This window comes from Camelus dromedarius, chromosome 36 (genome assembly GCF_036321535.1).
Source record: "Camelus dromedarius isolate mCamDro1 chromosome 36, mCamDro1.pat, whole genome shotgun sequence".
NCBI lineage: Eukaryota > Metazoa > Chordata > Mammalia > Artiodactyla > Camelidae > Camelus > Camelus dromedarius.
Window position 1 is genome coordinate 6020219 of NC_087471.1, and position 141756 is coordinate 6161974.

General features: G+C 46.9%; 3 protein-coding genes and 3 long non-coding RNA genes across 11 annotated transcripts in view; 3 read left to right on the forward strand and 3 right to left on the reverse strand.

Moving 5' to 3' along the window:
- Window positions 1-9971: 9971 nt before the first annotated feature.
- LOC135320055 (uncharacterized) lies at window positions 9972-35294 on the reverse strand. 2 transcript variants are annotated; one of them, XR_010379197.1, is made up of 4 exons: window positions 35041-35294; window positions 16053-16156; window positions 15282-15381; window positions 9972-14587 (listed from the first exon to the last, which is right to left on the reverse strand). It is a non-coding gene; the product is annotated as an uncharacterized LOC135320055 (long non-coding RNA). The 2 variants fall into 2 exon arrangements; XR_010379198.1 differs by lacking the exon at window positions 35041-35294 and adding an exon at window positions 18875-19259.
- On the forward strand, window positions 34308-71504 carry SLC25A37 (solute carrier family 25 member 37). 5 transcript variants are annotated; one of them, XM_064482480.1, is made up of 5 exons: window positions 34504-34638; window positions 57796-57938; window positions 63674-63902; window positions 65888-65944; window positions 67820-68486. In XM_064482480.1, exons 2-5 carry the CDS (start codon window positions 57891-57893, stop codon window positions 68338-68340), a joined length of 855 nt encoding a protein of 284 aa, XP_064338550.1. In that variant the 5' UTR covers window positions 34504-34638; window positions 57796-57890; the 3' UTR covers window positions 68341-68486. The 5 variants fall into 5 exon arrangements, with proteins under 5 accessions (XP_031298061.1, XP_031298062.1, XP_064338550.1 ...); XM_031442201.2 differs by lacking the exon at window positions 57796-57938 and having other exon boundaries at window positions 34308-34638; window positions 67820-71504; XM_031442202.2 differs by lacking the exon at window positions 57796-57938 and having other exon boundaries at window positions 34334-34638; window positions 67960-71504.
- A 47774-nt stretch (window positions 71505-119278) lies between these two features.
- NKX3-1 (NK3 homeobox 1) lies at window positions 119279-122562 on the reverse strand. Its single transcript, XM_031442200.2, has 2 exons — window positions 122197-122562; window positions 119279-120959 (listed from the first exon to the last, which is right to left on the reverse strand). Exons 1-2 carry the CDS (start codon window positions 122507-122509, stop codon window positions 120541-120543), a joined length of 732 nt encoding a protein of 243 aa, XP_031298060.2. The 5' UTR covers window positions 122510-122562; the 3' UTR covers window positions 119279-120540.
- Window positions 119311-136906, forward strand: LOC135320054 (uncharacterized). Its single transcript, XR_010379196.1, has 8 exons — window positions 119311-120297; window positions 126055-126107; window positions 127321-127396; window positions 127615-127725; window positions 128137-129075; window positions 132679-132760; window positions 135439-135546; window positions 135865-136906. It is a non-coding gene; the product is annotated as an uncharacterized LOC135320054 (long non-coding RNA).
- A 1751-nt stretch (window positions 136907-138657) lies between these two features.
- NKX2-6 (NK2 homeobox 6) overlaps window positions 138658-141756 on the reverse strand; it is a 3776-nt gene continuing 677 nt past the window's right edge. The window contains exon 2 of the mRNA XM_031442055.2: window positions 138658-139298. Coding sequence (XP_031297915.2) covers window positions 138658-139298 — 641 coding nt within the window. The remainder of the gene's footprint in view (window positions 139299-141756) is intronic.
- LOC135320056 (uncharacterized) overlaps window positions 141523-141756 on the forward strand; it is a 6227-nt gene continuing 5993 nt past the window's right edge. The window contains exon 1 of the long non-coding RNA XR_010379200.1: window positions 141523-141756. This exon is cut by the window's right edge and continues 548 nt beyond it. This is a non-coding gene — a long non-coding RNA (uncharacterized LOC135320056).

Below are 141756 nucleotides of genomic sequence, written 5' to 3' on the forward strand. Positions count from 1 at the left end.
CAAATGTCCTGCCAGGGCAATGTGGTTACTCCCTAGGTGAGTTAAGCAACTTGCCCAAAGTCACTCGGTTAAGAAACTAGAACCAGAATGTCAAAGCAGGCCCTTCTATTCCTTGGCCACCCTACTGCAGTGGTGGCAGAGTGAGACTCAAACTCCAGTCCCTCACTGCCAATCCAGCCCCATCTTCACCATCAGGCCATGACACATGGGCTGTAACTATGGCTCTGTGGTCTGAAGTTTATCTTTGCTCCAACTCTAAAAGAAGACAGCTATAAATCACAGTGTTGACAAAGTTAGATACATAGTGTGGGAGGCTGAGGGGTGGTTCCCCCAAAGATAGCCATGTCCTGATCCCTGGAACTGTGGATGTTACTTTATATGGTAATAGGGACTGGCAGGTGTGATAAATAAATGACACTGAGACAGGGAGCATTGCCTGGAGTCACCCAAATATAATCACAGGAGTCCTGAAAGAGAGAGGCAGGAAGGTAAAGGAGGAAGTAAAGGGAGGTGAGGATGGAAGCAAGAGGGTGTAGAGGTGGAAGGAAGATGTCAGGAGACACAGGAATGCAGGGAGCCTCCAGAAGCTCACCTTCCAGAGGACACATTCAACCCCAAAGCCTCCCAGGGCTCCTCCAGGTGGATGTTTTGATTTTGGTCCAGAGAAGCTGCCGTCAGACTTCTGGCCTCCAGAACGCCAGTAAGAAAATTAATTTGTGTTGTTTTAAGCCACCAATTTGCCGTAATTTGTTACAGAAGACACAGGAAACTAACACAAGTGTTATTTACCCACTTAAGAAAATAGCCTAAAGCATTTAAAACGTTATCTTTTTATATGTAAATCATCTACAGTAAGCAGAAGCCATGACGGCTTCTCTTGGTTGTCCTTGGCTATTCGAATTAAAAATCACTTAAAAACTGACACACTATTGTAAACTGATTATACTTCAATTAAAAAAAAAAGATCTTTAGCTAAAATGATAAAAAAAATCATCGTAAGTTAATGGTTCAAGCTGTACTAGACCACGCTTGACAAAGTCTAATTTTATATTGGTGACATGGAAATTTTGTTGATGCATTTGAGAGTATATTTTAAAATTTCTAGATCAGACTTCTAGTAATTGACTGACTTCGCCTCAACACATCTAGGAAGGAAGTATACTTTGGTACATACACTTAGCAAGGAGGAAAGGATTAGCAAGCTACTTGCTTGTACCTTTGTGTTCACCTGTGTCCTGGTAAAGAATTATTTGCTCAGTTATATATTTCTGTCTGGAAGAGAGGTTTCTACATAGAAATATGTATCTTTTTGGCATATAATGTAATTTATCAACTTCATATACATGATATATAAATAGCTCATAATTCTAAATCTTATAACAAAACACACACACTAACCATTGGCTGTGAGACCAGCTGTGTAAAGAGAAAATTCGTGGTTAGCTTACTGTTCTTCTCCAAGAAGGAGCTAGCATGTGGATTTCAGCCTTGGATGGGTTTGTGCTTTTTGTGTAATTGTCATTCACAAAGGTGATGTTTATCTTATTGGAATTACCACCCACTATATAGATGACTATTTGGAATAATGACTGTTTTGATTGTAATCCTTTTGCTGATGAAGATGGGTTTGAACAATAACGACACAAAAATCTAATCAGCACAGGCTGAAATGCAAGTTACGCTATTATAGAAAAGAACCTTTGTATTCTATTAAAGTTAATCACTAAAGGGATGTTGCCTATAAACTTAAATTATACATAATGGCCCGACTCTGGGAACCCTGCCTCCCAGGTAATGGGCTTTACGCTAAAATACCTTTGTTTCGCTCACAGGAAGCATCCTGACCACGCCCACGTGGGAAAGACTGCAGGAAGGAGGATATTAACATGTCCTCTCCAGAGTCTGAGGGGAACCAGGACTTTCGCCCCACCTTTTAGTATAAAAGCAGCCAGAACTGTAACTCAAAGAATTCGATTCTTTGGGACACTAGTCCACCATCTTCTTCGTCTAATGGCTTTCCAAATGAAGTCAGTATGCCTTGCCCCAGCAACTCGTCTTTCCATTTGTTGGCCGGTCCTGTGGCGAGCAGTATGTGCTTGGACTCGGTAACAATGCTATTATTAGGTATTAATCCACCTGCTTTGCAAAGCAGCTAGTAAATATTCACTGGGGCTCATTTAATAGTGAGTTAAGCGACAGAGCATGGACAGTCCCTAGATACTTGGAATAGTCTTTCCCATTATTTTCCTGGGGACAGGATCGTCAGCTTTGTGGAGGCACCCTGGTGGGGCTCAAAGAATTGGCTCTACCCTCCGGAACTACAACAGAAACCTAAATACGAAACATGGAATATAAATCATTAACTAGTTCTATTCTAACAATTCTGACATGGAATTGCAATAGCAGTTGGAGACAGCACCGAGGAGTAGAAGACATGGGGTTTGAACCTGACCTTAAAAGAGAGAGAGAAACATGAAGTCAATTAAGAGAATACAATGAGCAGTGGACGTGGCGGGGTGTATCTGAGGCCTGCAGTTGAATCCTGCCGGAAGCAGCAGGCTATTGAAGTAAATCTGGGGAGCCATTAAATATCCTCTCGCCTCCGAGTTATCCTCAGAGTGGAAGATACATAACACAGCCAGATGCTTTTTAAAAGGTCCAGCTGCCGTTGCTTGCAGGTGGACATTGATGTGTTATCAAAATGCCCAGGCCTCGTGCCAAGGGGCCATCCTGTAGTCCCTCCAATGTGTTTACTTACAGCCCAGGCTGGTGCGAACACATGGGGCATGTCTTTCAGGATTCAGTCTCTATGTTTCTTCTGGGAGTGGTGGTAACTTTGGATACGAGTCCTCTAAGGATTTTTGTTTTCACATGATTCAGTTTAGGACCCACTGTCTGACCTGTTGTGGCTGGTTTGGGCCCACAGTGTGACTGTTGTCACCCCCTCTGGATTGGTGACCGCAGGAACGTGTCTTGTTCTTCTGTTGCATCCTCCTCCACACCCGGCCCAGAGCCAACCCCAGAGGGATGCACCCTAAATCCAAACCGAATTGCAAAGCCAAATGGATGCCAGTGGAAGAAAGATTGGGTGGGATTTTAATAGAAACCACTGAAGGAAAATTTGGGAAGCTAGGAAATGAGGGAGAATGAGTCTTTCCTACTGTTCAAAATTTCTGAGCTCTTCTCCTTCCAAATTCTTGCTTAGAAATCACAGCTACAGGTATTTTGTGTCTACAGACAGGTAAGTGACCACCTTCAAACAGCCAGGGGGCACTCTCCAAAGCTTCCAGGACCACGTGTAAAATCTCCGTGGCAGTGGATCACTGATGATTTTTTTCTTCTCTTTCATTTGGGGAAGAAGTCCCCAGAGCCCACCTGACTCTGAGGCCCATGGACACATGTGTGAAGGTCCTCCTGGCAACGTGGGCTTGCTGGAAGGTGGCAGTGGCCACTGAGCGCCTCAGAGCCAACCTCACCGAAGGCAGCCCAGGCCTGGCTCCAGCCTCACACACGGGACAAGACAAGGGCTGCCCACCCAGCCCAAGCCTCCTGGTGTGGCATCACCGAGCTGGGGGCTATTTCCTCCTTTGCAGACCTGGAACATTGTTCAGATGGGGAAATGGAGGCACAGAAGGTGGACGGATGGGAAGGCTCTCTGGCTCCACACATGCCTCTGCCTGCCCTCCCCGGACTAGAACGGGTGTGATCAGTTCTCCCCAGAGATGCCTCCTTTTGGGTTCATTCCTGACCCCTGACTGAGAGCTCCAGGCTGTAAGCGACTTGTCACATAATAACAGGGAGCAGTCTCTGAGCCCCTCCTCTCATTCTTGACCAAAGAGCAGCAAGAAGAAGCCATGAGGAGAGAGGAAGCGGGCAGTGGGGTCTTGAGTGTGTTTGGGGTGACTTTGGGGATGCTCGGCCCCCCAGAGGCATCACCCTGACCATCTGCAAGGGTGGGGAGCTGGCTCGCAGCTGCTCCGCCCTGCGGCTGGGCTTCTGCAGATTCCCATCTCCCCATCGCACCTGCCAGCTGGGAGGGAGGAGTGAGCCCTGCCGTCAGATGTGTCCGCCAGAGATAGAAGCCCACCCAGTCCAGATACCTGGGGCCTCCCTGGTCGACTTCCCCAACAAGTGGGTCTGGAACAAAATTAAAAAGGAACAGAAACAAACAGACATGGGGAACAAAACAAAAGAAAAGGAAGAATGAGAGAAAAGTATTTTCTAGATAAAGTGGTTGGGTCTGGTGGCAACCCAGGCGGCAGGCAGAGGCGGGGCAGCGCTGTCCCGAGGGCAAAACTGTGGGTTGCAACCTTAAGCTAAGAGCCTCTGCTTCACCTGGTGCCTGTGACTGTACGATGCGAGGCACGTCCCCTTCCCGGGGCAGTGCTCCTTCTCCAAGAGGCAGATGTCACCAAAGGGGGAACAAGGCTTCCTCGCTTCTGGAAGGAGCATTACTTACTGCAGGTCTGCCCCGATACCCACAGGAAGGAGCCGCTGGGTTGGCCTTCTCACTTTAGGCTTGTTTGGACCCGTTTGTCAGGGCGGATTCTATGCCTCCGTTTCCCCATCTGAACAGTGTTCCCCACACAACACACTGCTCTCAGAGCAGAAAATTTGGAAAGACCTGAAAAATACAACGAAAAAAATTACCCACAATTCTTCCATTAATATCTTGCTGTTTCCATGTATCTTTGACATACCTGCATCACCCTGCACCTACAATTATGTATCCTGTTTATAAACAATAGCCTTTCTCAACGAACAAGTCATACATGTTCACTGTGTAACACTGAGACAATTCAAACACAAAGATGAAACATGATTTTTTGTTGCTCCCTTGAGAAATAACCAACTATTTTTTTTTTAATTTCAGAGGTATTTATTTATTTTTTTAAGTCGAAGTATAGTCTGTTTACAATGTTGTGTCAGTGTCTGGTGTACAGTATCATGTTTTGGTCAAACATACACATACATATATTCCTTTCTATGTATATTTTTTTCCATTTCATTGTAAGTTACAACAAGATTACAAACTACTATGATTATGATATTGTCTTTCTGGTCTTTTTACAAGCATATTATAGCAAAAGGGAAAAAAAAGCACAGTAGATTCAGACTTTCCATACTTTTTGTTAACTTTTCCTTTTTCATGTAACTCACCATGAATAGTCTTTATATCATCATATGTTCTTTTGCCTCATTTATGATGACAGAACACACGGATGTGCTATATTTTATTTAACCAATCCCTATTGTCAGCCCTTTGATTTGGTTCCAGTTTCTCCCTGTCACAAACAAGGCTAATTGTAGCTAAATCTTTGCAGTCCCCAGGTTAACACTTCTGAATCCCCCAGGCCTCGTGCCCTCTTAGATTATGGGGAGATTGCACCTTATAACATGTATGAAGGTCTTTGAGAAACACATACATTGCTGAACATTTGTGCGGGGTTATTGTTTGTCAATTTACTCAGGGAGTAGGTGGTATTGGTGGAGATGGTGCATGTACTAAGCAAAAATAATAATAAAAGCAAACATTTAACATTGTTTTTCCAGTGTACCAGGTACTGTTCCAAGCACATCACATTGTTTTGAACATATTTAATTCTTAAAACAGCCCTATGAGGTGAGCACTCTTAACTCGGCTTTCAGATGATCTTGCCCAAGAGCAAAGAACTAGGGAGTGGTGGAGCTGTGATTCTAAGCTAGTCTGGCTTCTGAGTCCATGCGTGTCACCCTCTCTTAAGAAGCCAGGTCCTCCGAGTGCGGACAACCGGAAAAAAGGGGGGCAGCAGTAGAGTAGGAATGAACCAAGATTTTAGTGCTCCCAGGGAGTCCCATGTGACAGTAACAGGCCCCTGACATGGGCATATCCTAAGGGAGCTCACCAGCCTTCAGGCTCTGCCTTAAAGATCAGAGCATGTCAGTAACAGCACAGAAGTGATTTTTCCAAACAAAAGATGTTTACAGAGATGCCCTCTATACTTAGGGATAAAATGACTGTGATGTGTTTTGTTTGTTTCAAAATAATTCTTGTTGGGAGCGAGGAGAGGGGTACATGATGAATGGGATGGGGTGTCAGTGATGCAAAATCAGCCATGATTGAATCTGTTGAAATCAAGAGGTAGATATACAGGGGCTCTCTCTTCTCTTGTATTTGCTGGAAATTTGCCACGCTAAAATCTTTTTTAAATATCTCAGATCATTACAGGGTTCGTGAATGATTTCTGGCAGGGATAGTCCAACCCAGGGTGAAAAGGTTCATCATAGAATATAAAGACGAACCCAGGTCTTTATAGGGTTTATTTATTTATTATTATTTCACTATTTTAAAATAATATTTATTTCTTTATTTTTAATTTAAAAAGCTTCCGTCTGCAGAAACATCCTTGAAAGGCCCAGCACCTCTTTGACAGCCTGTGGAATGAGCGTTAGAGGCTTATTCATTCATTCAAGAACTATTATTTTCATCTTGAGCACAGGGATGAGCTGGGAAGGATACGGCTGAACTGGGGAGAGAAGATACACAGATGAAAAGTTAACAACACAAGGTCAAATGGTTCAAACCTGATAGGAAGCTAAGGGGTAAGGGAGGAGGGCATGGGCTGTGCCCTCCTGCCCACTGCTTAGAGTTTCTAGGGGAGGAAGGATGGAGTCCAGAACTCTCTCTTTTTCCTCACTCACCTCCTTCCCATCTGAGAGTCCTGGGGCTCAGGGCCCGGCCTGGGGCAGAGGTGAAAACAGAATGCTACCACTTTCCCCCTTCCTCTCTATTTTTATAACCACAGGCCCTGGGCTCTGGCTGGACATGTTGCAAAGGGAGACCCACTTTCCAGCTGGCTGAACCAACTCGATAAAGTACCTTCAAGGTGGGGGTTATAGCTCAGTGAGAACATGTGCTTAGCATGCGCGAGGTCCTGGGTTCAATCCCCAGTACTTCCAGTTAATAAACTTAATTACTTCCTCCCCCAAATAAATAAAATTAGATAATTTTAAAAAGAAAAAGAAAAAGCACCACCAACAGTTTCTCTCATCCTTATACAGTGGCAAAAGTTCAGACCAACCGGGCTGCCGTTTATTTTTTCAGTGACTCAGTTTGCCAGGAAGACTATCAGTGTATGATTTGTATGGAATGGATTTTACATGATAAAAGATACAAGAATAGAGAACAAACACCACCACTGCCCCCCCGGGGAAAAGAAAAGGGGAGGTGGGCCAGGCCCACTGACAATGAACTAGTGGAAGAGACTCCTGTGTGCTTGGCAAGATCCTAGGTCTCTTAGGGTCACATGCTCATCTTCTACCAATGGAAGCTCAAGGAGTTCCCCCCTCCCCCGCTCCCTCGTCCTGCCTCCTCCCTCCCTTGAAAGCCAATGTTTAGTTTCTGACTTAACTCGCTATGGCCGGTGCCAGGATTTAGGGCAACATAGAAAATTGAGATCCGGAGCTCTGTAATTAGGCCCCCTCGTGGATTTCAAGCAGGGCCGATTTGTGAATACGCCTGATTTTTCCGGTCTGGAGGCAGCAGGAGAGGCCGACCAGATGCTGCTCGAGAGGCTGCTGGTTTCTTGATCTGCCCCCGCTGCTGTGGTGTCCCCCAGGGCCTCGCTGAATGGCAGGGTCACCGCAGCCTCCCGCCCACGCCTGCAGCGGCCTGGGGTGCTGAGGCACGGCTCCATGGGGGAGGGAAAGGGAAAGGTGAGCGAGAGGAGGGCCTCCCAGGAGTTAGGCTCTCTGGGGATTAGAGAGAGGCTGCCAGGAGGGCCTGGCTGAGGCTCTGCAGGGCCCCAAGGGTACCAGCTCCAGAGTCACTGGGGTCCCGAGTGAATTTCCCTTTCGCGTGGAGGGGCGCACACACTGGCAGAGACAAGACAGAAACTGAAGCTTTCACTGCTCCCAGACAATCCGGAGAAGCAAGACTGAAAAGTGGCAAAAAGCTCAGTTCTCACTTCTCTGCCTGGGAGAGGCCTCTGCCTGCAATAAGGCATCCCCGAAAGTGGTGTATCCAGGGGGTTCCTCATTGGTGGGCAGGCACCCACTGTCCCTGGGCACAGAAATGCTCACATCCCCCTTAATTCTACAACCTGGAGTCTTCAGTTCTTAATGGAAAGACACCCCCCCACCCCCACCCCTGCTGCCTTATTCTTGGTTTTAAAGACTCCTCCCAAATTTCACCGAAGTCTGTTAGGAGTTCGTCTTCACCAGTGAGATCTGTTCTCTTCCTTAGGTGAAAAGGACCAAACCGATTTACTTCCTTGATGACAAGGCCAGATAGCTAGAGCTTGAGTCTCTTATCTCAGACACAACTGTAACCCGAGGTGCATTCATTAAAAAAAAAAAAAAAAAAAAAAGCCAAGTAAGGAATGAGGTTCTGCCAACGTAACCGCCCTGGTCAGATGGACTCTGGAGAATCATGTTAACTTCTGCATTTCGCCTGGAAGAGAAATGTTGGCTATTTGGCAACACTTACAGAGGAGAGACAGGATGTGGAGAGATCTAGAACTGTGTCCCAAAAGAACTAATCAGGAATGACCAGCCTGTGGAAGATAAAATTGAAGTTGGAACAGGACAGCCAACTCCAAAGCAGTGAAGGCCTATGTTGGCTCGAAAAGGTGGAACCCGGGGGAAAGGGTGGGGGAGGGGAATGCTGGGAGACAGATTTTGCTATTATAGCAGCAAGAATCTAATAATTAGGGTGTTTAATGAGGTAGTGAGTCAGGGCCTGGTCAGGCCGTGGCTGAGCAGAGGCAGGCCAGACCCTCCTAGGAGCAGCATTATGGGAGGGGCGGGGGCTTCTGCGTCAGGCAGGAAGTTACCTCTAAGATTCTGTCATTCTGTGAGTCTCTGAAATGTAAGTTCTGTACATCATAAATTAGATGAGTGGATATGATGACAAATGTCAGTGGCTTCTTAAAAACTTTTAGAGTTTTTGCCTGTAGAAATGAAAAATGAATTGAAAGTGAACACATGAAAACCATGGATCATTTTTTAAGGTTACTTTCAGTGATTTTGTGTGTCTTTGTGTTCCTCCTATTTTCAGATCTTGTTTTCTTTCTTTTACTTCTACCCATATGTCCTTATATTCTCTTTCTGTCTCTCTCCTTTTACAGAGAAAGTTTCATGGGTGGTAGGTCTTTGGAATATACCAGAGGAATTTAAGGTCTGGTTATTTGGAAATGATTAGAGCAAAAACTCTGTAATGTCTTACCTGGTAAATGTTTCCTGATACTTTTTCTCTCTTCTGTAGCCACATCTTTCGGTGTGGGTTTAGGAAAAATCATTAATGCTCATGATACCACCAGTAAAGAAAAAGAAAATGCCAGAATGAATCTGGAGGAATATGCATGCAGGCACAACCAAGCTAACCTTGAAACAAACAAAAAAAGAAAAGAGTAAAGTAAAGAGATGAGGACTTCCCATAATACTAAAATTGCATACACCATAATTACAATAATTAACGTAACGCTTCAAAAGAACACACATCAACTAAAACAGAAGAATCCTGAAAAAGACTCGTCAGTATGTAACTAAAATCCCATTTAAAATCAGTAAGAAAAAGGTGACTTTCATGAAATGATTAGCTTTTTGGAAAAAAGAGGGTTCCCCCCAAATTTCAAAAATAAAACCATGTAATTATTAGGGAAAAGTATTGGTGAAGATTTATATAATCTTTGGGGAAGAGAGTTTCTTCAAAATAAAAACACTAAAGAAAGAATCTGAAATTAAAAAATTGATGAATCTAATAAGAAAAACTGATATATCTAATTTTAAAATGTCTGTATGTCAAAGCCACAATAAATGTATAGGCAAGTGGCAAAACAAAAAGGAAAGCATTAACAACAAAAATGAAAAAGAGTTAATGTCATAATATGTAAGGAGCTCTTACTAATCAATAAGAAAAAGAGGAATGTCTCAGTAAAGGACAAAGAAAAGCAGGAGAATAGTTAACCAACTCAGAAGAAACACACGGCCAATGAACCATGGCGATTTAATCTTGGGACTGAGGGCAAATTACAGCTATGAGATGCCATTTTGTATCTACCCAATGGACAACATATTTTCATTTAATGTAAACATTTAACATTGGCTTCAGTTTGGGGAACGAGACACTCTCATCCACTGATGTGTGTGTGAATTGATGTGACATTTTTGGAGGGGTCCTTGGCGATCTCCCTCAAAAGCCTTGAAAATACTCAGCCTCTTTGACAAAGGAAGTCCACTTATGGGAAGTTTTTTTTTTTTAAAGAAATAATTCTGTATGCCAAGGGTCAACTGTAGGAATATTTGCATTGAACAGAAACTGGAACCAATCTAAATGTCTAACGCTAGTGACTGTTTAATCAATTTTGATATGTCCTACGTGGCCGTTAAAAATGTTGTAGAAGAATACTTAATCACATGGAAAGATGTTCATGGTGTATGTTGCTGTTTTAAAAATAACTGTCATTTATTTACTTTGTTCTAGTTGGTTTGTTTTAACAACAAAAAAAGGCATATGCTTTGAGTAGAAGAAGTAGGAGTTAGTCTGGAAGCTTAAAGAACTGGGCAGAATTGTGGCTCCAGGGTGCCTTGATGTCTCAAACCGTCTTCCTGGGCACAACCCCAAAGCACTCAGCCTCTGCGTTTTGAGAGCTCTCTCTCTCTCTCTCGCTCTCTCTTTTAAATTGAAGTATAGTTGATTTTGCGAGCTCTTTGTTCATGTAAATGGCGCACCAGGGCGGGAAAAATAGGCTAAGGGTTCAGTGTAGCAGCTGGCAGCCCTCTTGGGAACCCCTCCCTGCCCAGTGGCTTCTGTTATGTGTCCTCCAGGCCTGGAACTTTGCAAGGCCCTGAAATGGTAATCAACCCAATAGCTGTCCCACCTTCTAGTTTGCAGTAAACATGCCTTCAGGCACGAGTGCCCAAGAGCTGACCAGTGGTGTCAGGGAAGGCACCGGGGAGCCAGCATCTTCTTCTTCCCTCCCCTCTCCCCCTTCCCTCTCATCCCCATCTCTCCCTTCCTCTAGGGAGAGGATGAAGCTAATACGGTTTGGGAAAGAAGAGTCTCTTTAAGAAAACAAAGTACACAATAATGAAATCAAATTCAAGCTGAGGACCTTGGATGGGTTCTGTGTAACTGAGAGGCCTGAACTTAAGCTTCATGGTAAATCCACCTTTAATCCTGAATTTTGGTTTTTAGCCTTCGCGTGAATTTCCTTTTCATTTGTATGCCGTTTGTATTTTTAACCTACATTAAATAATTGTGTTACATATTTCAAGCTTTATATAAATGGTGTTCTCCAAGAAATTTTGAGGCAGCTTGTTTTTCTCGCTCACCCTTGCATTTGAGAAATGTATCCACGCTGATATGTGTAGCTTTAGTTTCTTTTAATTGCTATATTCCATCATGTGACTCTCAGAATTTCTCCATTCTCCTGATGCAGTTTTTCAGTAAAAACAGCAGGTAATAAAACAAAAGCAGGTTGTAAACACACACACACACTGCAGAGCAAGTAAATCAGTGGCATTTCGTTGTAAGACTAGAACTCGGTCAATAAAACATGATTTTGACAAAGAATCCAGGAACAATACTAGGAAATTGATATATGATACAAGCAGCGTTTCAATTCATCTGGGAAAAATGCACTATTTAACAAACGATATTGAGAGAATCAGCTATGTAGGCAAAATCAATACAAGCAAATTTCTGCCTTACATGGTACACAAAGTTATAGTTTAGATGCGTTAAAAACCTCAACCCTCAAAATAAAAAATTTTAAGGTTTTAGGGAAAGAAGTATAGGGAAATATCATTATGATTCCAGGGAAAGGGAAACCTTAAATAAGTCATGGAAAGCAAAACTCATATAATAAGAGGCTGAACAATTTAAATTAAATTAATGAATAAATATCATCTAGATTGTTTAAAAAAAAAAAGGAATTGTATAATAAAAGATAGTCCAAACCATGTGAAGGACAAGCTGAAGACTGGGAGAGTTTTGCAACTTACATAATAAAGAATGAGTACAACAGATATATGTGAAAAAAAAAAAGAACACCCTTTAGAAAAATGAGGAAAGGATATGAATAGGGAATTCATAAAAGAGCAAAAACATGTAAGAAGATGTAGTTGCCTGATAAAAACATTGAAGAAATACTGCCTTACACCTAATACACTGACCACTTTGAAACGTCTGATAGGTGAAGAGTCATCAAGACTGCTGGGACATAGGAACTTTTAGATTCTCTTTTCCTCCTTCAAAGTGACACAGTCATGTGAGAGGCAACGTGGGCACAGCCATGGATCCACAATTCCCTTTCGTAGGAACTTAGAACCTCAAGATATGAAAAAAAACATGGAAGACATTTATTGCAACATTATTGGAGGTAGTGAAAAATTGTAAACGATCCTAAGGATCCACTAAAAGGAGAAAGGACAATAAAATATGGTATATCCATACAATGGAATACTGTGCAGCAGTTAAAGACATATACTTGGTCTATATACTATAACTTTAGATTTCCAAAACATTGTTAAATTGCAAAATCATGCTTATAATATGATGCCTCTTATGTAAATGCAACACACAAGCACATCAATATACAGTTATAGGTTTCTGGAAGGAAACACACCAAACTCCCAAGAGAGGTTGGTCACTTAGATAGAAGGAAGGGTCTAGGATTATAAGAGGTGGTCAATGGGTAATTTATTTTTATATATGATGCACTAGTTTTGTTTAAAATGTGCATGTATTTATGTACCTCTTGTTCAATTAAAAATAATTTAAAAGATAGAAGATTGGAAGGATGTATGTTCACAGTCCGAACTCTTGGAATGAAATGATAAGTTTTACTTTGTTCTTATCCGTGTTTCCTAAAATTTCCACAACGTTCATCCACACTTGTAATGAGTAAACAGTTGCCTTTCAAGGACTGCCGAAAGTTAAAAAACTCTTTGGGGGAGGGTATAGCTCTAGTGGCAGAGCGCATGCTTAGCATACATGAGGTCTTGGGTTTAATCCAAGTACCTCCTCTAAAAATAAATAAATAAACCTAATTACCTGCCCCTGCAAAAGCCGAAAAATAAAAATAAATTATTAAAAAGTTAGTTTTAGGTCACCTTTCAATATATCCTCCCCCACCCAAACTTAAACACATAGAACTGTGTTTGGAAAGAGTGGCAGGTTTTATTGCAAAATGAGATAATTCCCCGAAGTCTGGAAGGACAGAAGAAAGTTCTGGGAATCATTTAGCCCAGGCTGGTTCAGGGGGTTCTAGGGAAACGGCCCTTGTTTTGCCTTCGGAGATGTTCCCTTAACCAGCACACTCCAGGGACTTGACTTAGGACTTACTGACAATAAATATTTAACTACAATTAAACATAGCTGCTTTCTGGGAGTGAGTCTTCTCAGATGGCTGAGGTTTTTAATCTCTTTTACATTTTTACATTGTCAGGAGCAGGAGTAGAAAAATTTCTAGAATGTTTTGCGTACTTTCCTGCCTTCTTAAACAGAACACGGAGTATCCAGTTACAGCTTTGCTATTTCTAAAGGTTGCCACATGGTCCACTGTCAGTATCTGTCTAGAGCAACATCCTCTTTTTCCGCTAATGGATTTAGAAGTTAACTTCTTGGAATTGTTTGTAAAATAATCAATATGGGTGGGTCACGCTAAGTGGATTCCCTAAGATAAAAGAACACACACACTTTATGGCCTCTATTTTGGCTGTTTCACCCCCCTTCTTTTTTTTTTCTTTAACTTCTTTCTGGTTTTTAGTGATGTTCTGAAGTGCTGGCTTCAAGTCTGGAAGGTGGTACAGGGAGAGAAGAAAGAACAGCTTCCTTTATCACCACACTGTGGTATCTGTCAAGGGCAAAGCTTCTGCTCTTGGCACAGGGCTCTTGCCACAGAACTGAGTCACTAACAGATGAAATGTGTGAATAACCCTAAATTAAGGCAGACACTGTGAACTTACAGCAGTTATACGGTATCCATTATAAGATGTCATACTTTTGTACAAGAATTTTCCAAGATATAGCTGATGATTAGTAATGAAGTCTTTGTAAGTGACAACCTTATACATCTGAGAAAAGTAGGGGTCCAGGAAGGTTTGTGCAGATCTGGGACTGTCATCTCAGGCCTGCTCTTTGCAAAACCAGAAGAGAGAAGGGAAGGCAGAGTATACAATGGAGCCACAAAGCTACAGCATCACAGATAAGGACTTTCCTAACGTGGACGTCACGTTCTTCATTTTTCTTCCTATTGCAACAACCAGGCAGTAACACAGAGGGTGGTGATTCACGACTACATTCCAAGGCTCTGAGGGCAGGAAGTTATGCCTCATTTGATGTTGTCAGTTAGCTGGCGTGGTGGTGACCAGATCTAGTAAAAACACATCGGACAACAGTTTCAGATTCCTTTCACAAGGCATGCTCCTGCTCTCGAGAGCGTAGCCCCTGTGCAAATTGCTCTTGTGATGTGTCCGTGAAAGAAACTCAAAGAAATTGTGTAGAGGAGAGACGGCCTGTTTCCAAGTCTCATCCGGCGCTCTGGTGCTCATCTCTAGCAGACGCAGAGTAGATGCTGGCTCCCGGTGAGTCGGTGTTGTCGCACTGAAGAGGTGAAGAGGATAGAGAAGACACGATGAGGGCAGGAGTCAGGGATGGGTGGGCTGCCCCTTGGCTTCCCCATCCCTGGGTGCCTCGATCGTCCCTCTGTAAATGGCACATTCACCCTCTGCCCTGCCCGCAGTCTGGCCTGGCAAAGGCAACACTAAATGATGCCAGTGGAGGTGCTGAGAGTGATTTGGGGAGGAATGGGATAGTGCTGGGTTGGAGTCTGGTATTGTCTCTCCTGTCATCCTGATACGGGAACAGGAGAAAGTTCTGTGGTTCATCAGCTACTCCTGCTTAGGGTAAAGCTCAGTCTGAGGACTGGTTCCCATCCCAGGAGATCTGGAACACCCACAGCCCAGGGAGGCCATTGTGAAGGTACCAAAGCTCCTGGAATACAGGTCCTGGAAAGGGCCCCCAGATCACTCATTCTATAGGCACAGAAGTGAAGGCCCAGAGAGGTGAAGGGGCTTCTTCGAGATCACACAGCTACTCCCAAATCCAGACCTTTAGTTTATAAGTCCAGGGCCCCCTTCACAGACCTTCTTCATGTGGGGGCCTCTGATACTGCATGGCAGAATCACCTGGCGTATAAATGGGGCTGCCAGGGAGGTGGTGGTACTGGCGAAGGGAGTTGCTAAAATGCCGATTCCTGGGTCCTACCCCAGATCTAACGGACCTTTGGGAGCCGCACCTGGGAATCTGTATTTTAGCACAAAGCAATCCTCATGCAGCCCAGCTTTCTTTCAGCAACATCTTGAAGTGTTGCTTCTAAGTGAGCTATGTACATTCTCCTAGAGAACAAGAAAAGAACACACACACTAGTAGTTGGCACCAGACAACGCCATACCCTCAGTTGGCTGTCACATATGACAGTCAGCCTCACGTCTTGTAAGCCACCATCACACACTTGAATGTTCTCAACAATCAAAGCACATTTGGGAAAAAAAATACAACTCACATGGCCCCTTTAAGAGCCTTTCTTCCCCCTGGGTTCTGGGATGGGTGTGCTGGCCTTGGCAGGTCACTCCCAGCTTATCTTTCCGTCCCCACTGCCTCTCTGAGACATCTCGCTTCATACATGTGTCTCCGGCCTGAGAGCAGATGGTTTCTGATACAGGGCTGAACCCACCCTGCCTGTAATCAACCACAAGGGACCTGGCAAGTCCTTGGGAGATAAATATAGCTGAGATCTTCCCTGTAGGAGCCTCTCAGGAGCTTAAATATGGTATGTGTACAAGTGATGGATTTGCCAGCAGCTTCCGCTCAGTGCCCGCTAAAGGCCTTTTGCATAACTTCATTAGCTGTACCGGACAATTCCAAACAGAGTTAATTCAAAGGGTGAAACCTCTGAACACAGCGGGATCCCTGGTTACTCCATAGTGGCTTGAAGCTTAGGGAGGATTTGTCTCTTGGGTGCCCATGCACCCGACTGCTCCCTGCCTGCCTCCCAGCAGGTCCTCACCTGGCTCTGGACGGCCCCCTTGGGATTCAGAGCCTTTGCATCTTCCTCCGGTTCCTCTGTTCAGGTAGCACCAGCCAAGACAGAGCCGGATTTCAAGAAGGGCCCTGTCAGGGAGAACCATTCATTAAAAGACAACCTTTTGGAACACCGTGTTGTAGCAAAATGGGACTGTAGAATTTTCCTTCAGTCTGCATTTATTTTCTTCAAGAGGTAGTTCTTTTGGCTTGAGAAGAGGTAAGGAAGGGCTGTTGTTTGAATTTCTCTGAATGTTGCTTTAGAAAACAAAACCAGAGGCTTCAAGAATGGAGGTGCCTGGTGTCCCCCAAACTCAGCTCAGTGTCTAGCAGCTAAGATGGCGCTCAAAAACAATGTGCCAAATGAATAAGACACTGTCTGAGTGTGACCATTCGTGGGCATGGCCACTTCCTGTGGGTGGCATTCATTAGCACTTGGTGACTGACCACACAGTCCAGGGTTCGGGTCACTGACTTCTAGACTCAGAAACCCACTTTTGTGGGAGCTCTGAGAGTATTTTGATTTCTCAGGGGCTGGCTCATATTTATTAAACTCATAAGATTACTATGTGGAATGGGGATGCCAAGTCACCCTTGAATCACAGAGAGAAATGAATGTGCTGGGACCTCGAATGTTCCCTCTCTGTAGGATAACACTCATGGCAACCAAAGTGACCAGATGGTGACCTGGTGAGTACGGAGCCAGAACGAGGGGAACTAGATAAATGAGACATTTGGTGGCATCCAGATCAGTCATGGAGCTTTATACAACCGTCCAGCCAAAGGCACCGAAATACCATCATGCCGCCAGCAGTCACGGCCCCTGTGTGTCCCAGCATCAGGGAAGCTGGTATAGGATGGAACATGAAGGTTTTGCCAAGGCTGCCTCTTCCTTGATCTCTGCACAAGCAGGTCAGTGACCCACACCCTGTTGCTGAGGCTTCCATCTGTGACTCTGCTTTTACTTCCAGATTTCAAGAACATTTCTGATTTGCCCATTGTTTTTTCCCCCCAGTTTTATTGAGCTATAATTGACATACAACACTTTTATGAGTGTCAGGTATAAAGCATAATGGCTTGACATACATATCTTGTGAAATGATTGCCACGAGAAGTTCAGTTATCATCCATCACCTCATCTAGTTACAAAAAAGGTTTTTCCTCCAGATGAGAACTTTTAGGATTATTTATTAGCACCTTTCAAATATACCACAGAACAGTGCTAACTGTAGCCATCATGTACAATGCATCCCAGGTTTTTGTTTTTTTTAATGAAGAAACTTTTTATTTAGTATTAAGTTTTTGTTGGTTGGTTGGTTTTTTTTGTGTGTGTGTTTTTTTTTTTTTGGTGAGGGGAGATCATTAGGTTCATTTATTGATTTATTTTTTAATGGAGGGACTGGAGATTGAACCCAGGACCTCATGCATGCTGAGCACACGCTGTGCATGTTATACCCTCCTCCATCCCTGGACTTATTTATCTCCTAACTGAAAGTCTGTACCTTTTGACCACCTTCCTCCAATTCCCCCACCCCCACCTCCAGTAACCACAAATCTGATATTTTTTCCTATGAATTTCTTTTTTTCTTTTTAGATTCCACATCTAAATGAGATCATACAGTATTTGTCTTTCTCTATTTCACTTAGCATAATGCCTTCAAGATCCATTCTTTTTTTTTTCCTTTAATTGAAATATTGCTCCTTTCAGTTCATTATCAGCCAGGTTGTATGAACCCAGCCCTCCTCCTCTCTCTTTTGGATGACTGCCCACCTCTGACGTACCATGTGCAGACTTTTGACTTTAACACTCAGAAGAAAGCTGAACTTCCCTCATTGCCGAAGTGCTGAGGGGCCCCTGTGTACTAACAGACAGCAATTGTAGGGCAGATTTCTAGGTAGAAGATCAGTTTAGGGATTTTGTTTCACTTTTTTTTTCCCCTTACCCTCTCCGTGCTGTGGGCGGATCACAAAGAGCTTATGTCAGCTGCTACTGAGGAATTCCTCTCAGCAGGGCCTCCAAGTGGAAAAGTGTAGCAGGCACAGCTTTGGCCCCTCCTGTTAGTGACCATTCCCTCCCCTCCCTTTTGCTGTCGTTATTGGAGACTGTCTGACCTGTCTGAGGAGCCTCTGGTTTCATTCATTTGGGAATAGAAATTTTCAGCCTGTGAGATCCAGCACATGGCAAGAGAGAAGGTACCGCCCAGAAGTCACAGGGAATAGAAAACAGTAGAATCAGAAGGCAGCAATGATCAGAGAGAACCTAGGGCAGGGGTCAGTGCTCACCATCATTAGATGTTTGTTGACTGACTGCCTGATGGACTGAATGAATACCTGAATAATCTGACGCCTCCTAACACAGAGAAGGAAGCTTAAGCCACAGGGGATGTTGATTTGCTGAGTCACACAGCTGAGCAATGGCACCTGGGACTGGCTTGTAGGGGACCCGAGTCTCAGCTCTGTGCTCTGATATCACAACAATTGCAACTGGTTAAACTAAGGAAAGCAGGGGTGGAGAGTAGGAAATAAGGAGTCATAAAAGAGTAAAATGACCTAAAATACAGGCACACCTTATTTTCTTGCACTTTGCTTTATGACACTTCACAGATACTGCATTTTTTAATAAACTGAAGGTTTGTGGCCACTCTGCATTGCCAGATGATGGTTAGTATTTTTCAGTAGTAGAGTGTTTTTAAATGAAGATATGCACATTTTTTTGAGACATAACGCTATTGCATACTTAATAGACTACAGTATAGTATAAACGTAACTTTCATTTGCACTAGGAAACCAAAAAATTGTGTTACTCACTTTATTGCAATATTTGCTTTATTGCCGTGGTCTGGAACCAAACCTGCAATATCTCCGAGGTCTGCCTGTAATTACAGAAGAAGAACCCAACCAGCACCAACTGCAAAGCTCATCCTTGTCTTGGGACCTAGATACCACCGCCCTCCACGCTCTCTCCTCCGTTCCCCCTCCCATACAGCTGCCTCCCGGATGAGGCATCATTTTAATTTCCTTCCATCTCCAGGCTCTCCCCTCTCTGTCCCCCAGAGTCAACATGCATGCATCTCATACTAAATAAAACCCTCACTAGATCCAACTCCCCTCAAAACATGGCCTTATTTCTCTTTACTCTTTACCATTCAACTCCTTAAACAAAAGAGACCAGACTTGCATTGCCCAGTATGGTAGTCACTAGCTCCACATGGCTATGAAATACTTGAAATGTCTAAACTGAGAGGTGCTGTGTGTAGAAAATATACACCGATTTCAAAGACAGTGTGAAAAAAGAATGCAAACTATTTCATTGATAATTATTTTGGATAAATTGGAAGAAATAAAATATATTACTAACATTCATTTCCCCTGTTTCTTTTAATGTCTTTAATGTGGCTACAAGAACATTTTCAATTATATACGTGGCTCGTATTGTATTTCTATTGGGCAGTGCTGGTTTAGACTCTGCTGCAAAACATTTAAAGATCATATCGAATATAAAGTGCAAGGCTAAATTAATACAACATTGTAAACTGACTATACTTTAATTTTAAAAAAGTACAATACTCATAAAATTAAATGAGTATTGAGACCATGGAAGAACTTTGTGTTCTCAAACTATCATTTACAATCATCTTGTTGTGATGTGGGAAATCATGATGGAAATAACAAGGTAACCTATTTTTTCACCAGGAAAACTGACCCTGAAAGGACAGTCATGATACAGCCAACGTTAGTCCAGGCTTTATGTCTCTCATAATGTTGCAGAAAAATGTGTTACAGCTCGGTGTTACAGCTCAGTTGTGACATCAACCTGGATCCAGGGGAGACCAAGCAGCACTCCAAGAGTTGGAGAACTCAGGTTTGTTACGCCAGCAGACAAAGAGGAGTTAACACTCCAAGCTCTGGACCCTGTCCGTAGGTTTACACAGGCTTTTATAGGCTGCTAGTTTCCACTTTGCAACATCACACGCAAATAAGGGATAACAAAAGTTCACTAATTAGGAACAAGCTTTGTAGAAATGGACCAATCCATTTGGGAGGGAGGGAGATAAATAGCCAATCAGGAGTGAGCTCCATGCAAATGAAGTACTACAAATGGACCAATCAGAAGTTAGGGAAATGGACCAATCAGAAGTGAAGGAAATAACCAATCATGAGTGAGCGCAGGGAACCAATAGAATTTTTAGGGGTAAGTTCCACTTTTCTAGCAGTAAGCAGTTTCAGAGGCAAAAAGTGAGATAGAGTCTCTGGGCCAGGGATCTGGAAGGTGCTGGCAGGAGAGTAGTGGCCCTGCCTGGGGGTCCTGCCGGTCTTTTTATGGGGCTTCCCACCTGAATAGGATATCCTGGCCTTAGTAACATCCTAAGAAGCACACAGGATGTGACTTCTTGAGGACAGCTTAGCATCTTCTGTGATTGAACAGGAATATCCACGAGGGTATATTTAATGCCCAGGATGGAGGGGGAAAGAGTAAGGAGACAGCATGGAGTTCCTGGAAGAGCCCCAGACAGCATCGGAAGACCTGGGCCCAGAGGCTGGCTCAGCATGACCTTGTGTAAGTCATGAACCCTCCAGATTTCCTCCTCGGTGCTGTCCATGTACTGGAGCACAGTGCTGTCTCTGGAGTTCCCATCCTTCTGCCTTGCACTTAGTACCCAGGAGGCCCAGAGCAAATGACTGAAGCTCTTTAAGCCTCCACTTCCTGCTTGTAAAACAGGGGCTATGACAGTGATGTCTTACAGAGTGTTGGAGAGTCAGCGAGATAATCCATGCGGAATGAGTGCCCAATACATGTTAAAACAAAAAGCAAGTTACAGACTGAAAGGCACCTTAAGGGCCATATAGTCCAACACCCACCCAAACTCAAAAGTGCCCCTATATTTCCCCTGATATCAGCCTCCACTTGTCCATGGCCAATGGTGGGGACCTCACCGTCTCACAGGGTGGACCTTGTTTGTTTGTTTTTAAATTTTACTTTGTTGCAGTAAAATAGACAGAGCATAAATGTTACCACTGGAGCCATTTTTAAGTATGCAGTTCTGTGGCATTAAGTACATTCATGTTGTGCAGCCATCCTACCATCCAGCTCCAGAACTTTTCATCATCCCAAGTGGAATTTGTACCCATCAAACAGTAACTCCCCACTCCCCAAATATTCCCCTGTCCCCCCAGACCCTGGTAACCACTGTTCTTTCTGTCTCCATGAATCTGACTACTCTATGTATCTCAAGTAAGTGGAATCCTATAGTATTTGTCCTTTTGTGTCTGGCTTATTTCACTTAACATAATGTCCTAAGATTCACTCACATCGTAGCATGTGTCAGAATTTACTCCTTCTTAAGGCTGTATAATATTCCATTGTATGTGCATGCCACTTTTTGTTTATCCATTATCCACTGATGGACCCATAGTTTTTTAGTGTTTCTCATTCCTCCAACGAGTGAATTGAAATGTGCCTTTCTGTGACTTAAACTCATCTGTCCAGGCCTACCCTTGGGACAGAGCATCAGACTGGCCCCCTTCCCACAGGAATCCCTGGATTTGACCCACTAACTCCTCAAAGGCTAAGCAGTCTCTGACTATTTCATAATTTTCAGACCTTTAACATTGTGGTTCAAGTCTTTAGACCCACTTTAATTTACCCATCTTCTTTTAAAAAGAAATCATCCTTCCTTAAAAACTAAAAATAGACTTACTATATGATCCAGCAATCCCACTCCTAGGTATATATCCAGAAGGAACTCTAATTGGAAAAGATACATGCACCCCAATGTTCACAGCAGCACTACTTACAATAGCCAAGACATGGAAGCAACCTAAAAGTCAGATAATTGGATAAAGAAGTTGTGGCATATTTATACAATGGAATACTACTCAGCCACAAAAAAGAATGAAAACAATGCCATTTGCAGCAACATGAGTGGAACTGGAGATCGTCATACTAAGTGAAGTAAGCCAGAAAGAGAAAGAAAAATACCATATGATATCACTCATATGTAGAATCTGAAACAATGAGACAAATGAACTTATTTGCAAAACAGAAACAGACTCACAAACATAGAAAACAAACTTGTGGTTACCAGGGGGAAAGACGAGGTCGGAGGAGAAACTGGGAGTTCAGGATTTACAGATCCAACTACTATATATAAAATAGATAAGCAACAACGTCCTACTGTAGAGCACAGGGAACTGTATTCAATACCTTGTAATAACCTATAATGGAAAATAATTTGAAAGGGAATATATATATATATATACTTGTAAAACAGGGGCTATGACAGTGATGTCTTACAGAGTGATGGAGAGTCAGCGATATATATATATATATAACTGAAATACTATGCTGTACACCAGAAATCAATACAACATTGTAAACCGACTATACTTCAATAAAAAAATTTGAAAAAAAAAGAATCGTCGTGAACTGAGCCGACTCCTTGCCCTTTTTTGGTGGCCATATTTCACTGATTCACTGATTGAACACGTTTGACTGGGTGCCTCGTAAAGGTCCGGCAATTCAGTTAGTAGTTTACAGCTTGAGCTCTGGGGCGGCCAGACTTCTAGGTCAGAATCAGAGATCCATCCCTTACTATGTGCCATTGAGCCTCAACGTCTCAGGGCCTCAGCTTCCTTAATTATAAAATAACAATAATAATAATAGAACCTGCATCGTTGGGTGGTTGTGAGGATTCTGTGAATCAGTGCATGTCAGACATTAGAAGGGTGCCGGGCACTCAGCGGATATGCCATCTCTCTGTGTAGGGCACTGTGCCCGGTGCTGGGGGCAAGCAGTCAGCCAGGCTGACCTGCTATGGGCTCTTCGTGGTTTGGAGTCTAGCGAAATGGTCAGACCAGCAAACCATGACATGACATCCGGAATTTATTCATGGGCAAACATATCATTAAAAGATATGTTTTTAAGCAGAAGCAAGGCCCAATTATACTACAGTGTATTCCGTCTCAGGAGGAGAGGACTTCAGGGTGACGTAGGGGCGCAAGAGCGGAGCACTAACTCACCCGCACGTACTCGTTCTTTCATTCATTAAAAAGAGCCACTTACTGGGTTCCTCCCAGGGTTAGGCACGACTCGTGATTCGGGGAAGCATCAGGGAACAAAACAAAGATCTCTCTTCCAGGAAGTTTACAGTCTACTGGCAGGAGACAGACAAAAACCTAAGAAAGGCAACTGTAAATAAGATAAATTAGACTGTATTGAATAAATAATAAAGCCACCCTACTGTCTATTGGAGGCAGAACTGGCACGATTCTTGACGGATCGTAGGTTCTGTGTGAGTGACAATGAGGATTCCGGGATGACCCCTGGGCTTTTGGCTTGAGCAAAGAAGCACACCTGTGAGGTCAGGACGGTTTCCCAGGGGAAGTGCCATCTCAGCAGAGGCTGGAAGGATGGGCAGCGCCCACCCGAGTGAGGAGAGCCAGGAAAAACGTGCCGGGAGCTGGAGCTTGTACCAAGGTGATGGGCAAAGACATTGTCATGTGAAGTCTTACCAATCCAGGGGTTCCCCACCTGCCTCGCGTGTCCACAGTGTTCAGGATTTAAAGGTAAATTTTCACATTTTTTGGGGGGAGGGGAGGAGTGTAACTCAATGGTAGAGCACATGCTTAGCATGTATGAGGTCCTGGGTTCAATCTCCAGCACCTCCATTAAAAAAGAAAGAAAGTAGAAAAAATTTTTATGTTTTCAGAGATTTAAAAAACAATCTTGACTTTTAGCATTCCGAAAAGCAACTCCTCCTAGTATTGTGTCTTCTCAGAGGTTGATAAGTGTGCATTCCATGACTTTTTCCAGTTGTTGATTTAAAAAAAAAAAAGTTGACTTGAACCCGGTCAAGGACAGAGTACTGTGTCACGCCTCCCTTTTTGCTGATATTAGCTTCATTAATCAATCTCCTTGGGCAGTGCAGCTATAAATCAATGCAACCATAAGATAATACTGCGTACTCCATCTTCCTCTATAATAACAGCCGTAAGGATCAAATGAGATAAGATACGTGAACGTGCTTGGAAGTTCTCCAGAGTTACCCAGGTTGCCATTTCTTAGTAAGATTTGGCCACTGGACGTCTGGGATTGGAAAGACACAGGGACTAAGTGAGCAACGCTGCTGCTGTCATAGAGCAGCTGAGTAAAGCCCAGGGCAGCCTCTCTGTATTTCTACCTGTAAACATGTGCTACATTGTAATAACCCGGCGCCTGGGCGAGTGCATAGCCTTTTAAAAGCAACGTGCTGTCTGTGCACCAAGCTGATCAGTTTTGAGAGACTGCTCTTATTCGTGAAGTGACTCTCGTAGATGTGAAGCAAATGGTGAAAATTTGAATTGGTCTTTTTTACTATAATTTTGAAATGAAGTCCATGAAACATAGCAAGTTGTGTTCATGCCCTGATTTTATATACTTGCATTTATCAAAAACATTTTGATAAAAATTTTATAGACGCATTTTTGGGGGAAAAAAAAAAGAAAGAACATTTAAAAAGCAGAATTGGCTGCTGATTAAGAGACAGAAAATCTCTAGTGAACATCAGCATGCAATGAAAAATGTCCGTGACTACAGTAAGAGCTGTTACACAATTGTCAAACACTAATGGGAAACTGATATTTCTGAATATTTATATATACACATACATACCTACAGTGCTTTATGTAACTTCTTTTTTAATCTTGTAATATAGGAATTAATGTGCGCATTTTATAATTGAGAAACTAGTGTCAGAGACGCTAAGTACTTTTTCCAAGGACATGCAACTAGGTGTCAGTGGTAAGTCAGCACTTCGGACTTCAAAGTTCACCTTTTCTACTACGCTCTGCTTCCTCCATCGAGTGAACACATGCTTGTGTGCATGAGTCTGTGCTAGGTTCTGGGCATATAAAAGAACGTAAAACTGAGATTCTGCTCTCCAGGACTGAAGATCTAGAAGGGGGATTAAGACACGTGCTGAAACAAACCACAGTACAAGGAAGTAAATGGTAGATGTCATGTAGGTGAGGTAGCACACAAATCCTAAAGAAGTTCAGTGGAGAGAAATGTGTATGGGCTATCAGGGTCAGGGAAGACTTCCTGGAGGAAGTAACATTTTCTCATTCATTTGCATTTATTTACTGGTAGCCTACTCTGTGCCAGGCATGGCTCTAGGTATGATGGGACACAGCTGTGAAGATGTGACACCCAATGTCTGTTTTCTTGAAACTTACAGTGTGTGTGTTGCTGAGGTGGAGGGGGTGGGTAGAGAATGCAAGAGAGGGAATAAACAAACAAACAAGATAATTTAAGAAAGTAATGGATGCTATGTATTTTTTAGAAAAGTGACTGTGGGACTGGTTTGACTTGTTCTCCCTGAGGAAGTGACATTAGGGCTGGTAACTGAAGGACAAGAAGCTGTTCACGGGAAGAGCTGACACTGGATATTCCAGGCAGGGAATGAGTCCTGAGCCTCGAGGAGGGCACAAGACAGAACATTTGCAAGAACCTCAGGGAGCCAGGTAGATACGCAGAAGTCCGACCATGCAGAGCCTTGGGGAGTGTGGCGTTGGTGTCTCGGGCACTGTGAACCCAGCGGGGCTGCGTGCTCCTGGGAGAATGTACCGCTTGGGGATGCAGGGAGGAGCAGAGGTGCGAGATGTGTGTTGGGGATGTGAGGCTGCCTCTGTTCTTAACTCAGAGACAACAATGGAAAGATAAGGGCAGTGGTCACCCTAGATTCAGTTCTAAAGTGTTAGGGGACGGGGAGTTCTTCAGTGAATTCTCCATAGCACCGGTTCCCCGTGTACCTCATCCTTGTCCACAAAGAGAAAAGAAAAAAAGAGGATAAGTAAGACTTTTTAGTTCTAGATCTATCCTCCACAAGTCTCATCAGTGCATCAAGACGTATTATATGTTGCCTCCAAAATATACAAATATTTCTGTATTCAGGTAGTTATGTATTGATTTATACATGTGGAAAAGTGTAGAAATCAGAGGGGCCCAGCTCAATACATTTCCACCAAATGAACAAGCTTCTGTAACTAGTACCCAAGTGAAGAAACGGAACACAACCAGAATCTCCCGTCTCCCTGCTGTTGCCGGGGAAGCACTGTGCTGATTTCCAACACCATTGATTAGTTCTGTCCGTTTTTGAATCTCACATAACAAGAATTTAATTTTGTCTATGATTCTGCTTCTGGCTTCTTTTGCTCAATTCCCTGTATGTGAGATTCATCCATGCAGTTGCCTCAAGTTGGGTATCATTCATTCTTGTTGTTACATGACCTTCCATGGCGTGAACATACCATCATTTGTTTATCCATTCTGCCATTGATGGACATTTGGGTTGTTTCCACTTGTGGACTATTGTGAATTACATTGCTGTGAGTGTTTATATACATGGTACACAAAGTATGAGCTTCTGCTGGGTATATATTTGGAGTAGAATTGTGGGGTCCAAGCTTATGTGTATGTTCAATGACAGTAGACACTGTCACACAGTTTTCCAAACTGGACTATAGTGCTGATTAGTTTTAAAAACCAGTTAAAATACTCCTTCTGAGTATGTTGACCAAATACCATGGTTTTTGATAACCTGTCTTGGGTAGGCAGATTTCCAGGGAAAAACTACATAGCATACTATTACACAAACAAACTTCATGAATCACCACAATTTGGGCTAAATTGAGAATGTATTTCTTATGTCAAGAGGGACTCTGGTAATTAGCAAAGCAGAATTAAGGACTTTACAGTTTGTGTGAGGTGAGATTTTCCCATAGCCCAGAGCTTTAATTTTGGTAGAAGGTACCTTCTAGGCCAGTCTAGCATAGCTGAGCTGGGAGCCTTGATTACTGGTTTTCCATCTCCCAACACGGCAACCAAAGGATTCCATCCGGCTGTTCTTTGAGGCCACTCACAGGGTGTTTTCCCCCCACCCTCTGCTTCTGAACTGTGGAGAAGGATAGTGCAGTGGTTATCCTGCTTCACTCTCCCTCATCTGAGAGATCCCCAGCTGCTGCTTTGTTCACTGGTGGCCGTGGGCATGGTTCTGTGTCTTTTACCTGTAAATTCACAATTGCTGAGCCATATTCTTCCAAACAGCACTTGAAACTGGGGTCTGCGCTTGTGATTTAAGTTCAGGAGAGACATGCCATGTGTAGCAAGGATGCTCAGGGCAGAGAAAACAAATATGGAACCCAAATGGAAAACCCCAATGATTGGTGTTCCAATAGCAATCAAGGAAGGGCAACTCCTGGAAGCAGTATGTCTTTATCTAATTCTGGTCTGTCTCCAAAGCATAGGCTTTTTATTTTTATGCTATATCATCTCCACTCTCCTAAAAAGCGCCTCTTCTATGACCAGCAGTCTATTGAGACATTGGAAATATGGCAACTATGCTGCCTGGAGGATCATGATCTATGAAATCTGCTTGATGGTGGTGGGGTGAAATTCATCTGTGGAATCTGGCAAACGAGAGCATGTGCTAATGTGCTGTGTCAGGTGAACCTGGCCAGAGTGGAGCACGGATAACTATTGATTTTCACAGGGCAGGCATCTGAGATAAGACCGATGACAGCCATAAAGGAGTCTTATCAGCCTCTGGGGTTATTTCAAAGGCAGGTGAATGAAAAGTACTGAATGAAACACTTGCATTTTTATCCAATTTCTGCCACTATTCACCTCGGTCTCTGTGGACAAGTGACTTTCCCTCTTGGATCTCTTTGGTCACTGTGAGATGGGACTTGGGGACTATATCATATTGTAGGTCTCTCCAGGTCCTGGGCTTTGCAACTCCATGTTTCTAAGAAAAGCAGCACCCTCATTTAGCATTTGTGACATGCACTTTGGAAGAAAAGAAAATGTCACTATTTTTCTCTCCCATCTTCACCAACTGCCTGTGTTCTGAGCCTTGGGAGCTCCGGTACATCATGTTTTAATTTCCTGGAGGTGATGAAGGTCTGCAACATTTTAATGTTATTATGTAGGAATATGGAGCCCCTTTGAAAGAAATGCTTACTCCTTTAATAAGGAGTCCACTCCATTTACATCCTCATGGAATTTAGTGTCAGGGAGAGGTAAGACATGATGACTAGAACTGTAACACGAAGTAGAAGGTTATGAGAGCCGAAGGAGGCAAGAAAGAGCCATGGGGTCCAGCTGACTTCTTGAGGGTCAGAAAAAGCTTCCTGGGAGGGGAGCCACCTGAGCTAAGAAGTGAGTACTTTTGACAGCTGGAGACCTGGACAGCACTCCCTTAGAAAGGAGAGCAAGGAGGGAACAGAGACATGGGTTTAGGGAGATTTTGGGATAGGAAGAAAAGCCATAAGGCCACAAGGAGGCCATAGGCAGGGTGACCATGTGCCCTAGTTTTCCTAGGACAGTCTCAGTTTATGCCCTCTGTCCTGGTATAATTCTCAACAGTGCCCCTTGCCATGCTCAAAAAGCATCCCAGTTTGGATGATAAATTACACAGTCACCGTAGCTATACGTCATGCTCTCTCAGAAGCCGAATCCCTCCCTGGCTGATAGGATTTGAGAGAAGAGAGGAATCAGAAATGACTCTAAGCTTGCCAGCTGGTTGCCTGGTAAAACAGAGGTAAAATACAGGAGAAAAAAGCATGAAAAGGAGTCGCCGATTAGTAGGAGGAGAGATTATGAATGCAGTTTTAGATCCGAAAGATAGAGCTGCAGAGGGATCAGCATACCATTGAGTCCAACTCCTCCTCTGGAAGATGAAAGGACTGGGGCAAAGGATACTGGTCAGGACTGGAACCCAGGCCTCCTCCCGTCTAGTCTGCAGCTCCTGCCTCTCGACCTCACTGTCCCAAGCTCACTAGTGTCCCTCCGAACTTGGTGTCTGCTCAGAGCCTGCGAACATGGCCTTATTTAGAAATATTTTTGCAAATATAATCAAGTTAAGATGACGTCATCCTGGTGGAGTGCGGGCCCCTCATCCAACATGACCAGCATCCTTATAAGAAGGGGAAATCTGGACATGGAGACACAGAGGGATGTGACAGTGGAGGCAGAGACCGGAGTGATGCAGCTGAAGCCAAGGAACGGTAGGATTCTCAGGAGCTGCCAGAAGCCAGCAGGAGGCAAGGAAGGTTCCTCCCTTAGAGCCTTTGGAGGGAGCACAGCCCTGCCAATGCCGTGATCTTGGAACTTTTAGCCTCCAGAACCATGAGAGAGAACATTGTTGTTGTTTCAAGCTGACCGTATGTGGTGTTTTGGGACAGCGGCCTTAGGACTGTGACCTGCCGTCTGTTACTACAGCTGACACTCCGGCTCCAGGTCGGAACTGTCTGGGAGGCACGAGAGTGCCGGGGCTGGAGTGCAGAGGGATGCTCGGATTTAAAGCAGAGCCAGGGTGGGGAACGGGACCGTGGGAATGGAAGCGAGGACCAGAGGGAAGAGAAGAAAGGAGCTCTGAGGACCGGCTGCAGGGAGGAAGGAGTGACCACGCGGGAGGCAGAGGGCGCTGTCGGAAGGGCAGGACGACAACAGAAGTGAGGGAGGAATTCCAGAGGAGGCCGGGTCGAGAGGTTGGCGTGGGGAGAAGCGGGCTGACTTGGCAGTGAGGTCACTGTGACCTTTACAAGAGCTCCTTTAGAAAAGCGCAGGGCTTAGAGACGGCGATGCAAAGGCTTCGGGAATGAGTGCCCTGAACGGGGAGATGGCCAGCGTGGATCCTTCTTTCAGGGACTTCAGGATGGAGGCAAGAGAGAGATGGGGCTGCAGCTTAAGTGTGGAGCTGGGAAGAGGGACTTTACCAGGTGATGGAGGACTGAGTGTATTTGCGGAAAAAGGTGAGGAGAGGGAATGATTACGATGTAAGCAGTCTTGATGGGTGGCTAGCGGGTGGGCCAAGGTCACCCACGCAGATGCTCAGATGTGGCACACCCACCCCCCAATTCAGCCCATGTTTTGCCTCCACTCGGGCCTCAGCGCTCCTCTTCCACCCTCTCTGGCCTTGAGACATTGGCTCTGCGATGGGCTCTTGAGTGAGAGTGGGAAGAACCACAGCGCAGAGACCTTGGTGTGAAGAGGAGGCAGCTGGCATCCCTGGGTCTCATCGGTGGAGGTGCAGGGGCAGCTGCTGGGGAGGATGACACAGGCACCCACAGAACAGGAGTCCAGGGCTGTCTCACAGCAGGGCGGCCCAGCCCGCTCACACGGGACTCAAGCCTGGAGTCAGGGGCAGCATGAGTGCAGCAAGCTCTTGGGACTTAGAGCAGATCAACCATCCTCTCTCGAGCCGCTGATGAAACCGCCTGCTCTGTCCCTTGCGCGTCCCCATCCTTTGTGAAAGGAAGCCTGGTAAACTGAGGCAGCTGTGCGTTCTCTGCACTTGGTGGCTCTGCCCCACCACTTCCTTATTTGATGGGGGACTCTGGAGGGAGGCTAGCTTCTCCCTCCATTTCTTCTTCTGTCTCCTAGGGACACTCATCACAGATAGAGCTTTTAGGGAACAAGGTGCTGTCCTTGGGAAAGCAAGGGATTCTGGGATTGCAGGGTCAGATGTATATGTGAGGGAGGGAGCTGGCCTGTCTCGAGGCCCTCACAGCCCTCCCTGCAGATACACTTGACTTAAAAACACTGGAAATGTGGATCAGCCCCCGTTGTGAAAAAGACAAAATGCACATCCCCACCCTGGGACCAAACCCCATGACGCTCTAGGGGACATCACATCAGCTGCGCTCCCTCCATGGCAGGGGGCCTCCTCTCTGGTAGAGGAAACCTGGGGCCCCAAGGGGGAGGCACAGCACTGGCTAAATTCTGGTTGGGGTGTTATTACATCTGTGTGTCACATGGCTGCGCAGGTGGATGCCAGGGCTTGAGTAATTAGTGTAAAAAAGTGAGAATGATTTTGGAGAAAACCTGGACCTCTTACATCTGTACCCTTAACTCCTTTCTGTCCTCTTTCCTCTCAATGACCCCAAATTATATATACTTCACCATGAGCTTTTATTCTATTTTCTTTCCTATATTTCATTGCCCATGTGTTGTGTCAACTCCCATGGTCAACAGGTAAGGAAGCCCGCCAACCAAAAGGGCCAGAGCCACATAGCTGGTAGATGGTGGAACCAGGGCTTGGATAGGTCCGTGACTCCGACTCCAGGTCAAGTGATCTGCACCCTATGCCCTCTGTGGCTTCCTGTTTCTAAGCGGAACTTGACTCCCAGTTGGGCTAAGACAGCATGACGACATCTTCAGAACTTCAATGTTCAGGAACTTTACGTAAGACTTGGGTAGAACCAGCAAGTCATTCTGAGTCTCCTGTTCCAACCCACGGGGCAGGATCACTGGGTCCCTCTGCTGCTCTTTCCTTGTTGGCCGTGTGGCCAAAGCCCTGGGTTATGGCATCTGGGATGTCACCCCCTTCCAAGGAGGACTTCCACCGAGGTCGAGGACCAGGGCGGGCTGCTGTATTCTGATACCAGGAATGCCTCCTTCATTTTGATGCCCATTTGCTACTATATACAATATTGTTGGATGGGAGGGAGGAGCTGAAACCCAGGTTGGGTCCCCAGAGATGACTCTGAGATCCACACCCACAACCTGGCTTCCCAAGGGAACCTTCACCATGCTCTCAAAGGTGAGGAAGGCCACCTATTGAAGCTATGGTGCAGGGCTCGGGAGGCTGCCACCTGCACTGCCACAACTGCCTCTCAACATTCATGAACGAGGTGTCCAGACACTGCAGTGCTGTTGCAATAAGGAAGTGACTGCCCACCCCAACTGCCCCTAACCAAGAGTCTACGACTTTGCTAAGGCAGGAGACAACATCACAGCAGCAGGAAGGTGGCCTCTCTCTGCCTTCCATCTCCCAGATCTCCCTTGTTCATCTAACTGGCAGAATTTAAATCGCATCTAGGCTCCCAGCTGCAAAGGAGTCTGGGAAATGTGGTTTAAAATGTTCTGGCCAGTACAGTGTAAGGAGAGGTTTAAGATGGATGCTGAGGGCCAAACCACCGTATCTACCATGTATGGTGAGAAAAATATTGAATATTTATAATAAATATTCCATAGATTTTCTAAATGGCTCTGGCTTAACATTTATTTAATGATAGGATATGAACATGAATATATGTATATTCATGTATGACTGAAGAATTGTGCTGTACACCAGAAATTGACACTACATTGTAAACTGACCATATCTCAATAAAAAAATTTAAAAAACCATTTATTTAATGAAATTAAAAGACCCCCACAAAATTTCTGTCTCTGAAGATGATGAGCATGTTCACAATTGCTAAGAGTCCTCTAAACCATCCAAAGGCTGACTTCTCTCCACCAGTATCACCATTGCAGAGGTCCGACAGTTTCTCATCCATTGGGAGATTATACCCCCAAGAGAATGATGCACTTTCATTCTTTTCATTTTTTAAGTTACAGAAATAATAGAAGCATTATTTGCCTGAAAAATGTAGCAAAAATACCTACAGTACTACATCACTCTCACAATAGCCACTTCACTCTTTTCATGTGCATATTGACATCTTTGTGAATGCCATGTTCATAGAGTTGTTGGTTTTTTCAATTAACTTGGTGTCATAATCATTTCCCATGCTGTTGCATAATGTAATCACAACTTTAATGGCCCCACAATATTTCACTAATACAGGCATCATAGTTTACTTAGTCATTCCACCCTAGTTGAACATTTTGGTTGTTTCCGATTATTTATTACTATGAATAATGCTTTGAAGAGTGTCACACATATCCAGACTTTTGTGTCACATGCCCAGAAGTGGGATAATGGGTTAACACTAAGGGTTTCCATTTTTGCATAAGTATCCACAAATTTTGATCAACGTTTCTTGAAAATCGCCTGTGGCAAAAGCAGGGACATTTTTCTCCAGCAACCACTACATACAGAGCTTGTTTCTACCCAGCACATCCCTAGCACTCATCTGGGGAGTAACCACAGGCAGCTACCACAGATGGGGAAATGGTGCCCTCAGCCTTGACGCCTCTATTACAGGGCTCACATCACTGAATCTCAAGTCCCTGGGAGCTGCCTAGGTTGCTATGACCTGAGTCTTGGAACCAGGGTGAGGCCAAAGAGTGAGTGCAGCACCTTCAGGGTCTTCCCCACCCTTCCATATCTCAAGGCATAGCTTTCCTGACCAGAAGCCTTCTCTGGATAAGGAGTCTGGTGCAGTGAAAGCTGATCAGCTAGAGCCAAGTCTTAAGCCCCAGAACATGCACGTGTGGATGCAGATGGCACGCTTTCAGGGAGCCTTAGATAAACAGACAGGTGACTCCCCTACTTTTTGATCCCTCTTCCTTCCCTCAGAGCAAGACAATTATTATTTAGGTTAAAATAAAGCAGCCTGGGTTACTTTTTATTTAAGAAGACAGCTTTGGATGAGTTTAAGAACTAGGAGACCGGAGTGTTTAAAGACGGGCAGATGCAATACTGAAAGACTCAACTCTCTTGGCCGCTTTGCGTCCTATCGTGAGACCAGGCCTCTCCAGCCCCAGGAAAAAGTCCTGAAGCTGCCTACTGAGAAGGGCTCCATCCTGGTGACTACTTACTGTCTTCAGTCCAGGGCAGGGTGGTGGATTTAGCCCCTTTGTGAGAATAAGAGGAACAACAAATTTTGCTCTGTTTTCAGTGAGAGAAAAAAATTCGAATAAATGGCTGTTCTCCCCAACAAAGCAGCCTGGCGCAGGACCGTGAGTTTTGACTTTGTCCCCTCCATAGTACACGCCCTCCTGTTGCACAAAAGAAGGTGCGCCACTCATACCGCGCAGTGGGTCCTCAATTTTAGAACTCCACTCCAACCCCACGTGGCCTCCGCCTCCTCCTCCAGCCACCATAACTGCTCCCTCAATGACACTCGCAGTAACTTCCCCGCTCCAGGCCAGAGGAATGCCCAAGCTTGCTGAGCAGTACTGTTTGCAAAACCCCGGGCTCTGGGGGAAGACTGTCCGTTGTTCCTGATCTCCCTCCAGCCTTAAGCATTTCCCCCCTGCGGCTCGGCTGACCCTCTCCAGTGACTGCCCTCTCCTCCCCCGGCCTGCCCACAGTGAGACACCACCACCCCACCAGGAGGTAAGACAACTTCCCGGGACACCCCAACGTCTCCTCTCGCCCCCATCCGGTTGCTTGGAAATTTGCACTGGACAGTGACATCACACTGGGAGGCGGGTCCCCACTGTCCTGTACACCAATGGCGCGGCCGCGGCCGGCCTCTTCTTTTCCAGTGATTGGTGTCTAGGGCCCCTCCGCTCCACCCCGGCCCGCCATGGCGTCAGGCGCCGCAGCACCGGGGAGGTGGTTCCCACTTTAAAGAAGTGAAGTTTTTCGCCCCCTCCCCCTCCCCGCCCGCCTCCTGCAGCCTCCCGCGCCCCGCGGAGCCGGCGGATGGAGCTACGCTGCGGCGGCGTAGGGAGCCAGGCTGGGGGGCGCAGGATGGATGGGGACAGCCGAGATGGCGGCGGCGGCTGCAAGGACGCCGGGTCGGAGGACTACGAGAACCTGCCGACCAGCGCCTCCTTATCCACCCACATGACAGCCGGAGCGATGGCCGGGATCCTGGAGCACTCGGTCATGTACCCGGTAGACTCAGTGAAGGTGAGGCGCTAGGGGACTTTGGGGACAGAGCGATCCGAGAGGAGATACCGCGCGTGTGCGTTTGCATCCCGCGCAGGAGCAGCCGCGGGGCAGCTCCCCGCAACCGCGCTCTCCCCGGGGCCGCGGCGTCCCGGATCTCCCGGGGCGCTGGCGCACACCCAGCCGGGGAGCCGGGGAGCGCGCTGCGCAGCTCCTTCCGCTGCGCGCCCGGGCCCTGGGGGCGGCCCCCGAGCCCACGAGGGTGCCCCAGCCGGTGCCCCGCTCCGCCGCTCCCGCCGCGTTCCCGGCCGGGGTTCCTGGCGGCGCTGCGGCAGGTCAGGAGAAGTGGCGAGCGCCGCTGGCCTCGCTGGCGGCGGCAAGGTTCCCCAGGGAGGCGGCCGGTGTGGCTTTGCACAGTCTTACCGCGTCTGGCCACGCGATCGGAGGGTTTGCGGTCCCGGGTCATCGCGGCTCCCGCTGGCGAGCCCGGTTTCCCAGCCGCGGCGAGAGACAGCCGCCGGTCGGTGCGGGGTGGCCTAGGCTGCTCACACGTGTTCTGTCCCCGAGGGACTTGCTGCCGGAGCGCTAACCGCGCTCGCGCCGGGAAACGTGGCCCCGGCCCGGCCGCGCGCCCTCCGGCAGCCGGCAGCCTAGCAGCTGAGAGGCAGTGAGTGACATTTGCCTTCCCTTTTTGTTGCAGGGAGGCGGGCAGGCAGGGAGAGCGTGTGCTGAACAGCCTTTCTTATGGGTTGTGTAATAGGCGTTCAGTTTGCCCGGCACTTGCCGGATAGTTTTAAATGAGTTTCTGTAAGGAGGCAGCTTCGGCCAGGCGGATTTTGCCTGAGCTGCCCGCTGTCAGCCTGTTCAGGACACCGACTGTTTAGGGGACAGAGTGCTGCAGGGAAGTAAGAGCAGTATTGTCACATTGCACTTTTGTAGGCATAACTCATCCGATTCATACAGATTAACAGATGAAGAAACCGAGGCGCAGGGAGGTGAACGGGTTAGTTTCCCAGATTCATGCTCCATCTGTATCTTCTGACTGCAGCCCCAGTGCGCTTTGGGAGATTTGGGGGGGGGGCTCTCTAGGTGTCATTTGCTTTCAAAGGTAGGACCCACAGAGCTTCCCAGCTTGCGTCTGTATCCTGTTGCTGATGCTGGCCCCACATGAGCAGTGTAAAGGCCAGAATGTCTAACACAGAGGGTTTCCCCTGTCCTGGGCAGCCCTCAGAGCTAGCAGTCAGTGGCTGGACAGACATGGGTCCAGGGAGAAGGCATGGGTGCAGTTAGGTGAGGCCCAAGTCTTATATTGTGCTGCTTGGGTCTTGGGCCATCACCCCTTCTGCCCCTGCGGCATCCCAGTGGAGAATTAAAGGAATGGTCCTTGCCTGCCAGGGTTACGGAGGCCACAGGGAGATCTTGTCTCTTAGGTTTCCGAAGCAGCTCCAGGAAAAATCCTGGACAGATACCAGGTGGCATTTGCATAGGAAAGAATCCCTCACGTGTAATAAAATTCCCCACATTTGAAGCCGTTGTGTCAAGTGCCTTGGACGGAGTGTGGGAAAGTTAGGAGCTGGGAGGTGTTATTTGAGCAGGCACCGGACCCACTGAGTCACGGAGATGAATGTTCCATCAGGGAACTATTCTGTTTCTGAGGCCCTTGGCCTCTTTGCTGTGAGTTTGGTTCATGGCATCATTTTAGCTTATCTTTAGCATTAGGACTAGTCAGTCGGGCCTTTTGAGCTCCCTGCGACACTCCAAAGAGGCATTGGTCTCACGTGTTTAAATTGTGTGATCTGTGTTTAGTTTCCTCCCCGCCCCTCCTTATCCCCTGTGGATGTTGGTATGTTTCGGTCCAGGCGTCACTGTGTACTTAGTATTACCTTCTGCAGCAGTTTTCACCTGGGGACAGGTTAACATGGTGTGCGTGGCAGAAGGAGCTGGTCTGGCTGTCCTGGACAAGTCATTCTGTGGGGCCTGACTGTAATGTGAAGGTTTGGATTAGCGAAATCAGTAAGGTCTTCTAGGTTCTGGGATTCTAATTCTGGCCCCAAATAATGACCCTTAGGGATTCTTCTTGTTTTTAGCGTGCAGGTTTGGCTTTAAAGCACCGCTTGTTTTTTGCTGTAACTTTCTGGGATTGCTCTTTGCATTTTGCAGCCAAGACAAAGGGCACAGAGAGAGTTAAGAGGTGTGAGCCCCGCTGCATGACCCCAGCAAGGCTGTAGCAGACTGCCAGGCTACGGCAAGCAGCACAGTTGTCTGTCCAGCACGAGATATCAGGGAGCGTCCATGCTTCAGTCATGGAAATGCTCTACTTGGGGAACCTGTGTTCCTAAATATTTGGGATGACGGAGACCATGAGTAACTGAGTGAAGAGCACAGGGTTGGGGTTGAAGCCCTGCCCTTAACTTGCTTCATGCCTTAGGCACTGTTCTGTGCCCTCACATTGTCACTCCTAAAACAGAGGCTGTGGACCAGTTCAGTATTTCCCATTTTTAACCTGTCCCCCTTTCTATGGACACAGAACACTCAATGTCCTCTTTGATGTTCCTTGAAATTTCAAGTAATTATTACACCTGAAGCCGAATCAATGTACATCGTATCTTGAAAAAGTTTACTTTGATTTTATAAGGCACGCATTTTTAAGATTGATCTTTTGAAGGTCAGTGAGTGTGTTAGATGGGCCTGTTTTTTCTAATTTTTCTCTCCTAGATAGTGTGGACCATGGGGCTCAGGACTGGTCACTTTCAACGAGCTGCTAGACTGGTCATAAGTGCAGAAAGCCAGCCTTGCTGATGCTTCGAATTGTAATATTAAATACACTTACCCATGAAGTCCCATTCCACCCCCACCATGTCACTTTAATGACCTGTGTTTTTCAAACTGTGGGTGGTGACCCATTAGTGGGAGCAACATTTTAAAAAAGCCAGATTGGTGAGAGTACAAAATACAAGCATGTATTTTGTGGTGTGAAGTAAGGAGCAGTATTGTTCCATGAAATTCTGCTTTTATGTGTGTGTGTGTGTGTGTGTGTGTGTGTGTGTGTGTGTGTGGTGGTCCTTGAGTGGCTGTGTGAAATGCACTTCTGGCTGGGGGTTATGGCCAAAAAAGTATGAAAAACTCTAAACCTAGTAATCTCGAATGCCTCTGGGGCTCCAGCAGTCAACAGCCTGTGATTATTAAGTGGGTATTTGGAAGACTTCTGGCAACTTTTCTGCTCCTTCCTGTGTCTTCCTGTCTCACTTAGCCACACGGTGGTGGCTTGTGAGTGTTTACTAATCTATCAAGGGCCAGGCTGCTGGGACCTCTGATTTTCTCCTGTCAGTTCCGACACCCCGCAGTGGTACCAAGGGAGGGGGCGAGGGGACTCCTTGGGCCTTTCACCAAAGGGTAACCACAGCTCGTCCCTTTCCGACTAGGCCTTTGCGGCAGGTCTGCCGGGAGCCTCTTCCTGGTGCTCCGGAGTGGCCAGTGGCGTGGGCGCCTAGACCAGCACTTGGGGTGGATGTGAGAACCCCTGGTCGGGAGTGCTTAGGACTGTGGGGAGAATGCCAGGTGGGTGGAGGAGGAAATTCCAACCAGATTAGGCACACCACTCGGAGACCAGGCTGAGTCCCGCGCTGGTGGTGAAAGCAGGGCCAGAAGGAAACAGGAAAGATTTGAAGCGAGGGAACTTCCGCCGACCCTTTCACAGCCCTTCTCTTGCTCTGCTTGTCAGGGAAACGCTGTCCGTAGCTCTGCGGGGGGAAGCCCTCCTTCCCAGCCGGGGTGCAGGCTGATCGCAGGGCGCTGACAGCCGGCGGCCGAGGGTTAAGGCCCAGCCTTCTCTCGAGGAGCTGGTGGGTGCCGAGCCAGTTGGAAAGCTTGCTTGGCTTCGGGGGTTTCTGTCGCCGGCCCTGCCGAGCTCGGAGCAGCGGCCTTGAGCCGGGCAGGTGCCAGGGCGGCTGGGCATTCTTCCACTTCAGAGCTTGCTTGTCCTGGTCCCAGCAGGGCAGCCAACTGCTGGGGTCCTCAGGGGGCAAAGGCAGCTGCCAGAGTCCCCTCCCAGCCACTCCAGTGCTTTTGAAACCACATAGAGTCCAGTAGATGCCATTCCGCTTCCAAAGGGCGTGAAGTCCCTGATTGCTCTAGCTCTTGTAACAAAATTAGAGTGTTTTTTCTGTCTCCTTCAGATCCCACCCCTCCCTTTTTTTCCCTGTCCTCCTTCAGTGGGAGGTTCTTTTCTAAAAGGTGGATTGCGGAGTGGCATGGGGTCTGAAAAGGAGGCCTCTTGAACTTCTGGCCTGTTGTCTGTTTCACGAACACCCAGGCCACGTGCTGATGTCCAGGGTCCGGGTCTGCGCTGCTGGAGGAGTGGGGGTGGGGATCACACGGGTCCCGGAGTCAGCAGTTGGTCCCCACGTGACCACTTTCCTGCCTGCCACTGGCCCCCTCTGCCCAGAATGGGGGAGGGGGAGGCTGGGCCAGAGGAGTTGGAGGCGAGCCCCTAGGATTACAGTGGGCATGGATGGTGGCCTTAGCTCTCACTAGGGAGCGGCACTGGGATCTTATGGGGGATATCGATTACATTATTTAACCCATGCAGGGGTGTGCACGGGGTGGGGGTGTGTCCCGTGGAAGAGGGTTGCTGCTCTGTGGAGTAGGCCTCCCATATGTTTCCTGGTTTCCACTGGGCACGTCTTAGCTGTCTGGAGACCTCTCACTGATGAGGGTTTTGTCCCATCGTTCTTTGGGGTGGTGACCAATCTCAGGACGTTAGTCCCGCTTTCCTTCTTTCACAGGCTTGGGCTCTGGACCCCTTCCGGCTTCAGGAGGGTTCCCTTTCCCTGACCCAGTGGAGGAACTGGCTGCAGTGTTCAAGGAAACCTTTGGCGGTCCCTCTTAGAGCCCAGAACTTTCTTTCTCTTTTCGTATCTCCCCTGGTATGCAACCTTTCCTTCTCAGAGACTTTTCCTTTTGTTTTTAATCTCGATTGTGAGTTCTGCTTTGCTCAAAGCCTGCCCTCCCCTCCCAGCCTCCACCTGGAATGTTCACTGCCACCATTTTTCCTGGGAGGCAGGTCTCCAATCACTTTCTCTTTCACTGCAAACCTGTTCCGTCTGAGCTGCGATTTCTCACCCTCAGAGAACCATCTTGGAGCGATTCAGATCCTGGTCTTGGCTTTACTGGTTGGGTGCGACGCTTTGCTTTCCAGAGTTCTAGTTTCCTTATCTGTCATGAATTTTCTTCCTGCTTTCTCTCTCCTGAGCCACCTTTCCTCCTGTCCTTATGTTCCTGTCATCCCTCGTGGAAGTTCCTTGTAACAAGCTCCCTCACCTCTTCCCCGAGTGTTCCTTCCTCCTCCTTTGCTGGTAGAAATCCAGCTCTTCTCCTGAGGTCCCCGCTTCCCTGAGCCTCTCAGGTAAAGGTGGTGCCCTCTTACTGTTCCTCGCCCAGCCTCTCCCCCTTTGAGGCCCCTGCCGTCCACTTCCACCAGCATCCGTCCCTCATGTCTCCCGATCACTGCTCACCTCAGCCTCCACTGGGGCCGGGATGGGTGGGGACAGGGGCCCTGAAGCCTGTCTGCGTGGCCTGGGTCCCACTTCCCATTTGGTGTGACCGGGGGCAAGTTTCTTCCCCTCTCCGCCCAGTTTCCCCCCTTCTCTGCCCAGTTTCCCCATCTGTAAAAAAGAGGAAAGGTGGTCCTGGTGTTGGGGTGGCTGTGAGGGTTAAGTCCTGAGAGCGCTTAACCGAGCCTCCTGTGTGGGAGGTGTCCTCCGGGTGTGAGCTCTCTTTCATCACCACTGTCGTCATCCACGTGGGGTCCAGTCACTCTTCCTCAGTCTCCGGCTGTTCCTCCACCACCAGTCCCATCCTCATCCTGAGAACAGCCCCTCTTGGTCACTAGCCGTTGAACACCCAGTCCCCTCCATTCTTGACGCCCTCAGGTGGATGGCCTTTACCTCCACTGGTCTCGTCCTAACCCAGGACCTTGCTTGCTCTGAAATCGTATGTAGCCTGGCCACCGCTGTCTCATGGTCCCCCTGTGCTAGGTCTCCTGCCTCCTCTCTCGGCCCATCCCTGCCTTCCTTATCTCACCTGGACCCTAAGGTCCACCACTGCAGCCACTCTCGGGCCTGCGGTTTCTCTGCCTTTGGTGCTTCTAACACTGGCCTGCCCACCCCTGGTCCCCACCAGCCCAGCGGTCCGTTGGGCGGCGGAGCCCTTTAGGAGAAGCCTCCACTGGTACCCTGCGTGCCAAGCCTCTGGGGCCCCTAGCCTGGCTTTCCATCTTCCTCTACAGCTGCTTCAGCCCATCCTGCTCCTCAGACCCCACCCCTCCACTTTTTTCAGCCTCAGTGTGGCATCTGGCTTCCTGTTCATAGAGGAACCAGGACCCTGGTCAAACTCTTCTTCCTGTGACTGTCCTTCCAACTTGCCCACCGTCGCCCGCCCCTCCTCCTGTCATAAGGTTAGAGGGTCTTTCCTTCCTCTCAGAGTAGCCAGCAGAGGCCGGGAAGGGTGACGTGTAGGAACCACCCCATATACATGGATTTGAATCCTGGCCCTACACCTGGGCCACCTTACTTGACCTTTTGAAGCTCAGTTTCCTTGTCTGTAGAGTGGGGGTATTAATCCCAGGGCCTACAGCGTTGTCAAAAGAATTAAGTGAGGTGACGTATGGAAAGCTCTCACTGCAATGTCTGGCGCCTAAGTTCTCAATAAAGGTCATAGTAGTGGCTATTTTGGTCATCTGTCTCATGTGTAGCCCAGTTCCAATATCATTAGCCTTCCCTCCCATTGGTTCCTTCTTAAAAGCATTCATATGTCCACGCTTGTCCCATCTTAAATAACAAACAAACCCCAGATGGCTCACCTTGACCCCACGTGCCCCGAGAGTTTTTTCTCCTTTAAATAACAAATGCTATGAAAGGATGGTTGACACTCACTGTCTGCCTCCTCTCCTTGTCCCTTCCCAGGCCTCTGGCTTTTGTGCCTACCACTCTGCTGAAACCCCCCCACGATGCTAGTTGTCTCCTGGCTCGTAAATCCCACCGTGGTTTTCCTGGCCCCTCTGATGATGGGCAGCGTCCTGGTCTTCCTTAGAACTCCGCCCTCCACTCTCTTTTCTTCGACTCCAGTCCTGCCTGGGTCCTCAGAACTTCGTAGACTGCACATCTGTGACTCTGGTCCAGTCTCCGTGGGAGCTGGGTGTCCAGTTGCCTTGAAGACGTGTCCACTTGGCTGCCTTGGTGTCCAGTGTGGACATCCTGCCCTCCCCTCTGGCCTGCCCTTTGGCCGGGGCGCCCCCCTCAGAAATTTGGTGACCGTCTACAGTGTTTCTCCTGCCTCTGCCCCTCTCTCCCTCACCCCACCCCAGACGCTACCAAAACCTGTCCGCTCCTGCATCTGTAATGTCTGTTAAATTGGTCCTGCTCTCCTCCCACTGTTACTACCTAGGTTCAGGGGACTCAGCTCCTTCTGCTTTGCATTGACACCTTCCCTGATCACTAGTCACAGTGGAATAAACCCTCCCCACCCCTCCCCTCCCCTCGTCCACACTTCGCTGTTGCCCGGCCTGCTTTTTCTCCATAGCACGTGTTACCTTATGGAGCACAAGACTGTTAACTGACACGTGTTATTTATGTTGTTTATTACTTTCTTCATATTTGTAGCATGATCTCCATTGCGCATGGTCTGTCTCCCCTCCTCGGAATGTCAGCTCCCAGCAGGCGGGAGAGATTTTTACTCTCTTTATTCTCTGGTGTGTTCCCATTGCCAGGAACCGTACCCAGCACACAGTAGGTGCTCAGTTAAGTGTTTGTGGAATGAATGACCACAAATCCTTCATAGCTGCCCACTCCCACCTCGGCCCCCCGGCTTCCTGGCTGACTGCAGTTTTCTCTCCTTAAATGGGGGAGAGTAACCGTACTCCTCCTGCTCGCCTTTCAGATCTACTTACCGCCTCTTGGAAGACAATGCAGCCAGGTTTGCAGTGAACGCAGCTTGAGTGTAAAACTCTCTGCTGATGCCTGGTCCTGGTATTATCAAACTAGGATTGTGTTAAAGGGGTAAGCTTAGCTGATCGGAGTGGATAATCCATCCGGTTCTCTGCGGTGGAGCAGAGCTTACAAGGGGGCAAAGGGGGGCCGAGGGGCAGCCCCATGGTGTCAGTTCACACCTGGTGGTGTCTCCCCCTACCTGACCCGCCCCTAGCCATCCCCGTTGCCTTCAGAATAAAGCCTGGATTACCTTGAGTGGTGGGCAGAGACCCAGGCCCTCTCCCCCTCTTACCCGCTCTGACTCTTGGCTGAATGAATGAAGGCACAGTCGTTTTAAAGAGACATGGAGGGGAAAAAAGGGCTCTAAAACCTACTATTAGACAAACGCTAGTTTTTATTTTGTTTTGTTTAGCGTTGTTTGGAATCCCTAACGTCTCTTGGCCACAAAGGGATTTTCTCAGCCCTTTTGTTTGTCCCATTTTTTGCAGTAGAACCCGCAAGGCCTGGTATACCCCGAGGAGGCTGTTAATTCATCTGGCAGCCCACTTCATTCATTCCTCACTTCCTGACCACACTCCCTGCACCGGGCAACAGAAATAAGCCCTGGCCTCTGTGTCTAGAGCCTGTTCCTTATAATTAGATCCTGAGCTTAGGTGACAGGACGGCTCCCTTTGAAGAGAGGAATAGGCCCACTTGGTATTTACTTTATAATGCGCTGGGGTGTGTGGACTCTGGACCGCTCAGGCTGCCATCGTGAAGGTCTGGAGCCAGCTGGGGAGTGTCATTGGGGCGTCTGTGCTGGACACTCTTGAATTGGCTCCGTCCCCTGTTGGAGACAGTGGCCCTCAGTTGTACTGCCCTCCCCCACCCCCACCCCCCCATCCTCTTCCTCACCCCTGCAGTTGTTAGTCATTCTGGAAGCTGCAATTGGCTCACAGAAGGTGCCTTTCAGAGCCTCCCCCACCCTACCAGTAATCCCAGCTCGCCGGGAAGGGCCGTTGTCTGGTCACTAAGAGGTGTTAAGGTTTCACATTCGTGTTTTCTCTCTGAAGAGAAAACAAAACATGTTGAAATAGAAATCCCAGCAGCAGCTTCGTTGAAGCAAGAGTTGCATAACAGGTTTAGGAAACGTCTGGCCACTGTGGGTCAGGTTGAGGGACGGCAGCTTCGTGTCACTGAGAGGACGTCTTCTGGGGTCACCAGCCTCTGGCTCCATTGCACACATCCCACCTGAGGTCTGGTGGCAAAAAGCCCCCAGAGGATGAGGACAGCCTTTGTTCTCTGGCATGGCCATAAAGGCTCCATTTGAGATGCTGCCGTGGGCAGGGGCTGGGCATGTGTGTGTGTGTGTTTAGCTTGTGCCGGTGTTGAGGCCCTAGAAAGGGCACTGAACTGGGCAAGGGGCAGGCCCCATGAACTTAAGTCCCAGTCCTGCCATTGATCAGCTTTGAAGCCTTGGACGGGTTATTTCTCTGGGCTGGTGTTTCCTTGTCAAACAGACTGTTATTAGGCACCTAGACTAACATCATCTACTTACCTACTTGACAGGGCTGTTGAGAAGCTCACGTGGGATCACGTTTGCGGGCAGCTTTTGTAAAACCTTGACACACCCAACTGATGAAAGATCATATCAGAGGCAGTGTGCTCAATGATTGAGTAGAGCTGGTCAGATTAACAGTGCAGGCCTGGGGCCAGACTCTCTGGACTGGCACTGAAACCTCTCTGTGCCTTATTTTTCTCATCTGTGAAATGGGGATAACACAGTAGCCACCTCAGGGTGCTGCTATGAGAATTATGATCCATCCAGAGTGTTACGAATAGTGTCGGGTGCGTGGTGAGCACTCACTTCATATTAGTTCCTATTGTCATTTTGGAAAATGTTATTTCTTGAATACCTGGTTATGCTTGCGTGTTGCTGTTGTAATTGTATATCACAGTATTTTTGTATTGTTTGGACCTATTTTCTGTCATTTGATCCTCTTTGCTCTCCTTTGAAGATGGAAAAAGGCGTGCACAGATTCTGATTTCATCGATGAGAAAACTGAGCTTCAGAACAATAATCGCCCTGGAACTCAGGCCTCTTTCTGCTATGCCAGAGCTGAAGGGGGACAGTCAAGGAAAGAAATCAGGTGGGAACAAGCAAGCCTGGGGTGCAGACTCAGATGTTAATGACGGCAGAGCCCTCGAGCTAGGTTCTGAGAGGAGGTGATGGGCCCCCAGCAGCATTCTTGAGGGGGAAGAACTGGAGTAGAGGGAGCACCAACAGAAAATCAAAGCGGGGCATGGAACACAGGGCTCTAATGTATAGGTAGGAGTTCCTTGGTTGACTATTCCAGTATGCAGGGCAAGGGGATGATGACACATGGCGATTGTCATAGGATATTTTGGGCTCTGTCTGGCTTCTCTCTCTGGAGCAAATTGCAGCTGCTCTGGTACGTTCTCTTTTCAGCAGTGAGTCAAAGTTGGACTAAGACAGTAATTTGAATTTGGATTGGCCTGAAGATTCCTTTCCAGATCATAGCCTAAAAATGACCTGTTGGAAAGAGTGCTGGGCTTCAGTTTTCTCATCTTAAATAGGGAAGAGTGACAGTGCCTGTCTTGCCTCCCTTTCAGGCCTACTTATCCCATCTAGCTAAAAAAAAATACAGCCAGGTTTGCAGTGAACAAACCTCGATACCATTTAAAAAGAATAAAGCTCTCTGCAGGTGCCAGGTCATGGTATTTATTATCACACTGGGATCCTGTTGAAGGGGTGAGGTTAGCTCATTGGAATGGAAAATGCAGGCTCTGGTTCCAGCTGCTGCAGGACTGGCTGTAGCTTCGTGGCCCTGGGCACTTAACCTCTCTCCTTACACACGGTGTCTCCCATCTGTTGGATAAAGACCAGGGTGGCCGTCTGCTGCCGCCTCTTGAGTTGGGTAATGGGGCTGTTCTCCAGGCGTGCTCAGAAACACATTTAAAATTGATGAGGTAGGACCGGTGATGAGAGGGGCTGCATACGGCTTCTGTGATTAAAGCCGGTGATTAAGGCCACCTTTAGGGGGTGAGGGCCCTGTTCCTCTCTGTGGGGTGATCATTCTGTAGGCTCACTCTCACTTTTCAAGTGAGCCCGCCCCTTCGAGTGGCAGGCAGATGAGACTGGGGACCTGGGCAGGTGGCTAATTGTCCTGGAGCGGGTCTCTGTGTCTCTGCTGATGCCCTTTCCCACCGTGGTCCCTCCCATCTCTGTTGTCCTTGGTTGCTCACAACTGCTGACATAGAAAAGCAGTAACAGGGAGGAGGTAGGACACAGATGCCTCTGTGTTGGGGTCCCTGGTCCTCCTTTCCTCACGCCACCTACAGGGAGGGTTTTGCTGGTGCTTAGCTTTGTCCTGGGCATGGCAGTGAGTGTGGAGGGGGGGGGGGGGGGGGCTCTGGCAGCCTGCAGGAAGCGTGCCAGCCAAGCTTGCTGGGGCCAGGGACACGCTGGCCACTGCCTCTGATAGAGGATGTCCCATGGGTGTCCTGGGGCTGTCTCCAGCCTGGATTAAAGGAGCGAGTGGTGGGCTGATGATCAGATTGGAGAAGTCAGAGCAGAGAAACGGGGGGAAGCTTTTCTAAAGGAAAGAAGATGCGGGTGGAAGGGCAAATCCATGGTGTGTCATTGATTGAAGATCCAAGATGGTCTCTTTCCTTAGTCACTGTCTCCATGGCTTGTTTGCTCATGGCTTGCACGAGCCTGATTCATAGAAACACCTCTACCAAGGAGGAGTTAAAAGGCATTTGCAAAAGTGAAACTTCAACCCCTGGACTTCACTAAGTGACTAATTAAGGAGTGGGAGCATCTGGGATGTGCCGGGCGCCCGGGAGCCGAGAGGCTTGACACTCCTCAGTCTCTCCCCACAGACCTGTCTGCCAGGGAAGACAGAGGTATCAAGGAATCATTCCTGGAGAGGGTCATGAGCCTGTCCTCATGGAAACTGAACCTCCTCAGGAGAGGTCAGGAAAGGGCCCCTCAAAGAAATAATATCTTGCGTCCGTATCTAGGCTGAAGGAGATGTAGATATTAAAACTGAGCTATATGACTCTCTGTCCCCTAGAATGTCATGGCCTGGCCACCATCAGGACACCTGTCCCCTCCCCTGACTCTCTGATTTTGGGGTTCTGCTCCAAGCCTTCTGACCACAGAATCAGCTGAGAAAGTTTTCGTGGTTTGCGATTACACTGGAGTCTTCAGGCGGGACCTGCCCCCTATTCTGAAATTGCTTATTTTGCCCCCTGTCCTGAAATTTTAATTCCCTGTTTGGCCACCAAGTGGCTGCCTGGGGGCTTCTAGGGAAGCCCAGCCTCCTCCCTGGGTGGGAACTTGCCCTGCAAAGCTGAAGACCAGAGGAGGGCGAAAACAGGGAGGCAGGGAGGAGAGCTGCCCCGTCCAAGGCATGTCGGCTCATCATTGGTTCATAATTGATGGGGAACACGAGTGGCAGGTGCCAGCTGGAGCGGCAGCCAGACCAGTGGCTAAAAATTAAACACAGTCACGTGACTGGTAGAGGTTGAGGGCTTGCCTGCGTGACCTTTCCTGGCCCAAGTCACAGTTTGTAGGGTGACAGGAGAGTCATGACAAACAGTGCAGGTGACCATGTGTTTTCTAAAGGACTGAGATTGACCTGGAGCATCCCCAGGGACCTGTTCTCGACACTCAGATGCCTGTCTCCTGCCGTGTTGCTTTCTAAAGGCAGCTGAATAGCTGGACACTCCTTCCCACCCTCTCTGTCCTTTGAGCCAGTCTCTCTCTGGGGGACCCTCCTATCAGATGCGGAGGGTTCAGTTCCTGATCTTTGTCCGTCCACCTCCAGTGAGTCTGAGAAAGGCTGGAAACTGGGCTGTTAAGGATTTTCCTCCTGGTGCCCGTATCAGCCCAGGTGTAGACAGAAGCTCCCGGGCCTTGCAGCTGCTAAAAAGAGGGTCCTGTTTCTCCAAGGCCAGCCCTCTCTTTCTGGGTCCACTGATTCCCCCGGCACAGAAGATCTCTGTTGCTAAATCTGTTTGCTAGGTGTTTTGAAGGAGGATATGTGTGTGAGCGGTGTCCTTAGAAACAAGGCTGAGCTATTACCCAGAAGAAATAGAAGCAGGTCAGGGTAGAAGCAAGGACTGGATCTGGTTGTCGTTATGCCATAAATACCCCATTGGGATCGAGGTGGTCAGTGAAGGGGTTAAAAACCTAAAGAATGAAAGAGAGACCTGAGCGTTCTCTTTTCTTGCCATTGTGTTTAAAAATGGTTTCTCCTTGAAGCTTGGCTTCTCAGACAATGAGTGAATTAATGCATATGTATTTATGCCGGCCAGGAAGCCTGAAGCGTTAAATGAACTTACTTGGAAAATGACTGAAGATTTATAGTTAGCCCTTAGAGCCTCGAGGATGTCAGTTACGCAAATGACTTTTCATTGTAAAAACCGTAAAATAACAATAAGGAATACACTGGCGAGTTGGAGGGACTCCTGGCTCCTTGGCCTCCAAAAACTTCAAGTTTCAGAGGGAGGGAGAGGAGTTGGCACTGCAGGGTGTGACGATGTGGTCTGAATTGGCCCCGTTTTAGGTCGTTCATTTATCCTTGGAATTAGCGCTGTTCCCTCCAGAGACTTCTGAGGGTGGGCTGGCTGGGAATGCTTCCTCTGACCTGGGGTAAGAGTTCTCGTTTCAACCTTCCCTTGAATGTCTCTTTCAAGGGTCTTTCATATTTTCTGATCATCCAGTCATAGGGAAGTTTCTGAACTTCTCTTTCAGACCCTAAAAAATGAAAGGGAGCTGCAAAGCCAGGCTTTTACTAGAAGTTGCTTTAAAAATTGGAACCAGATTTCTGATCCTCCCTGAGCGACCAGCGTTTAAAGGACAGGGAGAACCTTTGTCAACCCAGAACTTGAGCATGGAGGGCAGGGAATGAGACAGGGAGAAACAAGGCAAAAATGGATTCTTTCTCTGGATACACACATGTACCGTTTACATTTGCATTTTGGGGTGAGTTGTAATTAGCTTGAGATGCCAGAGGCCCCACCCACTGAGTGACCCTGGGAAAACACTTCACTTGTCTGAGTCTCAGTTTCTTCATCTGTAAGATGGCAAGATGGCACTAAAACCATATGGTCTCTTAGGAAGCCTCCAGTCCTAAAATTTCCACTCCTTATTTGCATGGGCAGGATAACCTGGGGCCCTGTCTTTTGACTTGAAATGTTAAGCATAGACTTACAAGCATTTCAACTTTAAGGAGGAAGCTGAGAAGACCACCCCCCACCTTCTTGTCCTGAAATTCTCCCAGGGGGCTAACGAGGAGAGGAGCTAGATGCCCAAATACCATTTGGGGCCCCTGTATCCCGGAGGACCTGCTGAGAAATTATAGTTTCTTTAATTTACTGGAAACCTCCAACTCCAACACATACTGTAGACCACTCATCCAGACCATTTAGAAATGCTGAATGGCCAAACCCCCGCCTGGACTCAAGGGGAGCCGTGTAGCTGATGCTTCTGGAAGGCTCTGTTTATAGCTGTCTGACTCCTTCCTGCCGAGGACCTTTTACGAGCTCACTACCAGGAAGCTGAGTCATCGAGGGGTCAGCTGGCATGGCCACGGTCACCCAGTGTTGCCAGCAGCAGAGATGGGGTGAGCCCAGACGTCCCGGGCATTTTGGGGGAGTGTTGGTGGGAGCAGCTGGGTTGAGGGGGTGGCGCTCCTCACCTTGGGAGGCTTCTTGCAGCTACTCCCCTCCTGGTGATGGGAACCCAATCCCTTTCAGATTTGGCTGTGAGAAAGCTTCTCCTGTTTCCTTCACCCCATGTCTTCCTCCCCTTCCGTCTTCTCCATTCACCAATCCAAGGCAGGTCAGGACCAAACGGACCAAAACATCGCGTGGAGGGTAAAATGACCAGCCTCTGCCACCGTCTCCGGGGGTCAGCACGGTCTCTGTGCTGTGCTCCTGGTACTGAGCAGGCTACAGTCACACCACGTTCCTCAGGCCCTGTTCACATCCCACCTGCCAGTACCTGGGCCCCCAGGTGGCCTGTCTCCTGTGCATCCCCAGCCTGACTCCCCTGGGCTTCCGGTCTCTGCCGCAGAGTCACTTCCAGGACCCCTCCCCACCCCAAATCTAAATGAGGTCCCCTGGCTTGGCTGTCAGAGCATCTTCCCTTTCTCCTTTGCTTCAGGATATTTATAATTTTAATTAGGTTTATTTATTTATTTGATTTTTCAGTGGAGGTGCTGGGGATTGAACCCGGGACCTCAGGCATGCTAGGCATATGATCTACAACTTGAGCTATACCCTCCCCTCTGCTACAGGACATTTAGAGTTGGTAATTTTTTTATTTGTATGACTTTTGGTTTACTCCTCCCCTCCCCTCCTAGACCATGAACTCCTTGAAGGCAGGGACCCTCCCGGCTTCGTCCATTCCCAGCAGCGCCCTGTTTATGTAGTGGGGGAGAATTTTTTTGTAGAATGAGACTCCTGTGGTCTGGCCACTCACTCTCATCCCCGGCACTAGTCTCCTTTTCTCCCTTCTGGAAACCCTTCTCGTTCAGCCGGCTTCCGTGTAAATCATACACCTGAGCTCTTTGTTTCCGGGATGAGGGTTTAGTCGGCATGAAATCTCACCCACGGTGGAAGGTTCCTGCCATTCCCTCCGGCATCCGGTGAAACTTAAAGATAGCTCTCCCCAAACTTAGGAAATAACGCGTGCATGTCAAAAGCTGTCCGTGCATGTGGATTCTGCAGCCTTCAGGATGTTTCCTGGGGTGTCTTTCCCCTGATATTCACAGAACATCAAGCCCGGTGTTTCTGGTCTTTCGTCATTTGTCTGTGATTATCTGGTGTCAAGGACGCGTGGAGACATAGAAGAACACCCCCTCCAGCTGTGCCCGGGCCCCGCCTACACGAAAACCAGCCAGCGCTATGGAGGTGATTTGACAGCCGCTCTGCGGGAAAGCTGGCTTTGCTAACGTCTGGGAAATTTACCTGGGACACCTTCTTTAACACCTACGTTGACCGCTAGTGTTCCCTGAGCTCTTGAGCCCAGCTCTCCTGGGGATTATGTCCTGGGCCCTTACCCTGTGTGCTAGACCCCAGAAGATGTGAGACGCATCTCACTGAGGACACATGCTCAGCCCTCAGACAGCCGTTTGGGGAGGAGAGTGCACCCGGGGCTTAAAGTGTCTGCTTTGTGTCTGCCTGTGGGTGCAGTGTAGTGTGCCTCTGACTCCCTGGTGATCGGTTATCGAGTGTCTGTCCTGTGAAGGCACAGTGCTGGGCCGCTGGGCTCGCAGTGGACCAGGCTGCCCCTTCCTTGGCGTTTCTCTCAGACTTTAATGAGAGACAGATGCACGCAGACACGTTACCTGATGTAATTATTAGCAGAGGAATGAGCAAGAGGAAGCTGGCGACAGGACAGCTTTGAAAAGGCTCTTCTTCCCGTGGATAATAGGCTGTTAGTGGGGCAGGCTCAGGAAGGTGTGGCCTCTGTGGAGGGTGTGGAAGCCGGGCTTGCAGAAGCTGGCAGGACCACACTTGACTTGGGAACCGTGCACGGGGTTTGCGAGGTGCCTGGCTCCCTGAGCCTGTCCAGGGTGGATTCCAAGAGAGCTGTCACCCACAGCACCCTGGGGGCCCCCTCCGCTCCCTGGCTCTGAGACGAGGCAGGGCCTCGGAACCACTGGCACCATCACCCAGTCTCACAAGTACAAACGTTTGGCTGGTTTTCGGCCGCTACCTCCACACCTGAACAAGTGCAGTACTGATTCCCAGGATCGTATCTTAGGGGCTGGCACAGGCTGGGGTGCACTGGACAGGGAAGCCCTGCCAGGGACCGGCACGTGGAAAGGATGCAGATCCCAACTCTGCATCTTAAGCCTTTCTGCCTTCTGTCCAAGGGCCCCTCGGCTGGCCTTCCAGGTGTTTCCTTCCAAGGCAAGCTCTGGAGCCAGAAAGGTTGCTGGGTCCAGGCGATTATGCTGTGCCTTTGAGACCCCTGGGTGCCTTCATCCAAACAAACAAACAACAAGGCAAAACCTCCTCTCCCAGGTGCTCAAGGAAACCTCAGGGAATCATTTGATTATGACTGGATTTTATTTTATTTTTAATTTTTATTTATTTATTTGTTTATTTATTTTAACTTTTTTAAAAATTGAGTTATAGTCATTTTACAATGTTGTGTCAATTTCCAGTGCAGAGCACAATTTTTCAGTTATACATGAACACGCATATATTCGTTGTTGCATTCTTTATCGCTGTGAGCTACTGCCAGATCTTGTATACATTTCCCTGTGCTATACAGTATAATCTTGTTTATCTATTCTGCATATGCCTGTCAGTATCTACAAATTTCAAACTCCTAGTCTGTTCCTTCCCAGCCTCCCCCCTTGGCAACCACAAGTTTGTATTCTATGTCTGTGAGTCTGCTTCTATTTTGTATTTATGTTTGATTATGACTGGATTTTAGACTATGATTTCAGAAATGCATGTGGAATGAGCTGTTGATTGGATTTAGGGTTTTTTTTTTTAAAAAAAACTGTGGTTAAAATACACATAACATAAAACTTGCCACCTTAACCTTTTTTCAGTGCACAGTTCAGTAGTGTGACGTACATTCACATTGTTTTACATTTATACATCCACCACCACTATCCATCTCCAGAATGTTTCTCATCTTCTCAAATGGAAACTCTGTACCCATCAAGCAATAACTCCCCATTCCCCCAGCCCCTGGCATTCTACTTTCTGCTTCTATGAGATACTTTCTGTTTCTACGAGATAGTTCATTTTAAGTGGAAGCATGTAGCGTTTGTCTCTTTGTGGCTGGGTTATTTCACTGAGCATAATGTCTTCAAGGTTCATCCATGGTTTAGCATGGGTCAGAATTTCTTTCCTTTTCGAGGCTGAATTATATTCCATTGCATGGATAATACCACATTTTGTTTATCCATTCATCCATGGATGGACACTTGAGTTGCTTCCACCTTTTGGCTGTTGTGAATAATGCTGCTATGAATGCGAGTGTGCAGATACCCCTGCTCTCCGTATTTTTGGATACATACCCAGCAGTGGGATTGCTGGATCATGTGATAATTCTATTTTTAGCTTTAAAAGAACTTCCATACTGTTTTCTATAGGGGCTGCACCATTTTACACTCCCACCAGCAAGGCACAGGGGTTCTAATCTCTGCTGGAATTCTTTTTTTTTTTTTTTTAAATACAGGTGTCTTTAAGCTGCACGTAGTCCTGCTGTTTGTTTAGTGGTGTAGATTTCCCTTCCCCTAAATAAAACACACCCCTAAACATTTGTATTTCAAAGGACTCTTCACTGGTTTTAAAGATTTAAAATGTTAGAGGCCAAAAAGCGCCTCCTTAGAGACAATTCACTTAACTTATTCGTTAGGCAGATATTTGCAATTGTAATTGATGGGTGAACAGAGCAGAAGAGATCTCCCAAGTCTCGAGTCTCGGGTTTACCTGCTGGTGGAAGTTTGTGTTCATGCCCATCTGGGTGAAGCGATTGCTAGGAGTTCCTTGGGGACTTGGTGGGGAAGCTGGGGATGGGAGTTGAGGTCTTGTGACTTTCTGGAACAGGGCTCTCACCGGTCTGTCGTGCTCCCATTTAGGTACACATTTTGGGAGGTTCGCCCCTGTTTGGGAAAGTGAGACACACTCCCGGTGGAAATATCTGTGCCCTGTAGCACCATGTGGATTTACCCCCGGAATCCAAGGGCCCTGAGAGACTGTCCACACCCACAGGTGGAGGCGCAGGTCCTGCAGGGTGACTGGGGGACACTGGAGAGGGACAGGACCCAGGAAGGGCACCCCCTGCCAGGTCCTGAGGCTCAGCTTGGCCCCATCTGGCTGCTGCCCTGCAGTTCAGAGGGTGGCGAGTCCCTGGGCATTGGGGAGGGCCTTTTCAACCGTGGTGACCTTGCAGAAATGGGTGTCAGTCACCAGTGCCAGGGAACTTTGGCACTTAAGGGCCCGGTCCCGGACTTCAGCCCCGGTCAAAGGTCTCTAGCACTGCGCTGGGCTCTGAGCGAGCTTCCTGTAGCACTCTCATCTTGGACCCTTTGCACCGGTGTAAACTGACACCAGTGATTCCCCTCCCACCTCTCTAGCTGTCTAAGGTCCTTTGTTACATAATCCGGATTAATGGCAGCAGCCAGGCCCATCCACTTAGCAGTGGGGAGCGAAGAAGGGCGATTGTGGAAGTGGGGTGGTAGGAGGGACGGAGCCCCTTGGAGGCTGTGTTTTTGCAAGTCCCCTCACTTTTCTGGGCCTGCTTCTCCTTGTTAGGAGGAACAGTGAACTGCAGGGCTGTGGGGGCCGTCCTGACGGTGACTCAGGCCGTCTAGTCTAAATAGGCAGCGACTGGGGGAGGCTTGCTCCCGAGCCGGGGCGGGCCCTGGAGGCATCCTCCTGAAGGGAGTGAGACTCTTAGGAGGGAATTAGAGGCAAAATGACATCTGCCTAGAAATTTGCTATTTATCAAAAAAAAAAAAAAAAAAAGCATAAATAGAAGCACCAGACCCCGGGCATAGGGCTTTTCACTGTTTCCTTTAATCCTCACAGAGACTAGGAGGTAAGTGCCCTGTTTACAAATAAGGAGACAGGCCGGGAGAGATGGAGAAACCTGTGCTAGGTGCGAAGGTGTGAGGAGGAAGGAGCAGGCGGGGGGCCCAGAGCCTGCCCTGCGGGCCGGGGTGGGTCTGGACTCCAGTGGAAACTGGCCGCCTCCCATTTGGCGAGCCTCCTTCTGGTCAGAGGGGGTTGCGGTGGGGGCTCCATTCCTGTCCCTTCCTTGTGAGGTGGTAAGAACTGTGGCCTGGAGTCCCCAGTGCCCCGAGGCTGGTGGCTTCCTTCTGGGACCCTGGGGTCCTATTCTGTAGTCTGATGATTCAGTTCAAACCTGTAATGAGGTCCTTCTGTGCCAAACACCTACTCATGAGCGAGCTGGGAAAAATACCCACGCGTTCTCGGCAGGATTCAGCTGGTTTTGGTGGTAGCTCTTAATGATGTTTCGAAGCCGTCTGCATTAACACGGGTGGTGGTCCAGGAGGCGCTCTTGCTGGGGCCCTTCTAACAAAATTCCAGGGATGCTAATCCTACTGAGCACCTCCTATCCTGCACTTGACCTGCTTACGTTTTCTCATTTATTCACTGCAGGAAGCATGTGAGGACAGGGAACAGCAGTGCAGAGAATTTTAGTAACTTCCCCAACTGTGCACAGCTCAAAAAGGAGATCGTTGAGGACGGGGACGTCTTTGTGTCCCTAGGTCCTAATAATGGCGTCTGGCATGGAGTTGGAGCTCAGAATGTGATGGCTGAGTGAAGGGATGAACGTCAAACCTCAGGGACTGTCTGAGCATCGGGGGGGGGGGGGTGATTCAATGAGGTTTATTTGAGATTCCGTGATTGGGATTCTCAGCAAAATACGGTTGAAGGATGGGCAGATGTGTGGGGTGTGGGCATCGGAGCGCTGGCCGGTCCTGGTGCAGTGGTGACCAGCTCTGGGAGCTTGGGCAGGTCACGCAGCTGTTTCCCCAGCAGCCAAGGAGAGTTGAGGGTGAGCTGGGTGGGTGGCAGAACTCTGAAAGCAAACAGAAGCCCAGAGGGAGCCCCCCACCATGCAAAACGGGTGGCGGGGGAGCCCCCGGGGCTGAAGGAGGGAGCAGGGGCTGTGGACTCTGCCTCTCCTGCACGCACCCCTGTGCTTCCATGGCGCTTCCACGGAGACCCGTGTATTAAACGTGCTCATCAGTGTGGCCTTGTGATGCTTCAGCGAGTTCGCCTATATGCCAGGAACAGAAGCACTCTGGAGAATCAGGTATTTCTCCCGTCCTGCCTCTGACATCTTGGCCTTACTTGTAGGTGGGGTGGTTTTAAGCCAATGACATAGACAAGGTGGCTGAGTCAGGGGAGGCCAAGTGAGTTAAATTCTTTCTTGCAGCCTGGCCGTTGGAGCAATCAGTCTTAGCCTTTGAATGTGGTTGGAGTGCCAGGCTTCCGTCGGTCACGGTGCCCTTCCTGCCCACAACCTGGGTGGGCGAATGGTTCAAACGCTTTTTGAGGAGAGGGATGGGTTTGTATTGAACCAGCAATTCTTAGCCAGTTCTGTTCGAAACCAGCGGCCAGGCTGATGGTCAGGGTTGGAAACCAGTGATGCTGTGTGATCTCCAGGGGATGGGGCTCTGACTGCCTGTAAGTACCGCCTGCGGGCTAGACATAGACCCCTGACACCCCTCCCGCACCCCGACCCCCTGCCCAGGAGCTGCGTGGACTTAACCAGCGAGGATTTAGGTGACTTTGACATCAGGCCTACTTCCTCTTTAAAAGGTTGGGCACGGGAGTTGGTGTGCCCGTGACTCAGAGTAGTCATCAGAGACAAGAGAAAAGCAGGAGGTCTTAGGTGACCCAGCCCACCTTTTCATGAGAGGTTGGTAGCCTGGTGGTTAAGGGTGTGGCTCTGGAGCCAGACTGCCTGGCTTCCGGTGACCTTGGGGCAAGTCCCTTATCCCCTAGTGCCTCAATTTCCTTGTTTATAAAATGGGGGATAGTTAGCTGCTAATGTTACTGTTTAATTATCTTAATTATTGTGTGAATAGAGGCATTGGGGCTCAGAAAAGTAAGCTGATTTGCCTGCGGCCATGCAGTCCTGAGTGCCAGCCGTGGGACTGGGACACAGCGCAGTAGCCCTGGCTGGTCTTACTGGAGCCCTGCAAGGTGGGGAGGACGGACCAGTGGCTCAGGCTTCCCCTCCAGCCCACTGCTCTCCCCGCCCTTTCATCTCCCAGTGAGGTCTCCAATCCCACCCATGAAATTCCAGTGTTGTTACCTGGAATCTTGGGAATTTGCCCACCTGTAGAGTGGAGATAATTTAATCCTTTGGACAGGCCACAATCTAGTCTCTGAGTGTGTCCTGGGTCCCTGGGCCTGAGCCAGGTACGGATTCTTTCATTCCTCCCTCCTCCTGCTGTGGAATTCTCTAGAGAAGGGGAGGAGTGACCAGGTTTGGCTCCCAGGATAAAGGAATGTGGGAATGGCATCCTTGGAGCCACAGGCGAGGCTGTGAGCTGCTGCTGTGGGTGGGGAGGGAGACCCTCGTGGCGTGTGGTGTTACAGTGGCCTCGCAGCTGTGGAGAGAGCGCCCGCCTGTAATGAGACCCCGTGGGCTTCTGTCGCCCAGGCCTGAACCCTTCTCCCAGATGCGGGCGATCCCAGGCGCCCTGCTTACCGTGTGGCTCTTTGTAGCTTGCTTCGTCATGCGCAGTAGGTAACCACGAACAACACTTGACTGCAAAGTAAATTCCAGACACTTTAGCAAACTGTTCAGGCAGGGCCTCCCATGGTCCAGCCCCGACCTGCCTTTTCTCCCAGCAAACACTTATTGATCATATAAAGTTCGGCCACCCTCCTGAGTCTGGGGCTGCCTGCCCGTCGCACCTTCCCGCTGCGGCCCCTGCACACACACCCTCCAGCCAGACCCGCCTCCGTTCCCCAGGCCCCCCAGCGCGTTCACGTCCTCCTCAGTCAGAATGTTCTCTTCCTCTCCCTGCTCTGTTGGCTTTTTTTTTTTTTCCCAATAGAAATACGCACCTAGTAAAAAGGCAAACAGCATGGAAGGGCCTGTAAGACGGCTCCATTTCTTGCTTGAAATACTGTCCCTCTTTCCAAGGGCAGCTCAGTTGACCCCTCTTCTGGCCCCCTTTTCCGATTCAATGAGCTGCTGGGTCTGTGGCCTGTTCCTGGGAGCAGTGGTGTTTGCTGCTGTGGCTGCTTCTTTGTGGGGCCGAGGAGCTTGGTTTTGGATGTCTGGTTGGAATTTGTTTTCTGCTGAATAATTTGTGGAAGCTCTTAACTTAGTCTTTTTTTTTTTTTCCAACTGAAATGTAGTTGATTTACACTATTGTGTTAGTTTCAGCTGGACAGCAGTGATCCAGTTGTACAGATATGTTTTTTTCAGATTCCTTTCCATTATAGGCTATTATAAGACACTGAATATAGTTCCCTGTGCTACACAGTAAAACCCTGTGATTCATCTATTTTATATATAGTAGTGTGGATCTGTTAATCCCATACTCCTCCCCCACCATCCCCCTTTGGTAACCAGAAGTTTGGTTTTTGTGTCTAGGAGTCTCTTTCTGTTTTGTAAATGAATTCATTTGTATTATTTTTTCGACTCCTTATGTAGGTGATATCATCCCTTAGTCCTTAGCAGTGTCCCCTGTGCACACCCCCAAGGGGCCCGAAGCTTTCAGGAATGTGTCTGGAGAGCATGAATGACAAATGGCAGGGACCCTTGGCAGTCCAGGCCCCGCACCGCGGAGGTGGCAGGTAACCAGGAATGCCTGAGGGTGGCTGGTCCGATGGGCGGGGCAGGTGTGACTTTGTGAACATTGGGCCCCATGGGAGATGAGTGAAAAGGCGGAGCAGGCTTGAAGGTTTGCTCTCCTGTGTGTGAACCCACTTCCTCCCACCCTCCTCCGACACTGGGGCCTCCTGAAAGCCCTGGGAGGTCTGGGGCTTCCTGTAGGCAGAGCAGGGGCACTGACTCAGGCCTGATTTAGTGCGAGGTGTGTTCCCACCACCTCATCTCTTTCCTGTTCAGCTTTGCTGCCTGGTTTTCCAAGGAACTGGCCCTCTTGCTGCTGTCATATAGAGGTGTCAGGGGGGCTTCAGAGTGCACCACCCCACCACATGCTCCTGATATGCAGTCATTCTCCCCAACGCCCCCCCTTTTTGAGGGGGAGGCCAGGACTGCCTTTGAGGAGTCCTTTTTCTCTTGCTGGTTCTTAATATGTAAATGGATGAAGTTTTCCTTTTGATTAGAAAGACAGAGACAAAGTATATTCTCCTTAGGGTTACACTTTTGCCCTTTGGGAGATGTAAAAAGACGTGATTCAGAATTTTGAACTTGGGAATAAACTTTGATGTGCCTCGGAGTGCCGAAAACAGCGCAGTTCCCATTAAAGGATTTTCTGCCTTGCTCCGTTCCTGGTTAATGGGAGGAGAGTGATGCTGGATGATGTCCCATGCCTTGTTTTTTATTATTCCTGCATGCATTTTCAAAGGGCCAGGGCGTGATTGTTGGAAGCACCATCGGGAGTCCAGCCCCTGTAATGAGCGTGATGAGGGTGCAGGGTCTGTCCGAGTCAGGACGCTGGCCATTTTAAACTCCGAGTGCTGAAAGTTTTACTGTGTATGCTTCCCTTGATGTGGTTTGGGTTTCTTCATCTATTGTGCGTGCCTCCTAAGGAATCTGGAAGGCGAGAGAGGGCTTTCCAAGCCCTGGATGAGGTCTGTGGCTTTGCTCCGGAAGACAATCCTTTGCCCACAAAGCACTGTGCCAGAAAAAAAAAAAAAAAAAAAAAAAAAGCCTCTCCCTTGTGGCCTGCGTGGGAAGCGGCTCCTGGCCTGCCGTCTCTGCCTTGGGTGGCTGTTCATGTAGCTGGAGTGTCATAAGCAGGCAGACCCCAGTGTAGCTGCACACGGTGCGTTGGATGGGCTGTGGGTTGAAATGGGCCAAAGAGGGAGGCCTTACATCCATGGGTGGGTGGTTGTGGGACTTGGAAAATAGAGAGGGGGCTGGGGTCTGGCCCTGCAGCCTGGCTTAGGCATTTTATCATGGTTCAACTTAGTGATGTCAGTGCTACTTGGAAACACTTGGCAGAAGGAGAGAACTGACCTCACCAATTTGGTTTTTAATTCTGAAGCAAGCGCTGGGCGGCAGATCCTAATAACATTGTTTGGCATTTTCCTAGCACTTTCTTGGTGCTTGAACCTTATTTCCGTTCTCTGGGAGGAAGTCTGGAGCAGAGATTCCTGGGCGGCCTTCTGGAGCACAGCCCCGGTCCCTCTGTGGGAGGGGTGCCTGCCCATTGTGTTGTGATGTTTGTTTGTTCACACCATGAACTGGGAGCCCCGCGCGCGCCCATCCCTGCCCTGTCTCCCCGTCACCCCTGCCTCCAAGTAAGAGCAGAGCAGATGCATTTGAATGGGTGAATGGGTAGATCTTGCACCATCTTCTCCTAGGCCTGGAAGTGCCCCAAGTCATGGGAAGTTTTTTATAGTATTACTTGGTTTTTATTTTTGAGACATTCAGCGAGAAAGGTTGGGGATCTCCAGCCGTGTCCCGGTCAGGAGGGAGGACAGTGGCCGAGTGGTGCTGCAGGTGCGGGGCCAGGCTGGGCTGTCCTCTGCAGGACCCTCAGGAAGGTCCGAGGTCTCCCTGCCAGGCTCAGCTTGTCCCCTTTTTTTCTGGTCCTGGCCCAGATCTGTGACTCCTTATCCACGTGATCTTGGGCAAGGCCCTTTCCTGTCCTGGGCCCCCGTTTCCCATCAGAAAAGGTGGGTGCTGAGCTAGACTTGCTCTCTGCCCAGGCCCTTGCTGCTCCTGTTATATGATCCCGTGAGCTCGCCTGGGGCAGAACACCCTTTTTCCACTCGCTCCCCCCTCCTCCTGTCAATAAGAGAACAGTCCTACAAGGCAGGCTTGTCCTGTTTGTGTCTTCTTAGGGCAGAATTTGAGAAAAGGGCTTGACCTGGCTATTCTAGCCTTGTTGGGAGTTGATGGAGCCAGTTCAGCACAAATACGGTGTTTGTACCGTTGGCGTGGAGCCCTGTGGAATCACTGGTCTAGGGCTGGGGGGGCGGGGAAGAGGGGACTTGCTCAGTGAGTGGCAGAACCAGGCCAGAGACCCAGGTCTCCCAATCTCAGGGCCCTAGCACCTTCCTCCATTCCTGGCCCTCTGAGAGCAGGAGCAGTTATGCAGTAGACGTGGAATAAGTCTCCATCACTCGCAGCACCAGGCTCAGGGCTCCTCCTGCTTACTTGCAGCCCCGCCCCCTTCTCAGGCCTCATCTTTCAGGCTGTTCCCTGGGGCCCGCTCTCTGCAGGCGCTGCCCGAGGGGTCCTTCTCACACCTGGAGCCAGTCTCTGCACTTCCTGCTTCCAGGGTGTGTGCGGTCGGTCAGCTGCAGCTGTGTTTCCTCAAGTGTGTTCTGCAAGGTGTGACTGGTTATGCAGTGAGACGAGGCTTCCTTTTGCCACAAACAAACCTTGAAGAAGTGCCTGCACACGAAGGTCAACGGCCTGCTTTCCTGAAGGGCTTCCTGGCATCTTCAATATGCTAATGGGCATTGTGAATTTCCAAGAGGGGAGAATGAAAATGCAGAGAACGGGAACTGACTATGAGGCAACAGGAGAGCCGTGCAGCTTGGCGGGAAGCAGAAACTGAAACCCAGGACAGGAAAGGCTGTTGGTGAAATTCTCTTGTCTCCGTTTTCTTGTTTGCTTTTTAATCTTTGTCCTCTCTCTGGGCATCCTGATTCATTTTCTTTTGCCTTCTCTCCACCCTCACACCCTGACTTTTTTTTTTAATTGCAGTGAAATACACTTAACATCAAACGTACTATCTTAACCATTTTTAAGTATCCTGTTCAGTGGCGTTAAGTACATTTATATTGTTTTGCTACCATCATCACCATCCTTCCACAGACCCCTACGTCTTGCAGACCCCAAATCCTACTCATTAAACAATAACTCCCCATACCCCCTCCCCTGCAGCCCCTGTCAACCACCATTCTGCCCAAGAGGTCTCCAGGACCTCATACAGGTGGAATCATATACTATTTGTCTTTATGTGACTGGCTTATTTCACTTAGCTTAATGTCCTCGGGGTTCACCCGTGTGGTAGCATGCATCGGAATTTCCTTTTTTGAGGTGAATGATATTCCACTGGGTGGATGGACCACATTCTGCTTATCTATTCATCCATCAGTGGACACTTGGGTTGTTCCCAGTCACCCCTAACTTTTTCTCCTCCTTTGATCCACAGATAGCTAGAAAATGCCCAGCCCTCAGTTGTATATTTTACCGGCAGAGTCACAGAAAAAGAGAAAAAGGCACTACATTGATTATCTCCTCTCCAGCCCTGGCCCCTGCTGCCCGACCCTTTTCCTCAGCTCTTTCTGACAGGTCCTCCTCATTCCTCCCTTGTCTTTTCTTGTTTATTTTCTGTCTCCTGGCGCCCGGCCCCCCAGTGGTGCCCCCTGCAGGCAGGTTGGAGAAATGAAGGTGCCGCAGGACTAAGGAGGTGCTGGCCCCAAGCCTGGCCGCAGGGACATCACTGGGTCCTCTGCGCTCATGGACCCCTTGCCTCTGTCCCACTGAGTATGGCCTGCCCTTGAGTAGCCCAGCCCCCAAGGACAGAGAAGTCCACTGAGTGCACGTACCCAGCTGTCCTTTTCTTTTCCACAGGAGGATGGTGCGTTTTGGCTCAGTATTTACTCCGCTGCCTCACCCCTTATTTTAAGAAGGGGAGGTGAGAAATCAGTCCCAAATTCCCCTTGTAAGTCTACGTGCGCTGGCTGATGTCAGTGAGCAGCCTTGGAAAGGAACCCCTCTGGTTCCTTCCGGGGCGGGGAGGGAGGGGACAGTCATTGTTGACTGCCACCACTAGCCAGGGGATCCCTCAGTTACCTCTCACTCTGCCAGCAGCTCTCTGGGGGTTTATTCCACACCCCAAGTTTAAGGAACCTTCTTGGGGTTCTGGAGCTAGAATTCAGACTGACGTCGGCTTGGCTGGCTCTCGGCCTTGGCACCATGTGCCCACTGCTTCCTGCCCCTGCTCTCCCCCAACCCCAGCCTCCCAGCCACCCCTCCCCACCTCCTCACATAACCAGAGGTGAATCTGTTACTGCCAAGGCCGGGTGAAGACGTTACAAGAAAATGCTAGGCCTGGAAGGGATCTTTATTTAAAAGTTCTCCAAACTGAAGGATGATCAGAATTGTCTGGGGAATTAAAAAAAATTTTTTTGAATCCATGCATGTTGGGTGGTGCCCCGATTAGGTATTTTTAGACATTTCCCAGGTGATTCTGATGATCAGCTGCTGTGCTGATACTCCGGTTGAGGACACTGGGGACCAGAGAGATGAGATGCCACAGCCGAGGCCACGTGGCCCTGATGGAGCCAGTCAGGTCCTGAATCTGGTCTCCCGGCTCCTTGCTCTGGTCTCGTGTGTTTCTCGCACGGCCATCCCCCTCTGCTTGCAAGGGGCTGCTGGGACCCAAGGGAGGCCACCCTCCGGAGGCTGGTCTTGCCACTCCAGGCCAGAACCCGGGAGGAAGAGGCACAGGAAGCTACTCCAGACCTTTGCCAAGGCGGGCCTCTCCCCTGGGAAGGGGGCTGGCAGGAGCCACCTCCTGTCGACAGGCCAAGGTCGGCCCCCGGGGCAGGCTGCCTCTGTTCCACCTGTCGCTCAGCAGCTCACACTCTGGGCTTGAGAAATGCAGCCAGATGTGGACTTTTCATAAGTCAGGAAAGCTCTAGATGTAAAGAGTGATATGAGGGACAGGTAACTCCAGGAAAGCATGCTCGTGATGGGGGTGACATATGGGGAAAGCTGGTCTCTGCTCAGGGACGCAAGTCTCTACACAGGAAGAAATGAAGAACAAGACCATACATTTCAGTGCTAACTTGTAAAGACGAAGCGTAAAAAGTATTTAGGGGAGATGAGGAGGTGAGGGATGGAGGATTCCGGGGAGATTTCACAGTCGGGCTGAACAGAACTTTCACAACACAGGTCTTAGATAAATGAGGACACAGGAGACTTTAGAACCAGAATGGGAACCTTTGAATAATAATAATACTTCTGTTTGACTTGGTCTCTGAGTTTACTAAGGGTTTTCACACACATTGTTTCATTTGATGCTTGCAACAACCCTGTTTTTTAAATTGAGGATCCCGAAGCCCAGAGAGGTTAAGGGACTCATTAGATGTCACACAGCTTGCCAGTGGCTGGGCAGATCTGCCTGCTCCAAATCCTGCCCCTCATCTTTTCCCCTCTTTTCTAGGCATAATGAAATTCATGCGAATGTGTGTATGTGTGTATTGCTTGTGGGGTGGAATTTCTCCAGAAAGGAGAAGAATCAAATTTTCCTTCACCCAGAGGTCCTGTGAAATTATGAAAATGGCCTGTTTTCTCTCACTGTCTCCCTGGGTCATCCTTTCCCTCTTTAGCATCCTTGTTAATCCCACTCTTTTCTTATTTTCTTGCCCTCCCCCAGACACGAATGCAGAGTTTGAATCCAGATCCCAAAGCCCATTACACAAGTGTCTACGGAGCTCTCAAGAAAATCATACGGACTGAAGGCTTCTGGAGGCCCTTGCGAGGCCTCAACGTGATGATGATGGGTGCGGGGCCCGCCCACGCCATGTATTTTGCCTGCTACGAAAACATGAAAAGGACTTTAAATGCCGTTTTCCACCATCAAGGGAACAGCCACCTAGCCAACGGTATTTGCAAGCGTTTGTCTGGAGTTAGAAAGGTCTCTCCTTCAACAGACCCTTCCCCAGGGTTCTCCTCCCTGTGACCCAGCAGCCTGACGCCTCATCTCCGCCACATTTGCTTATGAACCGAGGACTCCAGCTAGAGGAGTGTGTGCACACACACCCTGACACACGCACACACACACACACACACGCATGCGCACTTTTTTCCATTCCCCTCCTTCGCTTTCTGAAGCCTGGGGAAAGTTGGTGACAGAGAGTTTCAGTTTTCATTGTCGAGTGGTTTTGCCATTTTGTTTTTGCTTTTTTTAAAAAAAAAAAAATTCCAAAGCAATTAATGATCAGATCTAGGAAAAAAAAACCAAAACCCTGAATAGAAACAAAACTTTTGAATGCTGGATTCCAAAACAAAAAAAAAAGCTATCTGGACAGCTTCTTTGAGACTATTTAAAACTGGCCCAACAGGTCTCAGCAACGCCAAGATCTAACTAAGCTTTAAAAGGTCAAGAAGTTTTATGGCTGATGAAGGATTTGCTCCGGCGCAGAGGACCTTCCCCACCTAAGCTTCTGGGAATTTGGGAATTTCACCTCTATTCTCTTCCGTTTGTCTGAGTTGCATCTGTCTGCAAGCAAGGGCTGAAAGCGTTTTCTTTGGTTGTTCCGAGGGGGCCAGGCGGGCGGGGGGCCTGAGTTGGCCGCTGGCTGGTCCGCCGGCTTGTCTGACTGGGCCCGGCTGAGCGGCTGTTTTAGCCTCCTGTGGGTTTGGCTTTTGTTTGGGTTTGGAATGGGACAGTGGAGAAGCGGGGCTTAGGAGTCCTTTAACAAAATTCTTTTTCAGCAACGGGGAGGTAGATGGAACTGGCAACAACCTTTTACCCCCTTCTCTGTTTTGTTTTACTCAAAACCAAAGAGCTTCTCTCCCGTCAGCAAACCCCGGTGGTAGTAACTCTACCTGGCTGGTTTGCGGATATTTGCTCTGCTTTTTAAAAATCAGCCTCTAGTTGCATCTGTTGAAATGGCCACTAAGATCCTCTCCCTGATACTGTCCCCGAGTCCTTTTGCCTTTTTAACTCCTTGGTCACTGAACCCCTTGAAAGCGGTTTGTTGGAGCCCAGTTTATGTTAAGTTCGGCCCGGCGCTGTTACTGCTTCACAGCGGTGCGTGCTGTGGTTGTGCCTTTCTGGGGATAATCCGAAGTGCGTGTGGAGGAGGGAGGGGGTGATATATGCACTTCATGCATTTCTGAAGCCTTAGCCAGTATCCTGGTTCCTCCCACCTTCCAGCCATAATCTTAATTACGAGGCCTTGTCACTCAAGAGGGAGGAACCCCAGAGCCAAAAGCAAAATTCCAGGCCTCAGTCAGGCTTTTGAAGTTCCTGCTTCTGGAAGCCAGGCCAGATGAGACTCTCAGATGGGGTCAGTGGTCTCGGAGACGTGTCATCACTTTGCAAACTGACCCTGGAAATCCCGCATATGCAGGTGTTCCTGATGGTCTTTTTATCTTGACCATTAAAAAAAAAAGCCTGAATTTTATTAAGGAATGTTCATAGAGATTTCTCTTCTTTTTCCCCCTCTCTGCTCTGTACATGATAATTGGCCCCTTTGGTGGCCCCAGTTTAAGGGCAGAGGGAGTTAACCTGTAGACAGAGGCAAAGGACAAGAGAGAATGAAAATCTCAGTGCTGGAAAAATCTACTGAGTGTGGTTTCTGGTCCCAAATCCAGTGTTAGGAGGTCTAACCTTTTCATTGGGAAAACGGGGTTTCTGCAGGTTTGAAATGTGGGTAATGGTGCCTGTGTTCCCTTCCCCATTTTTATCCAGTATTTCCGTGATCACTTTATGGTTTTAAGAGTCAGTGCTCACCTGGGTGGAGTTGGTAGTGAATTTTGTTTCTTAGAAAGCTAGGTCCAGGGTCCTGTCTGATTTTAGGTTCCAGGAACTGCCTCAGAACCCCTGGTCCCAGAGGGTAATTTTCTGGAGTTTGTTTTGCAGGGATAGCTGGGAGTATGGCCACCCTGCTCCACGATGCGGTAATGAATCCAGCAGAAGGTAATGTTTCATGGTCCCAGGGAGTAGCAGTAGGGGATGTGCAGTGGGGCAGGAGAGGTGGGGGGTGGGGACAGAAGGTCCGGCAAGGGGACTCCTGGCCCCCAGTCAGAATAAGCAGGAGGATTCTTTACCATGTTGTCAAAGGTCTCAAGCAGGGATGTGAGTGTTTGAGTTCCGGTATTCCTGTTCTCTTAAATGGAGTGACTCAGGATGTGATCCCCGGACCACAGCATCGGTATCTCCCGGGAGCACGTTAAAAATACTGATTCTTACGTTCCCACCCCCGGCCTCCTAAATCAGAATCTCTGGGGGTACGGACAAGATATCTGCTTTCATAAGCTCTCCTGGGGACTCTTTAGTGTGCTTTTGCATTACTCTGAAACCTGTGTGTGCATGCGTGAGTGGGAGCACACGCACACACACACACACACACCCGCTGGCCCTTGTTAACCATTATCAACCCTAGACAAATTTAGAAGGAACCTGTCAGAGGCCATTCATGAGGACTTATGTTTAATTTGCTTTTTGAAAAGAAATGTGAAATTATTATGGAAAATTTCAAACAGAGGCAAATGTAGGGAGAAGAGTATTATGAACCCCCACGTACGCATCAGCCAACTGCATAAATTAACGTTTGCCCATTTGGTTGTAGCTCTCTCCTCCCATGTCACCTTTTCCCCTCCTTTTGAGTTCTGGGAGCGTATAAAGCAATTCTGAGGTGTGCAGACGAGCTCTGTCGGCTTTGTCTGTATCTTCGGGTCCTTAGCTGACTGGGGTCTGGTCCTGGGCGGTCTTTTAGGTAGGTTCATCTGTGTGAGGTGTGGGACCCTTTCCACTTTTCTCCCCTATCTGAAATTGATCCCTTGCCAGAAGGGAGAACTGGAGGTAAAAGGTTCAACGTTTTAAGTCCTGTGTTATAAGTTCGTCTGTTTTTGTCTTTTAAGGTTAAATGTTACTTGCTCTCAGCTGCCTCCCGTGTCCCAGCAGATAGAAAACTTGCTCTGACCTTCAGGGGCGTGATGGGTCAGACTGGGAGGTGGACTTTTTTGTGTGTGTCTAAAGCGATTCATATCGGGACCTGGCCAGCGACCAGTTAGTTAGGCCATGTTAACCAGGCAAGAATTTTAGTTCTTTTATTAAAGGAGAAAAAAGTGAGATTCAACTACCCCCTCTTCTGCCTGATGTTACACTGACTTAAGAATTTGATTTCTTTAAAAGTAAAGAAAAGCACACTGTATGTGTCCATCTTGCAATGCATGGGGACAGTTAAAACTCTAAGCCTAAGGGACCACAGTTGGCTCTCATTTGCCCCATGTCCTTTGAGCCACCAGTTAGTTTTGTGTTAACCAAGACCAGGGTCTTCCCTGGAGTTTGTCATTGAACTTGAGTGGACAAGATTCTAGTGTCTCTCCCAAGAGCCTGGAGATACAGAAGCTAAAAACACTGTCAGAGGGACAGACCACTGAGGATAAAAGATGGAACATGTGTCCAGTGGATGAATTGAGACAGGAGGACGGAGGGGCCAGGAGCAGGGTTTAGGTTGGCGACGTGTGGGATGCCCGAGGCAGCTAGGACCTGGGGAGATCAGTGCATCTAGTCTGAAGTGGCTGCCTGGTTTAGGGACCACCTTAACCAAAATTCAGGCAGGAGAAACTTCAGGAGACAGCCCCCTCCTGGCAGCGGGTCCCGGAGGCAGGTTTTTAAACGGGACGGCCTGGAGGTGGCCCTCGGTGGTTTCTCAGGCTGGGGCTGGGTGTGCGCTGGCCCCCATGCACCAGTGTGTCTAAACTTGCTTGTTTCTCTTTACGGCTTGGCTCCCCACCTCACTCCGACGCGGGGTGGGGCCAAACCCGACCACCCGCGGCCCGGCCACAGTCGTGAAGCAGCGCTTGCAGATGTACAACTCGCCGCACCGGTCGGCCCTCAGCTGCATCCGGACAGTCTGGGGGACGGAGGGCGTGGGGGCCTTCTACCGGAGTTACACCACGCAGCTGACCATGAACATTCCCTTCCAGTCCATCCACTTCATCACCTACGAGTTCCTGCAGGAGCAGATCAACCCTTACCGGGACTACAACCCCCAGTCCCACATCATCTCAGGCGGGCTGGCCGGGGCCCTCGCCGCCGCCGCCACCACCCCGCTGGACGTCTGCAAGACCCTCCTCAACACTCAGGAGAACATGGCCCTCAACCTGGCCAACATCAGCGGCCGGCTGTCGGGCATGGCCAACGCCTTCCGGACGGTCTACCAGCTCAACGGCCTGCCTGGCTACTTCAAGGGCGTGCAGGCTCGTGTCATCTACCAGATGCCCTCCACGGCCATCTCCTGGTCCGTCTACGAGTTCTTCAAGTACTTCCTCACCAAGCACAAGCTGGAGAATCGAACTCTATACTAAAGGAATGGGGCCGTGGCAAGTGATTCCAGAATCTTCTATTGGGCAAAGGCTCCCCCTGCCTGCTTCCATTCCCTTGCCCTCACACCAAGATTTCTTTCGGCAGGGTGTTGGCAGGGTGGGGCTTCTGCTCCCTGATGCCTTAGAGAGAGGAGGGGATGGGACAGCCGCTGACCCGCCGGCCGTCCGCAGGGACATCCCAGCTGGCGGAAGGAGGGGAAAGACTTGGGAAGCGGAGGGAGAAGTTGCTTTTTCTCTCCCTCCCCCGAGAGTGATGCAGCTTTTCTGCTTCACTGTAGCATCTCCTCCCCTGAAATCATAGATCACACAGGAGGGAAGAAAATGTGCAGTGACTGAAAACATTAAAGAGGAAAACAAAAATGATGTATATAAAAGTTCCAGTACACAGTATCAAATAGATGGATAATGTTTATCCTTTATTTTTCTATGGAGACATTTTTGGGTTTCTGTGTGTGCCTGTGTGTGTGTACAGACAAGTGTTAGAACTGGGACTAGAGCTGGGGTTTTTTTTGTTTGTTTTTTGTTTTTTTAAACAGAGGGCTGAATTCTTCCATCGGGTTAAGCAAAAAAGGCACCAAAGTCATAAACTGCTCCACGTGGCCTAAAACTGTTGAGCCCCTCAGATGGAAGTTCCACTTGAATGTAAAATAATAAATACAAGGTTTATATTTTGAATTTCTCTTTTCGTGGGGGAAAAGGTACGTTGAAAAAAAAAAAAGTCAAAATAATGATATATTACTTCTAACTGCTTTTGTTTTTCCTTTTATTCAGTCAGTTGCCTTCATGTGCTTTCTCCCTTTGTCTTTCCTAGAAATTCCAGGACCAAAGATCTGGCCCTGGGGCTTTTCCTCTTGCTGTGTGCACCCCTCCCCCACCCGACTGGCTGGCAGCATGGCCCACACTGGGAGGACAGTGGGCCCCAGTGGAATTAGGGTGGCGGGCCTTGGACTTACTGAGACCTTTTCCTTCCCTTGTGAGTGACGTGAATGTATGTCTCGCGGGGCCAGCACTTAGAAGCCCTTGAAATGCCAGCATTTAGCTACTTACGGGGCAGCAAGCGAGAAAAGTCCTACCTTGATCCTCCGGCTTTAATGCTCCACCAACCTTTTACTCAGGCACTTCGGATATTCTTGTCTGTGTGGGTTTTGACGAAATCTCTCGATCTGTCTTATGTTTCCCTGTGCAGCTTTAGCGCTTTTAAAAACCACAGCAAGTGTGTCTATGGCGTTTGCCTGCCCCCCTGCCCGCCACGAGTTTCCCCGTCAGGCCGGGCCCCCCAAGTCCAGCTACTGAAGGCATCTGGGCCCTGGTGTCCAGTCAGGGTGCCTCTGAGCCATCTCCATCCTTGCTCAGTCCGTGCCCTCTGAGACCACGAACTGCCTTGTTTTCTGAAATGGTGCATCTGAGCCAGATGATCACTAAGAGCAAACGCAAGCCTGTTTCCTCTGGCCACACCCTTCCGTGGGCTGCCAGGCCTCTCTCCAAGGGAAGACCCCTGGCTTCAGTTTCCTTTCCGATCCTGTCTTTCAGAATGAGCAGGAAGCATGTGTGTGTGGGTTTCCATTCTCCCTGGCTTGGTCCTGACCTTCGCCCTTCACCCTTCTCCCTTCACCCTTGGCCTTAGGCAGGGTCAGTGTCATGCATTCTCATCAGACTCAGACCCAGGCTCCTCTGGATGCCATGACTCCTGGGAAGAGCTCAGGTGGCGCTGGGACAGCCGGCCTCCTGGGATCTTGTGCCTCCGGGGGTAGTTTTCAGGTCTGGGGCAGGAGTGAGCCACGTCAGGCAGCTCCCGCACGTGCCTGCTGTGCGGGGTCTTCTGGGCTGAGGGGCCTGGCTGCTGACCTGTCCCCCTCAGAGTCAGCCCACCCCCGCCCCCAGTGGAAATCAGTTGCAGCAAGCTCCTGTCCCACTCAGGGATGCAGAACACCCAGGGATGCCAGGCTGCTGCAGGAACTGTTTACATCTCTCTAAACATGCCTCCCCGCCGCCCTTAGAGTTATGTTCTGCAAACGGAAGAAAAACTAGATCAAATTCTAAGATAATTACCACCCACCCCTTTCCGTCCACTTAAGAGACGCCGCACTGCTGCAGAATATTCCTTATTTCTGATGGGATTTTGTTTCCAGTGGTATTCTGGGAAAGCTCCTTTGGGTAGGGAGATGTGAAGATAGGCGGCGTCTCAGGATTTCAGAGTCTGTGGGCTCAGAGTCCGGGGGTCTGATCCTGGCTTTCCTTTCACAGTGCACAGGGATGGGCTGGGAAGTGGGGCTGATGCCACCTGTCCTGCCTTCCCCGCTGGGTCTTCCTGAGGCTGAATGAGCGATGTATCTGCAAAAGCTTTGAAAGTTGTGAAGCACTAGACAAATGTAAGTGGTCATTAATTTCATAGGAATTAGCCACCTCCCTGCCTCGCCCTGAGCTCCAAAGCTTGTGTGACTGCCCCATGCGGACTGCAGCCCCGTTGTTGCTTGTGACTTCGACTTTGCAAAGAGCTAAATAGGAACGTGTTCTCCCCACACCCTGCCCCTGGTGATGTCTTGGTCATTAGTGTCTTTGGCCTTTGGGGTGACGTCTGCCACCAGGCAATGCTACTTGAGTTCAATACTCATCGTGTGTGTGACTCTTCTGCTCAGACCATGATTAGAGATCCAACCACTTGATCTGAACTTTACTTTTATTTTTGAATTAAAAAATTGATTTTTTTTCAAAAGGGGTAAATCTTCAACCCGTGACTATTTTTTCTTCACTTTGGATTCAGTCTATTTCCTGGCTTACATCCTTTTGTGTGGGTTCTTTCTCTTTTTCTTTTTTTAAAAATGCTGATGTTTTATTCCAAGTGCTGTCCTCCAAAGCCTCCTGAAGGCTGTATCTGCCACACATTGTTACGCCAAGAAGGTTTTATTTAACTTTTTATTTAAGGAAACTGAAGTATACTGCTGCTGCCCACCTGCCGGGGCGATGTGTGTGATCCCGGCGAGCAAGTGTTTCTGAAACGCCTGTAGTAAAAATCATGCTTTCTGCCTCTGGATTGTTGCCAGCTCTTTGAAGAAGGGGAGAAATGTGTGTTTACCGTGGGGATGTTTCCGATATGCTGCTACGGTTGTGACACTGGAGCTAGAGAAAATAAAGCCTTGATCTTTGAAGTGTTGTGGGCTCTGTGGTGGGGATGTGGAAATAAGGGGGAAGTGGATGCAGAGAAGGGACCGAATTCACGGGGCTTATCCCTCCTCCAGTCTCGCACATTAAGGGCCAGGAACTATGGCTTCGATAGAATGTGGTCCTTGAGCCCTCTTATAATAGTGGAAGCAGGTCACTGCCTTAGTCAGCTCCAGGATGGTCACATGACGCTGGGGCAGGGCCAGAAGCCTCCTCTGACTTGGTTCACTGTGGGGAGGGTGGCAGCTCCTTCCCTGTGTGGGACCACGAGAGCGAGAGGCAGCAGATGCATGGGATGCACAGTGCTGGTGCCTGTTCTCTCTCTCTCTCTCTCTCTCTCTCTCTCTCTCTCTCTCTCTCTCTCTCTCTCTCACACACACACTAAACCATTCATGGAGCTTCAATCAATGGGAGACCCCGAGGGTGACCAGAGTCCACATATACTTCGTGAAGGTCACAGCTTAAGCCAGGGAACTAGACCTATTCTGGTGTCGGGAGTCGGGGTCAGGGAGGGGGAGTCTCAGACCCCTTTGAGAAACCAGAGACAGTTCTGGACTCATCTCCCTGTTTTGGAGCTCAGGGCACCTGCTTTCTGCATAACCACCGAAGGCTTTAGTGAGGGTGGAGAGTCAGAATTGAGGGCAGGCCGGAGCACCAGCCATGGGCAAGGGTGCCAGGAGGTGGGCCGGGGTGCCGATTGGAGAGTGGAGGAGGCTGGAGATAGATACGCTTCCTGCTCTGCAGTTTTACTAAAGGTCGATGCTGTGCTTCCCCAAGTGACTTGTGGCTTGTGATTGCGTCCACTCCGGGTGGGGTGGCAGGCATGGGAGGACCTGCCTTCAATGCATACATATCCATTCAGCAGCGAGTTCTCCTCTCCCTGCCCCACAAAAATCCATCGGCCAGGAGATCCAGGGTGCCTCCCAGGAGCAGAGCATCGTGCTTGGTGCTGTGGGGACAGGAGCCAAGTATAAATGTGGTTCTCGCCCTTTCAGGCCGTACAGCCTAGAAGACTAAGGGAAGATGTCAAATCTAGACCCAGCAAGATGATAGTGGAGGCTGCCGTGGACTGAAAACAGTAACGTGATTCCATTTGACGAAGCTCCGTGAGACACTTACTTGTCCCCACCAGTGGTATGCTGGGGTGTCCTGCACCTGCTCCTGGAGCTGAATGCACTTCCCAGCTTCGCATTCAGTAATGTCACGTTGGTTGCTTGAAATCACCAATGGGAGGAATATTTACACGACAGAAACAGGCAAGGGCTGTAAATCAGGGCTCCTTCTTTTTGAAGAGCCAGTTTACCAGCTTACTGCTGGCACGTGGCACAGGGCTTGGTAGGTGGTACATGTTCGGTGTGGTTTTGCCAAGAGAAAGAGATGCTGGACATGCTTCTCATCTTCAACCCGGGTCCCCTCCAGTGCTGGCGCGCCTGGTTCCTCCTGTATCAGAGACCGTCTTCATCACTCCAGCACAGCCACGCTGTTCAGATTCCAGCCCAGAAAAGTCATGAAAGGAAGGGCTTTCCTTTCCTCCTGAGCCAGGGTCTCCTCCTGTCTGAGTTCCCACGGCCTCTAGCTGACTGGCTACCTCTTCCGGGAGAGACTCCACTCCTCCCCGCAAGAGTGACCTTAAGGCCACATCTCAGAGAAGAACATAAGCCCAGGGTTGGAGGAGAGACAGACACAACCGCTGGAGCCACGGGGAGGGGTGGAGATGGGCTAGTGCTGTTTACAGGGAAATAAAGCCCTGACTCTAGTCTGAGGCAGAAGGCGTGGGTGGCCTCAGAGTCGTGATTACAATTTGGGACAACAGCTCAGTCTGCAGCCGCAGCAGCCGTCAGGGTGTCGTGGGAGAAGCCCTGGTGCGGAGCTGCAAATCCGAGCTCTGACGGTCACCCTGAGGAGAGTGACCTTTAATCGCTAGGTGATGGGGAGGCATGGAAAGTCCTCTGGGCGGAGGACACCTCAGGGTGTTCCAGCGAGCTCCGGTTGCCAAGAGCGCTCATTCACGAGTGTTCCTAGATCCTTCCCGTCATGCTTCATTTCATCCAGCTTCCTATTTTGAAGAGATTATATTTTTGCTGAGTTGACTTAGGTCAGAAATCTTTGTTTACTAATGCTATCTTCTATTTCCACCCTGTAATTCTTTTGTTTTTAAGAGCAGCAAGTTTCTAAAAGCCAGATTTGAAAAGCAGACAATTACCTTATAGTGAATGCTAATACAAGAATACCTTTTTAATTTGCTGGTATAATGAAGTCGTTTATTTGCTCTGGTCTGTTTTAACCACTGAACCATCGCAGACGGGTGCAGTCTGAAGGCCTAGACACCAGTCCTGGTGGTCACTAAGTAGTTGGGCAATCTTGAGTGACCTTGGACATCTCATTTCATCCCTCTGGCCTAGTTTCCTCATCTGCAAAAAGTATGGGTTGGGTCAGATGGCCTAAAATAGTTCCCCAAGCTGCAATAACGTATGTTTTTTTTTAAATTGAGGTGTAGTTGATTTACAATGTTGTGTTAATTTCTGGTGTACAGCATAGTGATACAGTTGTACATATATATTCATTTTCATATTCTTTTTTATTATAGGTTATTACAAGGTATTGAATATAGTTCCTTGTGCTATAGAGTAGGACCTTGTTGTTTATCTACTTTGTACATAATGGTTAGTGCCTGTGTTCTTTTAACATAGGCACTTACCCAGTCTCCAAGCCCGTTATTAAAGTATGTGACATATTTTTATATGAGATTAGGAGAATCATCACAGACCTTTTAGCCTGCCTGCCATAGAGAATCAGTCATTATCATTTTGCTTTACTGATAACTCACTTCTCACTCCCTAAACTACTCTGCAAATAAAATACAAAACCCCAGGAATTTGGTATCAGAAAGTGATGGCTATAAATGTATTTCACATCAAAGTCTTTAATTGTTGCTTCTCTGTGCAGCAGTAATTAAATAATTTGCCTACGTCATTTTAAATTCTGAGTGAGAACTGTTGTCTGTGTTGAACTCCAGGCTGAGTGCTTGAAACAAAATCGGTCCTACTGAGTGCCTGCTGCTTAAGGAAAGTGATGGCAGCCTTGCCCTGATTTTCACATTGTACATAACTCTAGGAAGAAACAATGAGGCTTTTCTGTGGCATTTTTTTTAATTTCAAAGTCTGTATGTCTAAACTTGAAAAAAATACATGCTTTAGCACAGAGATTTCCCGTATACCTCCTGACCCTACACACCACACACAGCCTCCCCCATTAACAACATCCCCCACCAGAGTGGTACCTGTGTTACAGCTGATGAACCTACACTGACTCATTAACCAAAGACCATAGTTTACTTTAGGGTTCACTGTTGGTGTTGTACATTTGATGAGTTTGAGCAAATATAGAATGACGTGTGTCCACCTATAATAGTATCAGGCAGGGCAGTTTCACTGCCCTAGAAATCCCATGTGCTCAACTACGCACCCCTCCCTCCCCTGTCACCCCCGGCAACCATCCATCAATCTGCTCTCTCCATAGTTCTGACTTTTCCAGGATGTCACATAGTTGGAATCAGAGCATGTAGCCTTTTCAGATTCGCTTCTTTTACCTAGTAACATGCATTTAAAGTTCCGCCATGTCTTTTCATGGCTTGATAGCTCATTTCTTTTTAGTTCTGAATATTATTACTCCATTGTCTGGTTGTACCACAGTTTATTTATCCATTCACCCTCTGAAGGAAATCTGGGTTGCTTCCAAGTTTTGGCAATTATGAATAAAGCTGTTCTAACATCTGTGCACAGGTTTTTGTGTGCACGTGGTTTTCAACTCCTTTGGGCTGAAAGGAATGTGATTACTGGATTACATGGTAAGAATGTTAGTTTTGTAGGAAACTGCCAAACTGCCTTCCAAAGTGACTTTTATTTGTGCATGAAAAGAAATTGTGTATCACGTAACACCCTTGAACATATCTGTGATGTCACCTCCACTCTTCAGAGGTCAAAATCTCCCTGAGAGGTTTTCAGGGTTAATCAACACTGGATTTAGGGTGAGGTGACAACCAGCCCTATGGATTGGAGTGAAGGAGGAGGGTGTCCTGGATGCTTGTAAATGCATGTGTGTGAATTAAGGATTATGTCTGTAAGGATGTCATAGATTAGAGCAAAGACGTGTTTTGAGGATTAATGTGGGAGTCCACTGTCCTCACTTGAATGGGCTGTGTCACCGGCCGTTGCATTTCTATAGTGTTTGAATCCCAGAGCAACCCGTTTTTCACCCCCTGCCCCAGTTAAATCCCTGAATTTCTACTTCTGGCCACAAGGTGGCATCTGATTTTCGTTAATACACGAGACACACCATCTCTCACCCTTCAAACTGGAAACCCACATCTGTCTCAGCTTCTGGACCCTATTGTACTAGAATGCTTTTTCAGATAGCAGCATTTCTAAACGAAATTATATTAACTTGTGTTTCTCTAGGAAATGAAAGAAACTTTTTGTATCTGCAAATCAGATCTGCACCAAGGCATGCTCGCGAATCTTCAGGTTTTAAAATTGATCGTTGTGCTGAACCTCCTTCATAGTTTGGGAACTTTTCCCCCGTGTGTTTCTTTGCCTTACAGCCAAGACTGGAGGCACGAACTATTCTGACAATTGCTCATTATGTGCCACGTGCTACTTTGCTTGGGAATGAGAGAGAGTGTACCGAGAAGCCTTTGCTCAAAGATCTAGCTCTCACCCTGGGTCTACACTAGAGACATGCAGGAGATAACCCTAAAGGAAAAACTCTCAAGGCAAATTGTCCAAGTTGGAGGCCCTTATTATGAGGAGAATGTTTGGAAACCCAAAAGAAGTGTATTGACTTCAAAATATGAAAAGAAAACTGAAAAATCAAAATGAACGAACATTGAATTAAATGTCTACAAAACATTGGATCAGCTAGTTAATAGCTTCTAGCTCTCCCAGGGCCATGTAGAAATTATGTTGAATGGGGGATGTGGGTAAATTAAAGATTTTTCATTTGATGTGGGATGAGGACTTAGAGACTCAGGTTTAGAAAGTTCTTTAAACAGTTCTGCTCCCATGGCTGGTGTAGTCACGGAATCCCCAAGGATGAGCCGGGCTTGGCGTGCCAGATGAGCCGGAGTCCAGGGGTATTTACCAGTCCTCCTTACCTGTTCCTTTCCTCCAACAGCTGGATCAGCTGGTGTAGGGCGAGCCTGGCAGAGAACGAAGAATAGATTGGAAAAAGGGTTCTGTGAATTCTTTCTTTTAGTGGACACTCTTTGGCTTCTCGATAATAAAGCAATTAATTCATTAATTTATTTAAAAATTATTATTATTATTTGTTTGTGGGGAGAGGTAATTAGGTTTGTTTATTCATTATTTTTTAACGGAGGTACTGGGGAATTGAACCCAGGACTTGTGCATGCTAAGCACACACTCTACCACTGAGCTATTCCCTCCCCTCCAAGGCAGTTAATTTCAATTTGACTTAACTTTGTTTAAAAAAATTTAGCATTACCACTGATTCCTTCCAGTTGCAGTCAGAGCCCCCAGAAAAAGAAAATAAACTCTAGGTGTATTTTGGCTACATGAGAGGACATTCGTATTCTACTCTAATGATGTCCTCTTATGAAATGCATGTTTTATTTAAGAATATCCTCCCCTCATGTTGAATTCTGGCACTCCCTTCTCCTTCTGTGCAAGTGGGGAGTGCTAGATGGAGCTGGTAGGGAGGCAGAAGCATCTGTGTGCTTTAGGAAGAAGAGGCAATGCATCCACCAGGAACTTGAAGCTCCCAAGAGTGTTTTTGATATCCAGCAATAAAGTTCAAGCTTATGCCTCCCAGAATCACTGCAAAGCATAGGTAATTTTAGGAACCCAGGACTGCTCACCAGACCAAAAAACTCTGCTTTATGCCAATAAGGATTTAGTAACCAGAGAAACTGGTGTGCGCACGCATGCGTGCATGTGTGTGATGTGTGTGTATGTTTCGCAAGAGAGGTGGGTTAGCTACTTTGCAAAAGGAGATTTCAGTTTGTAGAAGAAGCCACACAGGTTGGCTTTAGAGAGGACTCCAGTACTCCTAGACATTTATTATGCTCTGTGATTGATAACAATGAGATTTGCATCCGCTGTTTTTTCAGGAAGTTATTGAGCAAAGTGAGGAACACCTTCCTAGGAGGAGCAAAGGCAGAGTTGTCTGTGATTTTGTTGAAAGACTGCTGAACCTGAAACTCAGCCTGTGACCAGGATGTGCAAACCGACGGGCAGAGCACCTGAGCTAACTGTGGGCTAGAAAACAGCCAAACAAGGTGCACAAAGTTTACCTGGTTTGTTGAACAAGTGTCATCTCTGACATACGTCATTAAGCTCCAGGCTGAGACAAAGGCGACTTCCGTCTTCTCATGGTGTTGCTGTTTGCACTTGACATCGGGGCGTTCTGAGGCTGGCAGGGAGAGAGGAAGGATGTGGCCGGGAGCCAGCTCAGCGGGGCTCAGTCCCCAGTGACCTTTAGCTGCGAGTCCAGTCTAAGGAAAGGCAAGTCCTGGTGCAACCAGATGCCTGAACTCTGCCTCCCAGTGTCCTCTTCACTAAGTCAGAGAATGTAGGTTTCTCCAGTGGCTGGTCCTGGGGGCACTTGAACAGCCTAGGAGTGCTCTACTTTTTTTCTTTGGAAAGGTTGTAAGAATAACTTACCCATCCTGCTCTTGGAAACTGCGGGGGAAAAAAAAGAATGTCCTGAAAAATCATCGGAGTTGCAGATTCACCTCACTTTAAGCAGCTGATGAAATTCTAATCTCTGGTTTACATAGAGAATAGTGAATATCAGGTGCACTATGTTTATTTCACAAAAGAATGCACACTAAGATGCTTTAAAAGCAAGCTCCTTTGGTAAATTTTTAAATATTTAAATGTACAAAAGTCCCACTTGCGCTCAGCTTTCAGAAATATGTATGTTGACTTAAGGGAGGGATATCTGAATTGAAGGAGTGAACAGATTGCTGAATTTTTAAACCTTATTTATAGATTTACACAGGGAATAATGAACTTGCTTGGCGTTCGGTTGTGAGTTTTGAGAAAACAGTCTTTAATCAGCACCAGAGTCAAGGTACAGAATAGTTCTCTCACTTCCCCAAATTCCCTCGTGCTGCCCTTTTTGAGTCAACTTTTTCCTCCATCCTTAACCCTTGACAGACTGTTTTCCATCTCTATAGTTTTGCCCTTTGCAGATCATAAAAATTGTAGACTCTTTGTCTGTTGTGTGGATGTACCTCAGTTTGTTTGTCCATTCACCAACTGATGGACGTTTGGATTGCTTCTAGCTTGGTGGTTATGAATAAAACTGCTCTGAAGATCTGCATGCAAGGTTTTTGTAGAAACACAACTTTTCATTTCTCTAAGGTAAATATTTAGGAATGGGATAGCTGAGTTGTATGGTAGGTGTATTTTATCTTTATAAGAAACTGCCAAATAGCTTTCTAAAATGGCTGTGTCATTTGCATTCCCACCAGCAGTGTATGGGAATTCCAATGGCACTGAACAGTATAAAATAATTTCTGCTGTCAGTGATCACACATATTTTCAAGAACTAGAGAAAAACAGCCTACTATTTTGTCTTATATATGTAATGTGTCATTTGTCTCTGGCTGTTTTCAAGATTTTTTTCTTCCTACGTGCTTTTCATCAATTTGGTTACGATTTGTTGGATTTCACTGAGCATGTCTTGCTGGGGGTGGTTCACTGATATTTTTGAATTTGTAAATCTGTATCTTTCACAAAATGTGGAAAGTGTTCACCCTTATTTTTTCAAATATTGTTTCTGGAGCAGTATCTCTCTTCTCATTCTGGGACTCCAATGACTTTTCAATATCATCTCATTAGTCCCTAAAGTTCAATTTACATTGCTTGTAAAAAAAAATTTTTTTTTTTAAGATCGGAAAACCACTATTGCTCTATCTTCAGAGTCACTCACATTTTCCTTTGTCATCTTCATTCTGCTATTGAGCCCATCCAATGAATTATTTCAGATATATTTTTTAGTTCTACACTTTCAAGCTTTAAAAAAAATAGTTTCTTTTTCTCTGATAAGAATGTCTATCTTTCTATTCTTGTCAAAAGTACACATCTGTATCTCATGGAGTATGGTTACAATAAAATAATATATAATATGGTTTAAAGGCTTTGACTGATCATTCCAACATTTAGGTGTTCCCAGGGTTGGCATCTGCTAATTGTCTTTTCTTGAAAATTGGCCACATTTTCCTGGTTGTTGGCATGCTGAGTAATTTGAGATCGTATCCTGAACACTTTGAATATTATGTTGTGAGAGTCTGAGTCCTATTAAAATCTTTTGGAGCGTGTTTATTTTCTGTTTCAGCAGGCAATCAACCTGACTATGTTCAGACTGTAAGTTCGGTTTTACCTGCTATGGGTGGTGGGTCCAACGGCAGTTTGGGGTCCAAACCCTTTGCTATGCTGTGTGCGTCTATCCAAGCGTGTGCCACTCAGAGTTGGAACAATCTGGGACTTTGTCAGTCTTGTATCATAGTTCAGCTCTCAAAGTCTTTACTGTGCCCTTTTGGGTCTGTCCTGCACACGGGCAGCTCCAGGTGAGCTTAGGGTTTGCGTTGATCCCCACACAGAGTTATGCTGGCTGCTTCTCCAGCTCTCTTTTCTGTGGAATCAGACTCCTTCCCCTCACAGCTCCAACTTGATGAGCTTCTTGTCTTGGTTCCTCTGGCAAGATATGTAGGTTTCTCGAAGAGTTTTGGGACCCACCCTCTCCATGCTGTCATACAGTTCAGTGTCATGGGGATACAACTGGGGCAAAGTGGCAAGAGAAAAAAGAGAAAAAATAGTGGGAATTGTCTCCCCCCGCCTTTTTTTGTCCTGACCTTAGGATCATTGGAGCATCTTTCTGTAGTCCTATGGGTCCATACTACTGCTGTCTCTGCAACGGTGGTAGAAAAGAGAGAGGAAAAAAAGAAAAAACAATGGGGTTTCTTCCACTTCTTCCGGCTCAAAAGGACTTTTTACGTGGTTATAGTCAGAAAAAGTGAATTTCACCCACAGATTTTTCTGACTGTACCTGCTGGTAGGTAAACGATGGTAGATTCGTACAATGGAATACCATCCAACCATTTCAGTAACAAGAAAACTTCTGATATGGAAGGGTGTCAAAGACCCTTAAGTAAAAAAATTTTAAGTTAAAAACAAAGCAGAAAGGGGGAGGGTATAGCTCAAGTGGTAGAGTGCGTGCTTAGTAGGCACGAAGTCCTGGGTTCAATCCCCAGCACCTCCACCAAAAATAAATAAAATAAATAAATTGTCTCCCCTCCAAAACACACAAAACAAAGCAAAGCAAAGCAAAACAAAACACAGAAAAATAAAACAAAAAATCAAACAAACAAAAGCCCCAAAAGAAAATAAAGCAAAGTTTTATAATATGTTACTTTTGGACGAAAAGAGGAGGTGAGAATATCTGTTTATACTGATCATCTGTGCAAAAATAAACTCTAGAAGGATACACAGAACACTAACCTCATGGTGGCACCAGGATACGGGCAGCAAATGGATGACAGAGGACAGAACCAGGAGGGTGACATTTCATGTATAAAACTAAACTAAAAAGTTACGTCTTTAATGTCTGCACCATGTGGATGCAGTATTTATTTTAGAAGTAAAATTTAAAAATAAGGTGAAGTGTATCTGGAAACAACCCTCCAACCAGAAAAACACTCCAAAATGCCACCAACAAGCATAAAGACCAACCTGGAATGGCAGGTTCTCGGACATCTGTCAGGGGCATGCATGGAAGAGATGCTTCTAAGTCCGGAACTTTCCATTTGCACCCAGAAGCTCAGACCCCATCAACACCCATTTACTCTGCCTTCCTGAAGGTTCTACGTTCCCTTCTGCATAAGGCTAGTTATTCCAGAAGCCATCAGGACCAGAAACCCCAAGTTGGGAAAATCAATGAAATTCCTCTCCAGGCTTTGCTGACAAGCCGTCCCGCAACGAGCCAGCTGCCTACTGCCCTCTCCACTGCCGAAGAAGCCACTCAGATGTGAGCAGTCATCTGGGATTTCCAGCTGCCCAGATGTGAATGTGTCCTCCTTGTGAACTCAGTAAATCCAGTCATGTACACACACCTGTGTTTCCCAAGAACCACCATCTGGTGTTGGGTGTGTACAGTCAAGTCATCATATTTGCAACAAAGCAGTGTTTTTTTTACTTAATCTCCTCCTGGAAACTTTGGGTATTCCAACCTCTTACAACTTCCTTTGGTCCTTTGGAGTTTCTGGGGTCTCATACGGGCTCAAGAAATGTCCATCTGGATTTGCCCACCTTGTCCTCATCCTCGGTGGCCCTGACCTCATCAAGCAGTTTTTATCATCTCTGTGATAATAAGACAGTCCCCAGAGTCCTGTGATGTCACTGGGTTCCTGGATCACAAGGAGCTACCTGTGGCCTCGGCATTTTTGTGTTTCACCTTCATTCTGTGCTCCAACAGGTGAAGGCAAAGTGTGGAAACTGGCTTTTACCTTTACAGCCCTGAATGGAGGGGCCTGCAAAGCTCTGTGCTCCAGGTGAGCATCAAGGCTCTGAGCAACCCCAAGCCCCCAGCATCAACCACTAGAGACCAGTCAAGAGAACAGTCCCAGCACGTATCTTGCTGTACTTAAAATTACCCCTCCCCCATTGTCAGCCATTTCCCCCAGACAGTGCTGTGATCCCCACCTCAACGTGCCCCTGCCCTGACGATTTCCATTGTAATCCATTTGCCTGCCAGGTGAGTCAAAGGGAATCTTATTATTGAAGATTTAAGGGTCTTGGTTCTGAGGGGTGGGAGCCAGGCTCAGGGGTCATTAACCAGTTTCCCATGGGTGTCTCAACGTCACTGGATTTACAGTGACAGCCTCCCTTCTGTGTCCCCAGTGCACGCACACACACACACACACACACAAGAATGCAACAGTTGTACACTTACAGAATTTGCAAAAAGGCGAATAACTTCTAACAGCATTTAGACACATGACGGGAGGCATCACAAACATCTGGAATATCTTTCTTGTTTTTCCCTCCTTATTGCTTATCTCCAGATTTAGGCCTGAACAGTGACATTTGGGGGCCCAGAGCAGGCCCATTAATTGATAGCCCCTTACAACATTATTCTTTAAATGTTCATTTAACATTTGTTTCTGGAAGTGGCCAAGGACTGCATGGGGGAAGATCAGCAAAGAAGACCAGTGGTAGCTCCCAGCCTCCTTTAACATCCTTAACAGCAGTGCATCCCTCACCCCAGACCTGGGCTCACCCACCCCCGCCTCCTCAGAAGGCAGTCAGGTGGCCATGTGTTGTTTGCGCATGCGCCTTTGGGGTTTCTGCCTCCTAACTCATCAGAGTTTTACTTCCAATCACATCTAATACCACCCTGGAGAGAAGTATGTGCGTGTGCAATCGGACGGTTACCCAGATGGTTATATTTCTGGTGAGATTGCAGTGGCCCTTATAATCAGCAATCTAGCAGCTGCCAAGATTTTCTTCTTCTTAATTGGGTCTTGATTCTGTGTGGCCTCTCTCCTGTGCACTTGTCTGTGTTTCACAGTCTTTCTCATGTATGATAATCGTATCATTCACTTGCCATCCAGCCATCTGTCTGCCATTCAGCAAAGGGCTACTGGAGCCATGATTGCTGCTGGCATTAGATATATTCGAACCAACAGACACCATGTCTACCTTCCAGAGTGTTACAATCTACAGTCTGTCTTAAACTGTCATTCTTTATGTCCGTGGGTATATTTAACCTTTTGGCTATATTATGTCTTGAAATCATGGATCTTGTCTTTGGCTTGCTTGACCAGTGTTGTATGTTGGGTTCCTTGGAGGCAGACACTGAAATGGTTAGTGTGCAGGGGATTGATCAGGCAGGGGCTTGGGGGAGAAGGAAGCACAATTAGGCAGGGGGAAGCGTCCAGCCCTGGTGTTGCCAATGCTGTGGGGAGTTCTGAAGCTGGGATGACCTTTCAGAGCTATTCCAAGTTGGAAATAACTGGTTTGGGGACATTTCAGGCATAACTTTTCAAACAGTCATACCAAATGGACATCTGGTCCAGTGATTCTCACTTCCTGATGGATTTAGTGTGGGATTAAAGTAGGCTGGAAGTTCATAGCCTCGGATTCACCCTGAGTCTACCGAGCTTTACAGGCACACTGTTGGGTAAATCCGCATGCGGACCACTGAGTCTTCCCTTTGGGGATGCTCTGCTCTTAAGGACCAGCTGCAGCCACAGGCTTGTATTCACGTTTGAAAACCTCCTGTGTTTTCTGTGTTCAACAGATCAGGAAATCCACCTGTCAAATCTAGGATGGGACTTGGAATTAACTAATATTTTCTTCAGTGGAATATCTTAGTGTTATTCCTAACATCACTACAATAATCTTAAAAATGTCTCTCTACTCTCTGCCTTTTCCAATCATACTTATCCTTTGAAGCACAACTAAAATACACTTTAAATAAATGATACTGAGCCTCTACTATGTATTAAGCACTGGCCAGGCCCTGGGAAAGGTGACTTTGAGAGAAGTGCCACCCCACACCTCGGACCTAGAGACAGGGAGGGTGGGACATGAACAGGTACATAAGTAATTTGAATGCAAGATATTAGAATACAAGAATTATACCCATGGAATGACCATATAATTTATTGCCCCAATCTGGACATTTTTTGAGAGTGAAAGGAGGGGATCATTAATGAATAAGCAGGAACATCAGGAACTTTTGTTCAGAGACAGAAAGTGACAAACAGCCCAGCTTCCCCCATGGGGTTTGCACAGGGGCCCTGCTGGGAGCCACCCTCTGGCGATGTGCTCAGGGAGTGCAGTGCAGCCCAGTCCCAGGGCTTTGAAGTCGCCCTGGAGACCAGAGGCCTGAGGATGAGCAGGACCATCAGGAGAAGAGGCCTCACGGCTGGGAGCTGCGGCCACCCCGTGGGCACTGCACATGGGAGAGTGGGAGGACCACTGTGATGGGGCCACAGCTGACAGGGCTCCATGAAAAACTGCCAACAGGAGCTGCTGGGGAAATACTCTCCACCCACCCCGCTCTGGGCCCCGTGTCACCATGGCAGAGCCACCGAGGACATCCTTGTCAAGGGTAGAAATGGTTGGGTTTTCCTCATGTTTCGTGCTGAGGGGCAAGTAAATCTAGTGGATTAGAGGTCGAGGTACTGTGCGGGCCCGAGCCAGGCCTGATGGCCTGGCGATGCCCTCACTCTCTCCAGCTGCTCTAAAGTGATTGAAGGTGAGGTTGTGGCTTTTGTATTTCTGAGTTTCCAAGGGCAGACCGGAGGCCTTGATATGTATTGTTTGGACTGGCTGCCACTGAGTTAGTCCAAGGGCTATGAGGCAGACCAGAGTAACATACCTACTGGGCGCTGGAGCCAAGGGCACAGCCCAGAGTTGACACAATGGATGCTTTGTTGTCTAAGATGGTGAAGAGTGGCCAGTTCCTGTCCTTCTGAGTGAGGCAGGACACCTCTAGGCTCTTGGCTCCAGACACTGACGTCTCCTTCATGACCATCTAGGAAGAAATTATGGCCTACAGGCAAACTACCAATTAAGAACCAAAACTTGGTTTGGAGACCTTCTGTCTTAGTCAGCTCAGGTTGCTGTAACAAAGTACCATAGATTGGATGACTTAAACAGAAAACATCTATTTTCTCCCAGTTCTGGAGGCTGGGAAGTCTAAGATCAAGGCAGATTTGGTTCCTGGTGAGGGCCCACTTCCTGGCTTGCCAAGGACCACCTTCTTGTACAGAGAGAGAAAGAAGGTTGGTGAGGAGCCAGAGCACTGTTCTGTCCTCCTCTTCTTATAAGGGCACTAATCACATCATGGGGGCCCCAACCTCATGACCTCATTTAAACCTAATCACCTCCCCAAAGCCCCACCTCTAGACAGCATTGCATTGGAGGTTTGGGCTTCAATATATGAATCTCTGGAGGATACAAACTTTCAGTCCCTAGCACACTGGAGCTCCTTTCAGCCTTGTGCTGTCCGTTGCTGGAAGGAGCAGGGTAGCAGGGGTGGTGGTGCTGGGGAGCATTATGGTTTCCTCTGTGTACTCTCTTTAAAAAAGAACTCTCAACAGTATAATCAAGAGTAACCCCTATCTTAAGTGTGTCTCTCAGTTGCACCAGAACACACTTTAAAATGGGCAAGTCTTATCCTTGGAATGTACGTTTCGGATTAGGATCAATTTTAGACATGTCGTTTCTTTAGCTAAAGTGAAAGGAAAACAAATTTTATTTGATCTTCCATAAGATCTTTCCTCAGTGTCTTTTACTTCTTCTGCCATCAAATCATTACCTTGACTGAAAAGCCACATTAAGTGAGAGGCAAATTCCTAACCTCTTTGTATAGAGATTAGCAATCTCTGGGTGATGGAAGACTCAAGTCGTAGTGCTGCCAGTACTAAGTGTGTGACCTTGCAAAAGTTGCTGTCCTTCCTGGGGCTCAGTCCTTCATTTCTACAATTATAGGTCATCTTTGTTATTGAAAATCATGGGTACAAAATCTACTTGAAATTGGGAAAAATATATCCAAATGAAAAAGAATCAAACTAAGAATCTTAAAAATAAGTTGATCTTATTTTGTACATAAAATATGTGTTTAAATTAAAACTGTGTTTTATTCTTTTAGAATGAAAAAAAGAATGTCTTAAATAGTCATTCTCTTTTGGAGTGTGTGATTTTTCTGGCAAAAGCATATGCTGGCATACTATAATGGCCTCCATTTCTTGTTTGAGTCTCATGCTACAATTACAAAGAGGATCATTTTTGGAAAAACATTCAAGAACTTCATTAATTTTTCCAAGGGCTTCTCTTAATTCATGAATACCCAGACCACTGTTTTTTGAAGTAACTTTTGTGTCACCATCTTTGCGATTTTCTCTTCTTCCATTAACCATTGTATTTCTAGTGGCTCTTCATTTAGCAGTGGTTTTGCATGTGATTGACACACAGTTCCTCAGCATCATTTTGATTGACTTTATCAGTTCTTTCAGTAAGATTTTTGATTTTATTTTGCAACCAATTGGCATTGTATTGGTGTTTATAATGATCAGGGGAAGACTGGACAACAAAGATGTTGACCCAAAGAGTGAAACTAAACACCATCACTGAGTGAGGAGAGATGTTTGAGAGGGCACTAATTTGTTTTTTTTTATTGAAGTGTAGTCAGTTTACAATGTTGTGTTAACTTCTGATGTATAGCATAGGGATTCAGTTATATATAGGTATATATATTCCTTTTCATATTCTTTTCCATTAGACGCTATTACAAAGTGTTGATTTTACTTCCCTGTGCTGTACAGTAGGACCTTGCTGTTTATCTATTTTATATACAGTAGTGTGTATCTGCAGATCCCGAACTCCCAATTTATCCTTCTACCCCTTTCCTTCTGGTAATCATATGTTTGTTTTCTATGTCTGTGAGTCTATTTCTGTTTCATAAATAAGTTCATTTGTGTCATTTTTTTATATTCCACTTATAAGTGATATCATATGGCATTTGTCTTTCTCTTTCTGACCTACTTCACTTAGTATGACAATCTCCAGGTCCATCCATGTTGCTGCCATGACATTGTTTCATTTTGTTTTATGGCGAGTAGTATTCCATTGTATAATTATACCACAACTTCTTTATCCAATCATCTGTCAATGGACATTTAGGTTGCTTCCATGTCTTGGCTATTGTAAATAGGAGAGGGCACTAATTTTTCAGTGGGAACTCATTTAGTGAACATTTTCTGATTAAAACCACTCTTACTTCCTTACACAGCCTACAGCTTAGATCCCTGCATGATGCATATTGGGATAATGAGGACCTACTTTAGACCTTAGGCTCCGAAGCACGTTATGGCCAGACTTTTTCAGTTGACGTGGTTGAGACAAAGTGGGATTTGTATGGATAGTAGATAGTATTTTTTTAACCAAAAAAAGTATTAATAAATATTTAACATTTTTCTAAGATCTAACTATGAACAACCTGGACCTACTTGAATGTAAACTCCTTGGGAAGGTTTCCCATCTTGGTAAAGCTAGAGGCAAGATCATACAAGTTCTTGACACAGGCAAGACATCCAACGAATGTTGTGAATGTTCACTTAGGTGGAAGCGTGGGCCAGGATTCTTCCACTAATTAGCTGTGTTATCTTGATAATCTCTTAATCTCCCAAAATCTCGACGGCAAAATGAAGAAAAAGGACTGAAAAATCTTCAAAGCTCATGCACAGTTCTAAAACTCTGTGATTCCTTTTCACTCTAGGTATTTAGAGAAAATCGGATTTCACTGAATTTTCTAGAATCCCAGGGTAAGTCATAATATTTGTGATTTGGAAAAAATCTTAACGATATTAGTAAGCAAGTGAAGTAGGAAAACTTAGAGTGGAAATCTGTTAACTTGTTTCTTCATTTTTAAAACTGGACTTGAGTGGTGAAAATAATTTTTAAGCTGCGTGGAATTTGAGTTTCAAAACCAGAACTGCAGGTGTAAATTGGCAGAGCCTGACCAATTGCAAATTCTTGTGCCTGGAGTGAAGAACAGCCCCTACACCACTTCACCAAAAAAAGAGGAAGCCACCTGGCATGGAGGCGGAGGCACTTTTCATTGAGTGGGGGAGACTTAGTGCGTATCCTGCTCAGATAAAGTGTACATTTTAAGAACTTCCCAGCACAAATATGCATGACTGCTTGCTTTTCTCAGGCTGTCGTTTGTTCTGGGAGAACAGCGAGGACTTAACGTCCTCAAGGCTGGGGTGTGTTTTAGGATCTGCCCAAATGTTCAGGCCTAACTGAGAGTTTGTTTTGGCCATGACTCTACAGAGGTGTCAAGCCATTGCTAAGCAGGCGATCAGTGGGAAGAAAGCTTTGCAAAACCTCTCATAAGCCAACTTGTCTGAAGGTTTGGTTGCATCACAGTTGATGCACTAAGAATTCTGGTCTTCCACCTGGGTCAGTGGCTGTTACTGGTACTGGGGGGACTGTATCCTCAAAGCTTGCCGTTCAGCCAGGAGGTTGCTGCAACATGGAGTTTCATTTTTTGGACGTTTTCTCATACTTCGGAAGTCTCCTGAAGCATGTCAGGCTCTATTTTCTCTCATTTGTAAATGCTCCATTTAGCACCTGTTACACATGGTTTCACCTAGTGTTGTAACTGCTTCAACTAGGTCGCTCTTGTCTCCTCCCATCAAGATTTATAACTCCTCCAGGGCAGGGACTGGGTTTTCTACATTGGTACTGTACCCAAAGAGTATTTCTAAAGTATATAGAAAGAGTCTTGTCAGAATGGTGAAAACATGGTTCATTTAAAGTTCCTTTAATTTTTCAGGATTAAAGATGTGTTTTATTATTATATTTCTACAAAGACAAATTAAGTATATTAAATACTCTTGTTGACTCGTACTGTTGCATTCTATCCCTTTGCACTCCCTCTACTTCCTTAGCCCCATATTAACTCTCTAAGAAGTACACAACAGACTTGTTGAATTACCCCCAATTTTACAGAAGAGCCAGTCACAAATTAATTCTTCTCTTTTTCCACTCTAAAATGCTGTGTTGCTGGAGAGCATCCAACGAAAATATTTTGGGGGAACTGCCTGAATCTTTAACTCCCTAATTCATATTTCTTAAGGTATTTTTAAGCACCCAATTGCCTACGGGAAAGTGTAAAAAAAATTATTACAAAGATATGTTCTATCAAGGCAGTAAAAACATGGAATCCAAGACAACCATGAGGTATGAATGTAAAAAGAGAAAAGAGAAAATAAAATATAAATATTGAACCCAATCTGCAAACTCTTCATGTCAAGTACGAATCAGAGATGAGAGAAAAGTTTAGCGCAGGGAGCGAGAGCGTTTGGAGCAGAGCATCAGGGCAAAGGTCATGGGAGTCTGCAGCTCATTCTTCATGGGTTGGAAGAAGAGCCATCAGACTTTTTCAGGAAAATCTTTGGGAATGTGTGGGATTTCAGAGATTATTTTAATTGTGTAGGGAGGAGGATTAGTAAGTTTTTTTGGAGAAAAGGATGACGGCTCAAGCAAATAATGAAGCTTTGAAGTCGACACAATGATCCCTAAAATCAATATTCAAGTGCTTCTTGAATGGTGCCAAACACCAACATCATTCATTAGACCAATATTAGTTGAGAATCAGCTATGTGCCAGGCTCTGTCTGGATGCTTGTGTGCTTTACCTAAACTACCCTCGTGTGAAGGTGGTGCTGATCAATCTCATGATACAGATGAAGATGGTTGTGTGGGAGGAAAAGAAGTATACGGCTTGGCCCTCCCATCAAGAAGCTTCAGTCTGGTTGAGAACACAACGCGTATACATAGGAACCAGCTGCTAAATAAAATATCCTATAGTAAACGTTTGCTTTCCAGAACTGTCCAAGGTCATCCTGGAGAATCTGTCCAGTTTTCTGGACATCTGAGAGGTTGTCCCCTAAAACTTAACATTTTTTTTTTAATTTTGCAGGGAAGATAATTAGGTATAATTAATTAATTAAATTCAAATGGAGGGACTGGGGATTGAATCCAGGGCCTCCTGCTTGCTAAGCACGCACTCTACCTCTCAGCTATACCTTCCTCCCGAAAACTTAAGATAGTAGCATTAATGAAAAGTAGTAATTGCACTTAGTTCCAATACAGTAGTTCCCTCAGGATCTATTAAAGCACACATATAAGACAATTCTACATTAGAATCATTTGTACCTGTATTTTATGGTTTTTCTATCTCTTCCCTTGTAATTGGTTTGTCAATGTACCTTTTAATTTACTGATGGCAAACTGGCAATGGTTTGAGAACAAAGTAATTTTATTAGATTTGGATATAAAACACCCAACAAATTAACCCGAAGTAAGCCTATGGGTTTCTTCCTTTAGGAAAATTCCCCAGCCTTTGAATGGACCACTCAGAGGCCCTCTCCTCCACTCTGTTTCAGAGTTTCTTATCTGACCCTTGATTTTATCCTGGAGAATTGAGGAATCAACAAGAAGTAAGCACTACATTTGACTGTCCTTTATGACTGGATTACTGTATTCTGTTGATTCTTATTTTGTGGTTGGCTTTATTCCTTTGATAACTACATAAGTTTAAAAAGCTAAAGCTCTATTCTTAGAAACAATGATCAGTACATACATATGTAACAAAATTTTTTTCCCCTTTAACGGAGGTACTGGAGATTGGACCCAGGGCCTTGTGCATGCTAAGCATGTGATCTACTGCTGAGCTATACCCTCCCCACCAGTCTTTTCTTTCAACAGACCACAAACTAGGAGTTCAAGAAAAGAAGATGGAGCATACAGCTGACTTTCAGCAAAACACTGGATAAAGTCTGCACAGTTTGGTTCAACTTACGTTTGAGTGTCTACTGTGGGCTGGACATTCTGCCAGTTATTGGAGATGCAAGCATGACTAGTACCTGGTTCCTAAAATTTAGATTTAAGCTTAGACCTATGAACAGGTAGCATCAATATGATATGAAGGAAGAATGCGAAGGCTGCACTGGGAACCTGGACAACAGGCAAAGAGGCACCTGGCTCAGCTCGGTGGGGGGGTTACAGGAAAGCTTTCTAGTCTTGAATATTGATGACACTGTCTGTAGCACCAACAGCACCAAAGCTGCAAATCCTCCCTCCAGTGTGGTGTTACTTCTGGCACTTTGCATTTGAAGTTCTATCATCCCGGATAAGTTTTCCCTTCTATTCAGCTCCATCTGCCTGGAGATTTTCCCCCAGATTCTGGTATTAGAGTATCAGTCAGCATTCATTTCCATATTTGTATTCTCCTGAATCTCCTTGGATATTTTAATGCAAAACCTAGGGAGCCGTAATTAGAGACTGTGTCCACTTGCTATGAGGATGACAGTGCTTCCAAGGACTAGGATCTCTGAGTGGGTGTTTCCTTTATGCTTTTAAATGTGGTGTCAACACAGTGTACATAAGAGAATCTCACAAAAAAACAAAACAGGGTGATTTTCAATATTTTCACTATCAATGACCCCTTTTATTTTTTTCTCTTTCACAAACCAGGCTTTAAGAGATATCTTATAAATAAATTACTTTTAATTAATAAAAATTAATTTGAGACATGCTATTGCCAAGTAGAGTTTCTGATTAGCAGAAAATATCTGGTTGGAATTTATATAACTTAGCTAAAACACGCAGTCATAATAAGCACTCAGTGCTTTTCTTGCATCAGATCAGGTAAGCCTCACACCCATCATATGAGGTAGGTATCTCTGTCATCACTATTTCACCGATGAGGAAACCGAGGTTCAGAGAGGCTGAGTATACAGGACAAGTTTTCACGGCTAGTGAGTTGTGGTGTTGCATTGAGTTTCAGGCAGTCTGGCTCCAGACTCTAGACTCCTAAACTTTTATAACACAGTGTTGGCGCTTGAATCAGACCATGTGGTGACCTAAGTGTAAATGAACGATTTCCGTTGGACTTCCTGAAGCAGGGAAAATAGCACGCAGACACCCATTGCTCCCTTGGGGGACACTTAAGCAGAAGCTGCTGCTCTCAAATTTAGATACTGATTGGAGCCTTGCCTTGAGTGGATAGTGTATACTCCACCTCATCCTCAGAAAATCCAAAAGATGCTAAGACACGTTCCTAAGAGGGTAGCTGGTAATACACAGAACCCAGGGCAGCCTTCCCCAGTGTGCTCAGAACCTAACCAGAGTTTCATTTTTAAAAAACCAAGCTTATTTAAAAGCGAAACACCTCACCCAATCATCTGTTAACCTGCAAATATGTATTTAGGGACATTTGAAGTTGTTCTGTTTACCTAATCATCACTAATGGCTACTTTGGATCTATGACAGCTAAAAGTGTAAATACAGCTCTTAGACCTTTCTCCAGGTATGACACTGGCCCAACAGACCAAAACAGCTTCTTAAGAGAACAGGATTTCCTTGAAGCAAAATCTGAGTATCAAACAGAGCTCAGAGCATTTTAGGAGTTTCTTGGTAGGTCATTTTGAACTGCTCTCCGCAGAGCTAAATGTCAGAATTCACCAGGAAATTTGGGCACCGCTGAGATCTGAACATTAATCAACCTGAAAGCTAAACATTGACTTTTTTGTTTTAAATGAGAACCAGGTCAGCACGATTCTTCATGAGCAATAAATAGATAATAAGCCAGAAGATGTAATTTAAAAAGAGTTTGTGCAGCCAAACCAAATACTCTAGGTAGCAAAGTTATGATAGTACTGATTACTAAGTAGTAACATAGAAATTGCCGATCTTATCCAGAGAGAACACAGACCTTATTCCAACATATGAGAGCATATTGAGAAATGATTAACTTGGCTGGTGAAACTCACCTCTTACACACTCCTGCGCAACCTGACATTATCCGAAGGATCTCCTTCTGTGCCTGTGGGGATACAGCCCAGCTGACGAGGCCCTGCTCAGATCCTGTATGAGCTGGAGATCTGTTTTAACAAAACACCACAAACTGGGTGGCTTAAAAAAAAACAGCAGAAAAGTTTTCGCTCATGGTTCCGGGGACAGAAGTCTGGAATGAAGGAGCAGGGCTGTGCTCCCTGTGAGATCTGCAGGGAAGGACCCCTCCTGGCCTCTTTTACCTCCTGGTGTTCCAGAAAGCCTTGGCCTTCCTTGGTGTGTAGCTGCACCTCTCTGATCTCTGCCTCCGCCTACACATGGCCTTCCCTCCTCATGTGTGTGTGTCTGCGCGCGCGTGTGTGTCTGTGTCTGTCTGTGTGTCTCTGTGTGTGTGTTCACATGGCCTTCGTCTCCCTCTGCCCTTCTTATAAGGACACCAGTCACGTTGGGTCAGGGCCCCACCCTGATCAACTATCAGCTCATCTTAACGAATTACATGTGCCAGGACCCCATTTCCAAATAAGGTCACATGCGAGGTCTCGGGGATTGGGACTTCTGCATATCTTTTGGGGAGACACAATACAGCCCATAATAGCTCTCTCATGTCTTCCATGAGACCTTCCCGCATCGCCCTCTGCTCTATGTTTGTACAGCTTGCTGGTCTGTGGCGACTCACTCGTACCTGTGACTCACCAGGTGTCATCTCGCAGGCTCGGCTCTTGCTATATGCCCTAAGCCTTGTCTCCCTAATTTTATTGTAAACTCTTTGGTTGATAAATAATTCTTAAACTTATTTCTACTAAGCACTTGACACAGTGATCTGATACCAGGAGTACCTTCTCTTAGAGCAACTTTATTCTTCTCAAAATGTGCTCCCCTACATGATCTGACATGGTTTTGTCAGCATCCCCCTGTGGTGGATTGGGTCGCTGGCATTATCTTAATTTTATATCCAAGGGAATAAAGACTCTGAGAGGTGAAGTTTGACATGTGACTTGGGCTGGTTCCAGCTGCTTTTATTGAAAAATATCTCCTCCCTCCCCTCCTTCCTTATAACCTGATTATTAATGAGTCAAGAGTCTCTCTGGGGAGGAAAAAAGCCCTCCTTACTCTGAAGGCAAAGTGAGCGAGAGGAGAGAGAGGGGAACGTGTGGATGAACCCAAAGTCTGCCTTTTCCTTTGGCACAGGCAGTGGGGAGAAAGTCACTAAACCAACCAAACCTCCTGTTTACTCGATCAGTTCTCACCCTTTTTCTCCAGCATTCATAATGTAAAATGTCAACTTTTCTTAAACTTCTTTTTTTTTTAAATATGTTTTTATTGAAGTATAGTCAGTTTACAATGTTGTGTCCATTTCTGATGTTCAGCACAATACTTCAGTCATATAGGAACATGCATATATTCATTTTTATCTTCTTTTTCGCCCTAAGTTACTATAAGATATTGAATATGGTTCCCCTAAACTTCTGACCCCATCCCCCCTACTCGTTCAGTCTAAGAAGATAGGTGCTCCTCCCCTATTTTTTGTTTTAATAGACAGTATCCGGTGGAAACTCTTCGACATCTTTCCACCTCCCCTGCATGTGGCTAGAAGCGGGGAGGGGAGGAGAGAGGAGGTGGGTGTGAGCAGGAACAGGAGGCAGGGACTTCCTGACCCAGGGCCAGTGGGCAGGGGTGCAGCCGAGCCGCCACGCGCAGAAGTCCTGCGGGTCCCCAGTCTCCAGACCCAGGGGGCCTTGAGGGAGGGCGGCAGCCCCCCTCTGAGCGGGAAGAGGGCAGACTGGGGGAGCCCCTGGTCTGGGTGGGGCGCTCATACTGTGAAAGCCCGCTGTGGACACCTGGTTCCATTGTCTGCCTCTCCTCCCTGGGACTCACAAAAGAGAGCTTGGAAAAACGTAATCAGCTTAGAGAAGACAAAAGAGGTCCTCTCTGGTGGGAGGGGGAGGGGAGAGGAGGAGGAGAGAGAGAGAACAGAAAGAAAGAGATAATGAGAAAATTCTAAGTAGAAAAACGTAACAGATTTCTCGGAGAGGCGGTTCGCTCCTAGTGAAAACGTGAGACACTCGCTATGCCAGGCAGATGTGTGGTAACTAGGCTTTTTGCTCTGAATTCTTTCCTTGCTACTTTTGACTCAAGACTTTCTCTCTGTTCTTCTAGCTGGGCATCAGCCAGCAGTAACCAGCGAAGTGATTTAATTTAAAAGAGGAGAGAAAGAGATTGAGAAAAAATTATATCATCGATGGAGTAATTTCAGCTGAAAGGCACGGCAAGTTTCAACTGACACAAGAAGAGTGCAAATAAAATTTGGGGGCAGGCTCCTTGGGACCAGGTGACGGGTTGAGTGGGTGGCTGAGGCCCCTGGAGGAAGGATAAAACCCTAAATCAAAAGACAAGTCAAAAGCAAGATTTCATGCAGCGTGATTCTTTCCGCCCTGCACACCACCGTCTTGTGTGTGTCACAGAGCACACACAACACACACGCATGCCAGGCTTCTCCAGCACTCCCAGACCCGGGGTGAAGCTATAATCTGAGGACTGGAGCTCTGAGAAGGATCAGGGCAGGGGCACCTCCACTGCTCTGGGTGGGATATAATCCCAGGATCCCGACTCATGAGTGAACAGAGAGCCCTGAAAAAAAAAATGTGCCAAAATCTTAAGGATTCCAGGAGACTTAGAACTCTAAAAGTAATGAGGGATTCAGACCACAGGTCCTTGTGTTGTGCTACTGTGATAAAAGAGATCAGAGATAATAAAAGTTGTTAGTCTGGAAAAGCCAGTAAAGGGCTGGAACCCAGGGGGCCTAAGGACAACCTCCACTTTTTCTCTGAGCAAAGCACTTTCCTGGGTGTCTGTTTCTCCTTCTGAAAGTGAAATGTGTTCTCCTGGGCTTTTAGATTAATGCTTCTCAGACTGTAATGAGCATGCACATCACTTGGGATATTGATAATGGGAAGATTCTGATTGAGTAGTTCTGGGACAGGTCTTAAGATTCTGCATGTATGATAAGATCCCAGGTGGCCAGTAGTCTATATGATGCCTTAGCCTGAATCAGAAAAACATGCTTTCTTCCGAGCAGCCCTGCAAGTGCCTTTGCAAAGAGAATCCTTTCCCCACATGATCTGGCTAGTGATAGATAAGCTGGATTTCAGCCCCTGCACTCCTTTGGACTGTGTCTTTGAGCAGTGCACAAGCTGCCCAACTGTACAGGGCAGTCCTGACCTCATAGCAGCTGTTTTCTGGACTATTGCTAAGACCGCCCTGCTTATGATCCATCAGAGATGTTCTGTTCTTCTCTCTTACCTCAATGGCACCATTCAGCAAGCCCATCAGGTCACACTTCCTAATTTTCATAGTTGCATAGAAATACCTGTTTTCTTCAGAGACTGCCAAAATGACATGCGGGAATGAACTGATTCCTTCTCTACTTAAGGAAGAGAATTTGGCCCCAGGTTCCTCACCCTCCAGTGCACCCTAACTCAGCCTAGAGCTCTAAGTAGGGGCTGTATTGTTGCTGCCAGAGACCTGGCATTTGGAGTTTTATACCTCACATAATTTATTAATCCAGGATCTAAACAATTAAGCTCCTGTGCCTGGTCTCAGTACGTGATTATTATCTGGTTTCCTCAAATCTTTTGTTTCTCATCAAATATTACGCTTCCTTTATAGAGAATCAGACGTAAAGGCAAAGAACCAAGGGCCTGAAGTTTCACTAAGCTCTCTGTTTACCTTGGATGGCCAGATCCGGTGCAGTGCTCCAAAAAGTTTTCCTAGCCACACCTCTGCCCAGGCTGCCTTGTTCTGTACTAGTATTGGGGAGAAATCCAAAATATTTGTTTATCTACCAGTGTGGCCGAATTATTTTCTTTATAGAAGCTTAAGGTCAAGGTGGGGAGCGCAATGGAGCCAGTTGGGAGAGGCAACAGCTTACAGCAAAAGGAAGCTTGGCTGTCTCCGGCATTCTTCGAAGCGTTTGGTGCTGGCCACTCATATGTCTCCTGAAAAGAAACTTTCGGCCAAGGACAGAAAATTCTGGTTTCTCTAAGTAGCAGATAAAAGGTGCAACAAAGTAGAGTAAAGAGATCCCTGGGCTAGTGATCTGGAGGTTTCGTTTCTGCTACCCAAGGCTGCCTGCTTTGTACAATGGAGCAACAAAACTACATAATGTGGAAGATTCCTTCTAGTTTTCAAACTATAAGAATCTATGAGGTGTAATGGCTTCACCTTATATATTTTTTTCTTACTGTTAAGCTAAATTTATAAAGTTTTAAAAAAAAAAGCCCTGCATGCTAAAAGAATCGAATTAATTTGGTAAATACAATACTGTGTTTTAGTTCAGAAATAATGAGTTGTGGGCTTTGACAAGTTTTAATTCCATTGCCCATCAGTTGAGATGTTGGATTCCTATCAATAATAAAAGACCAACAACAACAACTCAGTGGAAAAACAGGAAAGGATGTAGACAGACTGCTCACAGAAGGGAAGACACAAGGAGCTCTTAAACACACGAAGAGATGTTCACCTTCCATCATCACAAGATAAGTGCAAAATAAAACTACTCCGAATGATCACGTATCACCTGTAAGATTAGCAAAGATTGTCTAACCTAAATCATCTCCCAGTCATGGGCTGTTTAAATAAATGATGGTACATCCACTGTATGAAATAATATATACTTGTAAACAAATCAAACAAATCTTCTGTCTGTATTGACACGGGAAATTTCCCAATACATAAAAAATTTTTAAAAATGGAAGTACAGTCAGTTACAATGTGTCTATCTCTGGTGTACAGCACAATGTCCCAGCCATGCAAATACATACATATATTTGTTTTCATATCCCAATTATCTTTTACACAGGATCAGAGAGCAAGGTACAGAATGGTCCTTCCAGCACGTCACCGTTTGGTGTGTAGAAGCAGTTAGCGTGGGTTTCTCCTTCAGTTAAATGAATCTGTTTTCTCTGTGGGCTTCTTGCTATGTGATGTGTCAGCTGTCAGGCTTCCCTTCAGGGTGTGTAGACGCAACGTGGGCAAATGAAGGAAGTGGTGTTCATAGTATTTAAGACGCTGGTGTGTTGGACAGTGTGTACTGTTTCCGCCGTGTCTGCTGTGTGGTAAAGACTAAAGCCTCGTTCAACACAAATCTGCTGCTCCCTTAGTCTCTCGCACCCATACCTAGAAGCCCCCGATAGGGGTGTGTATTGCACTGTGTTTATCTATTTATTTAGGTGGAGGTACATGGGGATTGACCCCAGGACCTCGTGCGTGCTCAGCACACGCTCTCCCTCTGAGTTACACCCCTCCCCCCCAGTTGCACTGTGTTTAAATTGCACTTATACCCTGAGTGTAAAGGATGCCCGGAGGGGAGGGCTAGAATGTGGAGACAGGAGGAGCCTAACTGGCTCCGTTATTCCAGAAAGCTCCAGAGCTAGACTTGCAAATCAAAGGGGAGGAGAGATCTAGTAAGAATACATATCTTTGTTACAGATACTGAGAATGTATTACAAGGAACCTGTGAGCCAAAATCCGGGACATTTGGGGGTCAGGTGACATCGAGAGAAGACTTAACTCCCTTTCACTATGAACCCGGATAATTGCCCCCATGTCTCACCTTTTCTCCTCCTGTTTGCCCCAAGCCTGGAGCTTCTCTGAGATACTCTTGCAAGGAGTTGCTTTTGCTTCCAGTGGTTTTGTCTGTCACCTCCTTGCTTTGCTTTTTCGGATCAAACAATCTCATTTAAAAAAATTTTTTTCCCATCAATGTCATTGGTCTTTCAAAAATATATTTTCTGACGTTTCAGTGGGGCCTTGGAAGGGAAGAGGTTTATTAATGAAAGAATTTTTTTTTCTGGTGAGTGTAGTTGTGCATCACAGGAGCAATTGTGCTATACAGGTGGCCAGAGGGACACGAGGCTGTGGGACAGCTGCCCTAGGTCCCTGTCTGCCATACGACCATGCGGGGGTTGGTACAATGAATACAAAGGTATCCACCATCCAGTTCAATAAAACCTTACACAACCATTACCTTTGAGGTTCTCCTGTGCACCTCCCTGAATCATATCCCATTTTCTTACCACTCAGAGGGGAATCCTGCCATTGTCTGTCCATCATTCCTTTGCTTGTCTGCATAGTTTTACCAAACATGTGAGCATCCCTAAACAATATATTGTTCAGATTTATGTTTATTTGATGTATATGTAATATAGATGTATATTGTCACATAATACTGTAGGCATTCTTTTTTGAATGTTTTTCATTAATGTTAATTTCTCTATCTTTTTTTTAAATTGTGGTAAGAACATTTAACAAGATCTATCCTCTTAATAGATTTTTGCATACAATACAGTATTATTAACTACAGACACAACGTTTTACAGTAGATCACGGAATTTCCTAAGTGATGAGAGCAATCATGGTGTCTTTTGTTATGTTAATAAGGCGACTTTTGGAAAGCAGCAAAGGATGGAGGCTAGTCGCCAAGGGAACCAACCCTGATAAGGATTAGAACCTCTAGTATCACCCTCTGATTTCCAGGAAGGGGAGAGGAGCTGGAAGTTGAATCATTTGTCTACAGCCAATGATTTAATCAATCGTGCCCGTGGAATTGGATCAGCAGCACAGATAATAACCGGGACTTGCAGTTGGCACCTGAAGCAGGGAGCAGTCTTGTAAAACTGAGCTCTTAGCCTGTGGAAGCTGATGCTCTCTCTGGGTAGACAGTGTCAGAACTGAGCTGAATTGTAGACACCCAGCTGGTCCCGGAGGATTTCTTGATGGTGTGGAAAAACCCACACACACAGTGGAATTGGTGACCAGAATCTTAGCAGCCTTCTTTCATTTAGTAATATGCACTTAAGGTTCCTCCCTGTCTTTTCATGGCTTAATGGCTCATTTCCTTTGAGTGCTGAATAATATTCCGTTATCTAGATTTATCATTTATCCACTCACCTATTGAAGGACATCTTAGCTGCTTCCAAGTTTTGGCAATTATGCATAAAGCTGCTATAGTCATCATTTTTAAAGATAGTTCTGGAAAGGGGTCACTGAGGTATGCAGATGGGAACCTGGAACAGGACTAGAGGAAGTTCTAACAAGACTGTTCGACCCACCTGTATGAATCACAGCCAGGAATGTTGTTTTATTTCTGCCCCAGGCACTTACTGAGAAAGGGGACTAGAAACCATGGGCCAGGGAGCAGAAAGGAAACAAGAACAAAAGCAGTTCACAGCCTGTTTGACGCCTTGGTTGAATGTGTGCAGCACAAATACACACCACACCAATTCACCTGAAAAAAAGTGATTCCTAGGTGTTTGGTGAATCGTTTCAGGTTAAGAAGCCACTTTTGAGAATCCCCATAGGGAGATGAACAGCTGTGGGCTTTGGGTGATCAGGAATGTTTGATAAAATTATGCATCTGGTCAACTGCTAAAGGGGAGTGGTGGCAGAACTAGTCTGCAGAAATAAATGACCCACAGTCTTGCCCCGACTTGGTGTGGATTGGAATGGTGGCACAGGAGAAGGTTAGCCTTAGAATGGAGGCCAAGGCTCCCTCCTGTATCTGAACCCCAGCTTCTACTCAGTTCTACCACGGCCACCGTGACTGGGGGAGTCCCCCATCCGCTGAGGCCCAAGCCTTCCCAACTGTAAAGCCAAGGGGGGTGGTTCTGTATTGTCCCAGCTCTAACAGCTGGCTTCTCCTTTAGTTAGTCACGGCTTAAATGCAGCCTAAGTGAGGGGGTCCTTACCACAGTACCTGGCCCCGAATCAGCCCTTGAGAGATCCCGGTTACAATTTATCCTCTCCAGGATAACCTGTGGTTTGAGCAGATTAGGCAGACAGTTATGTGATATGATTTTAAAGGACCATGAGGGTTGAGTGCCCCACAATATCTCCTCCAAAGCTTTGCCCTGGTGCTTGAGATTCTCCTACATTCCTTCAAGGTATGGAGTTGAAGATCTTTAATGTATCATGTAATAGAAATGGAGGCATTTCACACTAAAATTCTCTCTCCCATTAGCACCTCACAGGCAAGTCAGTTGCAGAAAGAGCCCTGGCATAGCCTGTGCTTAATAAAAACGAAGGGCTTTCGGGAGGAGAGAGAGGATGAGAACGCGTACATCCGGGAGGCAAACCCGGGTAGTTCTTAGAGGTGGAGACAAGCAGAGTAAGAGAAGGGAGCCCACAGCTGAGTCTGCCCCACCCCTGCCCCCGCCACCATTCTGATTCTATGTCACCATTGGTTTGCATAGACTCATTCTTGATTGTCGATGAAGCATTTGGACCCTCCTTTCCCGCAGGTCCTTACAAGCCTGGGTGAAATGGGCAGGATGCCGCACTGTGAGGGAACTGAACTCTTTGACGGTCTCGGTTTTCTGCCTCTGGGCCAAAGCCCTTCCCACTTTCCCAGGCTGACTCTCCTTAATCTAACGTGCGCTCCAGGGTGCATCCCAAGTGATGGCGGAACTAGAGCCACCACTGAACTGATTTTGACCCCAAGGAGACAACTGCCCGAATGTTTGCCGGCGGTAGCCTCTTAAGCAAGCAGATTCCTACAGAGATACGTGCGTGGCTGACTGCAGCACTGGCACTTTAGTGTGTTAGAAGACACTCAAGAAGAGGGCAGTGGTTTATGCGCCTCAGATCTTCTGCTGGGCCAATTTCATGCCTGCTGGGTAGCTTGACTTGAAGTTACAAGGGCAGGTGGGACTTCCCTCTGATGATCAGCCCCTCTGGTAGGGCTTCCTGGGTCCGCATCTCATTTTCTCTCATGGGAAACGCAGCACCCAGAAGATGGTGTGTCCCTAAATAAATAAAAAGAGAGGTTTTGATGCAGTTTAGGGGTCAAACTCATGATTTTAACCAATAATGTACTACTCAGAGCAGCAGTCTCGCGGTTTGGGCTTGTTTTCATTCTACTTAAAGTCTTCCTTTCCTGTGTTTCTTTGAAAAGGCGTTTCTATGCACAGTGGTTTATGCTTTCAAAGCCCCAGGTCCAATAGAATACAAACTTGCGGGTGCCAAGGGGGAGGGGGTGTGGGAAAGGACAGAATGGGAGTACAAAATTTTGTAGATACTGACAGGCATATGTAAAATAGATAAACAAGATTATTAAAAAAAAACTTGTTAATAATCAAAAAAAAAAAAAAAAAAGCCCCAGGTCTCATGTGCAGATAAGACACTCTATCTCAGCGTGTTCGCTTGGAGAAAGATTTTATTAGGTAAATACAGCAGTTAAGTCACCTTTTCATCAGCATACATACAAAGTTGTTTGCCTTTTTGCCCCTCTTCCTCCTTTGCCAAAGGAAATGATCCACTCACCCTCACTGAATGGTTCCTCCTGTGGCTTCATATGAGGTCGACTGTCCTTAGTGGGAAGAGGTGTGTTATTTGCTTCCAAAGAAACTTTTTGAGCAGAAGCTTCTGGTTTTAGTTTTGTTGGGCGAAGCAGGTAGCGTTTCTCTGACCGTAAAACTGGATACATTTATAGACATGCTCCTAGGGAATGAAAAATGGAATCAGTGCCCTCAGGCCTGATCCCCAGAGGCAGCCTCTGAAGTAGGAAAGTCACGGTAAGAAAGGAAAAAAAAGATCTGACTCCAGTGTAGGTAATGGACTCGCAGCCACCTGAGTACATCAAAGAGGTACAGTTAATGCTGTCTTTTCTCATTTCCACAGACTCCTCTTAGGCTGTGTGTTTTGATTATTTTTCCCCTTCAAACTTCTCTGGAAGCGCATTTTAACAAGCTTTCCCTTGAATAAGAATATCGTGGACGTGAAGAGTCAGATAGCAACATGTCATGATTCTTTTCGGACCTTCGAAGCCTCTCGGGGCAGGCTGGGGTCTAGGGGGCTCAGGGCGAGGTGCTGGACATCCGGTGGGTTTGGGCAAATGTATCATGACATGTGTCTACCATTATGGATGGTATCATAGAGTAGCTTCATTGCCCTAAAAATCCTCTGTACCCCACCTATTCATCTTTTCCTCCCCGCAAATGTACCAGTTTATAATGTACAGTTCAAGAAGTACTGATAATTAATATATGTACGTAACCACTGCCACAATCAAGATACAGAACATCTCTATCATTTCATAAAGTTCCCTTGAGCTCAGTCCCACCAGCAACCCTAGCCTCAGACAAGAAGCAGTCTGACTTTCGTCCTTTACAGTTTAGACTTCTCTTTTCTAGAAGTTGATATAAATCGGACTATGTAGCACGCACTCTTCTGTGTCTGCTTTCTTTCACTCAGCTCGATGTTTCTGAGATTTATCCATGTTGTTACATGAATCAGTAGTAATTCTTTCCTTGTTAAGGCTGAATACTCTCACATTTATTTATCCATTTATCTATTGCTGGACTTCTGAATTTTTCCTCTTTTTTTTTTCTTCCCTCCTGTTATGAATAAAGCTGCTATGAACTTTCATATACAAGTCTTTGGGTCAACATATGTTTTCATATGTCTTGAATAAATGCCTAACAGTGGAACTGCTACATCATATGATAAGTGTATATTTGACTTTATAAGAAACTGTCAAATTTTCCAAAGTGGGTGTACCATTTTACATTCCCACCAACAGCATAAGAGAGTTCTGGTTACTTCAAAACCTTACTAACACTAGTGGGTTTGCAGTGGTATTAGTGTGGTTTAAACTTTTTTAAATAATATATTTTTTTTAATTTGATGTATCTAAATATTTTTCAATGTATAATCAATATGAATTATTAATGAGGTATTAACATTTGTTTATACTAAGCTTTTGAAATTCGGTGTATAGTTCACACTTAAACCGCTACACTTAGTGTTTTAATTTGCATTTATCTGATGACTAGTAACGTGGAATATATTTTCATAACTATATTGGCCATTTGTATATCATTTTGTGAACTGTCTATTCACACTATGTCCATTTTTAATTGGGTTGTTTGCCTTCTTACACTAAGTTATGAACTCTTTATATATTTTGGATATAAGTCCTTTGTCAGCTCTATGTATTGTAAATATTGTCTCCCAGTGTATAGCTTGCTTTGTTATTTCTTAATAGGGTCTTTTGAGCAACAGATGCTTTAAATTTGATAAAATCCTATTTATCAATGTTTTAAAACTCATTCATAGGGAAAAAAAGCCAGATGCCCACCTAATAATGTGGAGTACTTACTGCTTTACTTTGTCAGTTTACGTGGTGTGCTACAATCCTAGAGTTGGAAAAGACTTAATGGCTTAAGTCATCTTGTCTTCTGTCCAATGTGGGAACCTCCTCCATCGTAACCCCAACAGGTGGTCATCAGCTCGGAATACACTCTTGGGAATTAAAGCAGACCTTCTGGAAAAGGAGCAGGGCATTCTGTTACAACGTTTTGGTACCATTTTTACAAAGACTCAGGTTGGGTTTTCTATATGTAGTAATTTGCTCTACTAAGAGCTGGAAACTCAGAGTATCACTCCCAGACTCAGGTTTGATTTGCGGTGTAGCTCCAGCCAAGTCTCGGCGCCACTGAGCCTCAGTTGCCTTCTCTGTTAAATGGCAATGGTAATAATAGAAACAGGAGCAGCCATAACATCTTATTAATTATCTAAATCCTAGCTTCATAGGCATGGGGATGCTGAAAAAAGGTACTTTATATGAAGACACTTAAAATATAAAATCATCTCATAAGTTCTAATGATTTATACCAAACTACCTTAGTGTTTTTTCAAACCAAAGGAGCAGAAATTTGTGCCTTTAAAAGGTAGGCCCTCATAATTTATATCAGTTCCTTAAGAATTCAGAAAAGCAGAGCTCAGGGATTTGGTTCCTGTTGGTGTAGAGGAACAGTTCAGTAGGTGCTTGGGCTGAAGCTGAAACCTGACTAAGCCAGGCGAACAGGTGTTGGGTGAAGAGCTTAAGGATGCGAGAGTGGTACGGGGCAGAACCAAGCATCCCAAACTCCACTCCAGGACAGAGCTCATCTCTGACACTCCTGTTATACCTCCTCCACTCCCAGTATGTGGCAACATCACTACAAAGAAACCATCTCCGCGCGGAACACTCACAGTGGCAACATTACTTTGGCTGCTGCGGTTCAGTCTGGGAGGAGGATTATAAATAACAATCTGACACTAACAGAAAATGGTTTTGAAGACTGGCTTTGTAGCTAGTTACCTAGAAATTGTTTCTTTCTGTATTGACCTTTCCAAGAAGAAGCTGATAGAGTGGAGGAGGGACCCTTTCCTCCTAGAGCCTGAGGCTTTGAGTTTCTCTTCTAGATCTGAGGACTTCCGTGCTGGCCTTTTCTCTGAAGGTAAAGTAAGAGTTCTTGGAATATTTGTATTTCAGCAAACAGACCATAAACCTCCAACTTTGTTTCTTCAATCTCCCTTTCTTGTGTATTCAAAAAAGCATTTCTAATCGAGTACTTATGGGCTCCCATCCAATCCAGACCGTAGGCATCTGTCTGAGAAGCCCTGGAAGTACTTGAGTTAAAATTTCCCAGACACAACTAGCATCATTGCCAGAACTCACCTGGTTTCCCCTTTCAGGTACTGGGTTCTGAATGGAGCAGCGGAGGAAACCAGAAGTGAACCACTGAGAAACCACTTTTCTTTCCCAGGGCTCCAGGGAGGTTTCTGGTCTGGAAAAATTACTTCTTTGTGGGAGAAGAGGGCAGCAGAGAGCCCTTTTCCTCCACCAGCCCAAGCAGGCACTGGTTTGAAAAATAGCAAGACAGTAACAGTTACTGGATTGGTCCTGTCAGCTGGAACCCTTGCTCTGCTGAGGAGCTGAGGTTTGCAGTTTTGTTTGTTACTCTGTTGCTGCTCAGCAAGCTGCAGAAGCTGGAGAACAGTCCAGCATTAGAAGGACCTGGGTGCATGGGAACTGAGAGCTCTTGACAGACATTGCAATTTGTAAAAGGAGGCAGAAGTGTGTTGAATGCAGAGCACATCCCTGCCAGGGTCCTTTGCCAAGGATGACAGATTGCATTGTCTGCTCTTTGCTACTTCACTCTGATGGGGTGGTTGGCGTCTCTGGGTCAATGGGAGGTGTGGGGCCTTGTAAATGTAACATTTTCTGGGAGCGCATCACTCCTACCTTCTATTTCTGCTTTGTCTTGGTTTCGGGACCACACTGGGGATGATTGTTTGATTTCTTCTGAAAACACTCAGGGCCCCATGAGGACTCTTCAAAGAGTGCACATATCCAAAGCGTTTCCAGAATCTCCTGGCTCTGCCTGGCTAGTGCAACTGGTTGGAATCATGCAGTAACTAAGTGAGGGTCTTTTTCCTGGGGGGCCAGTTAACTTTGTGCTGATTCATGGTCATGGGCTGCAGCCTTAGCTCCAAGCTGCAAAAATGTCATGGGCAAATGAATGCAGATTGTCCAATTGTGTACATAACTTATAGGAAGTGTTTTATCTATATTTGCTCAATGAATGAGAGCAAATATATCCATCAGAGAACCATAGAATGACAACAATGAAATGATTTTAGAGACTTATCTGCTGTGTCCCTTTACAATATTATTTATTGGAGAAAAACACAATTCAGAATCTCATTGGATTGTTTACAGGCAGTTAATAGAACTTAAGTGTAGTGCTCAGCCACCCTCATTACTAAGAATGGCCCTTCCCAAATGGTCTCCCTGTGCAAACACCACACTGGACATGGCTATTAAGATTACAGGGTATTGAGTCGAGAAGCCTGTAATCTAAGAAAGAATTCACCCAGATCAGTCCCTCGTGCCGCAGGAACAAAGCCCACAACAAGCAGGGTGGTGGTATGGGGACTCAGAGAAAGCCTGGCCTTGGAGCTGCTGCTTGCTAAGGTCCCTGCAGGTGAGGGTCTTGGGGCCTCCAGAGTGACTTAAGAGCGATGACCATTCCAACCAGAGAGCAGAACAGAAGATCAACCTTTCTGATTCTGCTTAGGACCAGTCCAGAGGAGTTGTAATTGATGTGCAGAAAGACTTGTGAGGGAAAGAACATCTGATTGAATGGAAACATCTGCTTTCTCGAATGGCACAAAGGAAGCAGAGAATTTTCCCCAGTAGAGAGCCTTTGGACTGCTCTCACGAGTTGGTAGAAACATTCGGTTGTTTAACTTGCAGGGCAATATTCTTTGGGGCACACACAAGGAATTGTTTCTTTTGAAAAGAGATAGAATCCTGGGTTGAAATCTGAGCAGCACATACTGGGGCCAGTGAGGGAAAACTTGGTGACTCTAATAATATCGTAGAGAAGGAAGCAGGTTCCAGGAGGACTGGGGATCGAGGCTTCCATCTGATGGACGGGCAGTGCCACCTCACATCAGCCCGGGCTGGGAATGAGCGTCTGCGCTTCGCAGGCCCTGCACTCAGAAACCCCGCACTGGGCCCCTGTTCCTGATCTTAGAGGAAAAGATTTCAGTTCTTCACCACTGAGTACAACGTTCACTGTGGTTTTTCATAGATGGCTTTATTGTGTTGAGATGGTGTCCTTCTGTTCCTCGGTTTCCAGTGTTTTTATCATGTAAGGCTGTTGGATTTTGTCAAAAGCTTTTTCTGCATCAATTGACGTGGCAATGTGGGGTTTTTTTCCTTCATTTTGTTAATGTAGTGTATTCCACGGATTGAATTTTGTGTTATACCGTTCTTGCATTCCGGGAGTAAGTCCTGCTTGGTCATGATGTATCGTCCTTTTAATGAGCTGCTGAACTCAGCTGGCTAGTATTTTGTTGAGGGTTTTGGCCTTAGTGTTCATGAAGTATATACTTGTTCACAGCACTTTCATAATCTTTTTTTATTTCTGTAAAATCAGTAGTAATGTTAGTTACCATTCTTATTTCTGATTTTAGTGATTCGAGTCTTCTCTCTTTTTGTCACTGTCAATCTAGGTAAAGGTTTGTTCATTTTGTTGATCTTTTTGAGGAACCAACTTTTCATTTCATTGATTTTATCAATTGTTGAATTAATTTTTTATGAAACGTGTAAAGTCTGTGCCTAGATTCTCTTACTTTCTTTTGCATATAAACATCTAATTGTTTCAGCATCATATGTTGAGAAGACTGTCCTTTCTCCATTGAATTTCTTTTGTTGCTCCTTTGTAAAAGATCAGTTGACTATATTTGTGTAGGTCTTTTTCTAGACTCTCTATTCTGTTCCACTGATCTTTGTTTCTGTTCTTTTGCCACCACACTGTCTTGATTATTTGTAGCTGTATAGTAAGTCTTGAGGTCAGGCAGTGTCAGTCCTTCAACTTTGTCCTTGATCAGTATTGTGTTGACTATTCTGGGTCTTTTGCCTTCAAATTGCCTGGGACATTGAGTCACCAAGGCGTGGATGAGAGCCTTATATAATCATAGGCTCCAAATTAATCATTCACTGTTTATCTACCTACCCCTGGGTGCAGCTAAAGCCATTTTAAGGCTGCTTGAAAGGGTTCTTTTTTTAAGTTGCCTTAACTTTTCCATCTGAAAGTTTTTCAACATTATACATTTTTATGTCATGCAAATGGATTATTATTATTACTAGGCACCAGAATTCTTCTTAGAGAAAAAAAATGCTATTGTTTGGAAAAGTATATGAAGGCATGAGACAAGGCAATGCAAGTGGTGGCAATGTGCCCTGATTGAAACAAGGAAAGGACTCTCTCTGTTCTCAAGGGGGAGGATCCAGAGAGAGGGAAGGAAAGAGAAAGAAAGGAGGAATTAGCAGACAAAAGGAGGCTGAGGTCCACATTTGATGGAGCAACGAGTAGAAATTCTATAATTTAAGGCTAGGGTTTTCTGGTGCTTAATATGAAAATCTTCCTTTTACTGTGGTACTGCACCCACTTTCGTCCCTCGCCACCTCAACTCACTTTCAGTAAAGTCGCCCACACTTACAAATGTTCCATGTGAAAGTTTTGTTTTGTTTTGTTTTTGGAGTTCAAGAAGGAATTTGACCTTCACTTCTTCAGTGAGGAACAGAGATAGCACCTGTGGAAACTGAGAATGAAATGAACCCACCTAGGAATTAGCAATCATCTTGCTGAAGGTTGGGATTCTGACAGGGCATGAACGGGCATTTGAGTTAAGCTTACGTTGTCCTCAAGGGGCCAGGAGACCCCAGCTAAGCTAGCATCTGCACTATACATATTACAGTAAGGACTCCTTTATAATCTTCAAATTACTCTAACAGTGTTTTGTTTTGTTTTGTTTTGTTTTTGACCCCATCAACAATCATGTAAAGGAAAGCTTTTCTTTAGATTGTGCAAATTTAACTCAACCTACGTGGAGCAGGACGTTGTGACCAGTTACTGGGAGTCTGTATATCTTTTATGCAAACTTAATTTTTACATTTTAATTCACTCAAACTTATGGGAAGGGTCTGACAGTTTCAAAAATGGAAGAGAAACCACTGAATGTAGATGAATAGAGCTGGAAGAAAACTTTACAGATGAGGAAGTCAGGCAAAGGGAAGTGAATAACTTTCCTAAGGTCATACAACTTTGAGCAGTAGATTCATTGGATTAATCTGAAGAGAAAGTCTTGTTTTCCTTGCTAAGGAAATGCCTGCCATGGGCCATCTCCCTACAAAAGATCAAACTTGGTCAACTCAAGAACGTTTATATCTGTAGATCCTTTCCTCTAATTCATAAAATGATACTGGAGGGGAAAAAATGGTCTGCCTGACCATAAAATACAGAACTTCAGCTTTTTTAGAAGCCCCCCTGCCCATCCAAATTTGGGGGGACTTTAGTGAATGAGGCTCTGGCAAACAGTAGTGGTTAGGTAGGGTTTGTCCCACTTAGCATGCCTCCCAGGACTGAAGATAGTCAGCTAAAAGCCAATCAATACATGTTTCACTTTTGTTTTCTGTATAAATAGTTGTCTTATCTGAAATGACCTTTTCCAAGAGCTAATAGCCATAAATTTTTGCAGCTGGACATGTTTAGAAATGCCTCTTAGCTATTTTTGTTGATTTATTTTCTTTGTCTGTATTTGTGCAATCCAGCTTTGGGCATGCGAGCAGGCAGCCTTAGTCACTAGACCTCCACGTCTAATGGTATAAACTCAGGGAACATAGTCTCTCTCCTGTGGGAAAAACTCCATGTGGAGTCCCATGGAGTCAGAGCTCAGCCCGGGAGAAATGACTGCATCTTGGAGAATCATCTTCAGTTCCTTTGTGCTAAGTTTTGTCTGCATTTTTCCCTGCCTTTTTTGAAATCTATCTATCTATCTATTTATCTATTTATCTACCTGTCTATCTACAACTCTGATGTCCAATAATATGGTGATTATATATTATGTAATACTAACTCACTGACATATCAAAAGGCCACAAAAATGAAAATGCAAATACAGTGGAAATTCATGGAAAAGCACACATAAAATACATTGTGACTATCGTGTATATTTAATTATAGTATGCAAATTTTATTTATACATTTGGATAAACTTTAGACATCTTCTCAAAAAGAGGAAAGTGAGCTGACAATTCTTGATGACCTAATATATGCTGAATTTATCTCACTTAATACTTAGAACAACCCTGTAAAGAGGCATTATCACCTTCATTTAAAGATGAAGAATCTTGTCTTGTAGTAACCTATGGTGAAAAAGAATATGAAAATGAATGTATGTATGTTCATGTATGACTGAAGCATTATGCTGTACACCAGAAATTGACACAACATCGTAAACTGACTACACTTCAATAAAATATATTAAAACAAAAAAGATGAAGAATCCAAGTCTCAACAAGGTCAAATAACTTGCCAAAGGTCATACAGCTAATATAAAGGTATAGCCTGGGTTATAGGTCAGTCCTAAAGCTAAAATCCATGTTATTTTTATTGGGCCATTCTGCATCTAGAGAAACCCAGCTAATTATTGATTTCGGTAAAGAACTTAGAGTTAGAACATTTTTGGTAAAAAATTAAAATAAAAATAAATATGAAAACATTTTTGTCCTCCTCCATATTCGCTGGGCTACTGACGGCTGAGTTGGAGGGAAGGAAACTTGAACAGCACAGTGGAGAGAACTCGTCACCCACCTGTCCTTCAGCCACTGCCCCTTTCTGGACATCCATTTCCCAGGCAACAATATACATGTTCTGAGGTCTAAAGTCAAAAGGCTTCTATGAAAAGAATGTGATAGTTTAAGCCCTGAACATAAGACAGAGCAATAAAGCAATCAGTAGGGGCAGGGCTAAACTTAGATGAAATTTAGAAATAGAAATTTAGTTTTTCTTTTTAAGTCTCCAGCATTCTCTCCTGTGCTTTCCCCTCTTTTACAGTGATCCGTTGTCACTGTCGCAAGTTGTCTCTATTGAAATTAATAAACATCTCCGAGAGTTCTGTGTGGTTCCCTGGGGACAGTTTGTTTTCTGAAGCAGCTGGAGATCCAGCTCCCTGTAATGTGCTGGGCAGTGAGTGAGGGGTGTGCTGCCCAGAGGTTTGTATGAAACGTTGACTCCAGGAAGCATGAAGAGGGTTCTGGAGCTACTGTTTGCCTTCTTTAAGTCTGGTTTGGTACTGAATTTCAGTTTATTAAAAAAAAAAAAAAAAAAACATTAATAGTGGGGGATAAATGATTCATCAAGTTTAATTCACTGCTTTTCCCAGGACTATTTATATTTTCATTGGAGATGGGATTCTTATGGTTCAAGAATGAATCTCTAAGAGTGGAATGTCAGATCTCCATCAGCAGATATCAATTAATCAGTAGATCTCCAGCGCCCCTGAAATGGCACAATTGTTTGTTTCCCTTATGAATCAGAGATGGGGCCTGGAGAGCTGAACTGATTGAGCTCACCGCAGTAAGGATTAACTTCTCCGTTCAACAGAGGAGGAGCTGAGACCCAGAGGAGTTAGGGACATTTGCCCTCATCTCACAGTTAGTAGGTGGCAAACAGGTTAGACCCCAGTACTTCTGCCCAGGATGATAGAACCAGAGGGCTGGCAAAGATCTTAAGTTGCAACGTGCATGTCCATCCTCCTGAAGACCTCCTCACCAAAGAGTTGTCACCTCCCCCATGACAGGGGACCCACATCAGCCCAGTGATTTTTTCAGACGCTGCTGGTCTGAGCCCCGTGTTGCTTTGATGAGCCTACCTAGGGCAACCACAGGAAGTCTGATGCTTCTCATTCCTCCTCTGACTCCTCTGTTTCAAATCCCTGCATCATCCCAGTTATGCTTCTTTGAACTTTCTACCATTTACTCCAAACATGGTGCTCAGAACCGAACCGAGTACTCCAGGTGAGCTCTGGACGCATTCATTCATTCATATGCAGACATGTACTTGATCAGCATCAAACTTCTCTCCGCTCAGTGCAGAGTAAGGAGGCGTGCTTAGGCCCATTGCTCAGGACACGATACATTTTTGGTTGCTGTCCAAGTTCAGATTCGTTCTGGCTTTTAGGGATTTACGGTCAACTAGCTCTCTTTCAGTTCTTTCCCATGGCCTCCTGTTGTTGTGTGTGTATCTCCATCTCTAGCAAGCTCTTTTCTCTGTGTGGGAAGCTTGCCCTGTTTGTGCAAAAACCCATCCTGCTACTCTGGGGTGTGTGCTGACACAGGCTTTTATAAAACTCACTTGGGTTGTAATGAGAACACCGTTCCTCAGATCCCAGTCCAGCTTTTGTTCCTTCCTGATGCCAAAGTTGACATACCCCCAGTCCATCTCTGTTACAAAACCTGATCTCTAGGACAGGGAGCCATCTGTCCACTCAGGGGTCAATCAGGAGCCAACGAGAGGCTGAAGAGCTCACGTGTACAGGCGGATGCTTCCGCGGGCTGTGGAAAAATACCCGTGGAGTCCCTTCCCCACCACTTCCCACTCTGCTATCCCTCCTCCCTCGCCTTGGCTCCTCACATGCACTTGAACTGGCTCCGAGGAAGAAAAGGCAACAGCCCAGTAACAGCGTGCACGATTTAAGTCAAGGTCTAAACGGCATTGCTGGAGTCGGGATTCTGGAAACAGGAGGCTGCAAAACTTTGACATCTGTACCATTGCATCTTGCTAATATCTTTCCTCACCCACGCCATCCTTCCTCACCCCGCTCCTTCCCCCTTCTTTATTGAAAGAGCTCCTTTCAGTGGACTCTCCAGACGCTGTTTACACATTTATGGAGGGTCTTGCCTACTCATTAATAAGACAAGCAAATTTGAAACCCAGAGAAATCATTTGTGTGAGCCGGGCTGAGGACCCTGGGACCTTTGTCTTAAGCGTCCATCATCCATTTGCCCTGTTGGTTTGTACATTTCATGAAGGGAGCAGCAAGAGAAAAGTCTGCAGCCTTCTTAAGTGTCTCCCTTCTTCAATTCAGAAGCCGTTCATGCTCGTATCTCTGTTATGTTGGTTCTCGTCACAGGAAGGAGATGTGGACCTTCTAATTTGAGCTCTGGTAAAGCTACATCAGCACCTCCTTGCATGCCTTTGCCAGGGCAATCCTCAGTACCCGCTCCACACTTCACCGTGCAAGGCACGGAACCTGTCTGTATTTGCCTCTGATAAGTCAGATCTTCCTTGAAGGGAAAAAAAAAAAAAAAAAAAAAAAGTCAAGGATCTAAGTATAAACAAGCTCTCAGCATGGAGTGAGGGAGAGATTCCAAACTTTTCCATGAGAGAATGACATCTCCCCAGCCTCCAAGCTTGTGTTGTGACTATTCCCCACATTTTTCTCCATAAAAGAACTTGGCAGGGCTAACTCATTTCCACTCACTCTTGTTTTCAGATGTTGTTTAGGTCAAGCATAAACTTTTCTAGCTTTGAGCTGGAGTTTGGACACCAATTCTGCATTTTTTTGCATGAAAATTTTAGTTAAAAACTGTGTTGTCCCAAGGCATATCCCTTCCCTCACTCGTTGAACCACCCTCCACTTTATCCATCTCTGCACACACACTTAAAAAAAAAGTTTAATATTACTGATTTGGCAGGAGGAAGTGTAAATGTTGTGTCACTGTTAAGACAGGACGTAATCCTGATAGATGGGAGTCGCCGGGGAAGCATGACGCTGACTGACAGATGTTAAATGACACCCGCTGTTCCCAGCAGCGCACAAAAAAGGTGGTTCCAGGACAGGTGAAAACAGCTCTGCAAGAGTCGGGGGGTGGAATTTTCTCTCCCATCTTCCAGGGCAGTCAGCGTGTGTTGTCAGTCCGATGGGTAATACGTGCTTCTGGATTACTAGGTTTACCAAACGCCCAGGTAGCTGGAGTGCCTGTCCCTTCAGTTCTGAGGGAGGGGTTAACCGGAATGAGCTGGCCTTTCCCTGATTACAGAAGGCCTTTTGATGATGTCAGAAATTGCAAGAGGAGGAGGCTTGAGAAGAAAGTAAGAAAAGCTGAACATTTGTTCTCCATAAGAAGAAAGAGCAAGAAAAAGAAAAGAAAAGAAAAGAAAAAAGCCCAAAACAAACCACAACAATGACAACAAAAAACCGATCAAAACCCCACCCTCTAAACTATGTTCAATAGCTTATAATAACATTTAATGATAAAGAATATGAAAATGAAGATATGTATATATATGCGTGATGGGACATTGTGCTATACACCAGCAGTTGACACATTGTTAATCGTGGTACTTAAAAAAATAACACAAATTTTATGTTTAAGGCAAAAAACAAAAACAAAACCAAAAATGCACCGCTGACTCTTCCCTCCGTGGCTGGCTCCTCCAGGTAGCTCTCTCTGTTCCTGGCACCTGTGAGGCTCAGCAGGCGAACCAGCTGAAAAGAGGCTAAGCAGGTGGCGCATGACCTTGGGCATTAGTATTAGTATTAAAAAATACTCTTAACGCCCAAGTCCTATTCCAGAAATTATAGGGCAGTTTGTGTTAAGGACGGCTGGACCTCCAGTGGTTTTGTAAAGATGCCCAGCATATTCCAATGTGCAGCCGGTGCTGATGACCATGGAACAGAGATGCATCCTGCAAATGCAGTGGAGACTATGGGGCCACCTGGTATTTGAAACAAAATGTGGCTGATTTCCACCTTCAAGAGAGCAAAGGCAGCATTTATTCCCTGTGGACCACCATGGAATTCTAGGCTTAAAAACAGTCTATGGGTATCCTATAGTCATTCCAAGGAGAAAATGGGACTTTCCATTGTATGTCACCCCTTCCTCTCTGCCCCATCACCTCCCTGTTGAGGGCTGTGCTCATCACTGGAGCTGGAAACAGGTAGAGACTGTCCAGTCAGAAGAAGCCAAACAGAGAAAAGGGAGCCCTCCTACACAGTTGGTGGGAATGTAATTTGGTGCAGCCATTAAAGAAAACAGTATGGAGATTCCTTAAAAAAACTGAAAATCCCAAACTTTCCCCAACACTTACCATATGATCCAGCAATCCCATTCCTGGGCATATGTCTAGAGAAAACTCTAATTTGAAAAGACACATGCACCCCAACATTCATAGCAGCACCATTAACAATGCCAAGACATGGAAGCAACTTAAATGTCCATCAACAGACGACTGGATAAAGAAGTTGTGGTATATATATACAATGGAATACTACTCAGCCATAAAAAAGAATGAAATAATTTCATTTGTAGCAACATGGGTGGACCTGGAGATTATCATACTAAGTGAACTAAGCCAGAAAAAGAAAGAAAAATACCATATGATATCACTTATACATGGAATCTAAAATAAATGACACAAATGAACTTATTTACAAAACAGAAACAGACTCACATAGGAAACAAATTTATGATTACCAAAGGGGAAAGGGCCGGGGGAGGGATAAATTAGGAGTTTGGGATTAGCAGATACAGATTCTATATATAAAATAGATAAACAGCAAGGTCCTGCTCTATAGCACAGGGAACTAGATTCAATAGCTTGTAATAACTTATAATGAAAAAGAATGTGTATATATATATATATATAACTGAATCACTATGCTGTACACTAGAAACAAACACAACATTGTAAATCAACTATACTACAGTTAAAAAAAAAAAAAGAGGGGGAACCACGCAGGGGACCTATTCTAAATCTGCATTGTAGATTTCTCCTAAACCCCATGTCAGGCCCAGAGCAAGCTCAGGAAGTAAGTCGAGGCAGCGTCTGGAGCCTTGTAGAGGTCAGAGGAGGACACATGGGTGAGACTAAGGGTCCGCTTTCCCTTGTGGACTTTTGACGGGCTAGTCTGTCTGGGAAAGTTTGTATGAAGGCCAAGTCCATGGCTAATCTAGGAGCTCTCCTTGTTCCAGGACTGTCATTCCTGCCCCTTTTCTTGGGCAGTAAATAACTTTTGGCTTTGACAAACAAGCTCTGGTGACACATTGGTGGTGGCGGTGGGTGCAGCAGAGTCTGGATGTCTCTGGGCAGAGCTTGGTGCTCTAAGCTTGTTCTGACCCTCTTGACTGGGATATCTTCATTGCAAAGGATGGTGGTGACCGCGGCCCTGAGAGTGACCAAGGCTAGGGTCCTATGTCTTACAGTGAATTCCGCGGTGCTGCCCAGAGGCCCGGATGCAGGGGACATGCAGCCTCGCAGCTGCTGGGAATATCGATGCTAATGACTCTGGGACCCCAGAAGGAATCGCATGGCCCAAGGTTATCCCCACTTTCAGGAGGTAACTGATGCTGGGAGAGCCGTCCCATCCTTTCCACAAGCTGGGATACACTGGCTTTGGAGCTTCTTAAATTATCAAGGGAGGACGCAGTCTCACCTGCCGTGTGGGTCAGCTTCTCTGCCATCCTCACGGCCCCTGGGGGGCTTCCTGAGCTCGCTCCCAATAAACCCTCTGTGTGCAAGTCTCCCTCACAGGGCACCCGAGCGAGGTGACCTTCTCTTCCTTCAGACGTCAGCTTTAAGGCACGTGGTATTAACATCACCCCAGGAAAATGACTTGCTTAGTAGTTACAAGGAAGACTTTTGTCTCTGTCATTCATTTCCCCTTCTGGTGGCTTTGGCCTTTCTAAGGAGGCCTGGGGAGGACCAGGGGACCACCAGTGACAAAGCTCTAGTGACTAGAAAGCGGCACCGGGAGTGCCTTAGGAGACAGATTGAAAAGGAATTCTGAATCCCACAGACTCGCTAAAGCTAAAGCGAGTTGCTGGAAGACGATGGGTGTGAGATTAGCAGAGACACTGAAGGAAAGTTGGAAAAGTGACAGGGAAGAGGAGGCGGAGAACTTTCTTCGGAGATGAGAGATTCCTGTTTAATTTCCTGGATGAGTTACTTCTAATGGTTAAAAAAAAATCCACATCTGTTAATTTACTGCAAGAGCCTTTGTAATTTGAGAGCCTTCCAGGGAAGAGGAGGATGGCTATAGATTTATGCAGTTAACTCTCAAGATGTGAACATGCAACCGGAGGCCCCACCTGTGTGTACAATGTACTTAAAGGATTAGAGCAAACTTTGAAATTATGATATGTTTTACCTAGAGTAAGAACCTGACTCTTTAAGCTTCTGTTTCCTTGAAGGAGGAGGGAAGAAAACCATCAATTCTGTTAGGTGATCGGGTACGTGAGACACTCTGCTTGTGGGATTTAATGAAGGTTTAAGTGCAGGTAGATGAAGGATGTGTTATTTATATATTTTATTTTAAACCTATTTTCAATACTTGTGATTCCAATTCAAAGGTGTTGCGTGCCGGAGGTCCACGTGCCCTGACTGAAGGTGACATTTTCAGGGAGATGTAGGTGCCAGGGGACCAGGGCAGCAGCTGTAGTGTGAGGGGCTGGAGGGAGTAGAAAGGGGAATTTTCAAAGAAGTGTTACTGTGGTCTCCGTGGTCCCTCCAGGGTCTTCAAGAAATCTAAGTAAATACCTGACTCTCTACATAAACCAAAGGCATCCTTGGGCTGAAGCAGGTGATTATTAAACTAAGACGGAAATTTCTTTTCCCTCTGTGTGATTAACCAGCAACAGAGACCAGCGCATTTACAAAAGAATGACCATCACCTCCTACAGACTAAGCTACTGCTTTTGATTATTTGGTCTCCGTAGATTTGTCAGGTGGGCTGGGAGAACACGGTAACCAGAAACACGTAAGCTCAACAGCATGCAGTCTTTAGGGAGCAGAAAATCACACACAGTTATGTCTAATAACGACACAGTACTTTATTTTAAAAACACTCAGATGTTTCAAAAAATACATAGAAAAATAAGGTTTGGTTGGGGGACTTAACTTCAACTCACAGGCTTGTGTGTTACAGATCGGAGCGGGAGTAATGCCCTTGGAGAACCTGACTGAATTTATTCAACAGGACAGAAACAGGCTGTCTGGGTGAAGTGGTCCGGGGCACCCTCCAGTGTACCTATAGGATACGGATACACTAACTCTTCAAATATCCTTCTGCCAGCGTGGGTATGCGTGAGTGACTAGTTCCAATGGGGGAAAAGCAAGATGGATTCGCCAAACCAAATGATTTTAAACACAGTCTTATTCTTTTCTTTTTGCAACACAACATACATCGCGGTAAAATGTTTAATCCTTGCAGATTTGGGGGGTGAAAGAATTGAAGGCGGAGGGTGGCAGAGGAAGGATACTGACTGCAGAGCAAACACTGAATGCTTATGTTAAAAGGCCTGTGAGAAAGAAAAAGCAATTTAGGGGGTCCTGCCTTCTGTGCTCCCTCTTCTGGGTGGGCAACATGTGGCATTCGGCAATATTTCAACGTGAAGCTGGAACGATAGAAAAGTGGGGTGAAACCAGCCAGCTTTCTATCAACTTTGGCAATTTTGCCACCAGGAGTAAATTGGATCTTTTTAACAGGAGGAAATTGAAAGGTTTCTCACGGAACAGAATTAAGTAGTGGGATCAAGAGATTTCCACGCCTCGGGGTACCTCGTTAGTAACTGGCTTTTTTTCATTCCGAAGTTCCCCCTCTACTGGGTCACCTGAGATTACATGATGAAAACAGAAGGGTGGCCAGATTTCTCCTGTGCCCTCTTCTCATTCTCTCTGAAGTTGTCAGGTGACTCCTGGGAGGTGGGGGAACCCACATTTTTTTTTTTTAAATAGGCATTAAACACAGTTCTTGAAGCATTTGGATAGTTTCATTGTTAAACGATGGAAGCCATAATAACGTGTTTTGAAAACTGTTTCCTTTTTCTTAGCCTCTTCCTGCAAAGTGCCATCAGTCAGTCGCTCAGAGGCCTGGACTTTCTAAGGCGCAGGCCCCCTTTCTCCCCGCCCCGCCCACGAGCCCTTGATTTCCACTGGACCATTCAACAGTGCGTGGCCCTTCCTTCCACACTGTGTTCTTCCTTGTGTATGAAACCCTCACCCATCTTACCGCCTCTGCCTGCCTGGATCCGAAAGGGTTCTCAGACTTTGAACTGTAACAACAGAGCCACGAGAGAGTCCTATAAAAGCAGCAGTGACCTTCTAGAGCTGTCAAGTCTTTAAATAGGATTTGGGATTTAATGCCATATATTTTTAAAGGAAAGAAATAAGAATTGCTTGTTTTGAAAAAAAAAAAAAAAAAACAAAACACATGTCTTTTGGCCAATGCAGAATCCACTCCCCCAATGCCACTTTTTTTTTTTTTTTAAACCCAGGAGAGAGAAAGCTTTGGGGGAAAAAAAGAAAAAAAGCAAAAAAGCCCAGATCTCAGGCTAAATAAGGAAGGCGTTATATGTTAGGTGCAGCCAGACAAAAAGTCTGGACTGAAACAAAGCCCTTCCGTGGGTGATTGCTAGGGAAAGGGGACCAAAAAAAAAAAAAATAATAATAATAATAATAATAAAAGGAGAGGAGGATGGAGCTTAAAGAATTTGGTGATCTGTCATGGTGTAGTATGAGTTATAGCCTGACAACGCCAGGAACTTTCTCATTCTAAATTCTCAGGCCCAGAGCAAAAAGGTCCAGAAAAGGCTTTTTTTTTACCTTTTGCTGATAAAAAATGCAATGCCCCCAGCAGCAGTGTGGAGAGTCCTCGGGCCACTGTCTTGGACATGAGGAGACTCTGCTGGCCTGGGCCCACCTCTTGCAGGAGAGTTCTGTTTGTACAGCTTGTCTTAAAACCACAGTGAGTCCTTCTTGTTCTACTTGGGCCACCCTGTAAATACTTCAGTTGGCAGATTATTTAGAAAGGAATAAGAAGCTTATATCTCACCTCTTCCTACCCATCTCCATATCCTGTGCCAATCTGCTGAGCACGGACCACAGGCTTCTCTCTGGAGTCCTCTATTTCCCTCTCTCTTCCAGGGACAGAGAGAAACCTTGGTTATAGTCCAAGGCCAACGAGAGACTTCTGACCTTCAGCTTAATTCAGTAGGTGACATCCTCACCCTTAGCCGTCCCCCCTACCCCCACTGCCTTCACGTTTGCTCTTGTGAATGGATGCTCAGCCACACGAGAGGATGGAGCTGGAGCAGCAGAACCCTCAGAAGTGAAGCGGACATCACCTCACACATCCCATCAGCTCATACAGAATCACCCGAAGTGCTGGAAACTGCACTTGGCTTTGTCCCTCCCCACTTCAAGCAGGTCTGTAAAAGCAAAAACGACCTCGTTCTGCGTTGGGGGAACTATTTGGATATTAAATTATTCCCTGTCCCAGATCTTTCATTGGCCCGTCAGTGAAGAATCTCGGATTTTCATGCAAACCTCCCACAGTTTTGGTCTGCACGCCTCTTGCTGCCTGGGCCTCCCTGACCCTGGCCCCTTTCCTTCCAGAGGGACCACCTGGGAAAGGCAGTTTTGGATCACGGGTAGTTGTCTGCACTGGTGTTACCAGAGAGCTGGGCTCCAGCCTCCCAAGCAGTAAAGGTAGGGGTAGTAAGGGTAGGTGTTATGCACAGAGATGAGGGAGGCCCGCGAGAAGCCTTCCTCTTTCCGAGCTGGTAAGGAGGCTTGTTTCTCCAGGTCCCCCAGGTCCGAGGTGAGCTGCTTCCGCTTGGTCTTGTAGCGTCTGTTCTGGAACCATATTTTCACTTGGGTCTCTGTGAGCTTGAGGTTCTTGGCCAGGTGAGCCCTTTCAGGGGCTGACAGGTACTTCTGGTGGCTGAACTTCCTCTCTAACTCAATGACCTGAGTGTGGGAGAAGGCGGCTCGGGAGCGCTTCTGCGGCTGCCTGGGGGTCTGGGGCCGGCTCGGTAAGGTGCCCGGAGTGTTTTCACAGTCCAACAGATAAGTCCCCAAGTGCCTATCTGGAAAGGAGCGGGGAGAAGCAGGGATGGGAAGGAAAACGTTACATGGTAGCAGAGAAGAGAACAGAATTCAATCCACCCTTATCTGTTTTTCTGGTGAGTGAACAAACCACCCACTGTCAGCTTGGATACACTGCACTTTTTTCACATGACCAAGGGACTCCCCAAGTGGGGAGTGAGTGAATACGTAGATTATGTATTAGTTTTCCAATAGTCATCAAGGACCCAAAGTGGGAGAGGTTAGTGGTAGAACTTACTGCCACATCGCCCAATAGAATTCAATAGGGATTCTGGATGTGACTTGAGGAGCAGTGGGAGAAGGGAGGCAGGGAAGACTTAGAAATAAGATACCCAGTGAAGTGGGACCCAGAGGCATCCGGTGTGAACATCCGGGTGGCAAGAGAAGGCTTGTGTGGCAGGAGAGTTCATTCTCTGGCTTTAACCCCCCTTTTTTTCTAAATGAGCCGAGCCATACGGATGCCTCGTACGAAGGGGGTCAATTGCATGGTGACGGCTGGTACCTAGACTTACTGTGGCGATCACTTTGTAGTATACAGATACCGAATTACTATGTTGTACACCTGAAACTAATATAGGATGATGTACCAAGTTTACCTCAATTAAAAAAAAACTGATAGGAGAGAAAAGTGGTCTACGCTAAATGTTCCGACGGTTATATCTCCCGAGGACCAGAGTGACTCCTAGATTTACTGTTTTATTATCTGTGGGACTGAGAAGCAAAGGGAATCTTTGCTGGTCAAACTCTGTTTTATTAATATTAATAAGTTATTATCAGTAACTTGTTACATGTTAGTTTTTGTTAATGCCAAGAGGTAACGCGGGGCTGGCGCCAAGCAAGGGTCGCGCAGTGGCTGGGAGCGCGTGTCAGGGTTTCCATCTAGGTCACCGGAGCATCGTGGCGCTGCGTGAGCGCCAGCCTTTGAGCCCCGGGCGCCAAGAACCCGCGGCGCAGAGCACGGCGCGGCGGGGAATCAAGCCCATGGCTAAATCCCGCGCCGCCCTGACGCTGGGGCTCAGGGTTCATCTCTGAGGCGCGCCCGAGGCAGAGGCGGTGAGGTCCCTCCGCCTGCGGCCGCGGGGCCCCGCATCCCTGCGGCCGGAGCTCGGAGAGGCCCGCCCAGCACCCGCCCTCACGCCCATGCAGCCCGCGGGCTGACCCGCCCTTCTTGCGGGACTCACCCCGGCCAGCCCGGCCGCCCCAGCCTCGCCGGCTTACCTGCCTCAGTCTCCGCCGGCGGCTCGGCCTCCCTCCGCGCGGCGCGGAGCCGGGCGCTCGGCTGGTCCTCGGGCGCCCCGGCGCCGCCCCTTCCTTCTTCGGACTCCTGCGCAGGGTCTCGCCTCGGGTCCGGCTGGCGCGGGGGCTGCGGCCGCGGGTTGCCCTCTGGGCCTCCGTGCCGCTCCGCGCCGTCCCGCAGGATGTCCTGGATGAGGAAGGAGGTGAGCGGCTTGGACGGGGCGGGTGGCGCGGCCCGGGGTCTGCAGCCGGCCGCGCCTGCCTCCGCTGGCCGTGGCTCGGGAGCCCGGAGCATCCTGGCGGCCCGGCCCCCACGCTGGCGCTCGGTGCCGAGCGGCTGCGCCGGCAGCGCCCGCACCACTTTCACTTTCCGCGGCCCCGCGCACTTATAGCCCTGGGGGCGCGCCGCGCCGCCTTCCCATTGGCCGCGCGCTCGAGCCGCGCCGCTGATTGGCCGTCCGGCGCTCCAGGTGCGGGAAAAGGGAAGTCTCTCGCACAGTCTCGGGCTTGTCTTCCATAGAGGTCTCTACACTTTCCTTCTTCTCCTGGATCCTCGGTCGCCTCCCTCCTCCCTACATCGTTTTCCCAGGCTGAGAGCGAAAACCAAAGCGAGTCTCCTCTGCTCCAACCCACAACATAAGTTTAGCTGCTTCTGGGAAATCATGACGCAGAAGAGAAATACCCTATTTAGCTCTTAGAGATGAGTAAAGTGCCTTTACTCACAAAGAAATAGGCGGGGCAATTACCACCACCTCACTTTGCAGGTGAGAATTCTGGGTGCCCGGTGACAAGGAGACATTGGTAGCAAAGCTGGAGCTACTAAATCTAAGGCTCTCAAAGAGACATGACAGCTTGCGGTACCTGACCCAAGGCTGGATTCTGTCCTGGACGTTATTGAGGAAACTGATGAAAATGGAATAGGAACAATGGCTGGAAGTACTGAGTCAGTGTTACATTTCCTGAAGTTGGTGACAGTACTGTGATTGTACAGAAGAATGTTCTTAGGAAGTAAACACTAAATTGTGTAGGGGCAAAGACCCATGATGTACGTTACTTACCTTCAATTGGTTCAGAAACAGTGATACAGATGGATAGCTAGATCCCATATGATAAAGTGAATGGGTCGAAATATTAATCAGTGAGTCTAGAAAAAGGATATAACAATGTTCTTTTGAACTATTTTTTATTTAAGCAACTTTTCTGTACATCTCGGTCTAAGGTACCTTTCATTCCACGGGAAACTTTTCAAAAAGATGGTATGTTGCGTGTCTGGGGAGGGAGTAGGTTATTGTGAATAAAGCAACTGCTAAAGAGAGCCACCCTGTGCAACAGGAGGGTCTTTGACAAAGATGGTTTTTCTTCTCTTATTTTTTCATTTGAAAAAAATTGTAACATTTTCTTTTGAAATAGTTAGAAATTCCTAGGAAGTTGCCAAATTAGTACCCCTTAGCTTCCCCAATGATGACATATTATATAACCACAGTACCGTATAAAAACCAGGAAATTAATATTGATACACACCATTAACTAGACTACAGATCTTATTTTATTTTCATCATTTTGTGTTCTTGTGTGTGTGTGTCTGTGTGTGTGTAGCTGTATGCAATTTTATCATATGAATAGATTCTTGTAATGCCACAATCAAGATACAGAATGGTTCCATCATCACAAAAGGACTCCTTGTGCTATCTGTTTGTACTTGTGTAACCAAACCTCTTCTCTCCATCACTGACCCTTGGCAGCTACTAATCTGTTCTCCATTTCTATAATTTTACTATCTGGAGAATGTTATATAAATGGAATCAAACATCATGCAGCATGTAACTATGTGGAATTGAGGGTTTTTTCCCCCCACTGAGTATAATGCCCCTGAGGCCACTCAGATTGTTGCATGTATGAATAGCGAATACTTTTTAAAAAAATTACTGAATAATATTCCACTGTATGGATCTACCAAAGTTTGTTAACCATCCACCCACTGAAGGACAATTGATCTGTTTCTAGGGTTTTTTGTTCGTTTTTTGTTTTTGCTATTTTGAATGAAAGTGCTGTGGACATTCACGTACAGGTTTTTGTATGAACACGTGTTTCCATTTCTCTGGGATAAATGTCCAGGAGTGGACAAGTTCTGGGTCATAGAGTAATTGCATGTTATTTTTATTAAAAACTGCCAAACTATCTTCCAGAAGGATTGTACCATTTTTAGATTTCCACCAGCAACATATGAGAGTTCCAGTTTCTCCACATCCTGATCAGCATTTGGTGTTATCATTATTTTTTTATTTCAGTCATTCTAATAGGTGTGTAGCAATATCTCATTGTGGTTTTAATTTTCAATTTGCATTTCCCAAGTGACATTGGGTATCTTTTCGTGTACTCCTTTGCCATCTGTATTTCCTCTGTAGTGAAATATCTGTTCAACTCTTTTTGCATATGTTATAATTGGATTTTTGGTGGGGAGCTTGCTATTGAGTTTTGATAGTTTTTCAAAATATATTCTATATATAAGCCTTTGTTGAATATGTGGTTTGCAAATACTTTCTCTTAGTCTGTAGCTTGTCCTTTCATTTTTTTTTTAAACAGGATATTTCACAGCACAGAAGTTTTTAATTTTGGTGAATTTTTATTTTTCAAGTTTCATTCTTGTTGTCATGCCTAAGAACTCTTTGCTTAATTCTAGGTACTGAAGATACTCTCCTTTTATTTTTTATCTCCTATTTATCTTCTAAATGTTTTATATTTTACTTTTAAATCCATGATGCATTTGAACTAATTTTTGTATATAGTGTGAAGTTTAGATTGAGTGACCTCTTTTCATTTTTAAAATTTAGAGCTGGGTGCCATTTCAAATCAAGGGGGTGAAATGTGAATTATTTAATATCTAGTACATATGGAAAAAATAAAGTTCTATTCTTATAACAAAATAAATCCCAACTGGCTCAAAGATTTAAAACATTAACAGGCACATGAAAAAAAAAAAAAAAAGAAGTTTAACCACACTCATCATTAGAGAAATGCAAATCAAAACCACATTGAGATGCCCTCTTTCCACCTATTAGATTGACAGAGGTTAGAAAGTTGGATAATGTCTAGTGTTGGTGGGGAGTGAGGAAGAGTTGTTCCCATACTGTTGGAGGGAGAGTAAGTCAGTTTTGTATATTTGGATGGCAACTTGGCAAAATCTGTCAAAATTAAAACTGGGTGTATCCTTTGACACACATATTCCACGCTTAGAGATTTACCCTAGAAATATTCAAATACACAACATGCTGACTTGGGATCATATCCTCAGTTTGATCAGAGAGTGATTCAAGTTGCAAAAAAAAAAAAAAGTTAAAAATGAGCTCCTTGTGTAAAAATGATATTCACAGGTTATCTATAGAATATTTTATATTTGAGCATTTTAATATATAGAAGAATCTAGAAGGATATAGCATCTCAATAGATCAGTTACCTCTGGGCAGAAGGACGGAACTAGCGGAGTGGGAAAAGAGGAGAGCAGATCAGGGGGAGTTTCCCTGGCTCAGTCCACCCTGTTTCTTTGCCTCACGCCCTCCTCCCATGGGATCATAATAGGCAGAGCCACTGAAAAGAGGGACAGAAGGATGAATTAAGCCACCCTCCACAAGGTTAGCCTGGATCAGTGGTAGTACGGAGTTGTTCAGAGGTGCTGCCTCCCCACTGTTACTGCTCGGTGTCCTGCATTTTTCCATGTGGCTTTTGGGTTCAGATGATTTTCACGTGCTAATGTGAAAATGCTATGTGAGTTTGGTGACACATTAAGCTACCTTCAGTTACACAAGGGCATGACTTTTTTTTATTTTTATTTTCCGACTGGAGGCTGGCGGAGTGCAGAGTTGCAGGATATGAGGGGTGTGGCAAGGAAGAGGAAGGTAAGGAGGCCAGCCCAGAGCCCAGGGTAAACAGCCTGGGAGGTTGAGCGGTGGAGATGGAAGGGGACAGGTCTGGACGGGTAGACCTGTGCTTCTCAGACTTCGAGGTACACACAGATGGCCCGAGGAGCTTATTACCATGCAGATTCTGCTTCAGTGGGTCTGGGTGCACCCTAAGACTGTGATTTCTAACAAGCTCCCAAGTGACACCATTGCTGCCAGTCCAAGGACCTCCCCACTGGCCACTGCCACCAGCAGTGAGGAGCTGAGTACTCTGGGCAGCTCCGGGATTGAGATGGAGGATGCGGTGAGGAGGCCATGGAGGCCACTGTAGGCCACGTGATCTACTCCATTTTTGTTTTTCCCTGGGGACTTCTGACCTCACGTGGGTCTGGGCCCTTCTATCACTCTGAAACCCATTCATGTTTTAAATGCCATACTTGCCAAAAGACCTCTCTCTCCCTCCATCCCAAGACCCTGTAAAAAGATCTGTTCCTCCAGCTCTGTACCTGTTTATGCCAATTTTTCCTGCAGGCCTCTCTGTGTGGCAAAAAGGATTAGGGTTTGGGGAAAGTTCAGTAGCAGATAGTGACTCAACCTCATTATGCCCCCATCAGTGCTTATCACCCAAGAAAAGCCATTGGGGAAGATTTATTGGGCAATAGGAACCCAAGAGTATTTTGCTAACGGTGCCCCTGGTCACCTCCTCTCTGCCCCCTCCATGGCTGCCTGTTTCTGGTGAGCCCAAGGCTGTGGGGGCGTCTGCTGAAGTTTCCATGTGGTCTAACTGGGTGGCCGCCATCCCTCGGTGCCTGGTCTGCTCAACAGCTTAACAGAGGCCCCACGGGGAGACACACGGGGGGCTGTTTGTCTAGGGAAGGAGGCTCTGACCTTCTCACAAGCTCTCCAGCTGCCAGAAGCAATTTGAGACCAACTCTCTCCCACTGCCTCCAGCTCTCAGCAACCCCCTCCCCAGAAAATTGGGCAGGCCACCAAAGATGGTACCCTGAAATGATGGTATCCTGGCTGGATGATTATCTGAGAAGGGGGCAGAGCCAATTTCTGGGGATGGGGTGGGTGCACATCCCTCTGGGATGAGGGGCTAGGAGCTAAGACTGTGCTTGGCTCTTTAGGGGGTTCTACTGACCCCCGTGACTAGACGGGGACTGGGGTCATGAGAGGCTATCTTGCAAAGAAAACTGCCTTCTTCCAGAACTACCAACCGGAGCTCCTCTGACAGACACTTTTCTGGAAATCATTTAGGACAACATAGCAACAGACCACTGAGAGTAAGTCGCTCAGCCAGGGGTTCATATTTGGCCCGAGGCAAGTCCTGCCCAATGCAGGCAAGACCATCCTGGTGTTTTTCACAGACCATAAGGGAAAGGGCCACCCAGGCATGAGGGGAAGGATGGGGAAATCCTTCTAGACCACCCTGCAGTGCCCTGATGCCTGAAATGCTTTGGACATCCGTAAAGGCTTTCATCCCATTCATATATTTATCCAGGTTCCCTTCCCACCTGAAGGGGCTCAGAGAGGGGAATGAGGGGAGATGGAAAACGACCCAGAAGGCATGGAGAGAGGGGATGCTGGAGAGGGCAACGTTCAGAACCAGGAGGTATGTGGCACTCCTATTTAAAATTCACAGAATTGGGTATTGAAAGACCTGAGACATCATTTTAGAAGTGGGGAAACTGAGGTTCAGAAAATCTAAATGACTCCTCCAAAATCACATGTTAGTGACCAAGTCAGAACTTGAACCCAGGTCTCTCAATCTGTAGGTTGGTTTTATTTCTATCTCTTTTCTTTTCTTTCTTTTTTAAAATTTTTTTAATAAATTGAACCCAGGACCTTGTGCATGCTAAGCATGCGCTCTACCCCTAAGCTATTTCCCTGCCCGGATTTCTATCTCTTAAAACATGTGATTTCTACTATAAAATGTTTTAAACAGTCAAGAAATGCAGAGATAATTTCTATCATTGAATTTATGGCATGTACTTTTTTTTTTTAAAGAAATAAAATGTTACAGGCATGACCAGAGTTCCCCTGCCAGAGTTTTACTTCTGTGACCAGCCAATGGGCATGATAAGGCCTTAAAAGAAAAACAAAAACCTGTTCGTGGATCCTCTTGGCAGAGCCGGCAGGTAGCTGATTGATAAGCAGGAAAAACTGAGGGGTCAGATCAAGCATGACACTGCTTCTCTCCAGAGACCTCTGCATGGAATCCACTCCTGCAAGAAGAGGAGGGGGAGGGCGGGGGGAGAGGGGTGGCGGAAGGCGTGGGGGCTGGCTGGCCTTTCACTGCTCAGCTTGGCTCCCTGAGAAACTAGCCGCAGTCGGCACGGTGGGTCCCGCACACCCCTGACGGCCGTCTCCCGCAAACAGGGGTAGAAGCCCCTGGTACCATCTGAGTTCTGAGCAGGAGAAGGAGTGTGGAGAGAGGGGCCGGGGATGGTGAAGGAGCCCAGGTGAGATACCTGATCTTCACAGACTTGCCCACTTCCTCCAGGGAAGGCTCAGCACCAAGAGGGGAAACTGGCCCATTCAGTGTCCCGCCGTTTTAGGGTGACGTAGCATTTCACCAGGACTGCTTGAAATAGATCTTTCTCAACCAGTGAAATTCAGTGATACAGACACCCTGGGCCTGGTGCTAAAACAATAGTAGCTGAAACTTACCTGACATTGAAAATGTGCTTTAGAGTCCTTTTCTTATATTAACTCACTTAGTTTTTACAACAACCCTCTGAATAGGTACTATCATACCCCCAATTTACAGAAGGAGAAAGTGAGGCACAGAGAAGTTGACTAACTTTGCTGCAGTCACTCAGCTAACAGGTGCCAAGCCAAGATGCACATCAAGCAAACTGGCCCTGGATCCTCCTTAGCAGCGGGACAATTTTCAGATAAAATTTTACGTGGATGCCAAATGTCTGACAGATAAAGGCAAGTCTGCAGCCACTGAGCAGTGGTGAGGAGCTGGTGACACCTCCCCTCCACATACCTAGACCCCTCTGTCCCAGCGCTGGTCCTGGGAACTCTCACGGTGTTTCAGAAGCTGGTTTGAAAGCCACTAGACAAGGGGGCTCTTCAACTGACCCTCAAAGACTGGCAGCTTCAGGATGGAAGGCTGCACGGAGGAGGTGGTCCTTTAAAGAGACACACGGAGAGGACTGGAGTAGGTGGAGCAGAGGAGGAAGGGTCTGCCTGGTAATTGTAGCAGCCCACAGTTTATACTCACAGGCCACTCGGGGCTTTGGAGGGTTTGGAGCAGAGAGAAGGGGTACCATCAAATTCGTGTTTTAGGAAGACAGTGCTGGTGGCAATGGTGACAGACTGCATCAAGGGAATCAGGACACAGGCTGACCTGGGACAGTGAGAGTGAGGGCCTGTGTAGTAGATATTGCAAAGGAACAGCTGATGTGGGGCCTACAGGGTGGCCTTTGGCCTCCTAGAGGCCAGTTTATTTATTTGTTTGTTAAACTTTTGTTTTTAATGGAGTTACTGAGGATTGAACCCAGGACCTTGGGCATGCAAAGCATGCGCCCTACCACGGAGCTATACCACCGCCCCCCCCCCCCCAACTGAAAGAGGCCAAGTTTAAACCCTGGCTCTGCCGTTTCCCCGGAGCAGGTTCTTGGCCGCTCCTGGCCCAAGTTACCTCCCCTGATAAGTGGGAGTGATAAGAGCTGGCTGCTGTGCAGTCACGTCCTGCCCTGCGGATCAAGCGGGGTCTTGTGTGTGATTCTAAGTGAGTGTCCAGACCAAGGACAGCTCCAGCCAGTGTGATCCCCGATCGCCCCAGTTGGTCATGTCAGGTTCCCCATCAGGACTGAAGGAGAAGGAGGCAGGCCAGGCCATCCACCAGCTGCCCGAGAAAAGCTTTGTCAACCGTTTCCTCAGGCCCACGATCTGGCCTTGAAGCTGAGAGTGTGTGAGGAGAGGGCTGTGTGAAAAAGTCCCTTTCTGCCTGGGTGGTGGGTGGGTGCTGGAGATACCAGCTCTGGAATCACAGTCCTGAGGGTTGGGATTCTTTATTTATTTCTTAATTTTTTTTTTTTAGTATGCTTTTTGTTTTGTTTTTTAGTGGGGGAGGTATTTAGATTTATTGATTTATTTACTTATTTTAAGGGAAGTACTGGGGATTGAACCCAGGACCTTGTGCATACTGAAGCACACGATCTACCACTAAGCTATACCCTCCCCCTCTAAGGGTTGGGATTCTGCTCCTTAAATTTGGGGGCTTGGAGTTGAGGGGAGCTGCTGAGAGGGAGGAGAAGCAGGCATCTTGGGAGCAGAGCCTTCTGTGGGTGGTGGGGAACGGAAGCAAGTCATAGTCTGTGTGCTCCCTCACCACCACTTGCACAAAATAAAGGATGGGGCAGCCGGCAGGGGATGGTTGCAGACCTGTGGGCTGGTGCGGGTGCATAAGGATTGTCCAGCTGCCCTGGGGACAGTGGATGTGCATTCACGCTGAGGCCGATGCAGATCAGCCTCTGCCAACTTTGATCTTCCTGGCGGGAGCCATGTTCTTCTTGTCCTCTTATGGTCCCTCTCCATCGCAGCCAAGAGCTACTGCTCACTGCCTGGGGGCAAGCCTACAGCTGCGTCGCAGCCCAGCCTCCCGGGGAGCCTTGGCCCTGCTCTGCAGGTCAGGCTATTTTCAGGTCAGAAGGCTATTACTCGATTAGGTAGGAAAATACAAAGGGCCCAAGGGTTGTGTTGCCTCGATTCTTCTCTTGGGATAAGAGCTGCTGCTATTAAAGGGCCATGATCAGTGGGATTCCACAAGAGGATGGCAGGTTACAAGGTCCACCATCTGCAAGAGACGAGATCTACATAACACGAAGGTGGCATTAGAGGTGGGCCTCCTGCCACGGGGGTGTCTCTACTGCCCCTGTTTTCCATTTGTTGCCTCAGAGATGAGAATGTGACCCCCAGAGACAGAATGAAATGATGCAAAGTGATGCCCATCTTGGAGGGCATAGCCTGGGTCACTCTGTCTAGATTTATGGACTGTTAGACCCACGGGGGCATCTCCTTACACCACGGCCAAGGTCTAGGAAGAGAGGGTCCAACCCAATACACTGCAGTCCACCTCCTCCCCTGTAAAACCTGCTCTTACAGGGAACTCTTCAGATGGTGCATTTGAGGATTATAAGTGAGTGAATTGCCCCAGGGCAGGATAACGCTCAAGAAGAAGGCATTCTGCAGCTGAGGCTGACCTTTCAAAGCGCCTGCACACTTGGTATCTTGCCTGATCCTCACCGTGTCCTGTGATGATGAAGAGCTGGCTTGGTTTTCCAACCTGGAGTTGGAAGGAAGATGCCACTTCCTCTCTGATTATGCAGCTGTAAGGATGTGATCCTGAGCTGCCAGTAGCTGTGTGCTGGGCAGTGGTTTCAGCTGGCTCGGGAGAACAACGAAGCTGACCTGGCAGAGCGAAGTGGACATGAGAAGTGGGCAGGGTGTAAGTGGGGAAACTCCAGCCTCTGCTTCCAGCCAGCCTCACGTAAGCCTTCCTGCCACTCAGCTCTGGGGGCGAAGAAAATGCCTTGAATTTTTTGCTCATGCTGGTGTGAGTTGGGTTCCCGTCACAACCCAGAGAGTCACAGATAACCACTAGTGTAACTAACTCCATTCTCCCCAAGATGAAGTTGAAGCCGGGAAAGATGAAGTCAACTCACCCTCCATGGCTGAGCTGGTCCACAGCAGAGCTAAGCCAGAATCGGGAAGATTTAACCACATCGATGGTCAAAGTGGTCTCCAACTCAGAGACAGTTAGGAACCTTACCTCTGAGTCAAGAACGGTTCAATGTGATGAGCCAGTCAGATCAGTTTCCCTGCAGGGTGTTTGAGCAAGAGCCTGGAGAGGGGGTGAAAACGAAGACAGAGCTGCAGTCTAATCTCGTGATATTTGCTTTAGCATCCCTTCAGAGTTAGCATCCCGCACCCAGACAGTTATAGTTTAGATACACAAGTTCACTGGGGAGTTGTACACAGGACAAGTGGGTTTACATTCAGACCATAACTTACAAGCTTTGTGACCTTAGGTATGTCCCTCACTTTCCCTGGTTTCCTCAGCTGTGTGAGAGTGAATACTTCTGTATATGATGATCACGTGAGACAGTATTTATGGGGGACGTCTGTGCCCTGGAAAGCGTTCCTGCAGATCTTGTAGCCACGAGCATCGTAGCGTTATCATAATGCTATTAATATTTGTCACGCTGAAACCATGGCCAACAGCTGTTGTCCATGGAGCCCTTAAACCTTTGATTCACTGTCTCCTTCTGTCCACTCCCAACTGGTCATATCCAAACCGGAAGACAAAGCAGTTGACCTGAAAAAGAACTCTGAAACATTGCCCAAATCCAGAAGCAGAGGCTTTGGGTGGCGGCCCAAGGAATTGGGGGAAATCTCTTTTCCCCCATAGTGGGAAACTGGAGGCAAGGGTGTCCCCTGGTGGGCAGTTTAAGTGCTGCAAGCAGAGGCAGAGGGTTAGTCCACTGGCACTGTTCTCTCCAACGCAAAGGTTCCTGGGTTATATGTGTTATTTTTTCTCATGTGTTTACAGGACTGACTCTGATTGCAGATGCTCGGCAGAGAGCAGGGCCCGATGGAATCTCTGTGACCTCTTACATCCCAAACATTGGAAGGTGCTCCTTAGACCAGACCTTTCCCCTCTGATGACTCTCTAGGGTGGGGATGAAAATATTGGAATCAGAAGAAGCCCAGCCAGTCAGAGAACATGCGTTTGATGCTCAGTCCCTAAAATAAAGCTGTATGTTTTGCTGGTTAAATAACAGCAACTCCATACAAGGAAGCCAGACAGCAACCTCTCACTCATTTGTTCAGACAGCAAACGGTATTGAGCCTCTCCTCCATGACAGGCACAGGATGGGTTAGGAACATACCAGGGTCTAAGATAGACCTGAGGCTGATTGTTTAGAAGGGACAACGGACGCGGAGAGTAAATGCATTATGATGGGAGGTTCAAGATGCTCCAGGAGCAGGTCCCAGGAGACCTGACCCACAGGGAATGCTCAAGGGAGGCAGAAGAGGGTTCGGAGAAGGACAAGAAACAGGAGCCATCAAAGGAAAGGTTCACCTCTGGCCCCTGAAGCCCTCAGTTTGGATTCCAATCTCCTGGGCCCTAGGGTTTCAGGCAATTAAGCTGGACTGGTGACAGGAGGAAGCAGGAGCCATGGGAGCATGGATGGGAAGGAAGCAGGTTTGACTGAGACCAGCTTATGAGGATGACCCCACAGGGACTGAGTCAGAAAGCGCTCCGAGGTCTGTGACTGGGCTGCTGGCATTTTAGCTTTTCTTATACTGGAATCTGGACAGTGTCACTAAGACCACATCCTTCTCTCTGGCTGAAGGTGGAGGGACTGGCCAGAGTGTAAACAAAGAGTCAGGGAGGGAGGCAGAGGGACTTCCCACGAAGCTCTCTGCCCGAGCTGGGGGAGGTGGGACAGAGGAGACTCAGCTCCGCTCTGAATTCTCCCCACTCTCAGGCATTGGCCATTGAAAGCACGAATTCAGCGTGTCTGGGGGTACAAAGCCAGAAGGAAATGTAGGCAAAAATGGACAAGGGGGTGCAAAAGCAAGAGCATTGAAAGACTCTGTTTGCTCACAAGTGCCTGAAAATGCAGTTGTACCCCTCCCGCCCCCTCCCACCCTCGGCTTCATACTCCTCCCTCCTCTATGCTTTCCAAAAGGCTGCCACCCCTCTTACACATTTTCCCCTCAGGAAACAAAGAAAGAGGTGTCACTCAAGGGTCATCTGATTTGTGTAAGGACTCGAACTCCCTGTTGGGCCTTCAGTGGAAGTAACCCAGGACCAGGGGGCCAAGGGTCTGGGGTCTAGTCCCAATTCTGTCACTAACTTCCAGTGTGGCTGTCACCTTTCTGGCCCTCGGACTCTTCCTTTGCAAATGGGAACAGTGACATGTGCTGCCCCAGATGGAGGTGGGGAGTCCACGGTGAGATCATACGACAGTTAAAAGGCTGTTGTTATATAAGTAAAAATCTCTGCAAGGATGGATCCTTGCTCTGTAAGGTGTAACAGTTCCTAGAAGCCAGGACCAACGCCAGCCAGAGAATACAGCCGTGCATGTGAGAAAAAGTACCACTAGCAGCATTCTGTGTTACAGCATCCAGCTGGAATCTATGTGCCTTTTCAGTAAACACATGCATTGAGGTACCTGTACATTGGAACAGCATGTAGCCATGTGAATGAGCAAACTCAAGCTCCACCCAAGCACGTGGATAAATCTCATGAACATCAAAAAAGGCAGCAAGTCACTAACGAATACATGAATACACAGGCTATGATTCTATTTATGTAACATCTACAATCAGGCAAAATTAAACCATAATGTTGAGGGATGTGTCCATAAAGCTAAATCCATACGGAGAAGCCTGTAAATTATTATCACAAAGGTCAGAATAGCTGGTTTCTTCTTTGGGGAGGGAAGGAGGGAAGGGGTTTGCATTCTTGCAGGGGGATGGGGAGAAGGGCTGTTGGGGAGCTGGGACCCCTTATTTCTTGCCTTGAGTAGGAGTTACATCTGTATTCACTTTATGATTATTTTTTTGAATTGTGCATATATGTTTTATGTAGTCTTCTGGATATATGACCTATCCTACAATTTAAAAATAATAAGGGCATCTGAAATCCACAGGGAGCCACCCCAAATTAGGATAATAGCCTCAGCGATCCACCTCTTCAATTTGGTAAAGAAAGGAGAGACCGAAGCCCAGAGAGGTTACAAGGCTTGCTCAGGGTCACACAGTGCGTCTCTAGTCTAACTGGGGTAGAATGAAGTCCGACAACTCCTAACTCTGGTCCTCCATCACCTCCCGTCTCCCCAAAGAGGCTTCTTTATGAGATGGTGGGGAGGAAGGGGCATGGCCTTTTTGCCTGTTTTGTGAAAAATTAAAAAAGCGAGTTACTAGGCTGATAGAATGAAGATCTGGCATAAACTCTGAGGATGGTAAACAATTTTCAAGTGGAATTTTTAAAGATTTAAATACATACCCTCAACATGATATCACCATAATGACAAAATTATGAAAAATAAATACTGGGAATCTCTGGCAACCCTGAGATCTAGGGTTCAACTTGTGCTCAGCGTGATTTTCAGATGGTATCGGATGAAGCTGGTTTGAAGGGACTGGGGGGGGGGTCGGGAAGGGGGAGGAAGGACAGGGAGCCAGGAAGTCTGCAATTTTATTGACTTACCCACCTGGCCTAGGTGAGACCCCAGCCCTGGGACAGTCAGGAAGGGAACCTCTGCTATCTCTCTGAGAGCTTTTTTGTTTTGTTTAGAGGTCAATTACTTCCCATTTGGGGAACCTGTGAACATTAAGAGGTGACTGGAGTGACGGGACTGAACGATGCAGATAAGAGGCTGATTGCTTACAGAGCAGCGCCCTGGTGAGAGCCCTGCCTGGGATAAGCTGTGGTCGGCAAGACACACAAAGAGGGGCAGCTTTCAGTGCAAGGGAGAGATTACAGGACGGAAGATGGGCAGCTGAGGGTGGGCTGGATGGGCTGGGAGAGGGATGTGTTTTAAAGCGATCCTGACAGGCCGAAAGTGGGGAGAGGGGAGAAGAGAGTTTTCCTTCACTCTCCTTCCCTTTTGGAAAGAAATCTCCTTGGCGTCCTGTGAACCTCAAACTTCCGCGCTCTCACCTGAAGAAAAAGCCATGTGGGATGCACACGGACAAGGGTTTGTTTGTTTGTTTTGTTTAGGCCAGCAAATATGGATGCTACGGCAATCTGGGCAGCAGAACAGAAAATGTGGCAGGTCAATGGAACATCTTGGGTGTATGTGAAAGCAACACTCTCTCCTGCCTCCCGCATCTCTTCCGCCAACTGAATGCAACTGACAAAGTCCCAGAAGCCAGCCTTGAAATTTATCTCAAACTGCTATGAAATAGGACTCCAGCTTTGGCATGTGCCCATTTACTTTTCCCCATTCCCATATCCTAGACCTTTCTCAGAACTTCTCCCAGTAAATAATGTCATTCTCACCCTCATTAAAGGGATTAATCCACTGCCTCTAAGCACTGTCTCTAAGCACCCAGCTCACACCGGGTTTTCTCTCTTTCTAGAGAGTGTATTGCCTGTCTGACTTGACATGCAGTATACACCACCTTGTATTTTTAGATACCTTTCTCGTGCTAGTCTCTGGTATTCAATTAGATAGTAAATTCCTTAAGGGCGGCAGCCAAAGTTTATTTTCTTTTGTGTCCTATGTTCAGCGATGACTGAGTTAGTGATGATTGAATTAAGCCTCTGTCCCCTTCACTCACAGCCTTGACCACAGCCATCGCTGTTCCTCCTGGGCTCTTCCTCGTGGCGCAAAGCGCGGAGGCGGCGCGGGAGGCACGGTCTGTTCAGAACAACACACTCTGATAACTGCTCCTTGGGTTACAAGCGGGTGGGAGGGTGAAAGAAACAGCATTTATTAATTTCCTACCCTGCACCACGTACTTTGCTAGATCCATACGATGATGACCTACATTTCTGGGTAAGGACTTTACCCAAAGGAAAGCAACAAAGAGTTCTTAAAAATTAACATAGAGTATTTTAGAATCTCATCTTGGGAAATTTTAATACAACTCACTGAACAAATGAGGGCCAGACGGTTACTCAGTGGTGGTACTGAGCTTAAACTCAACTGTCGTGAATCTAAGGTCAATGTCCACGAGTAATTTTCCTCTTATAAGGAATACCCCTCAAAGGGAAAGGAGAATATTACACTGTATGACCATTTTCTCATGATGGAGACTTTAACTGTTATCTCTCTCTCTTCTTTTTTTTTTTTTTAAATCTTAGCTTGATTGACCAAGGAATATTTATTGATACTGTTTATTGACTACTTCCCTAACTGAAAGTACTTTTTAATCCCAGGAACACAACACTAACTATAATTGAAAGACGCTGTGGGGTGTTTCTAAACGCACTTTTGTTAACAGATTTTTATGGAGAAATAGAGAAAAGAAATGAAGACAAAGTGGTGAGAAAATGTAAGGAAATGGTGGTAAGGAAAAATATGAACACCTACCCTTGTTTTTAACTTACACGTAAACTTTAAGAGATGTCAGCTGCCAATACTCAGGCATCATTTACATAGGACCAAGCATCCCCTGTTTCCCACGCTGGTAAAAAAAAAAAAAAAAAAAAAAAAAAAAACCAGGGCACATTCGGAAATGAGAGACTGCAGAGACAGAACAATTTAATGGAATATTAGAATTTATTAAATAATAGAATTTAACTTTTGACAAATCAGTGGTCCAGGAGATGAAGGACCAGAGTTTTTCATTGTCTAAAAAATATCCCAGAAAAAAGAAAAGAGTCTGATTTGCCGACTAGGACCTACCAAAGACAACTTTCTTATTTGATCCCAAATTCCTTTTAATAAAATGAATTTGTTTTCCATCTTCAGTTTGCCTGACTTCAGATATATTTGCATTTTGAGGTGGGTAGTGGTTATAATTTCCCCTAAAGTTCAGGCTTCCTGCCCATCCTGTTAGGAACTGAGCACAAGTGGAGGCCTCCTTTCCTGATGCAGAATTTAGAAACCTACTACGTTCTGAAAGAAAACCTACAGAGGCGGGGGAGGGGTGGGGAGTGATGACAGAAGAAATCAGGTAACCTCTCCAGAGCTGAATCCAAGTTTTGTCTCTCTAGGGAATCCTGTATGTTCTGAAGATTCAGAACTTCTGGGTTTCATGTTTAATTTGAAGTTGTTTAGAAGTAACCGAGAGGTGGATGGATTCCAATGGGGTACACACAAGGCAAACACACACAAATATATTGAGTCTATTTACTCAGAGATGCTGAGCTGCATACAAGAGAGAAGCTCCACTTACAGTGAGGGAAGAACCAGAACGTGGCGGGTACCTTCTGGAGAGCAATGGGGGCTCCAGGAAAAAAGCTTTCCACTGGATTAATACCGAGTCCCAGGAGTGAAACCGTGGAGGGGAGAGGGGGGAGATCAACCCTACAGGGGCGCCTGGCTCACACCCCAGCACCTCCTGGGTCCTCCTCTTCCAGGCTCTTCATCCCCCTTCCCTCGCCCATCTCTTTCTCTCCTTCTTCCCCCACCTGTTGCCTTTAACTGGGAGATCGGGGGTCCGTAGAGCAACCCCATCACCACCACCCGCCCCTCGGGCTGCCGCGCACAAATTAAAGAGCCTCTTAGCCCCTGGGTTTGAGGGCCGAAAAGTGACCTGCCTCAGTCCTGCTCGGACACCCTAAATTGCCAGCCACTCTCGGCCTTCCTGCCCCTCGGCGCTGCTTCGTGGGCGCGGGCGCAGGCCCCGCCTTACGTCTCTTCTTGGGAGAAGAATGCCCCAGGGCTTACAGCTGGATGGCTCGTCGCCGGCGAGTCGCAGTCTCAGGGATGGCTCCGGAGAGAAGCAGACCCGTCTCCTATTCCCTCCGCAGCCGCGGCCCCTCGTCTGGGCCGTGATCCGTTGGCGGAGAAGCGGGGGACGGAGCATCTGGCCGGGGTGGCGGTATCCGAGCCAAGACGCCTCACCAGGCCCTGACACCCCGCAGCGGGGCGGGCAGGTGGCCCTGAGGATTGGCGCCCGGCCCACCCGCGCCGAAGCCCGTGCCGGCCTGGGGCGCTGGGGGCGCGGGGCCCGGGGGCGCGCCCGCGTAGCCGCCGCCGTAGCCCGCGCGGTAAGGAGCGCCCGCGTAGCCGCCGTAGCAGGAATAGGGCGCCGGGGAGGCGCCGTAGGGGCCGGGGAAGGCGGGCGCGCCGCGGCCCAGGCAGGGCTTGCCGTCCCGCACCAGCACGGGCACCGCCACCCGGCGCGGCGCTGGGGGGTGGCCGGCCAGCTCTAGGGACTTGTCCTGGCGCTGTCTCTTGCACTTGTAGCGCCGGTTCTGGAACCAGATCTTGATCTGCGTCGACGTGAGCTGCAGCGCGCTGGCCAGGTGCTCGCGCTCGGGCGCCGACAGGTACCGCTGCTGCTTGAAGCGCCGCTCCAGCGCCAGCACCTGCGCCTGCGAGAAGAGCACGCGCGGCTTCCGCCGGGGCCGCGCCCTGGGATGCTCCGAGCCCGCGCCGCGCGTGCCGCCGCCGCCGCCGCCGCCGCCGCCGCTGCCCAGGCTGCGCTCCAGCACCCGGCTCCCGCAGCCCCGGGGCGAGGCGGCGCTGGGGCCGGGCTCTAAAAGCACAGGAAGGAACACCGTCAGCGCCAGCCTAAGGCTCACCCGAGCGATCCTTACACTGTTTCCAAGGGACGCCCATCTCCCTAGGTAGTTTTCACTTCGCGCCCGTCTCTCCCTTCTGCCGACCCATCACCCCGTCCCAGGAAGGTCTGAATATTCCTTTCCTCCAAGCTCAGTCGATTTTGTATCTCCTGAAATATAATACAAACTATGACCCTCTCTGGTTCCCAGTGTACAGCTGTTTCCCTAAAGGCAGATTCTTGATCAAGACTCTAAGACAGAGAGAGAGAAATACCTAAGTGGTAGAGCGCATGTTTCGCATATAGGAGGTCCTGGGTTCGATCTCCAGTACCTCCATTAAAGAAAAAAGTCTAATGCAGCTCCATTTTCTTCTTAGAAGGTCTGTATATGGGCTGTTCGCTGTGATTTTAATTTTAAAGTGTGATCGAGATTGGGGAAGTTTTTGCTGCGAGCCTGTTAGAGACTGACTTCGGACTGCTCTTGGTGGGGGGAGAGAGACAGACAGAGAGGCAGAGAGACAGAGAACTAACACTCAGTGACACGCTTGCAGGAAGCCCTTGTCTGCCTGGTTATCCGTCGTGGTCCCACGTGCGTCGCGGGGTACCCGGCTCCAAGCCCAGGTGCGGGAGTCTCCAGTTCCTCCCACCTTTACACACACCCTTGTCTCTTTGGTCATCAAGTGCTCCACGGCACCAGGAACCCGCCCCATCTTTGTTGGATGCGATGCTTTGTGATCCAAATTAAAATAAAATAGAACAAAATATTTTCTGGCTCCTGACTCTTGGCTCAGAAAATAAGATTCTTTATGCGGGATGTATAAAGTTGAGATCCACATCTGGCATTTTAAAAAGCAGCCTCTTTCTCCTCTGGGTCTCCCCAAGCGGGTGGCGTTGGCTTCTCCTTGATTTCCCCTTCCGGACCGCCAGCGCCCGGAAGATCACCCCGGAGGCGGCTGTGCCCAGAGCCTCCCAAAATGCAGCCCTTCCTCCCTTCTTCCCATACCTCTCCTGTCTTACCTAAGTTCAGTTCTTACCCAAAGCTAGGTAGGAAGGAAACTGAGTTTTCATGGAAACTCATGCCAGCAGTAAACCAGGAATACTGAGGGATGCAAGACACACGTGATTAGAATCGGTGCTGCTTGGAACCCGAAATTCACAACCGCGCTGGCACAGTCTGGGTCGGGGAGCTGTTTGGTGTTTAAGTTTGAGGAAATAAAATCTGACTTCATAGAAGCTTGTGCTCAGAAAAACCGAAGACACATCTTCCCACAAAGAGCGATAATATGGAGGTTTGTTTGTTTTCTTAGCAAATCGAAAAGGAACTGCTGGCCTTCAAGGACTCTGTGGAACAAGCAGAACCCCACTGGGGAGTCGCTGAGCACGCAGGCCTAGGGGCTGCCCAGCGCCCCGTGAGTATCCCCTCCGTCACAGTCACAGGAGCCCCTCTCGCCTTGCATCCTTGAAAGCAAAGTGGATCGGCGGGGACAGAGGAGCCGCGCAGAGTCCCCCAGGAAGGTCCCTTCCCCGCGCGATCGCTGCTGCGGCCCCGGGCTTGGTTCCTGGACGGGAGCGCAGGCCCTTTCTCCGCGTCCACAGCAGCCGCTGAAGAGTCGCCGCCCCGGTGCGCCCGCAGAGGAGGAACGCGCCACGGGTGCCTTTGGCTGCGTTGCGAGGTGACAGCAGTGGTCAGAAGAACGTGACCCCTTTCTGGCCAAGCCAAAGTAAAAGGCGAGTTGGCTGGGCAGCGTAGAGGGAGTTTATGGTTTATAGTCCCCTGCAGAAAACCCAAAGGCTTCTTTTGAAATGCGGGAACATTTAACGTTCTCCAGACTCCTGGACCAGCCTGCTAAAGTCGTTGAATAACGCCGGACTAACATCTTTATTTCCTTCATGTATTGTTTGAACCTTGAATAGAGTTCACGGCACAGACCGGCAGAGAAGGACCCAACCCGAGAGGCGCTTCTCGGGGGCACCCAGACCCGCACGGAGAGCTGGCAAGAGGGAGAGTGGGTTTCTCTTCCCTCGGAATGTCAAGCTTCTCATGCCAAACCATGCCGGGTCTCAGGAGCAACCGCATCACAACTCCCCCGCCGCCTCTTCCTTTCCTGCCGCGGGTCGCAGCTGCCCGGGCCTTGTGCACAAAGTTGCGCTTTCAGATACCTGGAGCCGAGACTCCATCCGATTCGTGTCTCAGAGCAGCTGAAACCCGAGCTGCCCTTACCATGCTTCCAGGTGCGAAGGACCCGCTGCCAGGACCATCAAGGCCGTCCACGCCGTGGGACTCAGACACCATCTTTCTCACTTTCCAGAGGAGGAATATGGGCAGGGGAATGTCTGGGCTGGTCAGGTGACTTGGCAAGACCCAGGAAAAGGCTGGACCTAGGACTGACCCCAGAGTTTCTACACCCAAAGCGCCACGGTGCTTTGATGGCTG

Excerpts from the sequence above, each read along its gene's own strand:
- SLC25A37 (XM_031442201.2), top strand. The coding sequence starts at position 34,429 with ATGGAGCTACGCTGCGGCGGCGTAGGGAGCCAGGCTGGGGGGCGCAGG. Across the intron at positions 34,639-63,673 it reads ACCCGGTAGACTCAGTGAAG|ACACGAATGCAGAGTTTGAA; the intron begins GTGAGGCGCTAG and ends GCCCTCCCCCAG. Across the intron at positions 65,945-67,819 it reads GGTAATGAATCCAGCAGAAG|TCGTGAAGCAGCGCTTGCAG; the intron begins GTAATGTTTCAT and ends GCCCGGCCACAG.
- NKX3-1 (XM_031442200.2), bottom strand. The coding sequence starts at position 122,509 with ATGCTCCGGGCTCCCGAGCCACGGCCAGCGGAGGCAGGCGCGGCCGGC. Across the intron at positions 120,960-122,196 it reads GCCGGCGGAGACTGAGGCAG|ATAGGCACTTGGGGACTTAT; the intron begins GTAAGCCGGCGA and ends GCTCCTTTCCAG.